Source organism: Salmo salar, chromosome ssa27 (assembly GCF_905237065.1).
Source record: "Salmo salar chromosome ssa27, Ssal_v3.1, whole genome shotgun sequence".
NCBI lineage: Eukaryota > Metazoa > Chordata > Actinopteri > Salmoniformes > Salmonidae > Salmo > Salmo salar.
This window is the reverse complement of record NC_059468.1, coordinates 14,927,571-15,071,749: the sequence shown is the minus strand read 5'-3', so window position 1 is coordinate 15,071,749 and position 144,179 is coordinate 14,927,571. Positions and strand designations below refer to the sequence as shown.

Sequence of the window (144,179 nt, the reverse complement as noted above, 5' to 3'; positions counted from 1 at the left end):
GGTACAGTATATTGAAATTGATATCAGACAAACGTCTTATATAACCATAATTGAAGGGATTGATTACTTCAAAGTCAGTCTGCAAGACACTTAAACATCTCACAAAATGTGATTTTCCTGTCATTTAAGTACTACCCAAGTACCCATAAAGTATGCATCAGGTTTTTGATAAAGATTGCATTGTAAAATTGACATAATTTCTTAATACTGTAAGGTATATGAGTTATATAATATTATACATTCATATTTTATATATATATATATATATATAATATGAATGTATAATATTATATAACTTACATACACTATATATATATAAATAATATGATAATATATACATTACGTAATAGTTAAAATTCCTCAAACTTCAAGCCTCAGAAACGTTTCTCCTTCCTTTTTCCATAAAGCAACAATAATGTTGTACCTACTTAACTGGATGCATTTTCTTACCTGAGATGGCAAATATTAAGATGCATTGTGTAATCCTCAAAAGGTTAGTTGAAGGTAGTACCATCTTGATGGGTCAAATCTGGCTATTTAAACGAATTCAACCAAATATATGATACAAATGATTTAACTTCTCAAGTGTGGAGTTTTCAATGATGAGATGTTGTTTGTCATCTGCAGGGTGAGGTACCAGTCTTTTATCTGGGGCCACCTACGTCAGGTGTGACTCGACAGGAGCTGCGTGGGTCTGAGGCTGGGCCGTGCTAAAAAAAATTGTGAGACGTGAATCACAGCTCAACTCTGATTGCTTCGGTGATTCATGAGCTGAACCCATGTGGATCTGAAAAAACGGAATATCTTTATTTGGGCGAGGGTTCATGTCCTGACACTTGTGTAAAGCATTGGCTGGGCTGCATTAATTTAATAATGCAATGGGAAATGGCTTAATAGTTGTATTCCATCCCGGATAACACTATTAAATACAATTTTAGACTGAAGAGAGAGGAAGGAATACAATTGAGACTTGAGAGTGCTAACCAAATGGAAGTTTTTCCAATACACTGTACTCTGACTTTGTGTTTTCTCAGACTAAATCAGCATTTTTAGTAGCTGATCAAAAAACTATTTTATAATGAATTTAAACTTATTGATAACTCAATTTCAAATTTCATAATTGATCAGGACCTGTTTATACACGAACAAAATATCACCTTGACCTTAGCTTTTTGACTAACCTATTTCTACAATCGTGCTTCAAAAAGGAGGGTGTGTCAAAGGAGGACACGAAGAAAATTGTTTGACGTATGTAGCTTGGCTTTTTAATCCATATATAATAGGTTGTATTTGATGTCGCACAGCCTTGGAGTAGGGAACAGATTTGCTTACTATTATTAAGTCCATGTATCCAACCAAAAGACTTGTCATGTTGGAACAATTAACACACTGTTGTGGAATGGCAAACACTGTGGGATGCGACTTATCAGCCACAAATAAAACTATGAATAAGACCAGGGTTGGGCAGTAACTGATTACATGTAATCAGATTTTTTTTTAAAACAAACTATTGTTACCTTACCAGAAAAAGTATTGTAATCAGATTCCAGACACTTAAAAAAATGAAATACTTGGATTACTTTTAAATTCAGAAAGGATGTTTGCAGAAAAAAATACATTGACATTTTTGTTTTCGCAATGACATTCAATTCAGCATTGGAAATGGTTGTTCCACCTGGCCACAAGTCAGAGACCACAATGATAAAACACCAAACGCGTTTGATGAATCCTTTTTGTCTTCTTCTAATTCATTTTAAAGGCGCAAGTAATCCAAAAGTAACTGAAAGTAATCATATGTTACTGAGTTGGGTTAATCCAAAAGTTACATTACTGATTACAATTTTGGACAGGTAACTAGTAACTTTAACAGATTACATTCACAAAGTAATTTACCCCACCATGCATAAGACTCATGATGTAGGCTATATATACTGCACCTAGGCTATGACTGAGCTGCCCGATTGACAATCCAACACAACACAAATAATCAACAACATGATGTACAGTACCTGTTATCTTGCATTTTCTTCCATTGCCACAAAATTTTTCAAGGCTGGGATTGTCTTTACCAGTGTATGACCAAATTAACATCATATCACATACAGGCTGGTGAGACATTGGGTGCAGACTTTCTGTGGATTTTCAACTATAAAAAACAAAAATGTTTGCATTCTGGCTGCCTGCAATCTGTTGGCTATCTGTATGTGGTTAGTGCCACCCAGCGGTATAATGATTAATATTTGACCTAATTATGCCTTGTCTGCTATTTACCTATACCGTGGTCATTGAAGTGCCATCTACAGGGTTTTCAGTGTTTTTTTATGGAAGAGCAACATTAACTAATCAATCATGATGTTATTTGACATCTATCCTGCTTACCGCAGATGTTAAATGTTATCTGCCATAAATGTCAAATTTTGACTTCAATGATCAAGAACCCCGAAAAAGGTTGAGTTTAGGTAAAAAATTTATAAAATAAATGTAAAAAAGACTGAAACAAAACACTACACATCATGCCTAGGTTTTGTATGGATATCAGGATGCAAACCTTAATTTCAACATTTGACCTCTACCCTATGCTGCTTAGAATGGATGATCTTATTAAGCTTATTGTGCACTGCTAAGTACCTCACCCGACCTCTGTCAGGGGTATTGGCAAGTGCCATTGTTAAAGGCAACTAACCAGGAGTCATCAGCCTTCCACACAACATTTGACAACATCAAACATCATATGAACTGTCACTGACTACCTCCCAAATGCCTCTCAGACCACAAAAAAATGTAAACTGAGGAACAAGCAGTCTATAGTTCAACACAATCAAACCATGATTCAACCACAACTCAATAAACAAAAATGTTTAAAATCCTTCCTGTCCTTATACCACTCATACTCCCAGTCTGTGTCTCTTACATCTAATAGTGCCAATCTCTCCACTGAATATCTGGGGCCAGTCAGTCTGCAGGGTCAGAACAGCATTGGGTTGGTCTGTACAAACGCAACACACACAATAAACTCAGTTTTAAAATTCTGAATGTATTAATTGAAACTCATGGCAAAAAAGTTTGAAGTTAGAATAAGAACTGTAAATGGATCATGTGTAGACAATACAATACAATTCACTAAAATGAATTATCCATTCATGTTTGGGTGGGAAATATTGTTTCTTTCAGACTCACCAGTAATGTTTATCTGGATTGGATCACTGTACAGGGTGTAGTAGGCAGGGTCCGCAAGGCTCTCCAGAGGGTAGTACAGTCTGCACAACGCATCACCGGGGGCAAACTACCTGCCCTCCAGGACACATACAGCACCCGATGTCACAGAAAGGCCAAAAATCACTTTTCCAACTTCTTTGATGGGGTTTTAACGGCGGTTGGCATCCAATGTTAATGGTGCATTACCGCCACCAGCTGGACGGGGCATTGAACATGAAAATAAAAAATCCATTGTGGGAAAGACAAAAAAATACAATAGACAAAAATAGACACGTCAACAAACAAAACCCATCCCACTTCTTAGATCACAGTCCATTCCAAAATACATGCCTACACAGGCTCGGGGGCCTGTGATTGTGGAATATTCACCGACAGGATTTCCTGCTAGGCCTCGGCTGTGAAATTCCGAAACCCCGAAGAAAGGTTCAGCTGCATTCACACTAATTGCAATTCTCTCAGACCTTTCTGCTTGTGCTGTAAAGTTTATGACTATTGCAGTAAGTAATACAGAGTCCACCTTTTTAACATTTCACAATCCCTCCTTTGATGAGAAACTTTCACTGGTTGTGATGGCTCTACTACCATTGTTTCTTCCCCGTCACTCGTTACTTCCACTCTGCTCACAGCCTCCAGATAAAACCTCAGTCTCCTTCACCCTAACAGGGCACTCCAGGAATTTGGGCGCATATTTGCCTCCACAATTGCAGCACTTCACTTCATCTGGCATACGATACTCTTCCCTTCTGCACACACTTGACAAATGACCAAATCTTTTGTATTTATGACACTAAAGGGGCTTGTGCACAAAAGTTCTTACAGAGTATCTCATGAATCCTAACTTTATATTAGAAGGGGAAGACTCTTCATCAAAGAACAGTAGTATAGATTAAGTTAATTTCTTTTCTCCATCCACCATACTGGTCAGTCGACGTGTGCCAACCACTCCATCTATGTCTTCAGTTATATCCTCAACCTTTACCTCTTGTGTCACCCCAGAAATTGTCCCATTGATAGGTGCCCTCAGTGGCAATTTTAGTATGTAAATCTTGGTGGGGCAAACTCAACAATTTATTTGTTATGCATGCCAGCAAAGCCACTACACAACAGAACACTAAATAATACATTAATTGCACTATAACGGTGACAAACGGTGCCCACAAACTGTTAGGACCTACATAAAGCTGTCGCAACAGCAGAGCTTTCTTTTCAGCACCATGGAGTCCTTACCACTGCTCCACCTGGCTATCAGCGGAGCCTTGTCTGGAAGCCAAACAGTTCATTCAGCCTCATTTGCTGTCTTTAAAAAAAAACATAGCTAATATGGCTGAATTGCTTAAACAAATGTGGTTTCTACTGACAATTGAGATGTACGAACTATGGTATAAGGGAACCATGAGCAGATAAGAGGCAATCCATAATATAGATTAAGACATTCATGAGCGAGCTAAGACGGACGTAGTCAATTTAACCATTTATTCAGCACTTTTGAAATGTACAACGACAGAATTCAGAACATGGTCCGTTCTTACAGTATTGTCCCTGTACACCAAGTCAGAACCTTAGGATAAATGAAGGGGGCATATAATCAGAATATGAAAGCTCTTACAATATTTGATGATGACATTTCTCTAAAACAGTTACAATATTCGATGATGACATTTCTCTAAAACAGGCACCACCAAGTCAGAACAGTAGGCTAAGTTATGAGGGTGAAAGGGACCAAATTATTAGGGTGAGGCACGTGGGCTACTAACAGCTTACAACACAACATACACTTTTGTCATGAAACTTTGCCATCAAAGTCTGGCATTCCCTGGACTTCTGGTGCTTTCAAGACAACTGGGAACTCTGGAAAAAAAATAAGGTTGAATCATGAAGTCAGTGATCTTCAGGTCGGAGCTCTAGAAAGAGGCCAGAGTTCCCTACTTGTAATTCCAAGTTGGATGACCGTTCAAAATGTATTTTCCCAGTCGGAGCTCGTTTGTTTCAAGTCTGAGATTTTCCAGTTGTTTTGAATGTGGCAGAAGTAATGCTAGACAGCATGGCAAATGTCTTAAACCTTTTTCTGACCCATGGTGTTGCGTGTGAATGGTTATCCTTTTAAACTTGGAAAAGACAAACTTAAACCCGGACTTGGACCACACAACCTCTCCACTGAATAGCAGACAGGGGAAGCAAAATAATGCTTGCTTTGCAATGCTTGTAGTTAGCCACTAATTCCTTCCAATTTTCCAACTTGTTCTGTAATGTTTATGTCCAATGACCGATGAGCACCGATACGTTTTATCTATAATTTCTCGTCATAAGGGTTGAAATGGATTAGCCAGTAGATTGTCGACGTGATTCATGATGATGACTGCTTGTCTAGCTAAGATTTTGAAAGTATGATGTTGACATCATCAGTCCAATCACTTCTAATGTAAATCTAAGGCAGTGTCCAAGGGGGCTTAAACTTCCTAGCTCGCCCTGTAGATTCTGAGGTGACATAGTGTCTCCATGAGTGACAGAACACTGAGCCAATCATGGCTCAACTAGAGAAGATTACTAATGCCTACGCTCTGTATTTTCCACTGGCTGCACCTCCACCACAGAAAGCACTGAGCTAGGCTGAGACACCTGCATTTTGGAGCTGCCTTAATCAAGAAAGCAAATAAGAGACCATGTTTGTATGCAGCTTTATTAACTCATAAACATTTTTTTACATTGTTTGCAAGCTGATGTGTAACACGTATTAATGCCTAGATAACATGCAAAACAGGCAACAACAACAACATGTTTTGTTTTTTGCTAACCAGGTGGGGCTCAAAACAGGTGGGGCTCTGCCCTGCATGACGGCTTAAAACATATGTAGAGTAATGTTTATGTATTTCTCCCATGTTTTATCCAGGTAATATTTTAGGTCCTTTCTCAGGTTGATACCCTTTTCTTAATGGTTTTGATTTTAATTTTTTATTCGCAGACACACAAAAAATCTAAATAAGACCACTTCTTGTGACTCTCACCGACTCCACACTTTCCTCCAACACATTCCAGATTTTCCTCTAGATGTTCAAAGGATTTCCCAGGTATCATTGGTCCAAAACTCTCACTCCGACTAAAAACGAGTTGGCAGTTTCCTACTTTCTGTAATGAATACTCAGGGAGAAAAAGGTGTAGATTCATGCCCATCGTGGCATAAATAATTTCCCTTCAACATAATGCGACAGAGGATGAGGACTGAGGTGACCGAGCTAGTTGTCTGACGTTAGTTGCCTTTTGCTGAATGAACAGAATGCACACCCACTCATGACATGTTAGTTAGCTAGCTAACATCATTGTGTGCTTCTGACAACTGAACCAACAAGCCCCGGCTCCGTTCATCTTTCCCCCGGTCCAGACTAGTCTCCCAGTCCCTGCCACTGAAATTGCCTCCACCATGCTTCACCATAGGGATGGTGCCAGGTTTCCTCCAGACGTGATGCTTGGCATTCAGGCCAAAGAATTCAATCTTGGTTTCATCAGAACAGAGAATCTTGTTTCTTTAGGTGCCTTTTGGCAAACTCCAAGCGGGCTGTGATGTGCCTTTTACTGAGGAGTGGCTTCCGTCTGGCCACTCTACCATATAGGTCTGATTGGTGGAGTGCTGCAGAGATGGTTGTCCTTCTGGAAAGATCTCTCATCTACCACAGAGGAACTCTAGAGCTCTGTCAGAGTGACCATCGGGTTCTCGGTTACCTACCTGACAAAGGCCTTTCTCCCCAGATTTCTCAGTTTGGCCGGGCGGCCAGCTTTAGGAAGAGTCTTGTTGGTTCTAAACTTCTTCAATTTAAGAATGATGGAGGCCACCGTGTTCTTGGGGACCTTCAATGCTGCAGACATTTTTTAGTACCCTTCCCCACATCTGAGCCTCGACACAATCCTGTCTCAGAGCTCTACGGACAATTCCTTCAACCTCATGGCTTCGTTTTTGCACTGACAACTGTGGGACCTTATATAGACAGGTGTGTGCCTTTCCAAATCATGTCCAATCAATTGCATTTACCACAGGTGTCAATCTCCAAGGCATTCCTAGCCGATCGCCAAACAACAATAGCCTTGTGTTCCTATTTTTTTCTATTTGTCTTCGGCTGTTTGTAGTAGGTGCACCCAATTCAGCGGCCCTGCACGCCGCTTTGGCAAACTTTTGCCATTTTGAACCATTTCATGTGTCTAAAATGTACAAACTCTGTTTTCCTGGTCCAGAGAGCAAATCAAGTGCACTATAGGCCTACCGCTGGCCTATCAGATGGCTCAGATAAACATGTCTGCAGTAATGTAGCAGACATAAAAGAAAGCTACAGCAAAGTTGATACTGTGAGATTTCAAAATGCTTAAAATCATGACTAGAGAGACTGTCAACGAATGCAGCAAATAGATGCGGTTTTTATGAGTGAGTTCATTCAGCACTGTCAACACCTTGTATTCAACACTTCTATAAGCCATAAAATGCACGTTCTTCCTATTTCCACCCAGCGCTACAACAAGCACTGCAGTAGTAATGAATGAATAGGAAGGTTTATCTATATGCTTGCGTTGTTATTATTAGCGGCTTGGGTCTTTTTTAATATCGAGGAATATTTCACTTTCACTGTTCATATGACTAAAAAACATGAATTTGTGCCTGCGGCACAAATTATGCGGTGTGACTTGAGTTTCAAAATCATCATGAAGATGTGTTCTTTTTGGTCAGTGTAAGTGGAGGAAAGGGAGAGCGGAGGATGTTGAGAGGCAGACCCTCAGTCCGCTGCCATCTCCCTCCACTGAGACTGACCATCAGATGCAGGCACCATCAGCCCAGTAAAAAACAAATAAAAAGCGGATGATTTAAATGTATGCTCACTCAGCTGTGTTTCACAAATAATACAACAATGGATCTGTTACTGATGTGTTCATATGGCCTACCTCAAATTCTGAAATATATACACTGCTCAAAAAAATAAAGGGAACACTTAAACAACACAATGTAACTCCAAGTCAATCACACTTCTGTGAAATCAAACTGTCCACTTAGGAAGCAACACTGATTGACAATCAATTTCACATGCTGTTGTGCAAATGGAATAGACAACAGGTGGAAATTATAGGCAATTAGCAAGACACCCCCAATAAAGGAGTGGTTCTGCAGGTGGTGACCACAGACCACTTCTCAGTTCCTATGCTTCCTGGCTGATGTTTTGGTCACTTTTGAATGCTTGCGGTGCTTTCACTCTAGTGGTAGCTTGAGACGGAGTCTACAACCCACACAAGTGGCTCAGGTAGTGCAGCTCATCCAGGATGGCACATCAATGCGAGCTGTGGCAAGAAGGTTTGCTGTGTCTGTCAGCGTAGTGTCCAGAGCATGGAGGCGCTACCAGGAGACAGGCCAGTACATCAGGAGACGTGGAGGAGGCCGTAGGAGGGCAACAACCCAGCAGCAGGACCGCTACCTCCGCCTTTGTGCAAGGAGGAGCAGGAGGAGCACTGCCAGAGCCCTGCAAAATGACCTCCAGCAGGCCACAAATGTGCATGTGTCTGCTCAAACGGTCAGAAACAGACTCCATGAGGGTGGTATGAGGGCCCGACATCCACAGGTGGTGGTTGTGCTTACAGCCCAACACCGTGCAGGACGTTTGACATTTGCCAGAGAACACCAAGATTGGCAAATTTGCCACTGGCGCCCTGTGCTCTTCACAGATGAAGCATGTTCACACTCAGCACATGTGACAGACGTGACAGAATCTGGAGACGCCGTGGAGAACGTTCTGCTGCCTGCAACATCCTCCAGCATGACCGGTTTGGCGGTGGGTCAGTCATGGTGTGGGGTGGCATTTCTTTGGGGGGCCGCACAGCCCTCCATGTGCTCGCCAGAGGTAGCCTGACTGCCATTAGGTACCGAGATGAGATCCTCAGACCCCTTGTGAGACCATATGCTGGTGCGATTGGCCCTGGGTTCCTCCTAATGCAAGACAATGCTAGACCTCATGTGGCTGGAGTGTGTCAGCAGTTCCTGCAAGAGGAAGGCATTGATGCTATGGACTGGCCCGCCCATTCCCCAGACCTGAATCCAATTGAGCACATCTGGGACATTATGTCTCGCTCCATCCACCAACGCCACGTTGCACCACAGACTGTCCAGGAGTTGGCGGATGCTTTAGTCCAGGTCTGGGAGGAGATCCCTCAGGAGACCATCCGCCACCTCATCAGGAGCATGCCCAGGCGTTGTAGGGAGGTCATACAGGCACGTGGAGGCCACACACACTACTGAGCCTCATTTTGACTTGTTTTAAGGACATTACATCAAAGTTGGATCAGCCTGTAGTGTGGTTTTCCACTTTAATTTTGAGTGTGACTCCAAATCCAGACCTCCATGGGTTGATAAATTGGATTTCCATTGATTATTTTTGTGTGATTTTGTTGTCAGCACATTCAACTATGTAAAGAAAAAAGTATTTAATAAGATTATTTCATTCATTCAGATCTAGGATGTGTTATTTTAGTGTTCCCTTTATTTTTTTGAGCAGTATATTTTTTTAAATGGCCCGAACCACAATGCATTGGCAGGGCAATTCAAGCAAAGCCAATACGCGTTGATAATGCATTGGGCCTATAGCTTACTGAACAAACCTCATTGCTACAGTACTGTTAATGTTAATGTTTTCATTGGTTAATGCTTGCATTTTATAAGTCATGTAAAAAAAATATCTTAGCGATAGATCTCAGCTTGCATTTTGACTCAAAGTGATCTTGACTCAGAAAAGATTGGTGACCACTGTTCTAGGGTTTTCCCTGTTAACGCTATCAACGTTTCCCTTTACTGTGGCAATCGGGATCGAATCAACACAATATTAACCACTTTCAATGCAACATACCGAAACAAAACAAACTATGTAAGAAATGTTCGTTGTAGGCAGAATGCATCTATTGCATTGACATATGATACTCAGCCCGTACTCTACACAGACCAGTGCGGCATAAACAATCAGAGCTGCAGTAGGCCTATATGCAAATAGACCATTGCCATATATGGATCTGTGCCATTTACTTTGAACTGGACTGTGTTTATAGCATGAGCAGTCGTGAATAGATGCACTTCGTTTGAGATCAACGCGAGAGCTGCATGTAGCCACGTGCACATTTTGTTTATATCCTTTGCTAGTTAGTGAGTTATCAGCCCAGTTATAGATCATTTGTAGTCAGAAATAGGGGAGTGATTGCTTCCTACAAGAGCACAAAATGTGTACATTTCTAGACATCTTTGAAAAGCGAGTCAGGTACAAAGTCAGGTAAAGTGTCATAACAACAGCTGCATGTTCATTAAATGTTTATGGTTCATTGAACAAGCATGGGAAACAGCGTTTAAACCCTTTAAAATGAAGATCTGTGAAGTTATTTGAATTTTTACGAATTATCTTTGAAAGACAGGGTCATGAAAAAGAGACGTTTCTTTTTTGCTGAATTTTTATATATACACACACAGTACCAGTCAAACATTTGGACACACCTACTCATTCAAGGGTTTTTTATTTTTATTATCTTCTACATTGTAGAATAATAGTGAAGACATCAGGTGTGGCTGAAATCACTCATTTGAAGGGGTGTTCAAATACTCTTGTATGTATAGTGTATGTCCATTGGATCTCAAGTCTAAGGTCTTAATAACCACTTGGCCATCCTGGTTGCTATATCTGTTTTGAGAAACAAGTAGCTGCAGAGGACATAACCAAATGGGAACCATAGAGAAAGCAGTATAGGATGGACTTTATAGGGAGTTTAGGAACCAGGAGTGGAGTTCAAACACACAAGGATATCCATTAATTGGATCTTGAGACCAACGCCTTTTCACTCTGCCAACCTGGTTCTGGGTGTGCTGAACTTGAGAAATGTATTTTAGCATATGATCAAAGACTATTGCAAGAGCGCAAACGCTTGCAATTTGACATTTATTGTCATTAATCTTATCCTGGAGGCAGAACTGAGCTATACCCTGACAGATAGGCAAGCTGCAATTGACCATATTGTAAAACTTCATGAAAACAAAAATGAGGTATTACAGATCTACAGATGCACTATCCAAATAAAGAGTTGCCAAATGTAGATTATATTACTCTTTCACGATTTACTTTATTTAGTTACAAATGTCAAAAATAACTACGTTGACGACCACAGAACATTGCATATATCTACTGGTTCTCTGACTAAAACATTATGTGCAGTATTTGTGAAGATGACACACAATAGTGGGTTAAAGTTGTGTAATGATGGCGCAGTACAGAGCTTGGAGAATTGCCAAAATCGACTGCGGTCCTGATGTTGCGTTTTTTTTTACAGGGGCTGATGTCTAATTGACTTCAACTGTTACAACAGCGCCCTCTTCAATGGCAGTGTGTCTTTAACCAGGTCAGGCCAACCCTCCTCCTGGTGAATGACCCTCCTCCTGGAGAATGACCCTCCTCCTGGAGAACGACCCTCCTCCTGGAGAACGACCCTTCGGCAGGCTTTCGCTCCAACCCTGATCCAGCACACCTGAAATGGCTTACAGCCCTACAATGGCAATTTTCTAGAATAGAACACACATGATTATTTTGTTGAATCAGTTATTTTCATCGCTGTATAGGTGTGTAAACTGACCTGTGAGTCATCTGTTTTATTCTGTTGTGTGTACTCCCATAGCTCATCCTGTCTGGATCGATCCATGTCCACGCGGGCAGGAAGCCTTCTATCTTGTGGGTGGGTATAATGCAATTTGCTGCCTTTTGCAACAGTATGCACTGAACAACACATTATCCCGAAATGGTGCACACAATTCTTTGAGGTATGTTTGCTCCTGTTGTGGCAATGTGTGTCCACGGATCTTTGATCGTGATGTAGGCAATTATAAAAAATCATACATATCAAAAACCCTAACTTTCAATGTATAGTGTTTTCTGTCAATCTCAGTGTATTCAGTGTATTAGTGTACCCTCTCTCCAGGTGAAATGTACCCTGGTGCTGCACTTGATTAGTGCTGCCTTCTCCACACCTACTCTGGGCCTGAAATTCAAAACACCTGCCTTACCGTCAGGACTCCTACCACTGTGAATACTGCCGGAGACTGGAGCTGCATGCCGTGGTAACCAGTCATTCTAACAGTATGCCTTGAATTATTACATACATTTGCATTTAAAAAAATATTACACTCCATTTGCATATAAAAAACATTGTGTATAAAATAATTACATAATTTTAGGAATAAACAATGAAAGTGCAGGCTGAATTTTTATGTAGTCTTTATGGTTGAGTCAACCCTCTTGGTCATCTGTCGTGGAAATTCAGTACTGAATTTTTATTTAATCATCTTTATTTTATATCGATTAGTTATTGCAATAATGAGACCGTCATCACACCAGTCTTGACTGACTGTTAGGCTGAGAGTCTAGCCTTTACAGACGATGCACAGTTTTTATATAGCTGATACCAAGATTGCTTAGTCAGTCACTTCTAACCTTCCCTTAAGCCCCCTTGGTTATCTACACAGGATGGTATTTTACTTAGTTTACCAGATGCCAGGAAGATGAGACAATGAGGCATTGTTCTTAACTCTTCCAGGCTCTCTCTGTCTCAAGTCACACACACCACATCTTGTCTATAGAATAGTAGCTTTTAGTTTTTTTTTATCACCAACAAGTCAATTGTCAGCTTCAAGCTATCTCTAGTAGAACCCATGTCCTCAACCCCCAGACTAGCTGCAGGGTGCTAGAGTGGAGACCATAAAACACAGCATTAGCAGGACAGAAATATCTTACTGTTCGATTAGTAAATAATTGTTACATAGCCAACAAATAAGGTGAATACTATTAGGGGTGTGTATGGGAGGCGAAGTCAGGTGCAGGAGAGCAGAGTGTAGTAAACAGGCGCACTTTAATTCCGGTCCAAAAATGACAGCACATAAGAACATTAACGTGCCAAAAACACGGAACATAGCAAAAGTATAGCGCCTGACAATATCCACATAACAATAAACAATTACACACAAAGACATGGAGGGGAACAGAGGACTAAATACATGCAGTGATTATGGAATGAAAACCAGGTGCGTAATGGAACAAGACAAAACAAATGGATATATGAGAAATGGAGCGGAGATGGCTAGAAAGCCGGTGACATCAATCGCCGAATGCTGCCCGAACAAGGAGAGGAGCCGACTTTGGTGGAAGTCATGACAAATACATAATTTTTCCCTCACACATCTTGACACATTCCCCTCTTGAGAGTTCCTGTGGACAGAAGACATACAATGAGAGTTACAATGTAAAATTCCCCAAATCATTTCCTGAATTTCATATGATTTTAAGCTAGTTCTTTGAAGTCTTGTCAGTGTACAAAATGTGTTCACAATTAATTTATTCTGACAAATGTTTTGAAAGATCATTCTTAGCATTGTTGGTTTGAAATGCAACTGCCCACATTTGTATCAGTTGTTAATATGCATTTTATGAAACAATGTTTGCTCAGGACTGGGGTTGCAAAATTCCTGGAACATTCAATAAATTCCCTTGTTTTCCAGAATTCCTGGTCGGAGGATTCCAGATTTCCTGCTTATTCCCTCCTGATTCCGGGAACCCTTCAACCGGGATTTTGGAAAACAAATAGAATTTATTGAAAATTCCTGGAATTTTGCAACCATACTCAGGACAGAAGTAAAACATTATCATTTTTCTTAAAGAGCAAAAGTGTTGTTACATCCAACAATAGCCCATACAAACAAATAAATTGTGTCTTTTATGAAAGCAATAGTGTAATGCCTTCACTGAAGGCAGTATTCTGACATGAGATCATTATGCTTAACTTAAATTATAATAGATTTATGCGTAAGTCTGAGTTGCACACAAAGCAAAGATTTTCTGTATAATAAGCATTAAAAACATTAGTTGATTAATTGTCAAGCAGAGCACCAAGCTTCAAACCATACAGTAATGACGAAGATAATCAGTGATATTGTTTTCATGAGTATTTCATCTATACACATTTTTGGGGGGGTTTCGAGTCAGGCACGCAAATCTCCACCAAGGAATACTGGCAGACATGCATACATTTATTTCGGCCTCCAAGTGCATTTGTGTAATGGCCTATATTTCAACATGGCTCCCTTTACACATGATTCTTGACCACTTTATCAAAACATATGAATATACAAAAAAAACATCCCACAACTCTAAATGCTTCAATTAAGTGTGCAGACTCTTCTTTTTCACATATTAGTTGTACATATCAGTACCACAACAACAATACTGTTGTTTTAACAAAACAGCAAATTAAAGAAATCATTGATGAAACATGTAATAAATGTGTTGGGGTTTGGTTAATATTATGATGAATTACATTTTCAAAAATGTTGATTATCATGGCAAGGCTTTGACCAATTTTAACAACATTGTTCTAAAAAGGCTGCAATGAAACAATTCGGCCTAAATTATTTATGATGGAAGTAATGTCAAAATGGGGTCATCCATCAAAGTCATTGACCCACTTCATTCTGTGTGTCTGCTTGGTATGCATAGGAGGTTGGACCGATACATATTCTACTATGCTAACACTACTGACCAATCCTAGTCCTCATATAGAACAATACAAAAACCTGTGTGGGATCCAGACTTGAATGTTAATGAAATGCCAATTTGTGTTGACACTATTAAGGTTTTAATTGAGGATTTAGTTAATCATCCATTATATTTTTGCCACATTTTAATGTGTATGACAAATTAACAAAAATGTGGTAACAAATGAAAAGTTGTTGTGTATAGGATAGAAATGCAACATATGAGCATCTTATCGAGGTTATTGTAGTTTCATGGGAACATGTAATTGTTCTACAGAATGGAACATGTCTTTCTTTGTGTTAACTGTTTACTGCAGCAACATTGTTTCAGGAAATTCACTGGGCTGATCGAAATGAAATGTAAAGTAAGTCATTGATCATTATTTTAGATATGTTCTGGTCAATGCTAACACTCGTGCTGTACACAGCAAATGCATGGTACAGTAGGTAGCAGTATTTCTGCCTTGTTCATTTAGTCACTCTAACAAAACATTATCCCAAAAGGTATTGCAGCTAAATATATAAAGAGCATCTTACCCAATTGTATGTTTAGATAAATGTTATTAATTGTGTTCACTTTCATGTGATTGATTATATGGTTATTCAAAAGTCCTAGTTGACATTTGTTTGTATATCTAGCTAGATGAGTGAATGAATAAGATCTGAAATGATAATTTGCTTTTTGGAAAAAAAATTTCACAATGACTTTAATATGTATTGCTTTTATTTGATGCTGTATTCAAATGATTGATGCTACTGTAATATCAAGCATTTTTCTCTGGACTACAATACCATTGTCCATCCCTCATGTCTTTCACCTGTCTCTCTCCCGCCTGGGTGGGTTCCAAATAGCTCCTGATTGACGGCATCATAGGTACTCTGGTTATCTTCCTTATTCAGGAGCTGCTCATCTGCATCACAGCCATGCTGTTTGGCCTCAGTGTGCTGGACTCAAGTGGTGGAATGCAGGTGAGCCCCCACATACAGTTGAAGTCGGAAGTTTACATACACTTAGGTTGGAGTCATTAAAACTTGTTTTTCAACCACTCCACAAATTTCTTTTTAACAAACTATAGTTTTGGCAAGTCGGTTAGGACATCTTCTCTGTGCATGACACAAGTCATTTTTCCAACAATTGTTTACAGACAGATTATTTCACTTATAATTCACTGTATCACAATTACAGTGGGTCAGAAGTTTACATACACTAAATTGACTGTCTTTAAACAGCTTGGAAAATTCCAGAAAATTATGTCATGGCTTTCGAAGCATCTGATAGGCTAATTGACAACATTTGACTCAATTGGAGGTGTACATGTGGATGTATTTCAAGGCCTACCTTGACTCAGTGCCTCTTTGCTTGACATCATGGGAAAATCTAAAGAAATCAGCCAAGACCTCCTCAAGTCTGGTTCATCCTTGGGAGCAATTTCCAAATGCCTGAAGGTATCACGTTGATCTGTACAAACAATAGTACGCAAGTATAAACACCATGGGACCATGCAGCCGTCATACTGTCTCCTAGAGATGAATGTACTTTGGTGCGAAAAGTGCAAATCAATCCCAGAACAACAGCAAAGGACCTTGTGAAGATGCTGGAGGAAACAGGTACAAAAGTATCTATATTCACAGTAAAACGAGTCCTATATCGACATAACCTGAAAGACTGCTCAGCAAGGAAGGAGCCATTGCTTCAAAACCGCCATAAAAAAGCCAGACTACGGTTTGCAACTGCACATGGGAAGAAATATCGTAGTTTTTGGAGAAATGTCATCTGGTCTGATGAAACAAAAATAGAACTGTTTGGCCATAATAATCGTTATGTTTGGAGGAAAAAGGGGGAGGCTTGCAAGCCGAAGAACACCATCCTAACCGTGAAGCACAGGGGTGGCAGCATCATGTTGTGGGGGTGCTTTGCTGCAGGAGGGACTGGTGCACTTCACAAAATAGATGGCATCATGAGGGAGGAAAATTATGTGGATATATTGAAGCAACATCTCAAGACATCAGTCAGGAAGTCAAAGCTTGGTTGCAAATGGGTCTTCCAAATGGACAATGACCCCAAGCATACTTCCAAAGTTGTGGCAAAATGGCTTAAGGACAACAAAGTCAAGGTATTGGAGTGGCCATCACAAAGCCCTGACCTCAATCTCATAGAACATTTGTAGTAGAACTGAAAAAGCGTGTGCGTGCAAGGAGGCCTACAAATCTGACTCAGTTACACCAGCTCTGTCGGGAGGAATGGGGCAAAATTCACCCAAATTATTGTGGAAGGCTACCCGAAATGTTGGACCCAAGTTAAACAATTTAATGGCAATGCTACCAAATACTAATTCAGTGCATGTAAACTTCTGACCCACTGGGAATGTGATGAAGGAAATAAAAGCTGAAATCAATCATTCTCTCTACTATTATTCTGACATTTCAGTTTCTTAAAATAAAGTGGTTATCCTAACTGACCTAAGACAGGGAATGTTTACCAGGATTAAATGTCAGGAATTGTGAAAAGCTGAGTTTAAATGTATTTGGCCAAGGTATATGTAAACTTCCGACTTCAACTGTATACAATATATATACAAACGTATGTGGACACCGCTTCAAATTAGTGGATTCGGCTGACAGGTTTATAAAATCGAGCATACAGTGGTGGGCCACACAAGGAACGGCGAGTGCTAAAGCACGTAACGCATAAAAATCATCTGTCCTAGGTTGCAGTGAAGAGTCACACTTTACCATCTGGCAGTCCGACGGAAAAATCTGGGTTGGCGGATGCCAGGAGTATCCTACCTGCCCCAATTTATAGTGCCAACTGTACAGTTTGGTGGAGAAGGAATAATGGTCTGGGGCTGTTTTTCATGGTTAAGCCTAGGCCCCTTAGTTCCAGTGAAGGGAAATCTAAACGCTACAGCTTACAATGACATTCTAGACGATTCTGTGCTTCCAACTTTGTGGCAACAGTTTGGGGAAGGCCCTTTCCTGTTTCAGCATGGCTATGCCCCCATGCACAAAGCGAGTTCCAGAACTGGTTTGTCGAGATCCGTGTGGAAGTACTTGAGTGGCCTGCACAGAGCTCTGACCTCAACCCCATCGAACCCCTTTGGGATGAATCTGAACGACAACTGCGAGCCAGGCCTAATCGCCCAACATCAGTGCCCTACCTCACTAACGCTCTTTTGGCTGAAGTCCCCGCAGCAATGTTCCAACATCTAGAGGAAAGCCTTCCCAGAAGAGTGAAGGCTGTTATAGCAGCGAAAGGGGGACCAACTCCATATTAATGCCCATGATTTTGGAATGAGATGTTCAACAATCATGTTTCCACATACTTTTGGCCATGTAGTGTATAATAGACCACATGGGGAAGGGCATTTTTAAATATTACAAGCTCCATCTTACACGTGTAGCGCTTCCCGGGTATTGAGATTAAAAACCTGTATTTAGAACCCTGCAGGTCGTGTTTGCTGCATGTGAAAGTTTATTTTGATCTATTCATTTTATATGGGCATGATTCAGATTTAGGACATTTCCAGAATGGTCTCATAGACTTGACGTAACATAGTAAATGTAAATCCGCGACACTCAAATTAGTATGATATGTTATATTTGCTATGGTTACATAAGATAGGTTACATAAGGCAACAATGAAAGAAGCGTGGTTGGACAGGGTGGATGGATGTATGGATGGATGGATGGGTAGGCGTATAACGCAAACGTCTAGCAACCTATAGGTACAGTTTTAGCTAATTAGAAACTTTGCAAGTACTTACTACTTTTTAGCTTCTTTGCAACTACTTAGCATGTTAGCTAACCTTAACTCCTAACCCTAACCCCTTTAGGTAACGTTAGCCACCTTAACATATTGTACGAATTGCAATTCGTAACGTATCATACAAATTGGATGATGGACATCCACAAATGAATACATATCATATAAAACGTAACATATCTGTCACGACTTCCGCCGAAGTCGGTCCCTCTCCTTGTTCGGGCGACGTTCGGCGGTCGACGTCACCGGTCTTCTAGCCATCGCTGATCCACCTTTCATTTTCCATTGGTTTTGTCTTTGTTTTCTACACACCTGGTTTTCATTCCCCAATTACATGTTCATGTATTTAATCCTCTGTTTCCCCCATGTTTTTTGTGCGTGATTGTTTCAATGTTCATTTCAGTTCATGATGGCTGGTATTTCGACGGGTGCTGTTTTCCCACGTGCGTAATATATTTACCGTTTGTATTTGGTCATGTGTATTTGTTACCTTGTGCCTTTATTTTTGAGTAAAATAACGTTGCTCATTCATTTTGCTCTCCTGCGCCTGACTTCATGCACCAGCTACACTCACCTTCTGACAGAATCATGCACCAAACCATATGGAGTCAGCAGGAGCAGACACCCCCGGATTAGGGGTCGAGGAGCGCGTCCAGCAGCATGTGGCCATAATACAACATCTCGGCATCGCCATGGATCGCGTCCTGCAGAATATGGATCGCTGGGAGAGAAGAGGAGTTCCTCCAGCGCCTCCACCAGTACCACCAAGGGCACCACTACTCACCCCTCCTTCACCCAGTCCCAGCTCGATCTTCCGAGGGAGTATGATGGGACGGCTGCGGGATGTCAGGGGTTCCTACTCCAGCTGGAGCTCTACCTAGCAGCCGTCTACCCGGCTCCTTCGGGCCATGAGAGCGTGTCCGCCCTCATCTCCTGTCTCTCAGGGAAAGCCCTGGAGTGGGCCAACGCCGTATGGGAGGAAGGAGAAGCGGTGTTGGACCAATTCGAGGATTTCACCTGCCGCTTCCGGGCAGCTTTCGACCACCCACCTGAGGGTAGAGCAGCGGTTGAACGTCTCGTCCAACTTAGGCAGGGGACGAGGAGCGCACAGGAGTTCTCTGAACTTTCGAACCCTGGCCGCCAGCACGGGATGGAACGACAGGGCCTTGATTGATCACTACCGTTGCAGTTTGAGCGAGGACGTCCATCGGGAGTTGGCCTGCAGGGACACCACTCTCACCTTTGACCAGCTGGTGAACTTGTCCATCCGGTTGGATAACATGCTGGCTAGCAGCGGATGTCCAGATCGGGGTCTGTTGATTCCATCCCCCAGCACCACAGCTCCTACGCCCATGGAGCTGGGAGGTGCTGCACGTAGGGCAACTGGAGGAGGGGCCGGTCCATGCACTATCTGTGGCCGCAGAGGGCACACTGCCGGTCAATGCTGGAGAGGTTCCTCTGGGAGTCGAGGCAGCAGGCAGGGCACTCTTGTGTCACCCCAGGTGAGTCGGCACCAGGCTCACTCAGAGCCATCTGCTGCACACATGTTTGTGTATATACATTTTTCCTGAGTTTTCCCCGCATTTCCAGCATAAGGCACTCATAGATTCAGGCGCAGCTGGGAACTTTATTGACAGATAATTTGCCCATAGTTTAGGGATCCCTATTGTTCCAGTGGATATGCCCTTCCCAGTTCATGCCCTAGATAGTCGACCATTAGGGTCAGGGCTAATTAGGGAGGCCCCCGCTTCACTGGGCTTGGTGACGCGGGAGGATCACAGGGAGAAAATCAGTTTTTTCCTTATTGATTCTCTGCGTTTCCCATGGTGCTGGGCATACCCTGGTTGGCCTGTCATGACCCCACTATTTCGTGGCAACAGAGGGCTCTCACGGGGTGGTCACGAGAGTGCTCGGGGAGGTGTGTAGGGGTTTCTGTTGGTGCGACTACGGTGGCAAGTCAAGACCAGGTCTCCAACGTGCGCTTCCCCTATGAATATGCTGATTTGGCTCTCGCCTTCTGTAAGAAGAAGGCGACTCAATTACCACCCCATCGACGGGGGGATTGTGCGATAAATATCCTGGTAGACGCAGCACTTCCCAGGAGTCACGTGTATCCCCTGTCACAGGAGGAGACGGCGGCTATGTAAACATATGTCTCCGAATCCCTGGGGCAGGGGTACATTCGGCCCTCCACTTCACCTGCCTCCTCGAGTTTCTTTTTTGTGAAGAAGAAGGATGGAGGTCTGCGCCTGTGTATTGACTATCGAGGTATCACCCATATCACTGTTAGGTACAGTTACCCCACTACCTCTCATAGCCAGTGCGATTGAGTCAATGCATGGGGCATGCTTCTTCACCAAATTGGATCTCAGGAGCGCTTACAACCTGGTGCGTATCTGGGAGGGAGACAGCTTTCAGTACCACCTCAGGGCACTATGAGTACCTCGTCATGCCATACGGTTTGATGACTGCTCCATCAGCCTTCCAGGCCTTTGTAGATGAGATTTTCAGGGACCTGCACAGGCAGGGTGTAGTGGTGTATATTGATGACATCCTGATATACTCAGCTACACGCACCGAGCATGTGTCCCTGGTGCACAAGGTCGACTGTTGGAGCATGACCTGTACGTCAAGGCTGAGAAATGTCTGTTTTTGCAACAGTCCGTCTCCTTCCTAGGGTACTGCATTTCATTTACATTTTACATTTTAGTCATTTAGCAGACACTCTTATGCAGAGCGACTTACACTAGTGAATGCATACATTTCATACGTATTTTTTCTGTACTGGTCTCCCGTGGGAATCAAACCCACAACCCTGGCATTGCAAACACCATGCTCTACCAACTGAGCCACACGGGACTATTTCCACTTCAGGGGTGGAGATGGAGAGTGACCGCATTTCAGCCGTGCGTAATTGGTCGACTCCCACCACGGTAAATGAAGTGCAGTGGTTTCTGGGGTTTGCCAACTACTACCGGAGGTTTATCCGGGGCTTTGGTCGGGTAGCGGCTCCCATTACCTCACTGCTGAAGTGGGGACCGGTGAGTTTGCAGTGGTCAGCTGAGGTGGACAGGGCTTTTGGTCAGCTGATAGTCTTTCAGGCCGTAATCCCACTAAGCTTTACACAAACACTCAGGTATGTTCACTTCAGCTCTTCCTGCCGGACGTGCTACCAGTGTGATTGTTATGAGATGGTTTTGAGAAAAGCTTCTACTTTTGGTGCAAAACATCTTCACCCAGAACTGTGTAATCCATTGACTATACAGTATTTCCATTCCATTTCTAATTGACTTGCCTCGTTTAAACTATACAAGCTTGTCAAAATCAATCAATCAAATTTGTTGTAAAACAAATGATAGTCCCAGTAAGGCCAAACCAGATTGGATGGCATATCGAAGCAGAATGCTGTGGTAGCCATGCTGGTGTCACCAGGAAAGCACCCCCACACAATAACACCTCCCCCTCCATGCTTTACGGTGGGAAATACACATGCGGAGATCATCCGTTCACCCACACCGCATCTCAGAAAGACACGGCAGTTGGAACCAAAATCTCCCATTTGGACTCCAGACCAAAGGACAAATTTCCACCGGTCTAATGACCATTGCTCATGTTTCTTGGCCCAAGCAAGTCTATTTTTCTTATTGGTGTTCTTTAGTAGTGGTTTCTTTGCAGCAATTCGATCATGAAGGACTGATTCACACGAAATCTCCTCTGAACAGTTGATGTTGAGATGTGTCTGTTATTTTAACTCTGAGAAGCATTTATTTGGGCTGCAATTTCGGAGGATGGTAGCTCTAATGAACTTTTCCTCTGCAGCAGCGGGAACTCTGCTTCCATTCCTGTGGCGGTCCTCATGAGAGCCAGTTTCATCATAGTGCTTGATAGTTTTTGCGACTGAACTTGAAGAAACTTTCAAAGTTCTTGAAATGTTCCTGATTGACTGACCTTCATGTCTTAAAGTAATGATGGACTGTCATTTCTATTTGCTTATTTGAGCTGTTCTTGCCATAATATGGACTTGGTATTTTACCAAATAGGGCTATCTTCTGTATACCCCCCCCCCCCCCCCTACCTTGTCACAACATAACTGATTGGCTCAAACGCGTTAAGAAGGAAATAAATTCCAAAAATGTACTTTTAAGAAGGCACACCTGTTAATTGAAATGCATTCCAGGTGACTACCTCATGAAGCTGTTTGAGAGAATACCAAGAGTGTGCAAAGCTGTCATCAAGGCAAACGGTGGCTATTCGACGAATCTCAAATATAAAATATATTTTGATTTGTTTAACACTTTTTTTAGTTACTACATGATTCCATATGTGTTATTATATAGTTCTGATGTCTTCACTAGTAATCTACAATGTAGAAAATAGTAAAAAATAAAGAAAAACCCTTGAATGAGTAGGTGTTCTAAAACTTTTGACCGGTAGTGTGTGTCAAAGCAAGTATTTTATATATATAAATATAAATAAATAAATAGAGAGAGCGTTCCTTTGACCTGTTTTCCTCTGGGATACCGCCTTCTGGGCTCCAGGGTTTTGCTGTATCCTGGGGGGAACAAAACTGAGCCTCCGTTACATCTGGGACTGAGCATGACTATTCTGGAGTAACCTCTCTTCCCTCAGTCCCCTCGTGTGCTTCCCTTTTTGCAGCTTTATGGGACTCGTCCAGCTAGTGCGCAATCAGCCCCTTGATTACTCACAAAGCACAATCCCCGTGACCAGGGTGGAGTTGGTACCCAACAGGGAATACTTGAGTGTCTAGAGCCCACTTCACCGCTCGTCACACTTTCTCAACAATAGAGTATTTTTTCTCTCTGGGTATCAGCTTTCGGCTTATGTACATGGGGTGCTCTTCCCAAACGTGTACCTGGGAAAGGACGGCCCCTAGTCCCGTGTCGCATGCGTCTGTCTGGACCAACATTGGCATCTGGATATCGGGCGTTACAAGAATTGGATGGGAGCACAGTGCTTCCTTCAGGCGCCTGAACAGTGCTTGGGCCTTTCCCGTCCATTTCACTGTTTTCGGGAGGTGGGCCCTAGTTAGATTGGTAAAGGGGGAGGCTATAGGCGCAAAGTTGGGGATAAACCGGCTGTAGTATCCTGCCAGTCCCAGGAAAGACTTGACCTGTGTCTTGGTGCGTGGAACGGGCCAGTCACGTATCGCATGGACCTTCCTCTCCTGGCGCTTGACGTTCCCCCGTCCAATCAAATACCGCAGGTAATCCACCTCCTCTAACTCTAGTTTGCATTTCTTGGGGTTCGCTGTCAACCTGGCTTGCCTGAGCGCATCCAGCATTACCTGGAGGTGCATCAGGTACTCATGCCAACCTTGGCTGTGGATGATGATATCATCCAAATAGGCCACTGCGTACCGTTGGTAGGGTCGAAGGCACTGGAGCATGTGTGGGGCTCCGTGGAGAAGGAATGGGGGCACCCGGCACTGATATAATCCATCCGGTGTCGAAAACGCCGTCTTCTTCTGGGAGGAGGCTGCCAACGATACCTGACAATATCTTTTGCTCAGGTCGAGGGTGCTGATGTGCGGGCCTTTCCCAATCGGTCGATGAGCTCGTCCACCCTTGGCATGGGGTAGGTGTCGAACAAGCAGATGTCGTTCACACCCCGGAAATCATTACAGAAGCGCAGGCTACCGTCTGGTTTGGGCACCAATACAATGGGGCTGTACCATGCACAGTGCCATGTTGCCAGGAACTTACTTTCAGCCGTGGGGATTAAGACCAACACCTTGTCTGCCACCTGGAATTCTCGGGGCTGGGTTCCGCGATTGTAGACCTGGGCTTGGGCGCGTTGGGCCTTCTCCATATGTTCCCTTACCATTGGCCATATGGCTGTCATCTGCTCCCTCATCGTCTGCACATGTTCTACCACGCTGTGTAAGGGGGTTGGTTGGGCTTCCCACACCTCCTTGGCGAGGTCCAGTAGGCCGCGTGGCCTCCTCCCATAGAGGAATTCTACAGGGGGAAAACCTGGTGGATGACTGGGGTACTTCTCAGATCGAGAATATTAGGTGGGGTAGCAGCTGGTCCCAGTTCTTCCCGTCCTGCTCGATGACCTTCCACAGCATTTGTTTGAGCGTTTTATTGAACCACTCGACGAGCACATCCGTCTGCGGGTGAAAGATGGAGGTCTGGATCTCTTTGATCTGCAGGAGAGCACACAAATCTTTCATTAACTTCTCTAGGGCCAGTGGGACGATTTTGTCCCACCTACGTAACAGCCAGTGGAATCCCGTGGCGCGTTATTCAAATACCTTAGAAATGCTATTACTTCAATTTCTCAAACATATGACTATTCTACACCATTTTAAAGATTTCAAAAAGGCTTTACAACGAAAGCAAAACATTAGATTATGTCAGCAGAGTACCCAGCCAGAAATAATCAGACACCCATTTTTCAAGCTAGCATATAATGTCACATAAACCCAAACCACAGCTAAATGCAGCACTAACCTTTGATGATCTTCATCAGATGACAATCTTAGGACATTATGTTATACAATACATGCATGTTTTGTTCAATCAAGTTCATATTTATATCAAAAACCAGCTTTTTACATTAGCAGGTGACGTGCAGAACTAGCATACCCCCCGCAAACTTCCGGTGAATTTACTAAATTACTCACGATAAACGTTCACAAAAAACATAACAATTATTTTAAGAATTATAGATACAGAACTTCTCTATGCACTCGCTATGTCTGATTTTAAAATAGCTTTTCGGTGAAAGCACATTTTGCAATATTCTAAGTAGATAGCCCGGCATCACAGGGCTAGCTATTTAGACACCCACCAAGTTTAGCCCTCACCAAAGTCAGATTTACTATAAGAAAAATGTTATTACCTTTGCTGTTCTTCATCAGAATGCACTCCCAGGACTTCTACTTCAATAACAAATGTTGGTTTGGTTCAAAATAATCCATAGTTATATCCAAATAGCGGCGTTTTGTTCGTGCGTTCAAGACACTATCCGAAGTGTAAAGAAGGGTGACGCGCACGATGCGTTTCGTGACAAAGAAATTCTAAATATTCCATTACCGTACTTCGAAGCATGTCAACCGCTGTTTAAAATCAATTTTTATGCCATTTTTCTCGTAAAAAATAGTTAATATTCCGACCGGGAATCTGTGTTTTAGTACAAAGAGAGAGAAAATAAAAACATAGCATCGCCTCGTGCACGAGCCTCAGTCTGATGGTACTCTGACCGGCCACTATCCAGACGCGCTAATGTTTTTCAGCCAGTGGCTGGAATTACATCATTCAGCTTTTTCCCGGGTTCTGAGAGCCTATGGGAGCCGTAGGAAGTGTCATGTTACAGCAAAGATCCTCAGTTTTCAATAAAAAGAGTCAAGAAGCTCAAGGAATGGTCAGAGAGGGCACTTCCTGTACAGAATCTTCTCAGGTTTTTGCCTGCCATATGAGTTCTGTTATACTCACAGACACCATTCAAACAGTTTTAGAAACTTCAGGGTGTTTTCTATCCAAAGCCAATAATTATATGCATATTCTAGTTTCTGGGCAGTAGTAATAACCAGATTAAATCGGGTACGTTTTTTATCCGGCCGTGTAAATACTGCCCCCTAGCCCTAACAGGTTAAGCGGGACTTAAACTCATTACCTTGGTCTGTTACGATCTCGTTCGGGATGCCCACCCAGCTAAAGAGGTGGAACATCTCCCAAACAATTCCCTTGGATACAGCCGCCCATAGGGGAATGGCCTCGGGATACCGGGTGGCATAATCTACTATTAACTTATTTGGGAAAGGTGGGATGCTAGCGCCACATCTCAACAACATCTGGTGAAATTGCAGAGCGCGAAATTCAAAATACAAAAATCGTAATATTAAACATTCATGAAAATACAAGTGTCATACATCATTTAAAAGCCGCTGTCAGATTATATATATATATATTATACTAGCTTGCATCGTAGTATACCCCAGAGTTATTATTTTAATATCCCTCTATTTACAAAACATAACTGGGATCCTTAGACATGATGGAGATAACGACAAAGTAAAGTCAATAGGTTAAACACTCCAAATATGAAAATAACAGACGCAAGGGTTCTTTATGGTATACATTATGTATTTAAGTGATAATGCCCGAGAAGCCGGTGTTTGGAGGATATATTGTCAGGAAGGTTGTTCGTTGAGGGCCGGCAAACCGTGTCAATATGTCATCCAACCACCTGCTTCGAGGGCAATATCAGTTTTACACAGGTTTCCAACATATTCAAATAATGATTGACATGTTTTCATGAAAAACGTTTTTTGGATTGATGATGTATTCATACTATTTCATCCTTCCACAAGATATAGTCCCAACACAAATCTAGGGTTGCTAGAGACCCGACCCAGTCATTCAGTCTTTTTGTTCTGTATCAATGTGTAACACAGATGTTGGGAGACGAGAAGCAGGTACGGGGTGTGGATTTAACAATAAATTAACATGAAACCCAAACACAAACAGCGTCTGGACATAAGGACAGGAACATAACAACAATGCTGACTGGGGAATGAACCTGAGGGAGTTCATTCCCCACCGTGGGATACTTCCCACGGTTGGCCAGTAAGGGGGAAAAAAATGTATGAAATGAATTGAAATGTATGCTCTCACTACTGTAAGTCGCTCTGGATAAGAGCGTCTGCTAAATGACTAACATGTAACATGGGATAGAAGTCATAGAAGTGATACAGTCCAGGTGAGCCTCATGAGGCGCAGGTGCGCGTAACGATGATGACAGGTGTGCGAAATAATCACCACATTGGTGACAACTAGCACTGGAGAGGGGGAGCGGCAGTAAACGTGACACAATGGACGCGACCCAGTCGTTCGTTCTAAATATTCCATTGCCATACTGGCTGGCAACGTTCTTATGCCTTGCCTGCTAGCTAGCCAACTACGGCTAACTTACAGTCACGTCAAAAAGTGCTGCCAGAATAACTGCAAAGTAGCTGCATTTGCATTTGTTTAACCTGTTTTCTAGTGACATTTATTTAAATACATTCATAACAATGATCTAATGAAGTGTGATTTCGCCTGGCATAGAAAATGTACTCACTGTCAGGACACTGTTGTTCAGAGGAGCTAGCCAACAACACAGCTACAGTAACACAAACACTTCAAACTGAAGCCGGAAAGACTGCAAATTAGCTGCGTTTCGTTTGACCTTTTTTAATATCGATTTTTTTGTGTATATATCCATAAAAATGATGCCAGCTGATTCATGATTTCGACTGGCTGAGAAACACTGCCTGTCTGTCTCATCCCGACTCCTGACACATTCATTACTATGGGACAGCAGGAGATCGAATTTGAATGTTGCAAATGTCGGAGAGACAATGCTGCAAATGTCGGAGAGACAGACAGCAAGGTTTATGCAAATCTTCGCTGTTGAAACGAAATGTTTGTCCAAAAGAAATACAAGATAATGTCTAGATGATTTTTATAGTGGAGATCAAGTTCATAAGTTACCTGGCTGGGCTGATGAGAAAGTTGATTACACAGTCAGATGGAACAGAGTAAATAGGCATTTTAACGTCATAGATTTAGCCAGTGGCAACTTGTGGAACAGACACTGGCTGGAATGTGGTTTTAACCCATCAGTATTCAGGATTAGACCCCCCCTTTGTATAAAAACAGAGTTCATTGACAGGAAACCAAAAAAAGTTGAAACATTCAAAAGTTTTTAAAACCAGGCTTCCATTCTCTCCAAAATTCAATTAGCTTTTGATTCGGGGAAGCTAGTTTCTATCTAATCATGGATTGTTAACATGGTACAGTAAATAATGTAATTATTTCAATTTCCTCATCCTGTAATCAAACCCCTTTGTATTACACAGTTGTAAGACACTCAAAACCCTAAGACACTCAAAACCCTAGAATGTGATGCAAAGCTGAGCCCATGATGTGTGAATTTGTTTTGTATATTAAAACAAGGGTTTTACAGACAAGTGCAGGTGTGCATGTGTCTCATTTTCTAAGTGCGGGCACATCGTTATGGCCACATTGGCATTGAACTTGGTTACACCCTGCATTGTGTACGTGGCCTTTTCAATCCCATTATCTCCAATTCAACTTTCGACCCTATGTTCTCAATGGAGTGCCAATTAATCATCACGCAAATGGACCTGAAGTACTGCCCTTACACACTCTATCGTCAGGCTATCATCATTAAGAATCACTCTGTGTGAAACAGTTTGCCGTAGCTGATAAGTGTCTTATCATATTGACCAGTGACGTGAAAATCAGATATTTAAGACCAATAGAGCATTGCTACAGTGTCCATTGAAATAATTGAATGTAAAGTTTTAAATAGAACTTAGTGCCCACTATTGTAATGCTGTATGCTCATAGAAACAATGGGCTGACATCGTCAGCATCAAATCAGTCCAGTCAAATACTGTAGCTTACGAAGAAATCCTTTGTTTTAACTATGACTAAAACTATGTGGACACCTGCTTGTCTAACATCTCATTCCAAAATCATGGGCATTAATATGGATTTTGTCCCCCCTTTGTCGCTATAACAGCCTCTATTCTTCTGGGAAGGCTTTCCACTAGATGTTGGAACATTGTTGTGGGGACTGATGTTAGGCGATTAGGCCTGGCTCACAGTCGGTGTTCCAATTTATCCCAAACATGTCCGATGGGGGTTGAGGTTAGGGCTCTGTGCAGGCCATTCAAGTTCATCCAAACCGATCTCAATAAACAATTTCTGTATAGACCTTGCTTTGTGCACGGAGTCATTGTCATGCTGAAACAGGGCCTTCCATTTATTTACATTTTGCAAGCTGTCACAGTATTACTGCACATATTGTAAGCCAATGATATGTATATACAATAGATGACTATTTGGTGGCGCTGTGTAGAAGCCACAATGCCTCCATCTTGGCACTCCCTCACCGTTTAAAAAATATTTTAGAAGGTTAGAAATCCATGTATTCATTTGTTTTTGCCACATTTATTATATTACAGACACCATATTGCATACTTTTACATTATATTATGTGAGCTAAATGTTGAAATAAAAAATACAGATATACTTACAAATATTTTCCTTGATGTAAAACTTTTTTAGATTACTAATGCTACTTAAATATGTAATTTTGTCCTTGAAACATTTAATTGAAATACTGTAGAATTCTACTCATTCCTATGGAGGAGTGCTCCTACTGGGGAGTGTACATTTTGGTCGACCGGTGGCTTCAAAGCCTGTCAATGAACAACATATAGCATCAGCAATCCAGGGTTTATATACATCATTGCTGTAAACTCCCTATTCAAATATCTGACCAATTATGGAACTCTTTGATTTTCAATTTTTCTTCATACAATTAATCTTTAGCATTATACAATTGAACAGTTGAACATGATACAAAGCAAAACATCTGAGATATTTGTGTCAATGAACAGTCTGACTATAACAGACTAAAAAAAAATATCAGCTTGACGCTGGTTGTGTTCATAACAGGGTCAAAGATGATGACATCAAATACAGTACAAAAATATTATCAAGGTTGCCCAATATTTATGCACAAACATCAATTTTCTTAAGATGTTCATTAATATCTATGATATCATACAGATTCTTATTTTCTTGATCAAGCATGTTATTATGTTTCATGTGGGCTTGTCTGGCTTTAGGTCCTGTGGGCTTGACCAGCCCTAAACATAAAGATTCTCACCCATAGTATGGAACTACTGTTGATTTTCCCAATAGTGAAATTGCTTGTTCATGCCAATATTATATATTCTGTTTGAACCCATTTACTGGTCAATTAGACTGAAAATGTCAAGGTGATTTACACACACACACACACACACACACACACACACACACACACACACACACACACACACACACACACACACACACACACACACACACACACACACACACACACACACAGGGTGGGCAATCCTGTTTCTTTGCTATTGATTGAGCCTCAAATGAGAACAGATTGCTCAATGAATTACCCACAATCTGAAGTGGGGAAAGGCAGCATTGTATAGGCCTCTTTCCATACAATATTGAGCCATAACATTTGAGGCTATTATCAATATGATATAAATGCACTGGGCAGGGCCACTACAACGCAGGTGTGAGTCAATCTGCCACCTTTACTATCAAAGGTAATACAGTGGTATCAATCACCATAAAAACAATGGTGCCGGGTGCCATTCCCAGGAAGTATCCCGTATAAGCCTTCTTAAGAGTGTGTGTACTCTGCTTGTATGTCATCTCATGCAAAGAAATTAAACCTACGTACCAGGACATTTATAATAATAAAAAAGTCAAAGGAACGCTCTCTATATATATACTACTTGCATTTACACACACTACCGGTCAAAAGTTTTAGAACACCTACTCATTCAAGGGTTTTTCTTTATTTTTTACTATTTTCTACATTGTCGATTACTAGTGAAGACATCAGAACTATAAAATAACACATATGGAATCATGTAGTAACTAAAAAAAGTGTTAAACAAATCAAAATGAGCCAATCAATTTGAGCCAATCAGCTGTTGTGACAAGGTGGGGGGGGGGTATACAGAAGATAGCCCTATTTGGTAAAATACCAAATCCATATTATGGCAAGAACAGCTCAAATAAGAAAAGAGAAATGACAGTCCATCATTACTTTAAGACATGAACGTCAGTCAATCAGGAACATTTCAAGAACTTTGAAAGTCTATTCAAGTTCAGTCGCAAAAACCATCAAGCGCTATGATGAAACTGGCTCTCATGAGGACTGCCACAGGAATGGAAGATCCAGATTTCCCTCTACTGCAGAGGATACGTTCATTAGAGTTACCATCCAGCGAAACTGCAGCCAAAATAAATGCTTCACAGAGTTCAAGTGACAGACACATCTCAACATCAACTGTTCAGAGGAGATTTTGTGTAAATCAGCCCTTCATGGTCGAATTGCTGCAAAGAAACCACTACTAAAGGACACCAATAAGAAAAATAGACTTGCTTGGGCCAAGAAACATGAGCAATGGTCATTAGACCGGTGGAAATTTGTCCTTTGGTCTGGAGTCCCAATGGGAGATGTTTGGTTCCAATTGCCGTGTCTTTGTGAGACGCGGTGTGGGTGAACGGATGATCTCCGCATGCGTTTTTCCCACCGTAAAGCATGGAGGGGGTGGAGTTATGGTGTGGGGGTGCTTTGCTGGTGACACCAGCATGGCTACCACAGCATTCTGCAGCGGTATGCCATCCTATCTGGTTTGGGCTTAGTGGGACTATAATTTGTTTTTCAACAGGACAATGACCCAACACACCTCCAGGTTGTGTAAGGGCTATTTGACCAAGAAGAAGAGTGATGGAGCGCTGCATCAGATGACCTGGACTACACAATCCCCAACCTCAACCAAATTGAGATGGTTTGGGATGAGTCGGACCGCAGAGTGAAGGAAAAGCAGCCAACAAATACTCTGCGCCCCCCCTTGGGTTGTGCCATGGCGGAGATCGTTGTGGGCTATACTCGGTCCTGTCTTAGGACGGTAAGTTGGTGGTTGGAGACATCCCTCTAGTGGTGTGGGGGCTGTGCTTTGGCAAAGTGGGTGGGGTTATATCCTGCCTGTTTGGCCCTGTCCGGGGGTATCATCGGATGGGGCCACAGTGTCTTCTGATCCCTCCTGTCTCAGCCTCCAGTATTTATGCTGCAGTAGTTTATGTGTCGGGGGGCTAGGGTCAGTCTGTTACATCTGGAGTATTTCTCTTGTCTTATCCGGTGTCCTGTGTGAATTTAAATATGCTCTCTCTAATTCTCTCTTTCTGTCTTTCTCTCGGAGGACCTGAGCCCTAGGACCATGCCTCAGGACTACCTGGTATGATGACTCCTTGCTGTCCCCAGTCCACCTGGCCGTGCTGCTGCTCCAGCTTCAACTGTTCTGCCTGCGGCTATGGAACCCTGACCTGTTCACCGGACGTGCTTGTTGCACCCTCGACAACTACTATGATTATTATTATTTGACCATGCTGGTCATTTATGAACATTTTAACATCTTGACCATGTTCTGTTATAATATCCACCCTGCACAGCCAGAAGAGGACTGGCCACCCCTCATAGCCTGGTTCCTCTCTAGGTTTCTTCCTAGGTTTTTGGCCTTTCTAGGGAGTTTTTCCTAGGGAGTTTTTCCTAGCCACCGTGCTTCTTTCACATGCTTTGCTTGCTGTTTGGGGTTTTAGGCTGGGTTTCTGTACAGCACTTTGAGATATCAGCTGATGTACGAAGGGCTATATAAATAAATTTGATTTGATTTGATTTGAACTCCTTCTAGACTGTTGGAAAAGCATTCCAGGTGAAGCTGGTTGAGAGAATGCCAAGAGTGTGCAAAGCTGTCATCAAGGCAAAGGGTGGCTATTTAACAAATCTCAAATATAAAATATATTTTGATTTGTTTAACACTTTTTTGGTTACTACATGATTCCACATGTGTTATTTCATTGTTCTGATGTCTTCCCTATTATTCTACAATGTATAAAATAGTAAAAATAAAGAAACCCTTGCATGAGTAGGTGTTTTAAAACTTTTGACCGGAAGTGAATATCATTGTTAAAGCCATTGTAGAACAGTATTATGAGGTTGACTTGATATGTATTACTAACAATAGCAATATGTTATTTGCATGTCACAGGTCAATGATATTTTAAGGCGTATTGTAGAGTGACATAACATTGACAACCAATCCAGAACGGTCTTACATTGTGGGTCTGTTAAAACCACCAATCAGGAGCTGTGTTGGGTTTAGGTACCTGTTGGTATGTGACCTCCACATCTTCCTGCTCAGGGGTTCACTATGTACATGCCTGTTTTTTTCTTCTTTCGTGGGTCATCCTGTTGAGAGATGTAACTCAGTATCAGACAGATGCATTCCTTTCAGAGATTCCCATTAAACATCCCTTCCTATAATGTCTACTGCCAAGTTATCCCATCCTCACTAAACATATGCAAAAATGGTATAGCCAAATTTCATTGTTAGTCCAATACACTTTTTAACACTCACAGTAAAAAAATATTTGGCTTAAAGTGTTTCCCTCTGGCTTTTTAGTTTGCAGCTGTTGCATTGATGTGGTTTTGTACCCAGCCACATTGTTTTCCCCACTATATGGTTCTTTCCATCTGTGGCTAATGCAGATAAGCACCAGCTTTTGACAAAAAGTTGCACTTGAGTTCTTACATCCGGAAAACTAAAGTACTTTGATAACAAACTTTACTCAGAGATAGGAAGGTCACAGCCAAAAGGAAGGCCTCTGAGATGAAAGAGGAAGCTGGATTGCAGATTATCAAAATCAATATTGTTCCTATTCTTGTTATTGCTCAGGATAAGTATTATCAAAAGTACTGAGGGGGCCAGGTACATTTAATAAAGTTGTATTGTATTGCACTAAATATTGTATAAGTAATATTAGCAGCTATAATATTCTACATTTCCAGAGCCAATGCCAGAAAAAGGCTATGTTGAGGTAGACCACTCTAAGTGTCTGGTCAGATGAACAGACTTCATGTTTAGAGGTATTCTTACAATAGTCTCAAAGGTCTTGCCATTGGGTTGCTCCTGTACAGGGGCTTGGGGGACATATGTGGGGAAAGAGTCCATGTTGGGGGTGCTCTTTTTTTCATGAGCGTACAGACCATCTGACCTTTTACAGCACCAGCGCACCACCTGTTGAGAGAGCAACATATAAGAAAGCTATCAGACAGTGAGGAAAACTGTTGCCGTTCAAGTGTCACAAAATATATATTTTTAGAATGGACACAAACTACCATGCAGGTTACTCACCATCATGATGAAGATGATAATGAGGAGCAGCAGGATGACAGCGGCTAACACCAACAGAGCAATGGCCCATCCCGGTACCCAGTCACTGAACCCACCACCAACACCCCTGTATGCTGCGTTGGCAGTTGTGCTAGATTTAGTTGTGGTGCTTGACTGAGGCCTGGTGGAAGTCTTCAGGGGATGGTTGGTTAAACCACCAGATGGGGAAATGATTGGTCTTTTACTGTTTTTTGCTGGGTCCACCATCCCAGGTGAAGGACTGGCACCATGACTTGTGGTGGTTGGATGAGTTGTATTGGTTGTAGTTTTCTCCTGAACCCCCAGTTATCATTGAAGATGACGTATTTGTAGGACTGGATGCTCTGCGCACAGTATCGTTTCTCTTTCCACTGCCTATAGTGGAAGAGAGGGTAACAATGCCAATTGGATCTTGTGTGGTTTTGTGAAAAGACGGATCTTTCGTCGTTGTTGTTGGAGCCAATGGAGTGGTTTTTGTTGGAACTTTCATAGTTGTAATTGTGGTGGTGACGGTTATGTTTGGAACCATGGCTGGTACTGGTGTGGCTTGAACTGAACAGAGAAAGGGGGAAGTCACTCAAGTAAATATTGAATCAATATTACATTATGGAAAAATCCAATATTGCTATATTTGTATGTCTTACATTCAGTATAATTTGTATTTATCTGGAGAAGGGCAGAAGGATGGTCTTTGATATGTTCCAGAAAGACTAACGACCACCCATCGATTGATAGCCTTTGTGTTGAAAACTATAATAGTGTATGCTATCACTGATCCATTTCTGTAAAAGATAAGATTCAGAATATGAAGATTGTTAAAGATTATACAGTAGAATAACATATCCCCACCCAACCTTGACCAGGTGAAGGCGGGCATTAAAGTACGTCTTGTAAACCAGAAGATCACAGCCATTTTCTGTGTTTTCATTTTGTTTCAAAGTTTGATATGTCTGTTTTAAAACACTACCCCAACAAAACTTAACTTTAAGGTTCTTGCGACATTGCCACTATTATTTTGACAAGCTTATATCGTTTAAACGAGGCAAGTCAACTAGAAATGGAATGGGAAATACTGTATGTTCAATTGATTTATAATGAACACAATTGGAGACAGAGAGCTGGTTTCAAGCATAGAGCGCAGCAGGTGTTTATTGGAAGGGACCATAGGAGGAGGCAGGTAGCTGGGTCCAGGGGCAGGCAGAAGGTCATACACGGTAGGTCCAAAATGGCAACAGTACAGGCAGGGAATAGGCAAAAGGCGTTGTGAGTGAGGCAGGCAAAAACTATCATACACGGGAGACGTGGCGGACGGGGAAAAAACAGAGCTCCGAAAGAAGTGTCTCAAAACAAACAATACCTCACAGTGATGGGGTGCAAGGAACTGAACTAAATAGTGTGGGATGATGACGTGCAGGAGTGTGAACAGGTGATTAGAATTCCGGTGATTGGGATCTGGAGAGTGAGCTGGAAAGTGGGCTGCGTTCCAGGGATCTAAGTGTTTGGGAGTGTGAGTTGGACGCAGTCGTTACAGGATTACACATTTCTGGGTGAGGGCACCAAAAGTATAAGGTTTTCTCAAAACCATCTCATAACAATCACACTGGTAGCACGTCCAGCAAGAGCTCAAGTGAACATAACTGAGTGTTTGTGTAAAGCTTAGTGGGATTACGACCTGAAAGACTATTTTACTCTATAGACTGTTGACTTTGCCGATTGTGTATTGACCCTGTACTTTAGAATTCATAAAGCACAAACACAATGTGGATTTGCTGTTCATGGTGTAAAGAAGGATTTTCACAGGTATCTGTATATTTATCCTTCTTATTCCAGATATTTACCTGATGTAGCAACTGGGTTTGAACCTGGTTTTGAACGAATTAATACATATTTGGTTTTCATAAATGTATTGTTTTTTTCCCCTTTTTTTAATGGAAGATAAAACAAAACATACCACAATATTTAATAAGGCGTTTAAATTATTATTTAATATTTAATCATTAGAAAGCAATATAAAGCACAAGTTTTCAGATGTCAGCCAAGTTTACTCATCATGCTAGCATAGTTAATGTATCCAAGTACTTCATCAAATCACCTTTACCACAGCTGGATCCTACAGTGGGATGGATGGAGAGAGATACAGTACCGTCGGAAAGTATTCAGACCCTTTCACTTTTTCCACATTTTGTTACATTACAGCCTTATTCCAAAATGGATGAAATGAAAAAAATCCTCATCAATCTACACACAGTACCCAATAATGACAAAGTGAAAACTGTTTTTTAGACATTTTTGGAAATGTATAAATACAAAAATACAGAAATACCTCATTTACATAAGTATTCAGACCCTTTACTATGAGACTCGAAATTTAACTCAGGGGCATCCTGTTTCCATTGATCATCCTTAAGATGTTTCTACAACTTGATTGGAGTCCACATATTGTACGTTTAATTGATTGTAAATTATTTGGAAAGGCACACACCTGTCTATATAAGGTCCCACAGTTGCCAGTGCATGACAGAGCAAAAACCAAGCCATGAGGTCAAGGGAATTGTCCGTAGAGCTCCGAGACAGGATTGTGTCTCTGCAACATAAAAGGTCCCCAAGAACACATTGGCCTCCATCATTCTTGAAACCTTTTCACACTTGAGTTCCAAATATCTCTAACGGTCACCCCAGCATGAGTTGTTTTATGCACGTGATGTCAGAATGCACTTACTGTTCCAAAATGGGATTATTACGCAACAGGACATTTAACACGAGCTGCCTGCTAATTATCTGTAGACTATGTTTCAATTTGTCAATTTCAAATTATTTTCTAACAACAGTTTGAATTGAGGTGTGTTCCGCCTCCTCATTAATTCACATAGAAGTAGCCCATTTCTGCGTTGCGGACAATTTATGTTTGAGGCTATACTGAGCCTGATAAACTTCTCTCTTCGAGGAGAGCCCACCGCACTTCACTCATGTTTGGGCAGTTGAAGTATGCATATACTTTTGCAGTCTTGCAAGAATTGGAAAATATTCTTGCTGGCGCTGGCTTTGCCTTCCTTGTTGTTTTCCTTACACATAATAACATTGGACATGTGTGCGTTCCTATCAAAATAAGTTCCTTATTTTCTGTATATTGTGTTGTCGTTTCTACTGTAGGTATATATGTATGTATGGAGCATAATGTATTTACAGTTTTATTCACATGTTTTCAATTACTGGTGACAAATAATGCATTGCGATTATTGCATATATTGTAATGGACACATATGATGCGTGTAAAATACTTTTTTGAAGGTTGTACTGATTATAATGAGCTAAGCTTTTTGCCAGCTATGTGTGGCGCCATGTTTGTTGACATTATACAATGCATTCTGGGTGTCACTTAATCTGTCAGACCAAAGATGTTATAATGAGGCGAAGGAATGGTTCACTCATCTTTCAGGTAAACTTCCAGAAGTGTATGAAGGGAAGTGGATGGTCATCTACGACACACCCCCTTCGACATGCATACTATAAACAGACAACTCATCTTGTCTCCTCTTATCTTCGGTTGATGCTAGAAAAAAAACAAGCATGGCGGTGCTCAGAAACTACCCATTGTTGGATTACTTTCGATTTCTAGAAAGTGTTTTACTCAGTTATTTAGATCAATGGTGAGTTCCCCCGTGATGTGATTAGTTATAAATAGTAATTGCTATTAGCTATTCATATTGTAGTTTCTGTCAGCCGAGAGTTATCAAAATATGACTGCTTGTGTTATGGCAATCTTTCCTCAGTTGTAGCCTACATTTTTCCGGTTGGGATGATTGTGTTATGCTGTAGCTACTTCTGTGAATGTCTGAACATTGCATCCAAAAATAAACTGCTTACATTCTGGACATAACCTTGTAAGGACGGTGTTTGTTCTAAATGTTTCTGAAAAAACAGTGTGGCCAGCTCAAATTCTGATTGTTGCGTCATACCGAAACTGGACATTCTAAATAAGCGTTCTAATCACACCGGTTTGATCGTATGCTACAGGGACCACTGTAGAATGATCACACCCTTGTGAAAAGGTTAAATGGAAGAAGGTTGGAACCACCAAGACTCTTCCTACAGCTGGCCGCTTGACCAAACTGAGCAATCAGGGGAGAGGGCCTAGGTCAGGGAGGTGACCAAAAACCTGATGGTCACTCTGACAGAGCTCTAGAGTTCCTCTGTGGAGATGGAAGAACCTTCCAGAAGGACAACCATTTCTGCAGCACTCAACCAATCAGGCCTATATGGTAGAGTGGCCAGACAGATGCCACTCCTAAGTAAAAGGCACATGACAGCCCGCTTGGAGTTTTCCATAAGGCACCTAGAGACTCTCAGACCACGAGAAACAATTTTCTCTGGTCTGATAAAACCAAGATTCAACTCTTTGGCTTGAATGCCAAGTGTCACGTCTGGAGAAAACCTGGCACCATCCCTACGGTGAAGCATGGTGGTGGCAGCATCATGTTGTGGGGGTGTTTTTCAGTGGCAGGGACTGGGAGACCATTCAAGATCGAGGCAAAGATGAATGGAGCAAAGTACAGAGAGATCCTTGATGAAAGCCTGCTCCAGAGCGCTCAGGACATCAGAATGGGGTGAAGTTTCACCTTCCAACAGGACAATGACCCTAAGCACACAGCGAAGACAACGCAGGAGTGGCTTTGGGACAAGTTTCTGAATGTCCTTGTGATATTGTTATTTTTGTTTTAAATGTTTTATAAAGTAGCAATATTTTTTTGAACTGTTTTTGCTTTGTCATTATGGGGTATTGTGTGTAGATTGATGAGGGGAAAAAACGATTTAATCAATTTTAGAATAAGGCTGTAATGAAACAAATTGAGGAAAGTCAAGGGGTCTGAATACTTTCTGAAGGCACTATATATCATTTTCTTGCAGCATTGTGTCATTCACATATTGCTCATACTACACATGCTAAAAAACCTGTCTGCTTCCCTAATGCCGTCTGTGCTGGCAGCCTTGTGAGTGTTAACATGTTTGAATGACTTACATACGTCCTCCGTGGAGAGCGTAAGAATGTGGCCCTCGTCCTCGGTACCTCAGAGTCGTTTTGCTCGAAGAGTAAGAAAAAGGTGTTTAGCTCGTCTGGTAGGGCGGCATAGGTGTCTGTGACATGACTGGCTTTCTTTTCGTAATCCATAATCATTGGAAGCCTCTTCCACATATGCCTCGTATCCAACCCACTGAATTGCTCATCCACTTTGTCCTCCAATTGTTTAAACATTGACATGTTTTAGGCCATTTTGAGACCTTAGGAGCATCAGGTACTGTTGGTATGTTTACCTATGGCATGTCCATCATTTTGTGAGAAGTTACACTGGTAACTTAAACCATTTATAAAGTATTTATAAAGTAAAGTATAAGCAGCCCTCACTTTAGATTACACTCTGCAAAAATACTTTACTAATAATTATTAAATGGTTTATAAATACCTATACTAAACATCTTATGGTTGATCTTATGAAAGTTACTCAAGAATAGTAAAGCCCCCTTTGCTGGCTCAAATAGCCGACCAATCAGCCTGTTGCCAACCCTTAGTAAACGTTTTGAAAAAATTGTATTCAACCAGATACAATGCTATTTTACTGTAAACAAATGTACATTCGCATTTCAGCACGCCTAAAGGGAAGGATATTCAACAAACACGGCACTTACACAAATGATTGATGATTGGCTAAGATAAATTTATAATAAAAAGATTGTGGGAGCTATTTTGTTAGACTTCAGTGTGGCTTTTGACATTATCGATCATAGTCTGCTGCTGTAAAAATGTATGTGTTAGGGCTTTTATATTGTGGATAAAGAGTTACCAGTCTAACAAATCACAAAGGGTGTTCATCAATGGAAGCATCTACAACATAATCCAGAAAGAATCAGGAATTCCCCAGGGCAGCTGTTGAGAACCCTTACTTTTTTCAATCTTTGAGTAAAGCCATGTATGCAGATGACTCAACACTATACACGTCAGCTACTACAGGGAGTGAAATCCCTGCAAATCAAATCAAATTTCACTGAATACAACAGTGAAATGCTTACTTACAAGCCCTTATCCAACAATGCAGTTAAAAAATTACAAATAAAAGTAACAAATCATTAAAGAGCAGCAGTAAAATAACAATAGCAAGGCTATATACAGGGGGTACCGGTACAGAGTCAATGTGCGGGGGCACCGATTAGTAGAGGTATTTGAGGTAATATGTATGTACATGTAGGTAGAATTATTATTAGTCTGGGTAGCCATTTGATTAGATGTTCAGGAGTCTTATGGCTTGGGGATAGAAGCTGTTTAGAAGCCTCTTGAACTTAGACTTGGCGCTCCGGTAACGCTTGCCATGTGGTAGCAGAGTCTATGACTAGGGTGGCTGGAGTCTTTGGCAGTTTTTAGGGCCTTCCTCTGACACAGCCTGGTATAGAGGTCCTGGATGGCAGGAAACTTGGCCCCAGTGATGTACTGGGCCGTTCGCACAACCCTCTATTGTGCTCTGCCTCTGTAGTCAGAGGCCGAGCAGTTGCCATACCAGGCAGTGATGCAACCAGTCAGGATGTTCTCGATGTTGCAGCTGTAGAGCCTTTTGAGCATCTGAGGACCCATTCAAAATATTTTCAGTCTCCTGAGGTTTTGTCGTAACCTCTTCTCAACTGTCTTGGTGTGCTTGGACCATGTCAGTTTGTTGGTGATGTGGACACCAAGGAACTTGAAGCTCTCGACCTGCTCCACCACAGCCCTGTTGATGAGAATGGGGGTATGCTCGGTCCTCCTTTTCCTGTAGTCCACAATCATATCCTTTGTCTTGATCACGTTGTTGTCCTGGCACCACCAGGCCAGGTGTCTGACCTCCTCCCTATAGGCTCTCGTCATTGTCCAGGCCTACCACTGTTGTCTCATCGGCAAACTTAATGATGGTGTTGGAGTCGTGCCTGGCCATGCAGTCATGAGTGAACAGGGAGTACAGGAGGGGACTGAGCACGCACCCTTGAGGCGCCCCCGTGTTGAGAATCAGCGTGGCAGATGTTGTTACCTACAATTACCACCAGGGGTGACCCGTCAGGAAGTCCAGGATCCAGTTTCAGAGGGAGGTGTTTAGTCCCAGGGTCCTTGGCTTAGTGATGAGCTTTGAGGGCACTATGGTGTTGAACACTGAGCTGTATTCAATGAATAGCATTCTCACATAGGTATTCCTTTTGTCCAGGTGGGAAAGGGCAGTGTGGAGTGCCAGAAAACTTAACAAAGACCTGAAGTTAGTTTCAGAATGGGTGGCAAGGAATAAATTAGTCCTAAATATGTCAAAAACTGAAAGCATTGATTTGATTTGATTTGATTTGATACAAATCATACACTAAACCCTAAACCTTAACCAATTCTTGTAATAAATAATGTGGAAATTGAGCAAGTTGAGGGGACGACTAAACTGCTTCGAGTAACCCTGGATTGTAAACTGTCATGGTCAAAACATGTTGATACAGCATTAGCTGAGATGGGGTGAAGTTTCTCCATAATACAGCCCTGCTCTGCCTTCTTAACAACACTATCAACAAGGCAGGTCCTACAGGCCCTGGTTTTGTCGCACCTGGACTACTGTTCAGTCGTGTGGTCAGGTGCCACAAAGAGGGACCTTGGAAAACTAATATTGGCTCAAAACAGGGCAGCACTGCTGGCCCTTAAATGTACATGGAGAGCTAACATTAATAATATGCATGTACATCTCTCATGGCCATAAGTGGAGGAGAGATTTACTTCATCACTACTTGTTTTTATAAGAAGTGTTGACATGCTGAATACACAGAATTGTCTGTTTAAACTACTAGCACACAGCTCGGACACCCATGCATACCCCACAAGACATGCCACCAGAGGTCTCTTCACAATCCCCAAGTCAAGAACAGACTATGGGAGGCGCACAATACTACAGAGAGCCATGACTAGATGGAACTCTATTCCACATCAGGTAACTGATGCAAGCAGTAGAATCAGACTTAAAAAAACAGATAAAAATACACCTTATAGAACAGCGGGACTGTGAAGAGATAGTCACACACACACGAGCACACGCACTCTACACACATGTACATTGTAATATTGTTGTATGGTGGCATTATACATTTTGTAGATATGTAGTGGTGTAATATTGTTATATGATGTACTGTTTTCTATTTTGTTTTATGTTTGATGTAAGCTCATTAATGTGTTTGGACGCCAGGTAGTGTAGCTGCTGCCTTGACAGCAGCTAATGGGGATCCCTAATACATACAAATGCAAATACAAAAATGTGTTTATAAAGGTGTGAATAACTAGCTTACTAACATTTACAAATGTGGGAGTAATGATTAATAAATGATGAGCAAACGTTTTTGTAAATGCTTTAAAAATGCTTAATGACTGAAGGTTATTATAAAGTATGACCAACTCGGTATGAGAAGAATTGTTCAGGCGGAAAATTTTAAAAAGTCACGGATTTGGGGACAATTTGTATAAGTTATTTGTGGTCAGAGGATAATTCTGTAGAGGATAATTCTGTAAATGAATTTGGTTTTCAACTCAATCATTGTAATTTTTCATTGAAAAACATAATCAAACTTCTCATCAACAGACACACCCTGAAGACAAATAATTAGTAAAACATGTTTTTAAAAAGACCGTATCATCACATTCAGGTAATAGAAACAAAATGACATGACTTCCGATTCCGACGCTACAAAAAAAAGTATTCACTATTTTGAGGTGAAGGGGTAAAAACCTGGGGCCAGATGGGTGATAGAAGAGTTAGCGAGCTAACATTGGTCAACTCTGAGATCAACTTGGGATAAACGGTGACACAAAAGCCAGGTAAACTTCTTTGGTAACGAATCCTTCAAAACTAACCTGCTCCGGGGCAGGCTAACTCGGGGCTAATTCCACTTGTCCTGAATGAAGTGTCTGAGCCGTGTGTTAATGATCAATGAAATCAGATTCCCTCCCTCTCACAAAGTTTGCATCGTCATCCTCTTAATTTGAGGAAGACGACTAATTAAATATTTTATGAATTAAATGTTTTTAAGTGTTCATTTTTTAAAATATGAATATCACGTTACTATAACGATACAGGGCGAGACTCAGATGCAGGCAGATGTTTCGAACAGGTTAGTGTGTAAGTCATTCAAACGTATTAACACTCGCAAGGCTGCCGGCCCAGACGGCTAGCTGTTCTGTTTTCTGACATTTTCTATCTCTCTCCAGCTCAGGCCATTTTCCCCACCTGCTTCAAAAGGTCCACTATCATCCCTGTACCCAAGAAAGGGAAAGTAACTGAACTGAATGACTACAGACCCGTAGCACTCACTTCCGTCATAATGAAGTGCTTCGAGAGGTTAGTCAAAGACTACATAACCTCCTCCCTCCCTGACACACTCGACCGTCTCCAATTCACCTACCAAAATGCAAATGAATTACTTAAAATCATACAATGTGTTTTTCAGGATTTTTGTTTTACATTCCGTCTCTCACAGTTGAAGTGTACCTATGATAAAAATTACAGACCCCTACATGCTTTGTAAGTAGGAAAACCTGCAAAATCGGCAGTGTATCAAATACTTGTTCTCCCCACTGTGTGTGTATGTATATATATATATATATATAAACTCAGCAAAAAAAGAAACGTCCCTTTTTCAGTACCATGCCTTTCAAAGATAATTCGTAAAGATCCAAATAACTTCACAGATCTTAATTTTAAAGGGTTTAAACACTGTTTCCCATGCTTGTTCAATGAACCATAAACATTAATGAACATGCACCTGTGGAACGGTCGTTAAGACACTAAAAGCTGACAGACAGTAGGCAATTAAGGTCACAGTTATGAAAACATAGGACACTAAAGAGACCTTTCTACTGACTCTGAAAAACACCAAAAGAAAGATGCTCAGGGTCCCTGCTCATCTGCGTAAATGTGTCTTAGGCATGCTGCAAGGAGGCATGAGGACTGCAGATGTGGCCAGGGCAATAAATTGCAATGTCCGTACTGTGAGACGCCTAAGACAGCGCTACAGGGACACAGGACGGACAGCTGATCATCCTCACAGTGGCAGACCACGTGTACCAACACCTGCACAGGATCGGTACATCCGAACATCACACCTGCGGGACAGGTACAGGATGGCAACAACAACTGCAAGGGTTACACCAGGAACGCACAATCCCTCCATCAATGCTCAGACTGACCGCAAGGCAGCTGGTGGCCACACCAGATACTGACTGTTACTTTTGATTTTGACCCCCCCTTTGTTCAGGGACACATTATTCAATTTCTGTTAGTCACATGTCTGTGGAACTTGTTCAGTTTGCCTCAGTTATTGAATCTTGTTATGTTCATACAAATATTTACACATGTTAAGTTTACTGAAAATAAATGCAGTTGACAGTGAGAGCATGTTTATTTTTTTGCTGAATATATATATATATATATATATATATATATTTTACATGTATTTAACCCCTTATTTTTGGCACAAAACATTATCCATGTATACGTTACCAGTCAAAAATTTGGACACACCTACTCATTCAAGGGTTTTTCTTTATGTTTACTATTTTCTATATTGTAGAATAATAGTGAAGACATCAAAACTATGAAATAACAAATGGAATCATGTAGTAACCAAAAAAGTGTTAAACAAATCAAAATATATTTTAAATTCTTCAGTCATGTCACGTCCTGACCCTTGTAAGAGGTCATTTTCCATAGTAGAGTGGTCAGGGAGCGATACTTAGGTAGCCTGTTTTCCATGTGTGGGTGTGGGTTGTTCATTTTGAGTAGTGTTTGCCTGCTCTGCGTTACGGCTTTATTGTTTTGTTATTTAAAGTGGTTGGTGTATTGCATTTAGTTTCACGATTAATAAAAAGATGTGGAACTACGAACACGCTGCGTTTTGGGCCGATCCTTCAGAAAGCTGTGACAGAACAACCCACCAAAAAAGGACCAAGCAGCGTGGGAGGAAGTATCTGGAGTCATGGACTTGGGAGGAAGTCCTGGAAGGGAAAGGACCCTGGAGCCAGGCTGGGGAGTATCGTCGCCCGAGGGAGTAAATAGAAGAAGCAAAGAGGGAGCGACGATACTATGAGGCGCTATATCCTCCAAGAGGCAAGGTGGAGAGGCAGCCCCCAAAAATGTTTTGGGGGGGGGCATACGGGGAGTTTGTCGATGTCAGGGGGGAGCCCTGATCTAACTTCCCGGGCTTATCGGAGAGAGCCGTGGAGTAACCCGTAGCCAGTCAGGGATTCAAGCGCGGAGCTCGACGCAAGATTCCGGAGAGAGGTACTGGCGGAAAGGGCACTGCGGCGTGGGCGTGCTGAGGGGCGAGCAATGGGTTATGGTGTGATGCGCATTATATCGGCCATACGCACTCACAGCACGGTGCGGTCGGTGCAAGCTTCTCACCGGTGTAGGGCGAAGATGGTCATTAAGCCAGGAAGGAGTAGGCCTGCTCAGCATGCCCGGTCTCCAGTTCGCCTTCATCGCCCGGTACGTCCTGTGCCTCCTTCCGGCACTCGCCCTGAGGTGCGTGCTACCAGTCTGGCGCCACCTAGGCCAGTTCCACGCATCAGACCTCCAGTGCGTATGCCCAGTTCGGAGTGTCCAGTTCCGGCTCCCTGCACTGGTCCTGAGGTGCGCGTCACCAATCTGGCGCCACCTAGGCCAGTTCCACGCACCAGACCTCCAGTGCGCATGCCCAGTCCGGAGCCTCCAGCGACGCTCCCCAGTCCGGAGCCTCCAGCGACGTTCCCCAGTCCGGAGCCTCCAGCGACGCCCCCAGTCCGGAGCCTCCAGCGACGCCCCCCAGTCCGGAGCCTCCAGCGACACCCCCCAGTCCGGAGCCTCCAGCGACGCCCCCCAGTCCGGGGCCTCCAGCGACGCCCCCCAGTGCGGGGCCTCCAGCGACGCCTCCCAGTCCGGAGCCTCCAGCGACGCTCCCCAGTCCGGAGCCTCCAGCGACGCTCCCCAGTCCGGGGCCTCCAGAGGCGCTCCCTAGTCCGGGGCCTCCAGAGGCGGTCTGCAGCCCGGGGCCTCCAGAGGCGGTCTGCAGCCCGGGGCCTCCAGAGGCGGTCTGCAGCCCGGGGCCTCCAGAGGCGGTCTGCAGCCCAGAGCCTCCAGAGGCGGTCTGCAGCCCAGAGCCTCCAGAGGCGGTCTGCAGCCCAGAGCCTCCAGAGGCGGTCTGCAGCCCAGAGCCTCCAGAGGCGGTCTGCAGCCCAGAACCTCCAGCGGCGGTCTGCAGCCCAGAGCCTCCAGCGGCGGCCTGCAGCCCAGAGCCTCCAGCGGCGGCCTGCAGCCCAGAGCCTTCAGCGGCGGCCTGCAGCCCAGAGCCTTCAGCGGTGGCCTACAGCCCAGATCCTCCAGCGGCGGTTTACAGCACAGAGCTTCCGGTAATGATCTACAGTCCGATTTCTCCGATAATGATCCACAGGTCGGTGTAACGGAAGCGGAGGGATCTGCGGGCGGAACGGAGGTTATGCCCTGAGCCGGAGCCACCTCCATTGTTGGAGGATCGGAGGGAGAGGAGGGTTCTGGGTGTAGTACTAGAGCCGCCATAGACTTTTGTCACCCTCCCTACCATCCCTTTGTGTTTGGAGTTGTTTTGTTGGGTTTTGTTTGGGTGCAGTCGGGGTCTGCACCTTTGGGGGAGGGGGGGGGGGGGGGGTACTGTCACGTCCTGACTGTTGTAAGAGGTCATTTTCCATAGTAGAGTGGTCAGGGCGTGACAGGGGGGTGTTTTGGGGTTTCTGTTTCATTGTGCGGTTTCTAGATTTCAATATCTATGTTTTCCTTTTCTATGCGTTGGCCAGGTATGGTTTCCAATCAGAGGCAGCTGTCTATCATTGTCTCTGATTGGAAGCCATACTTAGGTAGCCTGTTTTCCATGTGTGGGTGTGGGTTGTTAATTTTTGAGTAGTGTTTGCCTGCTCTGCGTTATAGCTTTATTGTTTTGTTATTTAAAGTGGTTGGTGTATTGCATTTAGTTTCACGAATAATAAAAAGATGTGGAACTACGAACACGCTGCGTTTTGGGCCGATCCTTCAGAAAGCTGTGACAAGTCACCCTTGATGACAGCTTTTCACGCTCTTGTTTAGTGTTCTACGTATCGTAGACTCGTCAATAGAGATGTTAGCATGTTCCAGAGATTTATGAAAGTCTTTAGCTGACACTAGCATTCTTCTTAACCTCATTGGGCATTCTGCTCTGTGCTCTTGCAGTCATCTTTGCTGGACAGACACTCCTAGGGAGAGTAGCAACAGCGCTGAACTTTCTCCATTTGTAGACAATTTGGAAACGTAGCCAAGACACCAGGGTTAACACCCCTACTCTTATAATAAGTGCTATGGGATCTTTAACACACTGTGTTTGTTTATTGTTGTGACTTAGATGAAGATCAGATCAAAAGCTATGGCCAATTTATGCAGAAATCCAGGTAATTCCAATGGGTTCACATACTTTTTATTGCAACTGTAATAGGCATACACATTACTCTTACATAATTTCCACGTGGGCGAGGATATTGGACATTTAATCAAAGCCTGCTAGATGACAACTTCTTTTTAACCAAGACTTAAGAATTTATGATTGACTTTTTCCTACATAACATAGGTACAGCAGATCCCCTTATTGCATGGAACACTTTCAAATGTGCCATTAGAGGCCATGCAATTAAATACTAATCTTTAAAACAGAAACAATTTAGGTCAAAAGACTTCATATTAAGAAAGGAAATTGGGGAACTACCAGTACAGATAAATAGCAATAAAAACTGCACCAGAGATGTACAGAATAAGTTAGAGGAAAAACAAAAAGAACTAGAGGAACTTATTCAAGAAAGATCAAGTGTAATATATTACAAAAATAAAGCAAAATGGATGGAATATGTGGAAAAATGCACCAAACTGTTTGAAATGCTACCAAAAAAAACACAGAAATGCTACCAAAAAGAACATACAAAAACTTGTTACAAATGTTACGTCCATGATTCCCCAAACTATATTATGAAAGAAAATGCATATATTTATTTAAATCATGTTTAATCATGTTTCAACTTCAGTCTCCTCCATCTCCACTAAATGAAGTTAATTTTAAGGATTTTTTATATTAATAGTGTAAGATTAACAGCTGTACAGAAAGACTAATTTGAAGGCCAAATTACAGAGGAGGAACTTCTCAATGCAATTAAAGCCTTTAAGGCCGGGAAAACTCCAGGGCTGCGTGGCATACCAGTTGAGGTATATCAAACCTTTTTCGATGTACTCAGAGGTCCGCTATTAGCATGTTTAAACCAATCTTATTAAAATGGTAGACTATCAGATACTCAGCAAGAAGGTGTGATTTCACTATTACCGATACAGGACCCAGGTGGTAAATATAAAGATTGAGTCCACCTAAAAGCTCATAAAACGCGGGACCAACACTTTACATGTTGCATTTAGATTTTTGTTCAGTATTGTTAGGATCTTATTTTTCAGAGTAAATAACCCACGGACGCTAGAGAAGCTTTATCCAAGTTTAATTCTTCCCAAAGGTTCTGTACAGCTGTAATTCAGACAACAAAACATTTCTCTCCATCACAGTTATATACATCCCACTTAAGACACGCCTTCTCTCCAATACTTACATCTTATGGTTCAACAGAAAGACGGTAACAGGATACCAAACCCTAATTACTCCCTTAAGGGAATCTGTCCTCACCTCCTGACCTCAACCCCTCCTTCATCTAATCCACAGATGTCTATCTGTCTCCCCTGTATCAAGACGGTGCTCTGCTCCCATCCCCCAACACATTCCAACACATTCCACAGCTATCTGTCTTTCTACAGAGACCCAGTCTCTTTCTCCTTTGATTCTATGCTTCTTTCCTATCATTTATTTAATATCTCAATGTTCAAAATGTCGAATCCAACAGTATTCATCTTTAAAGCTGCAATATGTAACTTTTTGGGTGACCCCACTAAATGCACATGGTAATGTGAGGTATAGATCTGTCATTGTCATTAAAAGCAACTCCAAGAAGCGCTAGATCTGTTCTATGCTTCCCGTTCTTAAGTTTCTTGTTTGTGTCTGTTACTTTCTGTTTGATACACCAGCTTCAAAGTGCTGAAAATACATAATTTTTTCTTATGGAAAAAATATTTCACAGCAGTTTAGATGGTACAATGATTTTCTACACCAGTGGCAACCCACTGTTTTGAACCCCACCTGTTTAGCTAATCAGTTTGCAAAGAATGTAAAAACGTTTTATTTTTTATCATTGACTTAATCAAGCGGCATACAAACATGGTCTCTTTTTTGCTTTCTTGTGTAAGGCAGCTCCAAAATGCAGGTGTTTCAGCCTAGCTTTCAGCCTAGTGCTTTCTGTGGTGGAGGGGCAGCCAGCGGAAAATATGGAGCGTAGGGGTTGGTAATCTTCTCTAGTTGCGCAGTGATTGGCTCAGTGTTCTGGCACTCATGGGGAAATAGTTATATTGACTATGTTCTTTTAAAAGACAGTAAACAAGGCTGAATGAACTGTTTCACTGCCAGACAAGGCTCCGCTGATAGCCAGGTGTATCTGTGGTAAGGTGTTTGGACTGCTGTTGGGACAGGTTTATGTAGGCCCTAAAAGTTTGTGGGCACCGTTTGTCACGTTACAGTGCAATTTAAAAATGTCATCTTTAACTAGGCAAGTCAGTTAAGAACAAATTGTTATTTACAGACTACTGGGGAACAATGGGTTAGGGGCAGAACGACAGCTCCGGGATTCAATCCAGCAACCTTTCTGTTATTTGCCCAACGCGCTAACCACTAGGCTACCTACCAGGGCGGTGTATCGTTTAGTATTGTGCATAGAAGATTACTTACATCAGAAGGGGAGAGGTGGGCAGAACAAAGGCCTTATTTTAGCATAATATATCAACAGGCTTTTCCATTAAATTGCAATCATTATTCATCCTATTGGAGAAACGCCCAAAGTACTTGAACATAGGTATCAGATTGTAACACATGCACACACGCACACACACACTGAGGACCGAGGGACTGAATGTCCTATATTGTACACCTGGATAGGTATTTATGAGTGCCTTAAGAATTATTGGCAGCGTATGGAGAAAGCGGGTATCGATATCATCTTGATATCAATCAAATCATCTCTTTGACATCGTAAATACTGATAATCGCTGATGATTACATCAGTAGAATTTTTTTTCTCTCCAAATTACAGTTTGACTTCCAATAAAAGCAAAGGGGACCTGTAGTTCAATAAGAAAAAATACTGAATGGAAATGGTGACTTTAAAACAGTTACAGAGTTTAACGGCTGTTATAGGAGAAAACTGAGGATGGATCCACAACATTGTAGACACCACAATACTATCCTAAATTACAGAGTGAAAAGAAGAAAGTCTGTATAGAATAAAAGTATTCCAAAACATGCATCCTGTTTGCAACAATGCACTAAAACAATAGTGCAAAAAATGTGGCAAAGCAATTAACTTTTTGTCCTGAATACAAAATGTTATGTTTGGGGAAAATCCAATACTACACATTACTGAGTACCACTCTCCATATACTCAAGCATACTGGTGGCTGCATCATTGTAACGATCGTCCAAAGGAGTAGACCAAGGTGCAGCGAGGTAAGTGTTCATCTTGAATTTATTTTAAATCAGAACACTTAAACAAAAGAATAAACAATTACAAACGACCGTCACGTCTTGCAGGCTATAACGAGCAGGACAAAAATAAGATCCCACAACTACAGGTGGGGAAAGGCTGCCTAAGTATGATTCCTAATCAGAGACAACGATAGACAGCTGCCTCTGATTAGGAACCATACTCGGCTCAACACAAAGAAATAGATACCATAGAAATCCCACCCCACACCCGGACCTAACCACATAGAGAAACAAACCGTCTCTCTCAGGTCAGGGCGTGACAGTAACCCCCCCTCCCCACAAAGGTGCGGACTCCCGGCCGCAAACCTGAACCTATAGGGGAGGGTCCGGGTGGGCATCTATACTTGGCGGTGGCTCTGGTTCGGGGCGTAGCCCCCACACCGCCCGCTGATCCCCCCGCTTCTGTGTTGCCGGAGGCTCTGAACTGCCGACCGCCGCTGGAGACTCTGGGCTGCGGAACGCCGCTGGAGACTCTGGGCTGCGGAACGCCGCTGGAGACTCTGGGCTGCGGAACGCCGCTGGAGACTCTGGGCTGCGGAACGCCGCTGGAGACTCTGGGCTGCGGAACGCCGCTGGAGACTCTGGGCTGCGGAACGCCGCTGGAGACTCTGGGCTGCGGAACGCCGCTGGAGACTCTGGGCTGCGGAACGCCGCTGGAGACTCCGGGCTGCGGAACGTCGCTGCAGGCTCTGGACCGGGGAGCGTCGCTGCAGGCTCCGTGCCGGGGAGCGTCGCTGCAGGCTCCGTGCCATGGATCATCACTACAGGTTCCGTGCCATGGATCATCACTGGAGGCTTTGTGCCATGGATTATCACTGGAGGCTTCGTGCCATGGATCATCTCTACAGGCTCTGGGCCATGGATCATCCCTACAGGCTTCTTGCCATGGATTATCCCTACAGGCTCCGGGCCATGGATTATCACTGGAGGCTTCGGGCCATGGATCATCCCTACAGGCTCCGGGCCATGGATCATCACTGGAGGCTTCGTACCATGGATCATCACTGGAGGCTTCGGACCACAGATCATCACTGGAGGCTTCCTACGTGGAGCTGGAACTGGTCTCACCGGACTGGGGAGACGCACAGGAGACTGGGTGCGCAGAGCAGGCACAGGGTATACTGGGCCGTGGAGGCGCACTGGAGGTCTGAAGCTTAGGGCTGGCACACTCCATCCTGGCTGGATGGTTATTTTAGCCCGGCAAGGGCGGAGCGCTGGCACAGGACGAACTTCGCTGTGCTGGCGAGCGGGGGGTACCGTGCTTGGAGCTGGCGCAGGATAACCTGGGCCGAAGAGATGCACCGGAGACCAGGAACGCTGAGCAGGCACACTCCTTCCTGGCTGAATGCCAACTCTAGTACGGCAATGGTGAGGAGCTTGCACCGAGCGCACCGGGCTGTGAGTGCGCACTGGCGACACAGTGCGCATCACCGCATAACACGGTGCTTGCTCGGTCACTCGCTCCCCACAGGTAAGCACGGGGAGTTGGCTCAGGTCTCAAACCCGACTTCGCCAATCTCCCGGTGTGCCCCCCCAAAAAATGTTTGGGCCGCTGCCTCTCGAGCTTCCGTTGTTTCCTTGCCTGTTCCTCCCAGTATCGCCGTTCCGCTTTCGCTGCCTCTATCTCTTCTTGCAGACGCCGATACTCCCCAGGCCTTGTCCAGGGTCCTGCCTCATCCAGGATTTCCTCCCAGGTCCAGTCATCCGCCCCACGCTGCTTGGTCCTTTGGTGGTGGGATCTTCTGTAACGATCGTCCAAAGGAGTAGACCAAGCTGCAGCGTGGTAAGTGTTCATCTTGAATTTATTTTAAATCAGAACACTTAAACAAAAGAATAAACAATAACAAATGACCGTCACATCTTGCAGGCTATAACGAGCAGTACAAAAATAAGATCCCACAACTACAGGTGGGGAAAGGCTGCCTAAGTATGATTCCTAATCAGAGACAACGATAGACAGCTGCCTCTGATTAGGAACCATACGTGGCTCAACACAAAGAAATAGACACCATAGAAATCCCACCCCACACCCGGACCTAACCACATAGAGAAACAAACCGTCTCTCTCAGGTCAGGGCGTGACAATCATGTTATGGGTATGTTTGTAATCGTTAAGGACTGGGGAGGTTTTCAGGATAAACAAGAAACGTTGTTGATCTCAGCACAGGCAAAATCCTAGAGGAAAACCTGGTTAAGTCTGCTTTCTACCAGACAGTGGGAAATGAATTCACCTTTCAGCAGGACAATAACCTCTAACACAAGGCCAAATACGCTGGAGATGCTTACCAAGAAGACAGTGAATGTTCCTAAGTGGCCGAGTTACAGTTTTGAATTAAATCTGATTGAAAATCTATGGCAAGACCTGAAAATGTTTGTCAAGCAAAGATCAACAACCAATTTGACAGAGGTTGTAGAATAAAAAAGAGAATAATGGGTAAATGTTGCACAATCCAGGTGTGGAAAGCTCAGAGACTTACCCAGAAAGACTCATAGCTCTAATGGCTAACAAAGGTGCTTCTACAAGTGTATTGACTAAATACTTATGTAAATGAGACATGCCCTCCCAGGCCCACCCATTTCATTTTCAATACATTTGCAAACATTTCTTAAAACATGTTTTCACATTGTCATTATGGGGTATTATGTGTAGATGAGTGAAAAAAATCGAATTAACCAATTTTGAATTTAGGCTGTAACAAAAATCTGTTCAATAATTCAAGGGGTATGAACACTCATCAACAGCACAGTCAAACACATTGTCAATTAACAGCAAATAGACCTTTAGAACATCAACACATTCACCACTGCTGCCCTCTAGTGAGGATAAGGCATCAGTGGACCATGCACAAATATTACGGTTAAAGCAGTTACTTTATTTACAATGAAAACATGTGGAGGGTGGTCGACAAGTGCTAGAATGTCACAAAAGGAAGAACTTTAAAAGTTAGTTCAGTGGTCAACAAGGGCTGGAATGACACAAAAACAACTACAGCAATGTCAGTTAGCTTTTGGCTAAATGTCAAATGGACAGACAATTTATTATTTTAAGGGCAGTCCAGAATATTCTTATTGTTTGAGTATTTTATTACGTCTGGAATATTAGAGAATAAGCCAGAGACTCGTATCCTTTGTTAGAGCCAATTGTTAAATGAAAAAACAAGTAATGAATGATCAAATAAAGAAAGCAGATATTCAAACAAATGTCACACACTGCAGGTTTCTTATGATGGAATCATAACTGTCAAGGAAAAGGTTAGGCTATGGTAGGGATCAATTACATATTCTGTATGTTGATGTGACGTAACAGTATTTGCTTGCTTTTTACTAATGTGTTCTAAGTGTTCATCTACAACTATTCTACATTCTAACATTATACAATCCTCTCAATGAGCACTACAGAACATTTAGGAAAATGCATTTAGCAAAATGTTAAATATGACACGACAACCTAACAGTATTAACCTCATAACTTACTGACAAAACAAGTTATCTGGTGACAAGTAGTTGTCTACTTTGTGAAGCATGTTGCGATCAGGCCAACGGTAGCCAAGCCCAGATAAAATGTTTGGTTGTTGCTCAAACATACTGCCTGGGCTCACATACTTTTAGCCCCATCTAAGCCTAAATGACTCTACACTGAACAAAAAAATGTTCGCAACATACAACAATTTCTCAGAGTTACAGTTCATATAAGGAAATCAGTCAATTTAAATAAATGCATTAGGCCCTAATCTATGGATTTCACATGACTGGGCAGGGGCGCAGCCATGAGTGGGCCTGGGAGGGTATAGACCCATCCACTTGGGAGCCAAGCCCATCCACTGGGGAGACAGGCCCTGCCAATCAGAATGAGGTTTCCCCCACAAAAGTGCTTGATAACCAACAGACATACTCCTCAGCACCCCCTACCACCCTCAGATGATCCTGCAGGTGAAGAAGCCGGATGTGGTGGTCCTGGGCTGGCATGGTTATTACACATGATCTGCAGTTGTGAGGCTGGTTGGATGTACTGCCAAATTCTCTAAAACGACGTTGAAGGCAGCTTATGGTAGAGAAATAAACATTAAATTCTCTGGCAAAAGCTCTGGTGGACATTCCTGCAGTCAGCATGCCAATTGCACACACCCTCAAAACTTGAGGCATCTGTGGCATTGTATTGTTTGAAAACTGCACATTTTAGAGTGTCAATTTATTGTCCCCAGCACAAGGTGCACCTGTGTAATGATCATGACGTTGATATGCCACACCTGTCAGGTGGATGGATTATCTTGGCAAAGGAGAAATGCTCACTAATAGGGATGTAAACAAATTTGTGCGCAACATTTTTGAGAAATAAGCTTTTGTGAGTATGGAACATTTGATTTTTCATTTCAGCTCATGAAATATGGGATTGTAAATAAGAATTTATTCTTAACTGACTTAACTAGTTAAATAAAGCTAAAACATAAAAAAAATGTGACCAACACTTTACATGTTGTGTTTGTATTTAGATATGTTGTTGCTGTTGAGCTTTGATTACAGTAAAAACATATATGTAAACATACATTTCTCAATAGACAGGTTTAACAGAAATATACAGGTAATAGTGTCTTAACCTCTATGGGCTAGGTGGGACGCTAGCGTGCCACCCGTGGTGCACTCAATCAACAGCAGGTGCATTTCAAGAGCGGCAAATTTGAATCCAAATAAATGTCAAAATTCAAATTTTTCAAACATACAACTATTTTACACCCTTTTACACCCTTTTACACCCTCCTTAATCTAACCACGTTTTACGATTTCAAAAAGGTTTTACGGCGAAAGCATAAATTTAGAGTATGTTAGGACAGTACATTTACAAGAGTTGTGTGTAATGTTTTGTCAATTCAAAGACAGGGTCACCAAAACCATAAAACCAGCTAAAATGATGCACTAACCTTTTACATCTCCATCAGATGACACTCCTAGGACATTATGTTAGACAATGCATGCATTTTTAGTTCTATCAAGTTCATATTATATCCAAAAACAGCGTTTTACTATGGCATTGATGTTGAGGAAATCGTTTCCCTCCAATAACCGGCAGTCAAGTCAGCGTCACAAATTAAATAATTAAAATTAGAAAACATTGGTAAAATATTATATTGTCATTTAAAGAATTATAGATTTACATCTCTTGAACGCAATCAACTTGCCAGATTTAAAAATAACCTTACTGGGAAATCACACTTTGCAATAATCTGAGCACTGCGCCCAGAAAAATACGGCGTTGCGATACAGACTAGACGTCATGTTGGGGAGATCTAAAATCGAAAATACTATGTAAATAATCCATTACCTTTGATTCTCTTCATCAGATGTCACTTCCAGGTATCACAGGTCCATAACGAATGTAGTTTTGTTCAAAAAAGCTCATCATTTATGTCCAAAAATCTCCGTCTTGTTAGCACATGATCTAAGCCAGCCGGACTTCTCGTCATGAACGAGGGGAAAAAATATATTTCCGTTCGTTCAAACATGTCAAACGTTGTATAGCATAAATCATTAGGGCCTTTTTAACCAGAACATGAATAATATTCAAGGTGGACGAATGCATACTCTTTTATAACGTATTGGAACGAGGGTACCCAACATGAACTCGCGCGCCAGGTGTCTAATGGGCCATCATCGTTCCATGGCTCTTGTTCGGTCAGATCTCCCTCCAGAAGACTCAAAACACTTTGTAAAGGCTGGTGACATCTAGTGGAAGCAATAGGAAGTGCCAAAATATTCCTCAGCCCCTGTGTTTTTCAATGGGATAGGTTTAAAGGTAATACAACACATCAGGTATCCACTTCCTGTCAGAAAATGTCTCAGGGTTTTGCCTGCCAAATGAGTTCTGTTATACTCACAGACACCATTCAAACAGTTTTAGAAAATTTAGGGTGTTTTCTATCCATATGTAATAAGTATATGCATATTCTAGTTACTGGGTAGGAGTGGTAACCAGATTAAATCGGGTATGTTTTTTTATCCAGCCGTGTCAATACTGCCCCCTAGCCCTAACAGGTAGGGCAGTGTGCTACCATGAGGCAGAACAGCTTCAATGCACCTTGGCATTGATTCTACAAGTGTCTGGAACTCTATTGGAGGGATGCGAAACTATAATAATCAATGTCTCGTAGCTTTGAAAAGATCCCCAAATTGGTTACAATTGATATTGGTTACAATTGATATTTTCTTCCCATTTCTATAGTTTAATAATTACTGAGGCAATACAGGTTGAGTGCCTCCATTTAGGGCAAAACAGTTATATGTCATTCATGGGACTTTGATCTGCTGGTCACTACACCATTTCTTTAAAAAGCTGAATTCTAAATCAACCCCCAGCCCCTATACCCCTCGGCATTCCTGTAGATCTGACAGGATGTATTTGGTATTCAGAATAAGACCCAAACTCTTGCCCATATAATCTGCCCCATGTGGCTGGAGTGAAGGATGAAGGGGGTTTGGCTAAAGGCTCGGCCACCTCGATGGGCTCCACCTGGGGGTCAGTGGGGGGAGTGGGGACCTCCTCTACCTGGTTGGAATCAGGCTCAGTGACAACAACTGCCACCTGCTCAAGTAGACAGAGAGAAAGACGGAGAAAGAAACAGGTATAATATTGACATGTAATGTTTGAATCTATCTACCTCTTGATATTACATCAAGGTAATCAGACCTCAATAGATTCACAGTAAATGGCAGCCAACAGTGCTAAATGGAGAAGCCCTTTTAAGCTGTCACTATATGGTAAGCTAACATTTGTTTCCAGCGATCATAAGGTAAAATAAAACAATGTAAAACAATTGTCATTTATATTTACAATCCCCTTATACAAATGAATTACTCATTTACCTAGCTCTTACCAATTCGTAAATTACTGTGCGTGGAAAATGGTGTAATTTCTATCGAGACAAAATGTGATGGTTTTCACCTGGAACTGATAGGTTGCTCAACCTCATTCATTTGTTTCCTCCTGCATAATGGTAGTGGAATTATGAGGCAATTAAGTCAAGGTCAGAATACGGCGTATCTGTAGGCACACCTCCACCACACGTCCACTTCTTTGATCTCCACCCCAAATGCGTACCTTGCTGGCACTGGCTCTTCCCCAATGCGTAAGTTCAAGGTCAGAATAAGTGTAGAGTGAAAAGTTCATAAAAAGGGTATAAAGACGAATTTAAGCATGCATAACTCGGGTCGGAATTCCCCCCTGTGAATAAATAATTGCCACGTTCTTAAGGACATTGTTGTATGGGATGTTTTGAGACATTTTACTTCAAGGTTTGTGAGGAGTGTGTTTTTTCAGCGCATATTGTGCCTTTTTTAAGAAAACAAAAATGACACCTTTCATGTATAAAAAATGGCATGGGGAACCCTCTACTACTGCATACACTTACTCAACATCACATGTTTATGTCTTGTTCTCCTTTTAACTTCCTCTTTCTTCCTCTCTCTCTCTAATCATCCGATGGAACTCAACACCCAGCCTACCCCAGACTCACCCCCCGGCAGGTCCCCCTGCTGTGCAGGTTGCAGCATCTCAGGTTGGATGTAGCTAGCTTGAAGAGGTTAAACCAGTCGTATGGCAGAAAACTGAAGCACAGTGAAGTATTTATTCTACCTTTATTTAAGCAGGGAGTCACCAATATACTGTATATGAAATGCTGTGCCGTTATGCAGAATTTAAATTGGATGGCCTTTTAATAACTTGCAGGGATGAATCTTGGAGAAATTGGATGGCCTTTTAATAACTTGCAGGGATGAATCTTGGAGATGCAAGCAAATGACAAGCCAAATCCGTGCAGAGTGACAGTTGGCCCAAATTTAACCTTTGTACGCCATAGAATGTTGCAATTTCAGCCCTGACTTTTCTAAATTTTTGAAAGCAATTTGTATCATGTTAAATATTAGCCACTATCGGTAGCAACCGTCAGTAATACCAACACACATTTTTTAACTGTCAGTGTTAGTTCAAATCAAATCCAATTTATTTATATAGCCCTTCCTACATCAGCTGATATCTCAAAGTGCTGTACAGACAACCAGCCTAAAACACCAAACAGCAAGCAATGCAGGTGTAGAAGCACGGTGGCTAGGAAAAACTCCCTACAAAGGCCAAAACCTAGGAAGAAACCTAGAGAGGAACCAGGCTATGAGGGGTGGCCAGTCCTCTTCTGGCTGTGCCGGGTGGAGATTATAACAGAACATGGCCAAGATGTTCAAATGTTCATAAATGACCAGCATGGTATAATAATAATCAAAGTAGTTGTCGAGGGTGCATCAGATCAGCACCTCAGGAGTAAATGTCAGTTGGCTTTTCATAGCCGATCAATGAGAGTATCTCTACCGCTCCTGCTGTCTCTACAGACTGACCCTAGCCCCCCGACACATAAACTACTGCAGCATAAATACTGGAGTCTCAGACAGGAGGGGTCAGGAGACACTGTGGCCCCATCCGATGATACCCCCGGACAGGATATAACCCCACCCACTTTGCCAAAGCACAGCCCCCACACCACTAGAGGGATAGCTTCAACCACCAACTTACCATCCTGAGACAAGGCCGAGTATAGCCCACAAAGATCTCCGCCACGGCACAACCCAAGGGGGGTAGCCAACCCAGACAGGAAGACCACGTCAGTGACTCAACACACTCAAGTGACGCACCCCTCCTAGGGACGGCATGGATGAGCACCAGTAAGCCAGTGACTCAGCCCCTGTAATAGGGTTAGAGGCAGAGAATCCCAGTGGAGAGAGGGGAACCGGCTAGGCAGAGACAGCAAGGGCGGTTCGTTGCTCCAGTGCCGTTCCGTTCACCTTCACACTCCTGGGCCAGACTACACTCAATCATAGGACCTACTGAAGAGATGAGTCTTCAATAAAGACATAAAGGTTGAGACAGAGTCTGCGTCTCTCACATGGGTAGGCAGACCATTCCATAAAAATGGAGCTCTATAGGAGAAAGCCCTGCCTCCAGCTGTTTGTTTAGAAATTCTAGGGACAATTAGGACGCCTGCGTCTTGTGACAGTACGTGTAGGTATGAACAGCAGGACCAAATCGGAAAGATAGGTAGGAGCAAGCCCATGTAATGCTTTGTAGGTTAACAGTAAAACCTTGAAATCAGCCCTTGCCTTAACAGGAAGCCAGTGTAGGGAGGCTAGCACTGGAGTAATATGATCACATTTTTTGGTTCTAGTCAGGATTCTAGCAGCCGTATTTAGCACTAACTGAAGTTTATTTAGTGCTTTATCCGGGTAGCCGTAAAGTAGAGCATTGCAGTAGTCTAACCTACAAGTAACAAAAGCATGGATTAATTTTTCTGCATCAATTTTGGACAGAAAATGTCTGATCTTTGCAATGTTACACAGATGGAAAAAAAACTGTCCTTGAAACAATCTTGATATGTTCTTCAAAAGAGAGATCAGGGTCCAGAGTAACGCCGAGGTCCTTCACAGTTTTATTGGAGACGACTGTACAACCATGAAGATTAATTGTCAGATTCAACAGAAGATCTCTTTGTTTCTTGGGACCTAGAACAAGCATCTCTGTTTTGTCCGAGTTTAAAAGTAGAAAGTTTGCAGCCATCCACTTCCTTATGTCTGAAACACAGGCTTCCAGCGAGGACAATTTTGGGGCTTCACCATGTTTCATTGAAATGTACAGCTGTGTGTCATCCGCATAGCAGTGAAAGTTAACATTATGTTTTCTAATGACATCACCAAGAGGTAAAATATATAGTGAAAACAATAGTGGTCCTAAAACGGAACCTTGAGGAACACTGACATTTACAGTTGATTTGTCAGAGGACAAACCATTCACAGAGACAAACTGATATCTTTCCGACAGGGAAGATCTAAACCAGTTCAGAACTTGTCCGTGTAGACCAATTTGGGTTTCCAATCTCTCCAAAAGAATGTGGTGATCGATGGTATCAAAAGCAGCACTAAGGTCTACGAGCATGAGGACCGATGCAGAGCCTCGGTCTGACGCCATTAAAAGGTCATTTACCACCTTCACAAGTACAGTCTCTTCAATTTGTAGCCTACATTTGGCATCATTCCAGTACATCGTTAGTTTCTTTCTTTCCTCTGTCATGTCCGTATAGTTTATCCTGAGGGTCACTGGCAATAGTGGATAATATTTAATGTATTACAAGTTCAATAATTTGGGACATGTAGACCACTTCATGGAATCAATATGGATTCATCATAGAACACAGACTAAGCCTGGCCGTTTAAACCTGGAGCCTGGCGCATGGTTTACGACGACTGGACCGTTGTCATATCAGCTCCACGACCAGTGTGGATTAGGGTAGATTGATAAATCAAATCAAATTTTCTTGGTCACATACACATTTAGCAGATGTATTGCAGGTGCACACTTGTGTTTCTAGCTCCAACAGTGCAGTAATATCTAACAATTTCACAACAATACACACACATTTAAGGTAAAGGAATGAAATTAACAATATAGAAATATTTGGCCGAGCAATGTCAGAGCGGCATGGACTAAAATACAGTATAATAGAATACAGTATATACAGTGGGTATAGAAAGTCACCACCCCCTTTCAAAATGTTCACCTTTTGTTGCCTTACAGCCTGAAATGAAAACACATAAAATCAGACTTTATCCGGCTTTATTTACACACAGTAACCCACAATATCCAAGTGAAAGAAATTATCAAAAAAATCTGAAAATGTATTAAACAGTACAATTCCCTATTTGGATAAGTGAACACCCCCCTGAGTTAATACTTGGTGGAACCACCTTTTGCTTGAATTACAGCCACGAGTCACTTTGAATACATCTCTACTAACTTTGCACACCTACACTGTGCAATATTTGCCCATTATTCCTTGCAGAATTGTTCAAGCTCAGTCAAATTGCATGGTGACCGCTCATGGACTGCACTCTTCAAGTCATTCCACAGATTCTCGATGGTATTTAGGTCGGGGCTCTGACTACACTAGGCCACTCAAGGACATTCACCTTCTTGTCCTTCAGCCACTGTACGGTTGCTTTAGCGGTGTGCTTTGGGTCATTGTCATGCTGAACCGTGAACCATCTTCCCATTTTCAACTTCCTGGCAGAGGCCTGCAGGTTCTCCTCAAGAATCTTGCACAGTCCATTTTCCCTTCTATCCTGACAAGTGCACCAGTCCCTGCTGAAGAGAAACACCGCCACAACAGGATGCTGCCATCGCCATACTTTACTGTAGGCATGGTGTTCTTTGGGTGGAAAGATTGTTTTTTTTTTGCCAGACATATCATTTTATGTTCAGGCAAAAAAGTTCAATTTTGGTCTCATCTGACCACAGCACCTTTTGCCACTTGGCCTCAGAATCTACAATGTGCTATCTGGCAAAGCTCAAATGAGACTAGACTTGATGTGGCTTTTTTGAGGAACGTTTTTTTTCTTGTCACCCTCCACAGAGGCCAGATTTGTGGAGTGCTTGTGATATTGTGGTCACATGCACACATTGACCAGTCTTTGCCATAAAGGCCTGATGCTCCTTCAAAGTCACCATTGGCTTCTTAGTAGCCTCTCTGATCAGTCTCCTTGCCCGGTCAATTAAGTTTGGAGGGACGGCCTGATCTATGCAGGGTCTGGGTGGTGCCATACGCATTACACTTCTTAAAATGGGCTTAACTATGCTCTGAGGCATAGACAAAGCCTTTGAAATATTTTCATATTCATCCCCTGACTTGCACCTTTCCACAACTTTATATCGTAGATCTTAGTGGATTCTTGGCCATGGTGGGTTACTGTGTGTAAATAAAGCCGGTAAAAGTCAGATTTGTATGTGTTTTCATTTCAGGCAATAAGGCAACAAAAGGTGAACATTTTTGAAAGAGGGTGGTGACTTTCTATACCCACTGTACATATGAGATGAGTAGTGCAATATATGTAAACATTATTAAAGTGACTAGTGTTCCAATTAATAAAGTAGCCAGTGATTTCAAGTCTATGTATATAGTGCAGCAACCTCTAAGGTGCTAGTGATGGCTATTTAACAGTCTGATGGCCTTGAGATAGAATCTGTTTTTCAGTCTCTCAATCCATGCTTTGATGCACCTGTACTGACCTCGCCTTCTGGACGATAGCGGGGTGAACAGGCAGTGGCTCGGGTGGTTGTTGCCCTTGATGATCTTTTTGGCCTTCCTGTGACATCGGGTGCTGTAGGTGTCCTGGAGGGCAGGTAGTTTGCCCCGGTGATGTGTTGTGCAGACCACACCACCCTCTGGAGAGCCCTGCAGTTGTGGGCGGTGCAGTTACCGTACCAGGCGGTGATACAGCCCGACAGGATGCTCTCAATTGTACATCTGTAAAGGTTTGTGAGGATTTTAGGTAACAAGCCAAATTTCTTCAGCCTCCTGAGGTTGAAGAGGCGCTGTTGCGCCTTCATCACCACAATGTCTGTGTGGGTAAAACGTTTCAGTTTGTCAGTGATGTGTACGCAGAGGAACTTGAAGCTTTCCACCTTCTCCACTGCGGTCCTGTCAATGTTGATAGGGGGGTGCTCCCTCTGCTGTTTCCTGAAATCCACGATCAGCTCCTTTGTTTTGTTGACATTGATTGAGAAGTTATTTTCCTGGCACCACACTCCCAGGGCCCTCACCTCCTCCCTGTAGGTTGTGTCATCATTGTTGGTAATCAGGCCTACTACTGTTGTGTCGTCTGCAAACTTGATGATTGAGTTGGAGGCGTGCGTGGCCATGCAGTCATGGGTGAACAGGGAGTAGAGGAGGGGGCTGAGCTTGCACCCTTGTGGGGCCCCTGTGTTGAGAATCAGATAAGTGGAGGTGTTGTTTCCTACCTTCACCACCTGGGGGCAGCCCGTCAGGAAGTCCAGGACCAAGTTGCACAGGGCGGGGTTCAGACCCAAGCTTAATGATGAGCTTGGAGGGTACTATGGTGTTGAATGCTGCACTATAGTCAATGAACAGCATTCTTACATAGGTGGGATAGGGCAGTGTGCAGTGTGATGGCGATTGCATCGTCTGTGGATCCATTGGGAGCAGTAAGCAAATTGAAGTGGGTCTAGGGTGTTAGGTAAGGTGACATGATCCTTGACTAGTCTCTCAAAGCACTTAATGATGACAGAAGTGAGTGCTATGGGGCAACAGTCATTTAGTTCAGTTACCTTTGCTTTCTTGGGTAGAGGAACAATGGTGGTCTTGAAGCATATGGGGACAGCAGACAGGGACAGGGAGAGACTGAATATGTCCGTAAATACTCCAGCCAGGTGGTCTGCGCATGCTCTGAGGATGTGGCTACGGATGCCGCTGGGTCTGCAGCCTTGCGAGGGTTAACACGTTTAAATGTCTTACTCACGTCGGCCATGGAAAAGAAGAGTCCACCATCCTTGGTAGCTAGCCGCGTCATTGGCACTGTGTTTTCCTCAAAATGGTCGAAAAGGGTGTTTAGCTCATCCGGAAGCAAGACGTCGTTGTCCGAGACGTGGCTGGTTTTCCCTATGTAGTCCATGATTGTCTATAGACCCTGCCACATACGTCTCGTGTCTGAGCCGTTGAATTGCGACTTCACTTTGTCTCTGTACTGACGTTTTGCCTGTTTGATTGCTTTGCAGAGGGAATAACTACACTGTTTGTATTCAGCCATATTCCCAGTCGCTTTGCCATAGTGAAATGCAGTGGTTGGCGCTTTCAGTTTTGGGTTGGTTTTAATATTCACAGTGGGTACAACATCTCCTATATATTTCCTGATAAGCTCAGTCACCGTATCCGTGTATTCGTCAATATTATTGTCAGAAGCTACCTGGAACATATCCCAGTCCACGTGATCAAAACAATCTTGAAGCATGGATTCCGATTGGTCAGACCAGCGTTGAATAGTCCGTAGCACAGATAATTCCTGTTTGAGTTTCTGCCTATAGGAAGGGAGGAGCAAAATGGAGTCGTGATCAGATTTGCCGAAGGGGGGGCAGGGGAGGGCCTTGTAGCCATTTCGAAAAGCTGAGTAACAATGGTCCAATCTTTTCTCAGAGCGAGTGCTACAGTCAATGTGTTGGTAGAACTTCGGTAGCATTTCCCTCAGATTAGCTCTGTTAAAATCCACTGCTACAATAAATGTGGCCTCAGGATATGTGGTTTCCAGTTTGCATGGAGTCCGGTGTAGTTCTTTGAGGGCATTAGCTTGATGGAAAATATTCACAGCTGTGATAATAACCGAAGAGAATTATCTTGGGAGGTAATACGGATGGCATTTGATTGTGAGGTATTCTAGGTCAGGTGAACAAAAGGATTTGAGTTTCTGTACGTTATCACAATCACACAATGAGTAGTTCATCATGAAATATACACCCCCGCCCTTCTTCTTCACGGAGAGATCTTTATTCCTGTCAGCGCGATGAACTGAGAACTCAACTGAATGTACGGCCTCAGACAGTATATCCCGAAAGAGCCATGTTTTCGTGAAACTGAGTATGTTACAATCCCTGATGTCTCTCTGGAAGGAAATCCTCACCCTGAGCACGTCAACTTTATTATCCAGACTGAACATTAGCAAGTAATATACTCAGAAGTGGTGGGTGGTGTGTGTGCCTCCTGAGTCGGACTAGAGGTTCACTCCGAAAAACTCTTCCCCACCGGCGGGATTTTGGATCAGCCTCTAGAATCAGTTCAATTGCCCTGGGGGGTACGAACAAAGGATACTTTTGGGAAAGTCGTATTCCAGGTCGTAATGATGGTAATGCTGGTGAGTTACTGCCGCTCTGATATCCAGAAGTTATTTCCAGTTGTACATAATAACACCAAAAAAATTCTGGGCTAATAATGTTAGAAGTAACACATAAAAAAACAATACTGCAAAGTTGCTTAGGAGTTAGAAGCACAGCTGCCCTATCTTTCGCCGCCATCTTAAGACCAATGGTCAACCCTTATTGTTACAGTTTTCTCTATATTTTGATGGATTTCTTTCATTGATCCCTAACATTCTGAACCCATTCTCTCACTATATTATAGTGAGTCTGTCGAGAAAATTCAAATTAAAGGCACACCGTATTTAAAGAGATGACTATAGATAACTGAAAACAGCAGTTTAATTAAAACTATTCAGTGCACATAAGAGACCACTCCCAAAGATCTTGTTGCGCACCTGCATAAAGTAAGTCTGAATACCAAATACTGAGAAGTGTTTAAATGAAAAAGCATAGGAAAGGCCAACATGGTCTCAGAGCATTTCCTATATTCCGAGACACTCCATTTAGTATGATATGTTACGTTTTGTATGGTATGTATTCATTTGTGAATGTCCATCATCCAATTTGTATGATACATAACGAATTGCAATTAGTACAATTTGGAGTTAGGAGTTAAGGTTAGGAGTTAGGTTAAAGGGTTAAGGTTAGCTAAAAGGGTTAAGGTTAGGGTTAGGGTTACCTAACATGCTGAGTAGTTGCAAAGAAGCTAAAAAGTAGTAAGTAGTTGCAAAGTTGCTAATTAGCTAAAACTGTACCTTTAGATTGCTAGACGTTTGCGTTATACGCCTACTCATCCATCCATACATCCATCCATCCCGTCCATCCACGCTTCTTTCATTTTTGCCTTAAGTGACCTATCTTTTTTTAATTTATTTTTAATTTCACCTTTATTTAACCAGGTTGTCACGACAGTGACGGATGGTGGCGCCCCTCCTCGGCCGGGCGGAGCTCGGCGGTCGTCGTCGCCGGCCTACTAGCTGCCATCGATCCCTTTTTGTTTCACTTTCTGTTGGTTAGGTCTAGGTAGGCACGCACCTGTTTTGGGTTAGTCATTAGTAAGGGGGGGTTATTTAGTTTAGCGTAGGATGTATGTGGTTGTACGTGATTGTGTTGCTTGTCCGGGTTTTTTTGTGCTAAAGGAACGTGTACTGGGTTTTCCTTCTGCCTGTGGTTTATTTTCATTGTGTACACCACCGCAGAATAATTTAAGGGCTGCGCCCCTATACTTTTGGCGACCACATCCAGTTGCTTCGAATAAAGAAGTGTGGTCACGAACTCTCTGTCTCCTGCGCCTGACTCTACCTCTCCTGTTGTTCTTCGAGCCAGCCCGTGACACAGGTAGGCTAGTTGAGAACAAGTTTTAATTTGCAACTGCGACCTGGCCAAGATACAGCATAGCAATTCGACACATACAACAACACAGAGTTACACATGGAATAAACAAAACATACAGTCAATAATACAGTAGAAAAAATAAAACAAAAAAAGTCTATATACAGTGAGTGCAAATGAGGTAAGATAAGGGAGTTAAGGCAATAAATAGGCCATGGTGGCGAAGTAATTACAATATAGAAATTAAACACTGGAATGGTAGATGTGCAGAAGATGAATGTGCAAGTAGAGATACTGGGGTGTAAAGGAGCAAGATAAATAAATAAATACAGTATGGGGATAAGGTAGATAGATGGGCTGTTTACAGATGGGCTATGTACAGGTGCAGTGATCTGTGAGCTGCTCTGACAGCTGGTGCTTAAAGCTAGTGAGGGAGTTATGAGTCTCCAGCTTCAGTGATTTTTGTAGTTCGTTCCAGTCATTGGCAGCAGAGAACTGGAAGGAAAGGCGACCAAAGGAGGAAGTGGCTTTGGGGGTGACCAGTGAGATATACCTGCTGGAGCGCGTGCTACGAGTGGTTGCTGCTATGGTGACCAGTGAACTGAGATAAGGCGGGGCTTTACCTAGCAGATACTTGTAGATAACCTGTAGCCAGTGGGTTTGGCGACGATCTTAAGTAACCATACCAAACATAACTTATCATACTAATTTGAGTGTCACAGATTTACATTTACTATGTTGCGTCTAATCTATGAGACTAGTCTGGAAATTTCCTAAGTCTGAATCAGGCCCATATAAAATGAATAGATCAAAATAAACTTTCATATGCAGCAAACACGACCTGCAGAGTTCTAAATACAGGTTTTTAATCGCAATACCTGGGCATCGCTGCATGTGTAAAATGGAGCTTGGTATGTTTTAAAATGCCCTTCCCCATGTGGTCTATCATACACTACATGGCCAAGAGTATGTGGACACCTGCTTGTTGAACATATCATTCCAAAATCATGGGCATTAATATGGTGTTGGTCTCCTCTTTGCTGCTACAACAGCCTTCACTCTTCTGGGAAGGCTTTCCTCTAGACATTGCTGCAGGGACTTCAGCCAAAAGAACATTAGTGAGGTAGGGCACTGATGTTGGGCGATTAGGCCTGGCTCGCAGTCGGTGTTCCAATTCATCCCAAAGGTGTTCTATGGGGTTGAGGTCAGGGCTCTGTGCAGGCCACTCAAGTTCTTCCACACGGATCTCGACAAACCATTTCTGGAACTCGCTTTGTGCATGGGGTATTGTCATGCTGAAAAAGGAAAGGGCTTTCCCCAAACTGTTGCCACAGTTGGAAGCACAGAATTGTCTAGAATGTCATTGTATGCTGTAGCATTCCCTTCAATGGAACTAAGGGGCCTAACCGGAACCATGAAAAGCAGCCCCAGGCCCTTATTCCTCCTCAACCAAACTGTACAGTTGGCACTATGCATTGGGGCAGGTAGCATACTCCTGGCATCCGCCAACCCAGATTTGTCCGTCGGACTGCCAGATGGTGAAGTGTGATTCTTCACTGCAACCTAGGACAGATATTTTGACGCGCTACGTGCTTTAGCACTCAGCGTTCCTTGTGTGGCCCACCACTGTATGCTCGATTTTATACACCAGTCAGCAATGGAGTGTTGGCCGATCCACTCATTTGAAGGGATGTCCACATACTTTTCTATATATACTGTAGTGTATATGTGGGGGCTCACCTGCATTCCACCACTTGAGTCCAGCACACTGAGGCCAAACAGCATGGCTGTGATGCAGATGAGCAGCTCCTGAATAAGGAAGATAACCAGAGTACCTATGATGCCGTCAATCAGGAGCTATTTGGAACCCACCCAGGCGGGAGAGAGACAGGTGAAAGACATGAGGGATGGACAATGGTATTGTAGTCCAGAGAAAAATGCTTGATATTACAGTAGCATCAATCATTTGAATACAGCATCAAATAAAAGCAATACATATTAAAGTCATTGTGAAAAAAAATGTCCAAAAAGCAAATTATCATTTCAGATCTTATTCATTCACTCATCTAGCTAGATATACAAACAAATGTCAACTAGGACTTTTGAATAACCATATAATCAATCACATGAAAGTGAACACAATTAATAACATGTATCTAAACATACAATTGGGTAAGATGCTCTTTATATATTTAGCTGCAATACCTTTTGGGATAATGTTTTGTTAGAGTGACTAAATGAACAAGGCAGAAATACTGCTACCTACTGTACCATGCATTTGCTGTGTACAGCACGAGTATTAGCATTGACCAGAACATATCTAAAATAATGATCAATGACTTACTTTACATTTCATTTCGATCAGCCCAGTGAATTTCCTGAAACAATGTTGCTGCAGTAAACACAAAGAAAGACATGTTCCATTTTGTAGAACAATTACATGTTCCCTTGAAACTACAATAACCTCGATAAGATGCTCATATGTTGCATTTCTATCCTATACACAACAACTTTTCATTTGTTACCACATTTTTGTTACTTTGTCATACACATTCAAAATGTGGCAAAAATATAATGGATGATTAACTAAATCCTCAATTAAAACCTTAATAGTGTCAACACAAATTGGCATTTCATTAACATTCAAGTCTGGATCCCACACAGGTTTTTGTATTGTTCTATATGAGGACTAAGTTTGGTCAGTAGTGTTAGCATAGTAGAATATGTATCGGTCCAACCTCCTATGCTTACCAACCAGACACACAGATTGAAGTGGGTCAATGACTTTGACATAGCTTCCACCATACCTGGAGTGGCAGGTAGCCGAGTGGTTAGAGCGTTGGACTAGTAACCGGAAGGTTGCACGATTGACTCCCTGATCTGACAAGGTAAAAATCTGTTGTTCTACCCCTGAACAAGGCAGTTAACTCTCTGTTTCTAGGCCATCATTGAAAATAAGAGTTTGTCCTTAACTGACCTGCCTAGTTAAATAAAGGTAAAATAATAATATCTAGCTGAATTGTTTCATTGTAGCCTTTTCTCTGTTTAGAACAATGTTGCTAAAATTGGTCAAAGCCTTGCCACAATAATAAAACATTTCGAAAAGGAAATGTATTATAATAATAACCAAACCCCAACACACTTATTACATGTTTCATCAATGATTTATTTTGTTTGCTGTTTTGTTTAAACAACAGTATTGTAACTGATATGTGAAAAAGAAGAGTCTGCACACATAATTGAAGCATTTAGAGTTGTTGTGGGATGTTTTTTTTTGTATATTCATATGTTTTGATAAAGTGGTCAAGAATCATGTGCAAAGGGAGCCATGTTGAAATATAGGCCATTACACAAATGCACTTGGAGGCTGAAATAAATGTATGCATGTCTGCCAGTATTCCTTGGTGGAGGTTTACGTGCCTGACTCGAAAACCCCAAGAAAATGTGCATAGATGAAATACTCATGAAAACAATATTACTGATTATCTTCGTCATTACTGTATGGTTTGAAGCTTGGTGCTCTGCTTGACCAATTAATCAACTAATGTTTTTAATGCTTATTTTACAGAAAATCTTTGCTTTGTGCGCAACTCAGACTCAGACGCATAAGCGTAGTGATCTCATGTCAGAATACCGCCTTCAGTGAAGGCATTGCACTAATACTTCCATAAAAGACACAATTTATTTGTTTGTATGGGCTATTGTTGGACGTAACAACGCTTTTGCTCTTTAAGAAAAATGATAATGTTTTACTTCTGTCCTGAGTATGGTAGCAAAATTCCAGGAACTTTCCATAAATTCAATTTGTTTTCCAAAATCCCGGTTGGAGGGTTCACTTGAATCAGGAGGGAATAAGCAGGAAATCTGGAATCCTCCGACCAGGATTTCTGGAAAACCAGGGAATTTATTGAACGTTCCAGGAATTTTACAGCCCTAGTCCTGAGCAAACATTGTTTCAGAAAATGCATATGAAAAACTGATACAAGAGCCCTGAGCCCAGTTGCATTTCAAACCAAAAATACTGAGCATTTCAAAACATTTGTCAGAATAAATTAATTGTGAACACATTTTGTACACTGACAAGACTTCAAAGAACTAGCTCAAAATCATATGAAATTCGGCAAATGAGTTGGGGAAATTTACATTGTGACTCTCTTTGTATGTGTTTTGTCCACAGGAACTCTCAAGGGGGAATGTGTCGAGATGACCAGGACAGTTGACTCAACCATGAAGACTACATAAGAATTCAGCCTGCACTTTCATTGTTTATTCCTAAAATAATGTCATTACTTCATACACAATTTTTTGAAATATGCAAATGGCGTGTAATATCTTTTTGAAATGCAAATGTATGTAATAATTCAAGGCATACTGTTAGAATGACTGGTTACCACGGCATGCAGCTCCAGTCTCCAGCAGTGTTCACAGTGGTAGGAGTCCTGACGGTAAGGCAGGTGTTTGGACATCAGGCCCAGAGCAGCTGTGGAGAAGGCAGCACTAATCAAGTACAGCACCAGGGTACATTTCAACTGGACAGAGTACACCAATACACTGAATACACTGAGATTGACAGAAAACATTGTACATTAAAAGTTAGGGTTTTTGATATGTGTGATTTCCTATAATTGCCTACATCACGATCAAAGATCCGTGGACACACTCTGCCACAACAGGAGCAAACATACCTCAAAGAATTGTGTGCACCATTTTGGGATAATGTGTTGTTCAGTGCATACTGTTGCAAAAGGCAGCAAATTGCATTATACCCACCCACAAGATAGAAGGCTTCCTGCCCGCGTGGACAAGGACCAACCCAGACAGGATTGGGGCTGAGTCACTGGCTTACTGGTGCTCTTCCATGCCGTCCCTAGGAGGGGTGCGTCACTTGAGTGGGTTGAGTTGCTGACGTGGTCTTCCTGTCTGGGTTGGCGCCCCCCCTTGGGTTGTGCCGTGGCGGAGATCTTTGTTGGCTATACTCGGCATTGTCTCAGGATGGTAAGTTGGTGGTTGAAGTTATCCCTCTAGTGGTGTGGGGGCTGTGCTTTGGCAAAGTGGGTGGGGTTATATGCTGCCTGTTTGGCCCTGTCCGGGGGTGTCATCGGATGAGGCCACAGTGTCTCCTGACCCCTCCTGTCTCAGCCTCCAGTATTTATGCTGCAGTAGTTTATGTGTCGGCGGGCTAGGGTCAGTCTGTTATATCTGGAGTATTTCTCCTGTCTTATCCGGTGTCCTGTGTGAATTTAAGTATGCTCTCTCTAATTCTCTCTTTCTCTCTCTCGGGGGGCCTGAGCCCTAGGACCATGCCTCAGGACTACCTGGCATAATGACTCCTTGCTGTCCCCAGTCCACTTGGCTGTGCTGCTGCTCCTGTTTCAACTGTTCTGCTTGCGGCTATGGCACCCTGACCTGATCACCGGACATGCTACCTGTCCCAGACCTGCTGTTTTCAACTCTCTAGAGACAGCAGGAGCGGTAGAGATACTCTCAATGATTGGCTATGAAAAGCCAACTGACATTTACTCCTGAGGTGCTGACCTGTTGCACCCTCTACAACCACTGTGATTATTATTTATTTACCCTGCTGGTCATTTATGAACATTTGAACATCTTGGCCATGTTCTGTTATAATCTCCACCCGGCACAGCCAGAAGAGGACTGGCCACCCCTCATAGCCTGGTTCCTCTCTAGGTTTCTTCCTAGGTTTTGGCCTTTGTAGGGAGTTTTTCCTAGCCACCGTGCTTCTACACCTGCATTGCTTGCTGTTTGTGGTTTTAGGCTGGGTTTCTGTACAGCACTTTTATATATCAGCTGATGTAGGAAGGGCTATATAAATACATTTGTTTTGATTTGATATTTGATTTGATAAGCTATGGGAGTACACGCATAACAGAATAAAACAGATGACTCACAGGTCAGATTACACACCTATACAGCGATGAAAATAACTGATTCAACAAAATAAATCATGTGTGTTCTATTCTATAAAATTGCCATTGTAAGGCTGTAAGCCTATTCAGGTGTGCTGGATCAGGGTTGGAGCGACAGCCTGCAGGAGGGTAGTTCTCCAGGAGGAGGGTACTTCTCAAGGAGGAGGGTTGCTCTCCAGGAGTAGGGTTGTTCTCCAGGAGGAGAGTTGTTCTCCAGGAGGAGGGTTGTTCTCCAGGAGAAGGGTTGGCCGGACCTGGTTAAAGACACACTGTCTTTGAAGAGGGCGCTGTTGTAACAGTTGATACTTGGTCGGTAAATTCTGACTGGTACGTGTCATCTGGAGTAGGTAGAAGTTGCCCTTACTAACGGATATAGATAGGGTTGGGATTGATTTATATCGCCCTAAAGTTAGGATTGGGGGTAGGGTATCTGATTCTAAATCTGTGGTTGGGGTCACCATTGGCTCACTCACATGTAGGACAACAATCAAAAGGACAACAACATCACCAGTGAAGTGGATCTCATGGAGCTGCAGCACAGAGGCGCTCAGGCAAAGGACAAGACATCCTATGATGATCTGGATGGCCTGAGACCATATATAAAGAACTAGCATCAGTACCATTAACAGGCCATTACGCAGATAGAACAATGAGACAGATATTTCACTGGATGTATGAATATGAAGCATCTACTTGGAGTTTTCACTCACTACCAAATATGGTAGTGAGAGGAAGCCCACTGGCCGGCAGTGGGAGAAGATGGAACGAGATGGATTTTGGTCGACATTCTTTTGGCCGACAAATTTTCTCATTGATGAAACATTTGATCTCAATACAGTTTTCTGTTCCAAAAACTAGACATATGTTATGAACAGAGTGGACGCATTTTTGCCCTACAATGATTTTACCCTTTGCAAAAGTTTTAAAAATCTCAATGTATAGGAGTGCAAAGGTGATTTGAGTTGTTGCACACACGCACTTCACAGAGTAGGCGTTCCCTAATGGAAATATGCAGATGCATACTAGAACACGCCAATAGTATCTCGCTAGCTCGTGCTTGGCTCTTCCCACCTCCTTGCTTGTTCTGCCCACCATGACTAATTTGTTCACATTGGAAACGACAAGCTGTGGTCTATCTTGGTTTAGTTATAAAAATCTTTGGCCATTATGTGGTTCGACAGCTCAGTGTTTGGTAACACCATAGTCATGTTCAGCAGGACACACCGTAGCAAAACGTTTTGTAATTGAAAACGGAAGTGAGCATTTCTTATTGGACAAGTCCAGGACTCCCTCCCTGATTCAGTTTTTTCTCTTTCGTTTCGTGCCTACTGAACATGACCTAATGATGGGTTTGATTCAGGCATGGGAATATAAGAGTCTCGTAAATTAACATATTATCATTATATTACAAGGCAACTTGTTTATGCTTTATTCTACATACAGAATTTCAGCTGGTATTGATTCATATCATATCCTTATAGTGTATCACACACATCTGTATAATTGAATGCCCATGTGATGACATCACTCACCCCCAAGGTTTTAGGCTCCACCTTCTGGAAGGAGCCCACCTGTCCAGAGGTGAGGTTGCTGGGGGAAGGCAAGGGGTCCTGGCTTTCAAGGCCCATGTTGTCGAGGGTGTCCAGAGGTGAGGTTGCTGGGGGAAGGCAAGGGGTCCTGGCTTTAGATTGAAACAATGCAGGAAAGCTAACAACATTTTTCTAGATAAACAGTAATTAACTGAGAGAATTATGGACAAGACAACAAATGAAGGCTACAGTATATTACTAGCCTTCTAGTAATATACAAAGATGAAAAGAGAATGAGTAGGAGGAAAGGTATGTTTTTGAAGGAGAGCAATAATAAAGAGAACTCAAATGAAACTGCAGGAAATCTTTTAGCAGGATAATATGACGAATTTGGGATACTTCATTGGCATTGGTGTAAAACAAATATGAATATGCATTAGTGGGGGAAACCTGCAAATTGTCCTGACAAAGGCTATTATGACATCTGGGAATAGCAGGCAATTATAGGTCCTTGTGATCTCGAACATACAAGCTCTCAATTACATTTAAAAATATAAGAAATAAAATAGCTAAAATATCAAGAATATCAAACAATATCATGTTTGCATCCGAATTAACTTCTAAATATTTCAGAGCAAGGTCAATTAGACATCAGCCCCTGTCAAAGAAATTGAACATCAAGACCACAGTCGATTTTGGCAATTCTCCAAGCTCTGTACTGCGCCATCATCACACAACTTTAGCCCACTATAGTGTATCTTCTTCACAAATACTGCACATAATGTTTTAGTCAGAGAACCAGTAGATATATGCAATTCTCTGCGGTCGTCAACGTAGTTAAATAATGTTAGGCTATTGTAAGTTTAACCATACACCTGCTAACTTGGGCCACATAGGAAGGGCATATGTGCTACTGTATACGTCATGTCCCAGTTAGACCATCTCACAAAGTGTGTGTTCTGTCTTACCTCCTCTGGTTCGAACAACAAGTAGTTCCCTTATTTATTGTCAGCTAACGCGCATACAGCTACTCGCGTTGGTGTGGATGGGATCAAAAATCTGGGAGATGCTATGTGTATGTGCTGTAGGTGGATGGGACGTTTTTCACTGCAGTGGTGAGGCGCAGGATGTGCTTCTGCGCCGAAGTGGTGTGCATGAGTGAGCCTGTGTGCTGCTGCACTCTGAGATCACTCTTCTCGACCACACCTACAGCATCATTGCGTAAAATAGTAGGCAGCATCATCTGGATATGTGTGCAACAACAGCTCAACATTCACCATTCACCAAATACAGTTTGACGCACAAATTCGCTAAATCCAACGTATGCACGACAAGGCAAACGCAGCGTTCCATTGGAAATTAATGTAATTCTGGTGTACCAAAATACATAACACTGTAGGTAGGTAGGTAGGTAGGTAGGTGTGATCGAGGCGTAATAAACGCAGCTTTCAATTGGAAATGATTGTACTTCTGGTGTTCCAAAATGAAATGTTGCTGTCTTGTGATCGAGGCGTGACTTGCTGAGCAATGCAGTAGTTGAGATGCTACCAGTATACAATAAATATAACTTATATTCATTATTTACTGCTAGACAAAAGGCTTTTAAATCTGAGAGATAAAAACACATGTAGTTAATCATTAACGATTCGAACAACGACAGTGTCATTGTGCAAAATAGTGTGCAGCAGCATCTGGATATGGATGCAACAAAACTTCAACATTCATCTTCTGCTACCATTTCTGTCAAGCTGTTTAAGCATATGGTTGGACGCATATGTTCGATAAATCCAACATATGCACCACACCGAATGCACTGCAACTGCCTCTGCAACGCAATGCTGCAAGGCAAACGCAGTGTTTCACTAGTAATTCATGTAATTCTTGTGTACCAAAATGCAATGACGCTGTCGGTGTGTTCGAAACATTACGGTGATCAAACCGATTCCCAAAAACAGACCTTATTGACAACTAGGCCCAAAGAAGCACAGGGGCAATGTCCTACATTTTTATCCGATGCAAGATGACAAGCATCAGGGCAGTCTCATACTCGATGCAGGTGTCCTGTGTATTAGCATGCCCTGTGCAATCTAAACTCAAGGACATGAGAAGGTTCACCTAAGGGCGCGTTCCTCTGCCAGGCATGCCAAATATTGGAACGCCTGGATAGGTGTTGTAAGTATCAGCTAACCACATCATATGTTATAGCAATCTGTTGCCCGATGGCACAGTCGATGACGTGCCATCGGCAACCATTGGTTGATACATGCAATGTCTGAGCAGCGGAACACGACCATAATATGTGCAGGGAAGCGGGAAAGGGGAGCGTCACTGAGTGATTTACTATTTAAAGCCAAAGGGCTTATTGCAACCATGGATGGCCACTAGATTATCTCCAGCTGATCTCTCATTAAACCATCAATACGCGTTAAATTCACCCGCTCAACTGATCTCGATTGCAACCATTATTTGTCACCTCATTACAGCTCCCTAAAAGCTGATGGTGTGCTGTCTTAGTCCTGCTTGCTACCAAAGTCTTTCAAGATACAGTATGTTCGCCCTCTGGTGTGTATTATCATTGGAACAATTTAGTCTTACTTTTTGAGCAGAATAAAGATGATTTATCAATTTGACAATCATTATGTACAACTGAAAAAAAGTATTTCCTCATATACCATGGCAAATGTACTGTGGCAATTTATTCGGCAAGTTGTATGAATGGAAAACTAATGTTGGTGTAGACTACTGGTATTATTTTATTTGTTTCCAATTCATATAATGCATTAAATACAACTGTCTTAATACAATTGTCTGGTGTGGTCATTTCTTATCAAAATCGAGGGTAAAATATCCCTGGAATGTCCATTTTTGAAATTTGTAACTAAATAAAGTCAATCAGGGTTGAGTAATATAATCTATATTTGGCAACTCTTTATTTGGATAGTCCATCTGTAGATATGTAAAACATAATTTTTGTGTCATACATTTTTACAATATAGCCAATTACAGCTGGCCTATCTATCGGGGAATCGCTAATTTCTGCCTCCAGGATAAGGTTAATGACAATAAATGTCAACGTGCAAGCGTTTGTGCTCTTGCAATAGTCTTTTGATCATATGCTAAAATACATTTCTCAAGGTCAGCACACCCAGAACCAGGTTGGCAGAGTGAAAAGGCATTGGTCTCAAGATCCAATGAATGGATATCCTTGTGTGTTTGAACCCCACTCCTGGTTCCTAAACTCCCTATAAATTCCATCCTATACTGCTTTCTCTATGGTTCCCATTTGGTTATGTCCCTTGCAGCTACTTGTTTCACAAAAGAGATATAGCAACCAGGATGGCCAAGTGGTTATTAAGGCCTTAGACTTGAGATCCAATGGACATACACTATACATACAAAAGAATTTGAACACCCCTTCTAATGAGTGGATTTGGCCGTTTCAGCCACACCCGTTGCTGTCAGGTGTCACGGCCTGACCATAGAGAGCCCTTGTTTCTCTATGGTGTAGTAGGTCAGGGCGTGACTAGGGGGTAGTCTAGTTTAATATTTGAATGTTGTGTTCTAGTTTATATTTTCTATGTTGGTGTTTTGTATGATTCCCAATTAGAGGCAGCTGGTAATCGTTGTCCCTAATTGGGGATCATATTTAAGTAGCTATTTTTCACACCTGTGTTTGTGGGATATTGTTTTGTGTTTGTGCCTGTGCACCACGTAGTCACGTTTAGTTATTCGTTTATTTGATTTATTTGTTTTTGCTTGAAGTTTCACTTTGGAATAAAGATGTGGAACTCTACACACGCTACGCCTTGGTCCCGTTCTTACGACAACTGTGACACAGGTGTATAAAATCAAGCGCACAACCATGCGATCTCCATAGACAAACATTGGCAGTAGAATGGCCCGTACTGAAGAGCTCAGTGACTTTCAGCGTGGCATCGTCATAGGATAACACCTTTCCAACAAGTCATTTCGTCACATTTCTGCCCTGCTAAGAGCTTGCCTGGTCAAATGTAAGTGCTGTTATTGTGAAGTGGAAACTTCTAGGAGCAACAACAACCCAGCCACAAAGTGGTAGGCCACACAAGCTCACATGGGTTTCCATGCCCGAGGAGTCTCACACATGCCTAACATCACCATGTGCAATGCAAAGCGTCACCTGGAGTGGGATAAAGCTTCCCGCCATCTGGCAGTCCAATGGACAAATCTGGGTTTGGCAGATGCCAGGATAATGCAACCTGCCCCAATGCATAGTGCACACTATAAAGTTTGGTGGAGGAGGAATAGTGGTCTGTGGCTGTTTTTCATGGTTCGGGCTAGGTCCCTTAGCTCCAGTGAAGGAACATTTTAATGCTAAAGCATACAATGACATTCTAGATGATTCTATGATTCCAACTTTGTGGCAACAGTTTGGGGAAGGCCCTTTCCTGTTTCAGCATGACAATGCCCCTGTGCACAAAGCGAGGAACATACAGAAATGATTTGTGGAGATTGGTGTTGAAGAACTTGACTGACCTCAACCCTATCGAACACCTTTTGGATGAATTGGAATGCCGACTGCGAGCCAGGCCTAATGCTCTTTTGGCTGAATAGAAGCAAATCCCCTCAGCAATGTTGCAACATGTAGTGGAAAGCCTTCCAAGAAGAGTGGAGGCTGTTATAGCAGGAAAGGGGGAACCAACTCCATATTAATGCACATGATTTTGGAATGAGATGTTCGATGATCAGTTCTCCACATACTTTTGGTCATGTACTGTATGTTCTTGTGTGTTCGACCCCTGTTTCTGTTAGAAATTTGATTAGGATGTAATGAAGACATACAGTATCTCACAAAATTGAGTACACCCCTCACATTTTTGTAAATAATTGAGTGTATCTTTTCATGTGACAACACTGAAGAAATGACACTTTGCTACAATGTAAAGTAGTGAGTGTACAGCTTGTATAACAGTGTAAATTTGCTGTCCCCTCAAAATAACTCAACACACAGCCATTAATGTCTAAACCGCTGGCAACAAAAGTGAGTACACCCCTAAGTGAAAATGTCCAAATTGGGCCCAATTAGCCATTTTCCCTCCCCGGTGACATGTGACTCGTTAGTGTTACAAGGTCTCAGGTGTGAATGGGGAGCAGGTGTGTTAAATTTGGTGTCATCGCTCTCACACTCCCTCATACTGACTGGTCACTGGAAGTTCAACATGGCACCTCATGGCAAAGAACTCTCTGAGGAGCTGATAAAAAGAATTGTTGCTCTACATAAAGATGGCCTGGGCTATAAGAAGATTGCCAAGACCCTGAAACTGAGCTGCAGCACGGTGGCCAAGACCATACAGCGGTTTACCAGGACAGGTTCCACTCAGAACAGGCCTCGCCATGGTCGACCAAAGAAGTTGAGTGCACGTGCTCAGCGTCATATCCAGAGGTTGTCTTTGGGAAATAGACGTATGAGTTTTGCCAGCATTGCTGCAGAGGTTGAAGTGGTGGGGCGTCAGCCTGTCAGTGCTCAGACCATACGCCGCACACTGCATCAAATTGGTCTGCAATAAGATAAACTTATTTGGTTCAGATGGTGTCAAGCGTGTGTGGCGGCAACCAGGTGAGGAGTACAAAGACAAGTGTGTCTTGCCTACAGTCAAGCATGCTGGTGAGAGTGTTATGGTCTGGGGCTGCATGAGTGCTGCCAGCACTGGGGAGCTACAGTTCATTGAGGGAACCATGAATGCCAACATGTACTGTGACATACTGAAGCAGAGCATGATCCCCTCCCTTCGGAGACTGGGCCACAGGGCAGTATTCCAACATGATAACGACCACAAACACACCTTCAAGACGACCACTGCCTTGCTAAGGAAGCAGAGGGTAAAGGTGATGGACTGGCCAAGCATGTTTCCAGACCTAAACCCTATTGAGCATCTGTGTGGCATCCTCTAACGGAAGGTGGAGGAGTGCAAGGTCTCTAACATCCACCAGCTCCGTGATGTCGTCATGGAGGAGTGGAAGAGGACTCCAGTGGCAACCTGTTAAGCTCTGGTGAACTCCATGCCCAAGAGGGTTAAGGCAGTGCTGGAAAATGATGGTGGCCACACAAAATATTGACACTTTGGGCCCAATTTGGATATTTTCACTTAGGGTTGTACTCACTTTTGTTGCCAGCGGTTTAGACAAAAATGGCTGTGTGTTGTGTTATTTTGAGGGGACAGCAAATTTACACTGTTAAACAAGCTGTACACTCACTACTTTACATTGTAGCAAAGTGTAATTTCTTCAGTGTTGTCACATGAAAAGATACACTCAAATATTTACAAAAATGTGAGGGGTGTACTCACTTTTGTGAGATACTGTATTTCAGTAATTTGGATTTTGTTTGGATCAAAGCCAAAAGAAATGACTATGTCCCCATTACTACACTGACTGTACACTTGATTATCCGTTAATTACACCAGGATTGTCACGATTTTCGTCGGTGTAGGAGGACCAAAATGCAGCAGGACTGTGTTTGTTCATTGTGAACATTTATTAAATCAAAATGAACTCAAAAACAACAAACAAGAGAACGAACGATCCATTGACAGTCTGGCAAGGCGCAAGGCGAAACACAGAACATTCAAAGACTCACACAAGACTGCCACGTCCTGACCCCCAAACTACTACAACAGCTCCCTCTGCTGGTCAGGACGTGACAGTACCCTCCACTCAAGGTGCAGACCCCGGAATGCACCTAACCACAAAAAAAACACCAACAAACAAAATCCCCAACAAAAACCCATAAACACTAACCTTAAACAATAAGAGAGGGAAGGGAGGGTGGCTGCCGTCACCGACGGCACTGTGCTACACCCTCCCTCCCCAACCCACCTATCCTGGAGGTGGCTCAGGTGCAGGCCGTGGACCTCGCTCCACCCTCGGCGTCGCCCACTTTGATGGCGCCGATAGCTGCGCCGGGCAGACGGGCCACTCGGGCTGACCCTGGCAGACGGACCACTCGGGCTGGGCCGGGGGACAGGAGGGCCCCTCGGGCTGGTCCGGAGGGCAGGAGGGCCCCTCGGGCTGGGCCGGAGGGCAGGAGGGCCACTCGGGCTGGACCGGAGGGCAGTCTGGCACTCTGGCAGTTCAGGGCAGTCTGGCCACTCGGGCAGTTCAGGGCAGTCTGGCCACTCGGGCAGTTCAGGGCAGTCTGGCCACTCGGGCAGTTCAGGGCAGTCTGGCCACTCGGGCAGTTCAGGGCAGTCTGGCCACCCTGGCAGAACCGGGCAGTCTGGCCACCCTGGCAGAACCGGGCAGTCTGGCCACCCTGGCAGAACCGGGCAGTCTGGCCACCCTGGCAGAACCGGGCAGTCTGGACACTCTGGCAGAACCGGGCAGTCTGGCTACTCTGGCAGAACCGGGCAGTCTGGCCACTCTGGCAGAACCGGGCAGTCTGGCCACTCTGGCAGCTTCTGACTGGCGGGCAGCTCTGGTGACTGTTGACTGGCGGGCAGCTCTGGTGACTGTTGACTGGCGGGCAGCTCTGGTGACTGTTGACTGGCGGGCAGCTCTGGTGACTGTCTGGTGACTGTTGACTGGCGGGCAGCTCTGGTGACTGGCGGGCAGCTCTGGTGACTGTTGACTGGCGGGCAGCTCTGGTGACTGTTGACTGGCGGGCAGCTCTGGTGACTGTTGACTGGCGGGCAGCTCTGGTGACTGTTGACTGGCGGGGCTGGGCTGACACACTAGACTCCTGATGCGTGGGGCTGGTATAGGACGTGCCAGCCTGGAGACACGCACCTCCATGCTAGTGCGTCTGGCGGGAAACACCGGACCGAAAGGGCGCGCTGGCGGTCTTGATTGCAGGGTTGGCATCCCCCCTTCCGGCTCGATGCTCACCTTGCCCTGGCACCTGCGGGGCGCTGGTACTGGGCGAACTGGGCTGTGCGTCCGTATAGGCGAGATGGTGCGTACCTCAGCGTAACATGGCGCCCTCCACCTCCTATGCACCTCCCTGTAGTCACGGGTAGCTGGCTTACGGCTCTTCCCTGGCCTGGCCAAGCTACCAGTGTGCCCCCCCAAAAAAAAATCTTGGGGCTGCCTCTCGGGTTTCCTACCCAACCGTGTTCCAGCGTAACGTTCCCGATGGTTCCTCTGTCCAGCTGCCTCCACTCTCCTGAGTGCCTCCACCTTTTCCCATGGGAGGCGATCCCTTCCGGCCAGGATCTCTTCCCAGGTGTAGGCTCCCTTGCCGTCCAGGAAGTCCTCCCATGTCCATTCCTCCCTTTTTCTCTCCTGTCGCTGCTCCTTCCTCTTCCGCTGCTTGGTCCTGGTTTGGTGGGTGGTTCTGTCACGATTTTCGTCGGTGAAGGAGGACCAAAATGCAGCAGGACTGTGTTTGTTCATTGTGAACATTTATTAAATCAAAATGAACTCAAAAACAACAAACAAGAGAACGAACGATCCATTGACAGTCTGGCAAGGCACAAGGCGAAACACAGAACATTCAAAGACTCACACAAGACTGCCACGTCCTGACCCCCAAACTACTACAACAGCTCCCTCTGCTGGTCAGGACGTGACAAGGATGGCCGAGAGGTCAAGGCGTTGGACTGGACGTACATGTGAGTTCAAACCCCACTCCTAGTAGGTAGTTTACATTTGATTTGGATGTAATCAACCTTCATTTCACTCATTTGGATTTTGTGTGGTACAAACTCAGAAGAAATGATTATCTCCCCTTTATTCCACTTTATCTGCGCAATTTATTTTCTAGAAGAGAGAATAAGGTGTTGGACTTTAGATCCAATGGACATGCAGTACCAGTCAAAAGTTTGGACACACCTACTCATTCAAGGGTTTTTTACATTGTAGAATATAGTGAAGCAGTAAAAACTATGAAATAACACATAGGGAATCACGTAGTAACCAAAAAAATGTTAAACAAATCTAAATACATTTTATATTTGAGATTCTTCAAAGTAGCCACCTTTTGCCTTGATGAGAGCTTTCCACACTCTTGGCATTCTCTCAACCAGCTTCATGAGGTGGTCTCCTCATGCCTTGTTAAAAGTTAATTTGTGGAATTTCTTTCCTTCTTAATGCGTTTGAGCCAATCAGTTGTGTTGTGACAAGGGAGGGGTGGTATACAGAACATACCCCTATTTGGTAAAATACCAAGTCCATATTATGGCAAGAACAGCTCAAATAAGCAAAGAGAAACGACAGTCCATCATTACTTTGAGACATGAAGAGCAGTCAATCTGGAAAGTTTCAAGAATTTTGAAAGTTTCTTCAAGTTCAGTCGCAAAAACCATCAAGCTCAACAATGAAACTGTCTCTCATTAGGACCGCCACAGGAAAGGAAGACCCAGAGTTACTACTGCTGCAGAGGATAAGTTCAACATGAACTGTTCAGAGGAGACTGTGTGAATCAGGCCTTCATGTTAGAATTGCAGCAAAGAAACGACAACTAAAGCTCAACAATAATAAGAAGAGACTTCTTGGCTTGGGCTCTGTCTTTTGCTCTGATGACTCCAGTTTTGAGATTTTTGGTTCCAACCGCCGTGTCTTTGTGAGACGCAGAGTAGGTTAACGGATGATCTCCGCATGTGTGGTTCCCACCGTGTCCCATCCTGACCCTTGTAAGAGGTAATTTTCCATAGTAGAGTGGTCGGGGTGTGAATGGAGGTGGTGGGGGGGGGGGGGGGGGTAGGTAGATTGGCGAAGGCGGTTTTAGGGCCTGAGCCAACTCCCCGTGCTTACCGTGGGGAGCGAGTGACCGAACAAGCACCGTGGTATGCGGTATGCGGTGATGCGCACTGTGTCGCCCATGCGCACTCACAGCCGGTGCGCTCGGTACAAGCTCCTCACCGTTGCCATGCTAGAGTTGGCCATCAGCCAGGAAGAAGTGCGCCGGCTCAGCGTATCTGGTCTCCAGTGAGTCTCTATGGCCCAGGTTATTCTGCGCCTGCTCTATGCACGGTACCCCTCGTTCACTAGCACATCCCAGTTCGTCCTGTGCCAGCGATCAGCCCTTGCTGGGCTCAAATAACCATCCAGCCAGGACGGGGTGTGCCAGCCCTAAGCTCCAGACCTCCAGTGCACCTCCAAAGCCCAGTACGTCCTGTGCCTCCTCCTCGCACTCGCCCTGAGGTGCGTGTTACTAGTCTGGCGCCTCCGATGCCAGCCCCACGCATCAGGCCTCCAGTGCGCCTGCCCAGTCCGGGGTGTCCTGTTCCTGCTCACCGCACTCGCCCTGAGGTGCGTGTTACTAGTCTGGTGCCTCCTATGCCAGCCCCACGCATCAGGCCTCCAGTGCACCTCCAAAGCCCAGTACGTCCTGTGCCTCCTCCTCGCAATTGCCCTGAGGTGTGTGTTACTAGTCTGGCGCCTCCTATGCCAGCCCCACGCATCAGGCCTCCAGTGCGCCTGCCCAGTCCGGGGTGTCTTGTTCCTGCTCCCCGCACCCGCCCTGAGGTGCGTGTTACTAGTCTGGCGCCTCCTATGCCAGCCCCACGCATCAGGCCTCCAGTGCTCCTGCCCAGTCCGGGGTGTCCTGTTCCTGCTCCCTGCACTCGCCCTGAGGTGCGTGTTACTAGTCTGGCGCCTCCTATGCCAGTCCCACGCATCAGGCCTCCAGTGCGCCTGCCCAGTCCGGGGTGTCCTGTTCCTGCTCCCTGCACTCGCCCTGAGGTACGTGTTACTAGTCTGGCGCCTCCTATGCCAGCCCCACACATCAGGCCTCCAGTGTGCATCCCCAGTCCGGAGCCTCCATCGACGCTCCCCAGTCCGGAGCCTCCATCGACGCTCCCCAGTCCGGAGCCTCCATTCACGCTCCCCAGTCCGGAGCCTCCATCGACGCTCCCCAGTCCGGAGCCTCCATCGACGCTCCCCAGTCCGGAGCCTCCAGCGACGCTTCCCAGTCCGGAGCCTCCAGCGACGCTCCCTAGTCCGGGGCCTTCAGAGGCGGTCTGCAGCCCAGAGCCTTCAGCAGCGGCCTGCAGCCCAGAGCCTTCAGCGGCGGCCTGCATCCCAGAACCTTCAGCGGCGGCCTGCAGCCCAGATCCTCCAGCGGCGGTTTACAGCACAGAGCTTCCGGTAATGATCTACAGTCCGATTTCTCCGATAATGATCCACAGATCGGTGTTACGGAAGCGAAGGGATCTGCAGGCGGAACGGAGGTTACGCCCTGTGCCGGAGCCACCTCCGTTGCTGGAGGATTGGAGGGAGAGGAGGGTTCTGGTTGTAGATCTAGAGCCGCCATAGACTTTTGTCACCCTCCCTTTGTGTTTGGGGTTGTTTTGTTAGGTTTTGTTTGGGTGCAGTAGGGGTCTGCACCTTTGGGGGGGGGGGTACTGTCACGTCCTGACCCTTGTAAGAGGTCATTTTCCATAGTAGAGTGGTCAGGGCGTGAATGGAGGTTGTTTTGGGGTTTCTGTTTCATTGTGGGGTGTCTAGATTTCTATTTCTATGTTTTCCTTTTCTATGCGTTGGCCAGGTATGGTTTCCAATCAGAGGCAGCTGTCTATCGTTGTCTCTGATTGGAAGCCATACTTAGGTAGCCTGTTTTCCATGTGTGGGTTGTTATCTTTTGAGTAATGTGTTTTCCTCTCTGTGTCACGGTTTGTTGTTTTTGTGTATTCAAGTATTTTTGTGTATTGCATTTAGTTTCACTATAAATAAAATATGTGGAACTACGAACACGCTGCATTTTGGTCCGATCATTCAGACAGCCGTGACACCGTGAAGCATGGAGTAGGAAGTGTGATGGTGTGGGGGTGCTTACCTGGTGACACTGTCAGTGATTTATTTAGAATTCAAAGCACACTTAATCAGCATGGCTACCGCAGCATTCTGCAGCGATACGCTATCCCATCTGGTTTACGTTTAGTGGGACTATCATTTGTCTTTCAACAGAACAATGACCCAAAAAACACCTCCAGGCTGTGTAATGGCTATTTTACCAAGGAGGAGAGTAATGGAGTGCTTAATCAGATGACCTGGCCTCCACAATCACCCGACCTCAACCCAACTGAGATGGTTAGAGATGAGTTGAACCGCAGAGTGAAGGAAAAGCAGCCAACAAGTGCTTTGCATATGTGGGAACACCTTCAAGACTGTTGGAAAAGCATTCCAGGTGGAGCTGGTAGAGAGAATGCCAAGAGTGCACAAAGATGTCATCAAGGCAAAGGGTGGCTACTTTGAAGAATCTAAAATATACAATATGTTTTCATTTGTTTAACACTTTTTTTGGTTACTACATGATTCCATATGTGTTATTTCATAGTTTTGATGTCTTCACTACTATTCTACAACGTAGAAGATTGTAAAAAATTAAGAAAAACCCTTGAATGAGTAGGTGTGTCCAAACTTTTGACTGGTACTGCATATATATATAAAGTTGAAGTCGGCAGTTTACATACACCTTAGCCAAATACATTTATACTTGTGTAATATTGTTTGTACAGATGAACATGGTACCTTCAGGCATTTGGAAATTGCTCCCAAGGATGAACCAGACTTGTGGAGATCTAGCACGGAGGTGGCAGCATCATGTTGTGGGGGTGCTTTGCTGCAGGAGGGACTGGTGCACTTCACAAATTGATGGCATCATGAGGATGGAAAATTATGTGGATATTTTGAAGCAACATCTCAAGACATCAGTCAGGAAGTTAAAGCTTGGTCGCAAATGGGTCTTCCATGTGGACAATGACCCCAAGCACACTTTCAAAGTTGTGGCAAAATGGCTTAAGGATAACAAAGTCAAGGTATTGGCGTGGCCATCACAAAGCCCTGACCTCAATCCTATAGAACATTTGTGGGCAGAACTGAAAAAGTGTGTGCGAGCAAGGAGGCCTACAAACCTGACTCAGTTACACCAGCTCTGTCAGGAGGGATGGGCCAAAATTCAACCAACTTATTGTGGGAAGCTTGTGGAAGGCTACCCGAAACCTTTGACCCAAGTTAAACAATTTAAAGGCAATGCTACCAAATACTAATTGAGTGTATGTAAACTTCTGACCCACTGGGAATGTGATGAAAGAAATAAAAGCTGAAATTAATCATTCTCTCTACTATTATTTGGACATTTCACATTCTTAAAATAAAGTGGTGATCCTAACTGACCTAAGATGGAATATTTACTCTGATTAAATGTCAGGAATTGTGAAAAACTGAGTTTAAATGTATTTGGCTAAAGTGTATGTAAACTTCCGACTTCAACTGTATATATATGTATTTATACATACACTACCTTTCAAAATGTTGGGGTCACTTAGAAATGTTCTTGTTATTGAAAGAAAATAATTTTTTTGGGTCAATTAAAATAATATCAAATTGATCAGAAATACAGTGTAGACATTGTTAATGTTGTAAATGACTATTGTAGCTGGAAACGGCTGATATTTTATGGAATATCTACATAGGCGTACAGAGGCCCATTATCAGCAACCATCACTCCTGTGTTCCAATGGCACGGTGTGTTAGCTAATCCAAGTTTATCATTTTAAAAGGCTAATTGATCATAAGAAAACCCTTTTGCAATTATGTTAGCACAGCATAAAACTGTTGTTCTGATTAAAGAAGCAATACAACTGGCCTTCTTTAGACGAGCTGAATATCTGGAGCATCAGCATTTGTGGGTTCGATTACAGGCGCAAAATGGCCAGAAATAAATAACTTTCTCCTGAAACTCGTCAGTCTATTCTTGTTCTGAGAAATGAAGGCTATTCCATGTGAGAAATTGCAAAGAAACTGAAGATCTCGTACAACGCTGTGTACTTCTCCCTTCACAGAACACCGCAAACTGGCTCTAACCAGAATAGGAAGAGGAGTGGGAGGCCTCGGTGCACAACTGAGCAAGAGGACAAGTACATTAGAGTGTTTAGTTTGAGAAACAGATGCCTCACAAGTCCTCAACTGGCAGCTTCAATAAATAGTACCCGCAAAACACCAGTCACAAAGTCAACAGTGAAGAGGCGACTCCAGGATGCTGGCCTTCTAGGCAGAGTTCTTCTGTCCTGTGTCCGTGTTCTTTTGCCCATCTTAATCTATTGTTTTTATTGGCCAGTCTGAGATCTGGCTTTTTATTTGCAACTCTGCCAAGAAGGCCAGCATCCCGGAGTCGCCTCTTCACTGTTGACATTGAGACTGGTGTTTTGTGGGTACTATTTAATGAAGCTTGGGAGGACCGTTTCCAGCTACAACATTCATTTACAACATTAACAATGTCTACACTGTATTTCTGATCAATTTGATGTTATTTGATGTTATTTTAAATGGACAAAAAAAGTGTTTTTCTTTCAAAAACAAGGACATTTCTAAGTGACCCTAAACTTATGAACGGTAGTATATATATATATACAGTGGATTCTGAGAGTATTCAGAACCCTTGACTTTTTCCACATTTTGTTACGTTATTTTATTCTAAAATGGATTTATAAAAAAATCCTCATCAATCTGCATATAATACCCTGTAATGACAAGGTGAAAACTGGGTTTTTGAAATTTGTGCATATGTATTAAATTAAGAAACAGAAATACCTTATTTACATAAGTATTCAGACCCTTTGCTATGAGACTCAAAATTGAGCTCAAGTGCATCCTGTTTCCATTGATAATCCTTGAGATGTTTCTACAACTTGATTGGAGTCCACCTGTGGTAACTTCAATTGATTGGACATGATTTGGAAAGACAAACATTTGTCCGTAGAGCTAAGAGACAGGATTGTGTCGAGGCACAGATCTGGGGAAGTGTCTGGGGATCTGGGGTAGTCTACCAAAAAATGTCTGCAGCATTGAAGGCTTCCACCATTCTTAATGTGAAGAAGTTTGGAACCATCAAGACTCTTCCTAGATTTGGCCGCCCGGCCAAACTGACCAATCGGGGGAGAAGGGCCTTGGTCAGGGAGGTGACCAAGAATCCGATGGTTCCTCTGTGGAGATGGGAGAACCTTCCAGAAGGACAACGATCTCTGCAGTACCCCACCAATCAGGTCCTTATGGTAGAGTAGCCAGAGGGAAGCCACTCCTCTGTAAAAGTCACATGAGTGCACACTTGGAGTTTGCCAAAAGGCACCTAAAGACTCTCAGACCATGAGAAACAAGATTCTCTGGTCTGATGAAACCAAGATTCAACTCTTTGGCCTGAATGCCAAGTATCACGTCTGCAGGGAATCTGGCACCATCCCTACGTTGAAGCATGGTGGTGGCAGCATCATACTGTGGGAATTGTTTTCAGTAGCAGTGATTAGGGGACTAGTCAGGATAGATGTAAATATGAACTAAGCAAAGTACAGTGAGCTCCTTGATGAAAACTGTTCCAGAGCGCTCAGGACCTCAGACTGGGGCGAAGATTCACCTTCCAACAGGACAACAACCCTAAGAACACAGACAAGACAATGCGGTGTGGTAGTTAATTCCTGTATTATCAAATGAAGAGAGACACATATATCACACAAGTCAGAATTATACTCATTATCAACTCAATTGTTGTTCTTCTTGCTTCGAAACCCCTTTCTTGTATTAAGTTTGATTTGGAATTTGTCTTTGATTTGGATGTTATCAATTGACCTTTTACACATTGGAAATTTGTTTTAATCAAAGCTGAAAGAATTGACGTTGTTTTCCATATTCCGACTTGACTCAGCAAGTGTCTATCCTTTAAAAACACAAAAGATGGCTGAGTGGTTACGGTGTTAGAGTCATTATGAACTTAATTGTTATTCTTTTTGCTTCGAAACCCTATTCTTGTATTAAGTTTGATTTGGATGTCAACAAGTCTCGTTTAGATATTGTCTGGCTCAAAGCCAAAATAACTGACTGTGTGCTCCTCATTCCTATTTCACTGGGATCTTGATCGTATTTTATTTACACCAGGATGGCTGAGTGGTTTTGACGTTGGAATAAAAATCCAATGAACAGTATGTTCTCATGGGTACCAACCCCATTCCTGGAAAAAGTTTACTTTAGATGTAATCAACCCTCCTTTCACTCATTTACATTTAGCGGGGATCAAATCTGAAAGAAATGACTATGACAAGTTCTTCCATTTTGACTCAGCTCTTGTTAATCTTTTAGAAACACCTGGATGGCAGTGTGTTTAAGGCGTTAGACTCATGATTGAAATTAAAATGTTCTTGTTGGTAAGAAATCTACATCTGGTAGAACGTTTGATTTGGATGTAGTCAAGTTTCATTTACATATTGTCTGGATCAAAGGCAAAAAATCTGACTGTGTGCTCCTTATTCCATTTTGACTGGGCCCTTGATGTTGTGTTCTTTACACCAGGATGGCCGAGAGGTTAAGGCGTTGGACTTAAGATCCAATGGACATATGTCCTCGTGGGTTCGAACCCCACTCCTGGTAGAAGTTTGTCTTTGATTTGGATGTTGTCAATTGACCTTTCACTCATTGGAAATTTGTTTGGATCAAAGCTGAAAGAATTGACTTTGTTTCCCATATTCCGACTTGACTCAGCAAGTGTTTATCCTTTAAAAACACAAAAGATGGCTGAGTGGTTAAGGTGTTAGAGTCATTATCAACTCAATTGTTGTTCTTCTTGCTTCGAAACCCCATTCTTGTATTAAGTTTGATTTGGATGTCAACAAGTCTCGTTTAGATATTGTCTGGCTCAAAGCCAAAAAAACTGACTGTGTGCTCCTCATTCCAATTTCACTGGGCTCTTGATCGTACTCTATTTACACCAGGATGGCTGAGTGGTTTAGACATTGGAATTAAAGTCCAATGAACAGTATGTTCTTGTGGGTACCAACCCCATTCCTGGAAAAAGTTTACTTTGGATGTAATCAACCCTCCTTTCACTCTTTTACATTTAGCGTGGATCAAATCTGAAAGAAATGACAATGAAAAGTTCTTCCATTTTGACTCAGCTCTTGTTAATCTTTTAGAAACACCTGGATGGCAGTGTGTTTAAGGCGTTAGACTCATGATCAAAATTAAAATGTTCTTGTTGGTTCGAAATCTACATCTGGTAGAATGTTTGATTTGGATGTAATCAAGTTTCATTTACATATTGTCTGGATCAAAGGCAAAACATCTGACTGTGTGCTCCTTATTCCATTTTGACTGGGCCCTTGATGTTGTGTTCTTTACACCAGGATGGCCGAGAGGTTAAGGCGTTGGACTTAAGATCCAATGGACATATGTCCTCGTGGGTTCGAACCCCACTCCTGGTAGAAGTTTGTCTTTGATTCGGATGTTATCAATTGACCTTTCACTCATTGGATATTTTTTTGGATCAAAGCTGAAAGAATTGACTTTGTTTCCCATATTCCGACTTGACTCAGCAAGTGTTTATCCTTTAAAAACACAAAAGATGGCTGAGTGGTTAAGGTGTTAGAGTCATTATCAACTCAATTGTTGTTCTTCTTGCTTCGAAACCCCATTCTTGTATTAAGTTTGATTTGGATGTCAACAAGTCTCGTTTAGATATTGTCTGGCTCAAAGCCAAAAAAACTGACTGTGTGCTCCTCATTCCAATTTCACTGGGCTCTTGATCGTACTCTATTTACACCAGGATGGCTGAGTGGTTTAGACATTGGAATTAAAGTCCAATGAACAGTATGTTCTTGTGGGTACCAACCCCATTCCTGGAAAAAGTTTACTTTGGATGTAATCAACCCTCCTTTCACTCATTTACATTTAGCGTGGATCAAATCTGAAAGAAATGACAATGACAAGTTCTTCCATTTTGACTCAGCTCTTGTTAATCTTTTAGAAACACCTGGATGGCAGTGTGTTTAAGGCGTTAGACTCATGATCGAAATTAAAATGTTCTTGTTGGTTCGAAATCTACATCTGGTAGAACGTTTGATTTGGATGTAATCAAGTTTCATTTACATATTGTCTGGATCAAAGGCAAAAAATCTGACTGTGTGCTCCTTATTCCATTTTGACTGGGCCCTTGATGTTGTGATCTTTACACCAGGATGGCCGAGAGGTTAAGGCGTTGGACTTAAGATCCAATGGACATATGTCCTCGTGGGTTCGAACCCCACTCCTGGTAGAAGTTTGTCTTTGATTCGGATGTTATCAATTGACCTTTCACTCATTGGACATTTTTTTGGATCAAAGCTGAAAGAATTGACTTTGTTTCCCATATTCCGACTTGACTCAGCAAGTGTTTATCCTTTAAAAACACAAAAGATGGCTGAGTGGTTAAGGTGTTAGAGTCATTATCAACTCAATTGTTGTTCTTCTTGCTTCGAAACCCCATTCTTGTATTAAGTTTGATTTGGATGTCAACAAGTCTCGTTTAGATATTGTCTGGCTCAAAGCCAAAAAAACTGACTGTGTGCTCCTCATTCCAATTTCACTGGGATCTTGATCGTACTCTATTTACACCAGGATGGCTGAGTGGTTTAGACGTTGGAATTAAAGTCCAATGAACAGTATGTTCTTGTGGGTACCAACCCCATTCCTGGAAAAAGTTTACTTTGGATGTAATCAACCCTCCTTTCACTCTTTTACATTTAGCGTGGATCGAATCTGAAAGAAATGACAATGAAAAGTTCTTCCATTTTGACTCAGCTCTTGTTAATCTTTTAGAAACACCTGGATGGCAGTGTGTTTAAGGCGTTAGACTCATGATCGAAATTAAAATGTTCTTGTTGGTTCGAAATCTACATCTGGTAGAACGTTTGATTTGGATGTAATCAAGTTTCATTTACATATTGTCTGGATCAAAGCCAAAAAATCTGACTGTGTGCTCCTTATTCCATTTTGACTGGGCCCTTGATGTTGTGTTCTTTACACCAGGATGGCCGAGAGGTTAAGGCGTTGGACTTAAGATCCAATGGACATATGTCCTCGTGGGTTCGAACCCCACTCCTGGTAGAAGTTTGTCTTTGATTTGGATTTTGTCAATTGTCCTTCCACTCATTGGAAATTTGTTTGGATCAAAGCTGAAAGAATTGACTTTGTTTCCCATATTCCGACTTGACTCAGCAAGTGTTTATAATTTAAAAACACAAAAGATGGCTGAGTGGTTAGGGTGTTAGAGTCATTATCAACTTAATTGTTATTCTTTTTGCTTCGAAACCCCATTCTTGTATTAAGTTTGATTTGGATGTCAACAAGTCTCGTTTAGATATTGTCTGGCTCAAAGCCAAAATAACTGACTGTGTGCTCCTCATTCCAATTTCACTGGGATCTTGATCGTATTTTATTTACACCAGGATGGCTGAGTGGTTTAGACATTGGAATTAAAATCCAATGAACAGTATGTTCTCATGGGTACCAACCCCATTCCTGGAAAAAGTTTACTTTAGATGTAAACAACCCTCCTTTCACTCATTTACATTTAGCGTGGATCAAATCTGAAAGAAATGACTATGACAAGTTCTTCCATTTTGACTCAGCTCTTGTTAATCTTTTAGAAACACCTGGATGGCAGTGTGTTAAAGGTGTTAGACTCATGATTGAAATTAAAATGTTCTTGTTGGTTCGAGACCTACATCTGGTAGAACGTTTGATTTGGATGTAATCAAGTTTCATTTACATATTGTCTGGATCAAAGCCAAAAGACCTGACTGTGTCCTCCTTATTTCATTTTGACTGGGCTCTTGATTTTGGGTTCTTTACACCAGGATGGCCGAGAGGTTAAGGTGTTGCCCTCAAGATCTAATGGACATATGTCCTCGTGGGTTTGAACCCCACTCCTGGTAGAAGTTGTTCTTTGATTTGGATGTTATCAATTGACATTTCACTCATTGGAAATTTGTTTGGATCAAAGCTGAAAGAATTGACGTTGTTTCCCATATTCCGACTTGACTCAGCAAGTGTTTATCCTTTAAAAACACAAAAGATGGCTGAGTGGTTAAGGTGTTAGAGTCATTATCAACTTAATTGTTATTCTTTTTGCTTCGAAACCCCATTCTTGTATTAAGTTTGATTTGGATGTCAACAAGTCTCGTTTAGATATTGTCTGGCTCAAAGCCAAAAAAACTGACTGTGTGCTCCTCATTCCAATTTCACTGGGCTCTTGATCGTACTCTATTTACACCAGGATGGCTGAGTGGTTTAGACATTGGAATTAAAGTCCAATGAACAGTATGTTCTTGTGGGTACCAACCCCATTCCTGGAAAAAGTTTACTTTGGATGTAATCAACCCTCCTTTCACTCTTTTACATTTAGCGTGGATCAAATCTGAAAGAAATGACAATGAAAAGTTCTTCCATTTTGACTCAGCTCTTGTTAATCTTTTAGAAACACCTGGATGGCAGTGTGTTTAAGGCGTTAGACTCATGATTGAAATTAAAATGTTCTTGTTGGTTCGAGACCTACATCTGGTAGAACGTTTGATTTGGATGTAGTCAAGTTTTATTTACATATTGTCTGGATCAAAGCCAAAAGATCTGACTGTGTCCTCCTTATTTCATTTTGACTGGGCCCTTGATTTTGTGTCCTTTACACCAGGATGGCCGAGAGGTTAATGCGTTGGACTCAAGATCTAATGGACATATGTCCTCGTGGATTCGAACCCCACTCCTGGTAGAAGTTTGTCTATGATTTGGATGTTATCAATTGACCTTTAACTCATTGGAAATTTGTTTGGATCAAAGCTGAAAGAATTGACTTTGATTCCCATATTCCGACTTGACTCAGCAAGTGTTTATCCTTTAAAAACACAAAAGATGGCTGAGTGGTTAAGGTGTTAGAGTCATTATCAACTCAATTGTTGTTCTTCTTGCTTCGAAACCCCATTCTTGTATTAAGTTTGATTTGGATGTCAACAAGTCTCGTTTAGATATTGTCTGGCTCAATGCCAAAAAAACTGACTGTGTGCTCCTCATTCCAATTTCACTGGGATCTTGATCGTACTTTATTTACACCAGGATGGCTGAGTGGTTTAGACATTGGAATTAAAGTCCAATGAACAGTATGTTCTTGTGGGTACCAACCCCATTCCTGGAAAAAGTTTACTTTGGATGTAATCAACCCTCCTTTCACTCATTTACATTTAGCGTGGATCAAATCTGAAAGAAATGACAATGAAAAGTTCTTCCATTTTGACTCAGCTCTTGTTAATCTTTTAGAAACACCTGGATGGCAGTGTGTTTAAGGCGTTAGACTCATGATTGAAATGAAAATGTTCTTGTTGGTAAGAAACCTACATCTGGTAGAACGTTTGATTTGGATGTAGTCAAGTTTTATTTACATATTGTCTGGATCAAAGCCAAAAGATCTGACTGTGTGCTCCTTATTCCATTTTGACTGGGCCCTTGATTTTGTGCTCTTTACACCAGGATGGCCGAGAGGTTAAGGCGTTGGACTCAAGATCTAATGGACATATGTCCTCGTGGGTTCGATCCCCACTCCTGGTAGAAGTTTGTCTTTGATTTGGACGTTATCAATTGACCTTTCACTCATTGGAAATTTGTTTGGATCAAAGCTGAAAGAATTGACTTTGTTTCCCATATTCCGACTTGACTCAGCAAGTGTTTATCCTTTAAAAACACAAAAGATGGCTGAGTGGTTAAGGTGTTAGAGTCATTATCAACTCAATTGTTGTTCTTCTTGCTTCGAAACCCCATTCTTGTATTAAGTTTGATTTGGATGTCAACAAGTCTCGTTTAGATATTGTCTGGCTCAAAGCCAAAAAAACTGACTGTGTGCTCCTCATTCCAATTTCACTGGGATCTTGATCGTACTCTATTTACACCAGGATGGCTGAGTGGTTTAGACATTGGAATTAAAGTCCAATGAACAGTATGTTCTTGTGGGTACCAACCCCATTCCTGGAAAAAGTTTACTTTAGATGTAATCAACCCTCCTTTCACTCATTTACATTTAGCGTGGATCGAATCTGAAAGAAATGACAATGAAAAGTTCTTCCATTTTGACTCAGCTCTTGTTAATCTTTTAGAAACACCTGGATGGCAGTGTGTTTAAGGCGTTAGACTCATGATTGAAATGAAAATGTTCTTGTTGGTTCGAGACCTACATCTGGTAGAACGTTTGATTTGGATGTAGTCAAGTTTTATTTACATATTGTCTGGATCAAAGCCAAAAGATCTGACTGTGTGCTCCTTATTCCATTTTGACTGGGCCCTTAATGTTGTGCTCTTTACACCAGGATGGCCGAGAGGTTAAGGCGTTGGACTCAAGATCTAATGGACATATGTCCTCGTGGGTTCGATCCCCACTCCTGGTAGAAGTTTGTCTTTGATTCAGATGTTATCAATTGACCTTTCACTCATTGGAAATTTGTTTGGATCAAAGCTGAAAGAATTGACTTTGTTTCCCATATTCCGACTTGACTCAGCAAGTGTTTATCCTTTAAAAACACAAAAGATGCCTGAGTGGTTAAGGTGTTAGAGTCATTATCAACTTAATTGTTATTCTTCTTGCTTCGAAACCCCATTCTTGTATTAAGTTTGATTTGGATGTCAACAAGTCTCGTTTAGATATTGTCTGGCTCAAAGCCAAAAAAACTGACTGTGTGCTCCTCATTCCAATTTCACTGGGCATCTTGATCGTACTCTATTTACACCAGGATGGCTGAGTGGTTTAGACATTGGAATTAAAGTCCAATGAACAGTATGTTCTCGTGGGTACCAACCCCATTCCTGGAAAAAGTTTACTTTAGATGTAATAAACCCTCCTTTCACTCATTTACATTTAGCGTGGATCAAATCTGAAAGAAATGACAATGAAAAGTTCTTCCATTTTGACTCAGCTCTTGTTAATCTTTTAGAAACACCTGGATGGCAGTGTGTTTAAGGCGTTAGACTCATGATTGAAATTAAAATGTTCTTGTTGGTAAGAAACCTACATCTGGTAGAACGTTTGATTTGGATGTAGTCAAGTTTTATTTACATATTGTCTGGATCAAAGCCAAAAGACCTGACTGTGTCCTCCTTATTTCATTTTGACTGGGCCCTTGATTTTGTGTCCTTTACACCAGGATGGCCGAGAGGTTAATGCGTTGGACTCAAGATCTAATGGACATATGTCCTCGTGGGTTCGAACCCCACTCCTGGTAGAAGTTTGTCTTTGATTTGGATGTTATCAATTGACCTTTCACTCATTGGAAATTTGTTTGGATCAAAGCTGAAAGAATTGACTTTGTTTCCCATATTCCGACTTGACTCAGCAAGTGTTTATCCTTTAAAAACACAAAAGATGCCTGAGTGGTTAAGGTGTTAGAGTCATTATCAACTTAATTGTTATTCTTCTTGCTTCGAAACCCCATTCTTGTATTAAGTTTGATTTGGATGTCAACAAGTCTCGTTTAGATATTGTCTGGCTCAAAGCCAAAATAACTGACTGTGTGCTCCTCATTCCAATTTCACTGGGCTCTTGATCGTATCTTATCTACACCAGGATGGCTGAGTGGTTTAGACATTGGAATAAAAATCCAATGAACATTATGTTCTCATGGGTACCAACCCATTCCTGGAAAAAGTTTACTTTAGATGTAATCAACCCTCCTTTCACTCATTTACATTTAGCGTGGATCAAATCTGAAAGAATTGATTATGACAAGTTCTTCCATTTTGACTCAGCTCTTGTTAATCTTTTAGAAACACCTGCATGGCAGTGTGTTAAAGGTGTTAGACTCATGATTGAAATTAAAATGTTCTTGTTGGTTCGAGACCTACATCTGGTAGAACGTTTGATTTGGATGTAATCAAGTTTTATTTACATATTGTCTGGATCAAAGCCAAAAGACCTGACTGTGTCCTCCTTATTTCATTTTGACTGGGCTCTTGATTTTGGGTTCTTTACACCAGGATGGCCGAGAGGTTAAGGCGTTGGACTCAAGATCTAATGGACATATGTCCTCGTGGGTTCGAACCCCACTCCTGGTAGAAGTTTGTCTTTGATTTGGATGTTATCAATTGACCTTTCACTCATTGGAAATTTGTTTGGATCAAAGCTGAAAGAATTGACGTTGTTTCCCATATTCCGACTTGACTCAGCAAGTGTTTATCCTTTAAAAACACAAAAGATGGCTGAGTGGTTAAGGTGTTAGAGTCATTATCAACTTAATTGTTATTCTTTTTGCTTCGAAACCCCATTCTTGTATTAAGTTTGATTTGGATGTCAACAAGTCTCGTTTAGATATTGTCTGGCTCAAAGCCAAAATAACTGACTGTGTGCTCCTCATTCCAATTTCACTGGGATCTTGATCGTATCTTATCTACACCAGGATGGCTGAGTGGTTTAGACATTGGAATTAAAGTCCAATGAACAGTATGTTCTCGTGGGTACCAACCCCATTCCTGGAAAAAGTTTACTTTAGATGTAATCAACCCTCCTTTCACTCATTTACATTTAGCGTGGATCAAATCTGAAAGAATTGATTATGACAAGTTCTTCCATTTTGACTCAGCTCTTGTTAATCTTTTAGAAACACCTGCATGGCAGTGTGTTAAAGGTGTTAGACTCATGATTGAAATTAAAATGTTCTTGTTGGTTCGAGACCTACATCTGGTAGAACGTTTGATTTGGATGTAGTCAAGTTTTATTTACATATTGTCTGGATCAAAGCCAAAAGACCTGACTGTGTGCTCCTTATTCCATTTTGACTGGGCCCTTGATTTTGTGTCCTTTACACCAGGATGGCCGAGAGGTTAAGGCGTTGGACTCAAGATCTAATGGACATATGTCCTCGTGGATTCGAACCCCACTCCTGGTAGAAGTTTGTCTTTGATTTGGATGTTATCAATTGACCTTTCACTCATTGGAAATTTGTTTGGATCAAAGCTGAAAGAATTGACTTTGTTTCCCATATTCCGACTTGACTCAGCAAGTGTTTATCCTTTAAAAACACAAAAGATGGCTGAGTGGTTAAGGTGTTAGAGTCATTATCAACTCAATTGTTGTTCTTCTTGCTTCGAAACCCTATTCTTGTATTAAGTTTGATTTGGATGTCAACAAGTCTCGTTTAGATATTGTCTGGCTCAAAGCCAAAAAAACTGACTGTGTGCTCCTCATTCCAATTTCACTGGGCTCTTGATCGTACTCTATTTACACCAGGATGGCTGAGTGGTTTTGACGTTGGAATAAAAATCCAATGAACAGTATGTTCTCATGGGTACCAACCCCATTCCTGGAAAAAGTTTACTTTAGATGTAATCAACCCTCCTTTCACTCATTTACATTTAGCGGGGATCAAATCTGAAAGAAATGACTATGACAAGTTCTTCCATTTTGACTCAGCTCTTGTTAATCTTTTAGAAACACCTGGATGGCAGTGTGTTTAAGGCGTTAGACTCATGATCGAAATTAAAATGTTCTTGTTGGTTCGAAATCTACATCTGGTAGAACGTTTGATTTGGATGTAATCAAGTTTCATTTACATATTGTCTGGATCAAAGCCAAAAGATCTGACTGTGTGCTCCTTATTTCATTTTGACTGGGCCCTTGATTTTGTGTTCTTTACACCAGGATGGCCGAGAGGTTAAGGCGTTGGACTTAAGATCCGATGGACATATGTCCTCGTGGGTTCGAACCCCATTTCTGGTAGAAGTTTGTCTTTGATTTGGATGTTATCAATTGACCTTTCACTCATTGGAAATTTGTTTGGATCAAAGCTGAAAGAATTGACTTTGTTTCCCATATTCCGACTTGACTCAGCAAGTGTTTATCCTTTAAAAACACAAAAGATGGCTGAGCGTTTAGGGTGTTAGAGTCATTATCAACTTAATTGTTCTTCTTCTTGCTTCGAAACCCTATTCTTGTATTAAGTTTGATTTGGATGTCAACAAGTCTCGTTTAGATATTGTCTGGCTCAAAGCCAAAAAAACTGACTGTGTGCTCCTCATTCCAATTTCACTGGGATCTTGATCGTACTCTATTTACACCAGGATGGCTGAGTGGTTTAGACATTGGAATTAAAGTCCAATGAACAGTATGTTCTTGTGGGTACCAACCCCATTCCTGGAAAAAGTTTACTTTGGATGTAATCAACCCTCCTTTCACTCATTTACATTTAGCGTGGATCAAATCTGAAAGAATTGATTATGACAAGTTCTTCCATTTTGACTCAGCTCTTGTTAATCTTTTAGAAACACCTGGATGGCAGTGTGTTTAAGGCGTTAGACTCATGATTGAAATTAAAATGTTCTTGTTGGTTCGAAATCTACATCTGGTAGAACGTTTGATTTGGATGTAATCAAGTTTCATTTACATATTGTCTGGATCAAAGCCAAAAAATCTGACTGTGTGCTCCTTATTCCATTTTGACTGGGCCCTTGATTTTGTGTTCTTTACACCAGGATGGCCGAGAGGTTAAGGCGTTGGACTCAAGATCTAATGGACATATGTCCTCGTGGGTTCGATCCCCACTCCTGGTAGAAGTTCGTCTTTGATTTGGATGTTATCAATTGACCTTTCACTCATTGGAAATTTGTTTGGATCAAAGCTGAAAGAATTGACTTTGTTTCCCATATTCCGACTTGACTCAGCAAGTGTTTATCCTTTAAAAACACAAAAGATGGCTGAGTGGTTAAGGTGTTAGAGTCATTATCAACTTAATTGTTATTCTTCTTGCTTCGAAACCCAATTCTTGTATTAAGTTTGATTTGGATGTCAACAAGTCTCGTTTAGATATTGTCTGGCTCAAAGCCAAAAAAACTGACTGTGTGCTCCTCATTCCAATTTCACTGGGCTCTTGATCGTACTCTATTTACACCAGGATGGCTGAGTGGTTTAGACATTGGAATAAAAGTCCAATGAACAGTATGTTCTTGTGGGTACCAACCCCATTCCTGGAAAAAGTTTACTTTGGATGTAATCAACCCTCCTTTCACTCATTTACATTTAGCGTGGATCAAATCTGAAAGAAATGACTATGACAAGTTCTTCCATTTTGACTCAGCTCTTGTTAATCTTTTAGAAACACCTGGATGGCAGTGTGTTAAAGGTGTTAGACTCATGATTGAAATTAAAATGTTCTTGTTGGTTCGAAATCTACATCTGGTAGAACGTTTGATTTGGATGTAATCAAGTTTCATTTACATATTGTCTGGATCAAAGCCAAAAGATCTGACTGTGTGCTCCTTATTCCATTTTGACTGGGCCCTTGATTTTGTGTTCTTTACACCAGGATGGCCGAGAGGTTAAGGTGTTGGACTTAAGATCTAATGGACATATGTCCTCGTGGGTTCGAACCCCACTTCTGGTAGAAGTTTGTCTTTGATTTGGATGTTGTCAATTGACCTTTCACTCATTGGAAATTTGTTTGGATCAAAGCTGAAAGAATTGACTTTGTTTCCCATATTCCGACTTGACTCAGCAAGTGTTTATCCGTTAAAAACACAAAAGATGGCTGAGTGGTTAGGGTGTTAGAGTCATTATCAACTTAATTGTTATTCTTTTTGCTTCGAAACCCCATTCTTGTATTAAGTTTGATTTGGATGTCAACAAGTCTCGTTTAGATATTGTCTGGCTCAAAGCCAAAATAACTGACTGTGTGCTCCTCATTCCAATTTCACTGGGATCTTGATCGTACTCTATTTACACCAGGATGGCTGAGTGGTTTAGACATTGGAATTAAAGTCCAATGAACAGTATGTTCTTGTGGGTACCAACCCCATTCCTGGAAAAAGTTTACTTTGGATGTAATCAACCCTCCTTTCACTCATTTACATTTAGCGTGGATCAAATCTGAAAGAAATGACAATGAAAAGTTCTTCCATTTTGACTCAGCTCTTGTTAATCTTTTAGAAACACCTGGATGGCAGTGTGTTTAAGGCGTTAGACTCATGATTGAAATGAAAATGTTCTTGTTGGTTCGAGACCTACATCTGGTAGAACGTTTGATTTGGATGTAGTCAAGTTTTATTTACATATTGTCTGGATCAAAGCCAAAAGATCTGACTGTGTGCTCCTTATTCCATTTTGACTGGGCCCTTGATTTTGTGCTCTTTACACCAGGATGGCCGAGAGGTTAAGGCGTTGGACTCAAGATCTAATGGACATATGTCCTCGTGGGTTCGATCCCCACTCCTGGTAGAAGTTTGTCTTTGATTTGGATGTTATCAATTGACCTTTCACTCATTGGAAATTTGTTTGGATCAAAGCTGAAAGAATTGACTTTGTTTCCCATATTCCGACTTGACTCAGCAAGTGTTTATCCTTTAAAAACACAAAAGATGCCTGAGTGGTTAAGGTGTTAGAGTCATAATCAACTTAATTATTATTCGTCTTGCTTCGAAACCCAATTCTTGTATTAAGTTTGATTTGGATGTCAACAAGTCTCGTTTAGATATTGTCTGGCTCAAAGCCAAAAAAACTGACTGTGTGCTCCTCATTCCAATTTCACTGGGCTCTTGATCGTACTCTATTTACACCAGGATGGCTGAGTGGTTTAGACATTGGAATTAAAGTCCAATGAACAGTATGTTCTTGTGGGTACCAACCCCATTCCTGGAAAAAGTTTACTTTGGATGTAATCAACCCTCCTTTCACTCATTTACATTTAGCGTGGATCAAATCTGAAAGAAATGACAATGACAAGTTCTTCCATTTTGACTCAGCTCTTGTTAATCTTTTAGAAACACCTGGATGGCAGTGTGTTTAAGGCGTTAGACTCATGATCGAAATTAAAATGTTCTTGTTGGTTCGAAATCTACATCTGGTAGAACGTTTGATTTGGATGTAATCAAGTTTCATTTACATATTGTCTGGATCAAAGCCAAAAAATCTGACTGTGTGCTCCTTATTCCATTTTGACTGGGCCCTTGATTTTGTGTTCTTTACAACAGGATGGCCGAGAGGTTAAGGCGTTGGACTTAAGATCTAATGGACATATGTCCTCGTGGGTTCGAACCCCACTCCTGGTAGAAGTTTGTCTTTGATTTGGATGTTGTCAATTGTCCTTTCACTCATTGGAAATTTGTTTGGATCAAAGCTGAAAGAATTGACTTTGTTTCCCATATTCCGACTTGACTCAGCAAGTGTTTATCCTTTAAAAACACAAAAGATGGCTGAGTGGTTAAGGTGTTAGAGTCATTATCAACTCAATTGATGTTCTTCTTGCTTCGAAACCCCATTCTTGTATTAAGTTTGATTTGGATGTCAACAAGTCTCGTTTAGATATTGTCTGGCTCAAAGCCAAAATAACTGACTGTGTGCTCCTCATTCCAATTTCACTGGGATCTTGATCGTATTTTATTTACACCAGGATGGCTGAGTGGTTTTGACGTTGGAATAAAAATCAAATGAACAGTATGTTCTCATGGGTACCAACCCCATTCCTGGAAAAAGTTTACTTTAGATGTAATCAACCCTCCTTTCACTCATTTACATTTAGCGTGGATCAAATCTGAAAGAAATGACAATGAAAAGTTCTTCCATTTTGACTCAGCTCTTGTTAATCTTTTAGAAACACCTGGATGGCAGTGTGTTAAAGGCATTAGAATCATGATCGAAATAAAAATGTTCTTGTTGGTAAGAAATCTACATCTGGTAGAACGTTTGATTTGGATGTAATCAAGTTTCATTTACATATTGTCTGGATCAAAGCCAAAAGATCTGACTGTGTGCTCCTTATTCCATTTTGACTGGGCCCTTGATTTTGTGTTCTTTACACCAGGATGGCCGAGAGGTTAAGGCGTTGGACTCAAGATCTAATGGACATATGTCCTCGTGGGTTCGAACCCCACTCCTGGTAGAAGTTTGTCTTTGATTTGGATGTTATCAATTGACCTTTCACTCATTGGAAATTTGTTTGGATCAAAGCTGAAAGAATTGACTTTGTTTCCCATATTCCGACTTGACTCAGCAAGTGTTTATCCTTTAAAAACACAAAAGATGGCTGAGTGGTTAAGGTGTTAGAGTCATTATCAACTCAATTGTTGTTCTTCTTGCTTCGAAACCCCATTCTTGTATTAAGTTTGATTTGGATGTCAACAAGTCTCGTTTAGATATTGTCTGGCTCAAAGCCAAAAAAACTGACTGTGTGCTCCTCATTCCAATTTCACTGGGCTCTTGATCGTACTCTATTTACACCAGGATGGCTGAGTGGTTTAGACATTGGAATTAAAGTCCAATGAACAGTATGTTCTTGTGGGTACCAACCCCATTCCTGGAAAAAGTTTACTTTAGATGTAATCAACCCTCCTTTCACTCTTTTACATTTAGCGTGGATCGAATCTGAAAGAAATGACAATGAAAAGTTCTTCCATTTTGACTCAGCTCTTGTTAATCTTTTAGAAACACCTGGATGGCGTTAGACTCATGATCGAAATTAAAATGTTCTTGTTGGTTCGAAATCTACATCTGGTAGAACGTTTGATTTGGATGTAATCAAGTTTCATTTACATATTGTCTGGATCAAAGCCCAAAAATCTGACTGTGTGCTCCTTATTCCATTTTGACTGGGCCCTTGATTTTGTGTTCTTTACACCAGGATGGCCGAGAGGTTAAGGCGTTGGACTTAAGATCCAATGGACATATGTCCTCGTGGGTTCGAACCCCACTCCTGGTAGAAGTTTGTCTTTGATTTGGATTTTGTCAATTGTCCTTTCACTCATTGGAAATTTGTTTGGATCAAAGCTGAAAGAATTGACTTTGTTTCCCATATTCCGACTTGACTCAGCAAGTGTTTATCCTTTAAAAACACAAAAGATGGCTGAGTGGTTAAGGTGTTAGAGTCATTATCAACTTAATTGTTATTCTTCTTGCTTCGAAACCCCATTCTTGTATTAAGTTTGATTTGGATGTCAACAAGTCTCGTTTAGATATTGTCTGGCTCAAAGCCAAAAAAACTGACTGTGTGCTCCTCATTCCAATTTCACTGGGCTCTTGATCGTACTCTATTTACACCAGGATGGCTGAGTGGTTTAGACATTGGAATTAAAGTCCAATGAACAGTATGTTCTCATGGGTACCAACCCCATTCCTGGAAAAAGTTTACTTTAGATGTAATCAACCCTCCTTTCACTCATTTACATTTAGCGTGGATCAAATCTGAAAGAATTGATTATGACAAGTTCTTCCATTTTGACTCAGCTCTTGTTAATCTTTTAGAAACACCTGGATGGCAGTGTGTTAAAGGCGTTAGACTCATGATTGAAATTAAAATGTTCTTGTTGGTTCGAAATCTACATCTGGTAGAACGTTTGATTTGGATGTAATCAAGTTTCATTTACATATTGTCTGGATCAAAGGCAAAAAATCTGACTGTGTGCTCCTTATTCCATTTTGACTGGGCCCTTGATTTTGTGTTCTTTACACCAGGATGGCCGAGAGGTTAAGGCGTTGGACTTAAGATCTAATGGACATATGTCCTCGTGGGTTCGAACCCCACTCCTGGTAGAAGTTTGTCTTTGATTTGGATGTTGTCAATTGTCCTTTCACTCATTGGAAATTTGTTTGGATCAAAGCTGAAAGAATTGACTTTGTTTCCCATATTCCGACTTGACTCAGCAAGTGTTTATCCTTTAAAAACACAAAAGATGGCTGAGTGGTTAAGGTGTTAGAGTCATTATCAACTTAATTGTTATTCTTCTTGCTTCGAAACCCCATTCTTGTATTAAGTTTGATTTGGATGTCAACAAGTCTCGTTTAGATATTGTCTGGCTCAAAGCCAAAATAACTGACTGTGTGCTCCTCATTCCAATTTCACTGGGCTCTTGATCGTACTCTATTTACACCAGGATGGCTGAGTGGTTTAGACATTGGAATAAAAGTCCAATGAACAGTATGTTCTTGTGGGTACCAACCCCATTCCTGGAAAAAGTTTACTTTGGATGTAATCAACCCTCCTTTCACTCATTTACATTTAGCGTGGATCAAATCTGAAAGAAATGACTATGACAAGTTCTTCCATTTTGACTCAGCTCTTGTTAATCTTTTAGAAACACCTGGATGGCAGTGTGTTTAAGGCGTTAGACTCATGATTGAAATTAAAATGTTCTTGTTGGTTCGAAATCTACATCTGGTAGAACGTTTGATTTGGATGTAATCAAGTTTCATTTACATATTGTCTGGATCAAAGCCAAAAAATCTGACTGTGTGCTCCTTATTCCATTTTGACTGGGCCCTTGATGTTGTGATCTTTACACCAGGATGGCCGAGAGGTTAAGGCGTTGGACTTAAGATCTAATGGACATATGTCCTCGTGGGTTCGAACCCCACTCCTGGTAGAAGTTTGTCTTTGATTTGGATGTTATCAATTGACCTTTCACTCATTGGAAATTTGTTTGGATCAAAGCTGAAAGAATTGACTTTGTTTCCCATATTCCGACTTGACTCAGCAAGTGTTTATCCTTTAAAAACACAAAAGATGGCTGAGTGGTTAAGGTGTTAGAGTCATTATCAACTTAATTGTTATTATTTTTGCTTCGAAACCCCATTCTTGTATTAAGTTTGATTTGGATGTCAACAAGTCTCGTTTAGATATTGTCTGGCTCAAAGCCAAAAAAACTGACTGTGTGCTCCTCATTCCAATTTCACTGGGCTCTTGATCGTACTCTATTTACACCAGGATGGCTGAGTGGTTTAGACATTGGAATTAAAGTCCAATGAACAGTATGTTCTTGTGGGTACCAACCCCATTCCTGGAAAAAGTTTACTTTGGATGTAATCAACCCTCCTTTCACTCATTTACATTTAGCGTGGATCGAATCTGAAAGAAATGACAACGACAAGTTCTTCCATTTTGACTCAGCTCTTGTTAATCTTTTAGAAACACCTGGATGGCAGTGTGTTTAAGGCGTTAGACTCATGATCGAAATTAAAATGTTCTTGTTGGTTCGAAATCTACATCTGGTAGAACGTTTGATTTGGATGTAATCAAGTTTCATTTACATATTGTCTGGATCAAAGGCAAAAAATCTGACTGTGTGCTCCTTATTCCATTTTGACTGGGCCCTTGATTTTGTGTTCTTTACACCAGGATGGCCGAGAGGTTAAGGCGTTGGACTTAAGATCCAATGGACATATGTCCTCGTGGGTTCGAACCCCACTCCTGGTAGAAGTTTGTCTTTGATTTGGATTTTGTCAATTGTCCTTCCACTCATTGGAAATTTGTTTGGATCAAAGCTGAAAGAATTGACTTTGTTTCCCATATTCCGACTTGACTCAGCAAGTGTTTATCCTTTAAAAACACAAAAGATGGCTGAGTGGTTAAGGTGTTAGAGTCATTATCAACTCAATTGTTGTTCTTCTTGCTTCGAAACCCCATTCTTGTATTAAGTTTGATTTGGATGTCAACAAGTCTCGTTTAGATATTGTCTGGCTCAAAGCCAAAATAACTGACTGTGTGCTCCTCATTCCAATTTCACTGGGATCTTGATCGTATTTTATTTACACCAGGATGGCTGAGTGGTTTTGACATTGGAATAAAAATCCAATGAACAGTATGTTCTCATGGGTACCAACCCCATTCCTGGAAAAAGTTTACTTTGGATGTAATCAACCCTCCTTTCACTCATTTACATTTAGCGTGGATCAAATCTGAAAGAAATGACTATGACAAGTTCTTCCATTTTGACTCAGCTCTTGTTAATCTTTTAGAAACACCTGGATGGCAGTGTGTTTAAGGCGTTAGACTCATGATCGAAATTAAAATGTTCTTGTTGGTTCGAAATCTACATCTGGTAGAACGTTTGATTTGGATGTAATCAAGTTTCATTTACATATTGTCTGGATCAAAGCCAAAAGACCTGACTGTGTCCTCCTTATTTCATTTTGACTGGGCTCTTGATTTTGAGTTCTTTACACCAGGATGGCCGAGAGGTTAAGGCGTTGGACTCAAGATCTAATGGACATATGTCCTCGTGGATTCGAACCCCACTCCTGGTAGAAGTTTGTCTTTGATTTGGATGTTATCAATTGACCTTTCACTCATTGGAAATTTGTTTGGATCAAAGCTGAAAGAATTGACTTTGTTTCCCATATTCCGACTTGACTCAGCAAGTGTTTATCCTTTAAAAACACAAAAGATGGCTGAGTGGTTAAGGTGTTAGAGTCATTATCAACTTAATTATTATTCGTCTTGCTTCGAAACCCAATTCTTGTATTAAGTTTGATTTGGATGTCAACAAGTCTCGTTTAGATATTGTCTGGCTCAAAGCCAAAAAAACTGACTGTGTGCTCCTCATTCCAATTTCACTGGGCTCTTGATCGTACTCTATTTACACCAGGATGGCTGAGTGGTTTAGACATTGGAATTAAAGTCCAATGAACAGTATGTTCTTGTGGGTACCAACCCCATTCCTGGAAAAAGTTTACTTTGGATGTAATCAACCCTCCTTTCACTCATTTACATTTAGCGTGGATCGAATCTGAAAGAAATGACAATGAAAAGTTCTTCCATTTTGACTCAGCTCTTGTTAATCTTTTAGAAACACCTGGATGGCAGTGTGTTTAAGGCGTTAGACTCATGATCGAAATTAAAATGTTCTTGTTGGTTCGAAATCTACATCTGGTAGAACGTTTGATTTGGATGTAATCAAGTTTCATTTACATATTGTCTGGATCAAAGCCAAAAAATCTGACTGTGTGCTCCTTATTCCATTTTGACTGGGCCCTTGATTTTGTGTTCTTTACACCAGGATGGCCGAGAGGTTAAGGCGTTGGACTTAAGATCCAATGGACATATGTCCTCGTGGGTTCGAACCCCACTCCTGGTAGAAGTTTGTCTTTGATTTGGATGTTGTCAATTGTCCTTTCACTCATTGGAAATTTGTTTGGATCAAAGCTGAAAGAATTGACTTTGTTTCCCATATTCCGACTTGACTCAGCAAGTGTTTATCCTTTAAAAACACAAAAGATGGCTGAGTGGTTAAGGTGTTAGAGTCATTATCAACTTAATTGTTATTCTTCTTGCTTCGAAACCCCATTCTTGTATTAAGTTTGATTTGGATGTCAACAAGTCTCGTTTAGATATTGTCTGGCTCAAAGCCAAAATAACTGACTGTGTGCTCCTCATTCCAATTTCACTGGGATCTTGATCGTACTCTATTTACACCAGGATGGCTGAGTGGTTTTGACATTGGAATAAAAATCCAATGAACAGTATGTTCTTGTGGGTACCAACCCCATTCCTGGAAAAAGTTTACTTTGGATGTAATCAACCCTCCTTTCACTCATTTACATTTAGCGTGGATCGAATCTGAAAGAAATGACAATGAAAAGTTCTTCCATTTTGACTCAGCTCTTGTTAATCTTTTAGAAACACCTGGATGGCAGTGTGTTTAAGGCGTTAGACTCATGATCTAAATTAAAATGTTCTTGTTGGTTCGAAATCTACATCTGGTAGAACGTTTGATTTGGATGTAGTCAAGTTTCATTTACATATTGTCTGGATCAAAGCCAAAAAATCTGACTGTGTGCTCCTTATTTCATTTTGACTGGGCCCTTGATTTTGTGTTCTTTACACCAGGATGGCCGAGAGGTTAAGGCGTTGGACTCAAGATCTAATGGACATATGTCCTCGTGGGTTCGAACCCCACTCCTGGTAGAAGTTTGTCTTTGATTTGGATGTTATCAATTGACCTTTCACTCATTGGAAATTTGTTTGGATCAAAGCTGAAAGAATTGACATTGTTTCCCATATTCAGACTCAACTCAGCAAGTGTTTATCCTTTAAAAACACAAAAGATGCCTGAGTGGTTAAGGTGTTAGACTCATAATCAACTTAATTAATATTCGTCTTGCTTCGAAATTCAATTATTGTATTAAGTTTGATTTGGATGTCAACAAGTCTCATTTAGATATTGTCTGGCTCAAAGCCAAAATAACTGACCGTGTGCTCCTCATTCCAATTTCACTGGGCTCTTGATCCTATCTTATCTACACCAGGATGGCTGAGTGGTTTTGACGTTGGAATAAAAATTCAATGAACAGTATGTTCTTGTGGGTACCAACCCCATTCCTGGAAAAAGTTTACTTTGGATGTAAACAGCCCTCCTTTCACTCATTTACATTTAGTGTGGATCAAATCTGAAAGAAATGACTATGACAAGATCTACCATTTTGAATCAGCTCTTGTTAATCTTTTAGAAACACGTGGATGGCAGTGTGTTAAAGGCGTTAGACTCATGATCGAAATTAAAATGTTCTTGTTGGTTCGAAATCTTCATCTGGTAGAACGTTTGATTTGGATGTAATCAAGTTTCATTTACATATTGTCTGGATCAAAGCCAAAAGATCTGACTGTGTGCTCCTTATTTCATTTTGACTGGGCCCTTGATTTTGTGTTCTTTACACCAGGATGGCCGAGAGGTTAAGGCGTTGGACTCAAGATCTAATGGACATATGTCCTCGTGGGTTCGAACCCCACTCCTGGTAGAAGTTTGTCTTTGATTTGGATGTTATCAATTGACCTTTCACTCATTGGAAATTTGTTTGGATCAAAGCTGAAAGAATTGACGTTGTTTCCCATATTCCGACTTGACTCAGCAAGTGTTTATCCTTTAAAAACACAAAAGATGGCTGAGTGGTTAGGGTGTTAGAGTCATTATCAACTTAATTGTTATTCTTTTTGCTTCGAAACCCCATTCTTGTATTAAGTTTGATTTGGATGTCAACAAGTCTCGTTTAGATATTGTCTGGCTCAAAGCCAAAAAAACTGACTGTGTGCTCCTCATTCCAATTTCACTGGGCTCTTGATCGTACTCTATTTACACCAGGATGGCTGAGTGGTTTAGACATTGGAATTAAAGTCCAATGAACAGTATGTTCTTGTGGGTACCAACCCCATTCCTGGAAAAAGTTTACTTTGGATGTAATCAACCCTCCTTTCACTCATTTACATTTAGCGTGGATCGAATCTGAAAGAAATGACAATGACAAGTTCTTCCATTTTGACTCAGCTCTTGTTAATCTTTTAGAAACACCTGGATGGCAGTGTGTTAAAGGCGTTAGACTCATGATTGAAATTAAAATGTTCTTGTTGGTTCGAAATCTACATCTGGTAGAACGTTTGATTTGGATGTAATCAAGTTTCATTTACATATTGTCTGGATCAAAGCCAAAAAATCTGACTGTGTGCTCCTTATTCCATTTTGACTGGGCCCTTGATTTTGTGTTCTTTACACCAGGATGGCCGAGAGGTTAAGGCGTTGGACTTAAGATCCAATGGACATATGTCCTCGTGGGTTCGAACCCCACTCCTGGTAGAAGTTTGTCTTTGATTTGGATGTTGTCAATTGTCCTTTCACTCATTGGAAATTTGTTTGGATCAAAGCTGAAAGAATTGACTTTGTTTCCCATATTCCGACTTGACTCAGCAAGTGTTTATCCTTTAAAAACACAAAAGATGGCTGAGTGGTTAAGGTGTTAGAGTCATTATCAACTCAATTGTTGTTCTTCTTGCTTCGAAACCCCATTCTTGTATTAAGTTTGATTTGGATGTCAACAAGTCTCGTTTAGATATTGTCTGGCTCAAAGCCAAAAAAACTGACTGTGTGCTCCTCATTCCAATTTCACTGGGCTCTTGATCGTACTCTATTTACACCAGGATGGCTGAGTGGTTTAGACATTGGAATTAAAGTCCAATGAACAGTATGTTCTTGTGGGTACCAACCCCATTCCTGGAAAAAGTTTACTTTGGATGTAATCAACCCTCCTTTCACTCATTTACATTTAGCGTGGATCGAATCTGAAAGAAATGACAATGAAAAGTTCTTCCATTTTGACTCAGCTCTTGTTAATCTTTTAGAAACACCTGGATGGCAGTGTGTTTAAGGTGTTAGACTCATGATTGAAATTAAAATGTTCTTGTTGGTTCGAGACCTACATCTGGTAGAACGTTTGATTTGGATGTAATCAAGTTTCATTTACATATTGTCTGGATCAAAGCCAAAAGACCTGACTGTGTCCTCCTTATTTCATTTTGACTGGGCTCTTGATTTTGTGTTCTTTACACCAGGATGGCCGAGAGGTTAAGGCGTTGGACTCAAGATCTAATGGACATATGTCCTCGTGGGTTCGAACCCCATTTCTGGTAGAAGTTTGTCTTTGATTTGGATGTAATCAATTGACCTTTCACTCATTGGAAATTTGTTTGGATCAAAGCTGAAAGAATTGACGTTGTTTCCCATATTCCGACTTGACTCCGCAAGTGTTTATCCACTAAAAACACAAAAGATGCCTGAGTGGTTAAGGTGTTAGAGTCATTATCAACTCAATTGTTGTTCTTCTTGCTTCGAAACCCCATTCTTGTATTAAGTTTGATTTGGATGTCAACAAGTCTCGTTTAGATATTGTCTGGCTCAAAGCCAAAAAAACTGACTGTGTGCTCCTCATTCCAATTTCACTGGGATCTTGATCGTACTTTATTTACACCAGGATGGCTGAGTGGTTTAGACATTGGAATAAAAATCCAATGAACAGTATGTTCTCATGGGTACCAACCCCATTCCTGGAAAAAGTTTACTTTGGATGTAATCAACCCTCCTTTCACTCATTTACATTTAGCGTGGATCGAATCTGAAAGAAATGACAATGAAAAGTTCTTCCATTTTGACTCAGCTCTTGTTAATCTTTTAGAAACACCTGGATGGCAGTGTGTTTAAGGCGTTAGACTCATGATTGAAATTAAAATGTTCTTGTTGGTTCGAAATCTACATCTGGTAGAACGTTTGATTTGGATGTAGTCAAGTTTCATTTACATATTGTCTGGATCAAAGCCAAAAAATCTGACTGTGTGCTCCTTATTCCATTTTGACTGGGCCCTTGATTTTGTGTTCTTTACACCAGGATGGCCGAGAGGTTAAGGCGTTGGACTTAAGATCCAATGGACATATGTCCTCGTGGGTTCGAACCCCACTCCTGGTAGAAGTTTGTCTTTGATTTGGATGTTATCAATTGACCTTTCACTCATTGGAAATTTGTTTGGATCAAAGCTGAAAGAATTGACTTTGTTCCCCTTATTCCGACTTGACTCAGCAAGTGTTTATCCTTTAAAAACACAAAAGATGGCTGAGTGTTTAGGGTGTTAGAGTCATTATCAACTTAATTGTTATTCTTTTTGCTTCGAAACCCCATTCTTGTATTAAGTTTGATTTGGATGTCAACAAGTCTCGTTTAGATATTGTCTGGCTCAAAGCCAAAAAAACTGACTGTGTGCTCCTCATTCCAATTTCACTGGGATCTTGATCGTACTCTATTTACACCAGGATGGCTGAGTGGTTTAGACATTGGAATTAAAGTCCAATGAACAGTATGTTCTTGTGGGTACCAACCCCATTCCTGGAAAAAGTTTACTTTGGGTGTAATCAACCCTCCTTTCACTCTTTTACATTTAGCGTGGATCGAATCTGAAAGAAATGACAATGAAAAGTTCTTCCATTTTGACTCAGCTCTTGTTAATCTTTTAGAAACACCTGGATGGCAGTGTGTTTAAGGCGTTAGACTCATGATCGAAATTAAAATGTTCTTGTTGGTTCGAAATCTACATCTGGTAGAACGTTTGATTTGGATGTAATCAAGTTTCATTTACATATTGTCTGGATCAAAGCCAAAAAATCTGACTGTGTGCTCCTTATTCCATTTTGACTGGGCCCTTGATTTTGTGTTCTTTACACCAGGATGGCTGAGAGGTTAAGGCGTTGGACTTAAGATCCAATGGACATATGTCCTCGTGGGTTCGAACCCCACTCCTGGTAGAAGTTTGTCTTTGATTTGGATTTTGTCAATTGTCCTTCCACTCATTGGAAATTTGTTTGGATCAAAGCTGAAAGAATTCACTTTGTTTCCCATATTCCGACTTGACTCAGCAAGTGTTTATAAATTAAAAACACAAAAGATGGCTGAGTGGTTAAGGTGTTAGAGTCATTATCAACTCAATTGTTGTTCTTCTTGCTTCGAAACCCCATTCTTGTATTAAGTTTGATTTGGATGTCAACAAGTCTCGTTTAGATATTGTCTGGCTCAAAGCCAAAAAAACTGACTGTGTGCTCCTCATTCCAATTTCACTGGGCTCTTGATCGTACTCTATTTACACCAGGATGGCTGAGTGGTTTAGACATTGGAATTAAAGTCCAATGAACAGTATGTTCTTGTGGGTACCAACCCCATTCCTGGAAAAAGTTTACTTTAGATGTAATCAACCCTCCTTTCACTCATTTACATTTAGCGTGGATCAAATCTGAAAGAAATGACTATGACAAGTTCTTCCATTTTGACTCAGCTCTTGTTAATCTTTTAGAAACACCTGGATGGCAGTGTGTTTAAGGTGTTAGACTCATGATTGAAATTAAAATGTTCTTGTTGGTTCGAAATCTACATCTGGTAGAACGTTTGATTTGGATGTAATCAAGTTTCATTTACATATTGTCTGGATCAAAGCCAAAAGACCTGACTGTGTCCTCCTTATTTCATTTTGACTGGGCTCTTGATTTTGTGTTCTTTACACCAGGATGGCCGAGAAGTTAAGGTGTTGGACTCAAGATCTAGTGGTCATATGTCCTCGTGGGTTTGAACCCCATTTCTGGTAGAAGTTTGTCTTTGATTTGGATGTTATCAATTGACCTTTCACTCATTGGAAATTTGTTTGGATCAAAGCTGAAAGAATTGACGTTGTTTCCCATATTCCGACTTGACTCAGCAAGTGTTTATCCACTAAAAACACAAAAAATGGCTGAGTGGTTAGGGTGTTAGAGTCATTATCAACTTAATTGTTATTCTTTTTGCTTCGAAACCCCATTCTTGTATTAAGTTTGATTTGGATGTCAACAAGTCTCGTTTAGATATTGTCTGGCTCAATGCCAAAAAAACTGACTGTGTGCTCCTCATTCCAATTTCACTGGGATCTTGATCGTACTCTATTTACACCAGGATGGCTGAGTGGTTTAGACATTGGAATTAAAGTCCAATGAACAGTATGTTCTTGTGGGTACCAACCCCATTCCTGGAAAAAGTTTACTTTGGATGTAATCAACCCTCCTTTCACTCATTTACATTTAGCGTGGATCGAATCTGAAAGAAATGACAATGAAAAGTTCTTCCATTTTGACTCAGCTCTTGTTAATCTTTTAGAAACACCTGGATGGCAGTGTGTTTAAGGCGTTAGACTCATGATTGAAATTAAAATGTTCTTGTTGGTTCGAAATCTACATCTGGTAGAACGTTTGATTTGGATGTAGTCAAGTTTCATTTACATATTGTCTGGATCAAAGGCAAAAAATCTGACTGTGTGCTCCTTATTCCATTTTGACTGGGCCCTTGATTTTGTGTTCTTTACACCAGGATGGCTGAGAGGTTAAGGCGTTGGACTTAAGATCCAATGGACATATGTCCTCGTGGGTTCGAACCCCACTCCTGGTAGAAGTTTGTCTTTGATTTGGATTTTATCAATTGACCTTTCACTCATTGGAAATTTGTTTGGATCAAAGCTGAAAGAATTGACTTTGTTTCCCATATTCCGACTTGACTCAGCAAGTGTTTATCCTTTAAAAACACAAAAGATGGCTGAGTGGTTAAGGTGTTAGAGTCATTATCAACTCAATTGTTGTTCTTCTTGCTTCGAAACCCCATTCTTGTATTAAGTTTGATTTGGATGTCAACAAGTCTCGTTTAGATATTGTCTGGCTCAAAGCCAAAAAAACTGACTGTGTGCTCCTCATTCCAATTTCACTGGGCTCTTGATCGTACTCTATTTACACCAGGATGGCTGAGTGGTTTAGACATTGGAATTAAAGTCCAATGAACAGTATGTTCTTGTGGGTACCAACCCCATTCCTGGAAAAAGTTTACTTTGGATGTAATCAACCCTCCTTTCACTCATTTACATTTAGCGTGGATCAAATCTGAAAGAAATGACAATGAAAAGTTCTTCCATTTTGACTCAGCTCTTGTTAATCTTTTAGAAACACCTGGATGGCAGTGTGTTTAAGGCGTTAGACTCATGATTGAAATGAAAATGTTCTTGTTGGTTCGAGACCTACATCTGGTAGAACGTTTGATTTGGATGTAATCAAGTTTCATTTACATATTGTCTGGATCAAAGCCAAAAGACCTGACTGTGTCCTCCTTATTTCATTTTGACTGGGCTCTTGATTTTGTGTTCTTTACACCAGGATGGCCGAGAGGTTAAGGCGTTGGACTCAAGATCTAGTGGTCATATGTCCTCGTGGGTTCGAACCCCATTTCTGGTAGAAGTTTGTCTTTGATTTGGATGTTATCAATTGACCTTTCACTCATTGGAAATTTGTTTGGATCAAAGCTGAAAGAATTGACGTTGTTTCCCATATTCCGACTTGACTCAGCAAGTGTTTATCCTTTAAAAACACAAAAGATGGCTGAGTGGTTAGGGTGTTAGAGTCATTATCAACTTAATTGTTATTATTTTTGCTTCGAAACCCCATTCTTGTATTAAGTTTGATTTGGATGTCAACAAGTCTCGATTAGATATTGTCTGGCTCAAAGCCAAAAAAACTGACTGTGTGCTCCTCATTCCAATTTCACTGGGATCTTGATCGTACTCTATTTACACCAGGATGGCTGAGTGGTTTAGACATTGGAATTAAAGTCCAATGAACAGTATGTTCTTGTGGGTACCAACCCCATTCCTGGAAAAAGTTTACTTTGGATGTAATCAACCCTCCTTTCACTCTTTTACATTTAGCGTGGATCGAATCTGAAAGAAATGACAATGAAAAGTTCTTCCATTTTGACTCAGCTCTTGTTAATCTTTTAGAAACACCTGGATGGCAGTGTGTTTAAGGCGTTAGACTCATGATCGAAATTAAAATGTTCTTGTTGGTTCGAAATCTACATCTGGTAGAACGTTTGATTTGGATGTAATCAAGTTTCATTTACATATTGTCTGGATCAAAGCCAAAAAATCTGACTGTGTGCTCCTTATTCCATTTTGACTGGGCCCTTGATTTTGTGTTCTTTACACCAGGATGGCTGAGAGGTTAAGGCGTTGGACTTAAGATCCAATGGACATATGTCCTCGTGGGTTCGATCCCCACTCCTGGTAGAAGTTTGTCAATGATTTGGATTTTGTCAATTGTCCTTCCACTCATTGGAAATTTGTTTGGATCAAAGCTGAAAGAATTCACTTTGTTTCCCATATTCCGACTTGACTCAGCAAGTGTTTATAAATTAAAAACACAAAAGATGGCTGAGTGGTTAAGGTGTTAGAGTCATTATCAACTCAATTGTTGTTCTTCTTGCTTCGAAACCCCATTCTTGTATTAAGTTTGATTTGGATGTCAACAAGTCTCGTTTAGATATTGTCTGGCTCAAAGCCCAAAAAACTGACTGTGTGCTCCTCATTCCAATTTCACTGGGCTCTTGATCGTACTCTATTTACACCAGGATGGCTGAGTGGTTTAGACATTGGAATTAAAGTCCAATGAACAGTATGTTCTTGTGGGTACCAACCCCATTCCTGGAAAAAGTTTACTTTAGATGTAATCAACCCTCCTTTCACTCATTTACATTTAGCGGGGATCAAATCTGAAAGAAATGACTATGACAAGTTCTTCCATTTTGACTCAGCTCTTGTTAATCTTTAGAAACACCTGGATGGCAGTGTGTTAAAGGTGTTAGACTCATGATTGAAATGAAAATGTTCTTGTTGGTTCGAGACCTACATCTGGTAGAACGTTTGATTTGGATGTAATCAAGTTTCATTTACATATTGTCTGGATCAAAGCCAAAAGACCTGACTGTGTCCTCCTTATTTCATTTTGACTGGGCTCTTGATTTTGTGTTCTTTACACCAGGATGGCCGAGAAGTTAAGGCGTTGGACTCAAGATCTAGTGGTCATATGTCCTCGTGGGTTCGAACCCCATTTCTGGTAGAAGTTTGTCTTTGATTTGGATGTTATCAATTGACCTTTCACTCATTGGAAATTTGTTTGGATCAAAGCTGAAAGAATTGACTTTGTTTCCCATATTCCGACTTGACTCAGCAAGTGTTTATCCTTTAAAAACACAAAAGATGGCTGAGTGGTTAAGGTGTTAGAGTCATTATCAACTCAATTGTTGTTCTTCTTGCTTCGAAACCCCATTCTTGTATTAAGTTTGATTTGGATGTCAACAAGTCTCGTTTAGATATTGTCTGGCTCAAAGCCAAAAAAACTGACTGTGTGCTCCTCATTCCAATTTCACTGGGATCTTGATCGTACTTTATTTACACCAGGATGGCTGAGTGGTTTTGACGTTGGAATAAAAATCCAATGAACAGTATGTTCTTGTGGGTACCAACCCCATTCCTGGAAAAAGTTTACTTTGGATGTAATCAACCCTCCTTTCACTCATTTACATTTAGCGGGGATCAAATCTGAAAGAAATGACTATGACAAGTTCTTCCATTTTGACTCAGCTCTTGTTAATCTTTTAGAAACACCTGGATGGCAGTGTGTTAAAGGCATTAGAATCATGATTGAAATTAAAATGTTCTTGTTGGTTCGAGACCTACATCTGGTAGAACGTTTGATTTGGATGTAATCAAGTTTCATTTACATATTGTCTGGATCAAAGCCAAAAGACCTGACTGTGTCCTCCTTATTTCATTTTGACTGGGCTCTTGATTTTGTGTTCTTTACACCAGGATGGCCGAGAAGTTAAGGCGTTGGACTCAAGATCTAGTGGTCATATGTCCTCGTGGGTTCGAACCCCATTTCTGGTAGAAGTTTGTCTTTGATTTGGATGTTATCAATTGACCTTTCACTCATTGGAAATTTGTTTGGATCAAAGCTGAAAGAATTGACGTTGTTTCCCATATTCCGACTTGACTCAGCAAGTGTTTATCCTTTAAAAACACAAAAGATGGCTGAGTGGTTAAGGTGTTAGAGTCATTATCAACTCAATTGTTGTTCTTCTTGCTTCGAAACCCCATTCTTGTATTAAGTTTGATTTGGATGTCAACAAGTCTCGTTTAGATATTGTCTGGCTCAAAGCCAAAAAAACTGACTGTGTGCTCCTCATTCCAATTTCACTGGGCTCTTGATCGTACTCTATTTACACCAGGATGGCTGAGTGGTTTAGACATTGGAATTAAAGTCCAATGAACAGTATGTTCTTGTGGGTACCAACCCCATTCCTGGAAAAAGTTTACTTTAGATGTAATCAACCCTCCTTTCACTCTTTTCAATTTAGCGTGGATCGAATCTGAAAGAAATGACAATGAAAAGTTCTTCCATTTTGACTCAGCTCTTGTTAATCTTTTAGAAACACCTGGATGGCAGTGTGTTTAAGGCGTTAGACTCATGATCGAAATGAAAATGTTCTTGTTGGTTCGAAACATCCGTCTGATATTAAGTTTGATTTGGATGTAATCAAGTTTCATTTAGATATTGTCTGGATCAAAGCCAAAATATGCACCAGGGTGGCTGAGAGGTTATGGCATTAGACATATGTCCTCGTGGGTTTGAACCCCGTTTGTGGTAGAAGTTCAACTTTGATTTGGATGTTATCAAATGTCATTTCACTCGTTTGGATTTTGTGTGAATCAAAGCTGAAAGAAATGATTGTGTCCCAGGTATTCCACTTTTACTCAGCACTTGTTTATCATTTAGAAACACCTAGATGGCTGAGTGGTTAAGGCGTTAGAATCAATATGAAATTATTGATTCTTCTTGTTGGTTCCAAACCCCCTTCTGGTAGAGAGTTTTATTTGGATGTAAACAAGTCTCATTTAGATATTGTCTAGCTCAAAGCCAAAATAGCTGACTATGTGCTCCACTTTGAATGGGCTCTTGAAAGTACTTTATTTACACCAGGATGGCTGAGAGGTTTAGGTGTTGTGATTAATATCCAATTGCCTACATGTCTGTGTGTGTTCAAACCCCACTCTTGGAAGAATTTTGACATGGATGAAATCAACCCTCATTTACATTTAGTGTGGGTTAAAGATGAAAGAATTGACAATGGATGGCCGAGAGGTTAAGGCGTTGGAATTAAAATCCAATGGACTACGTGTACGTTTAATCCCCACTCCTGGAAGAAGTTTGATTTGGATGTAATCAACCCTAATTATATTCATTTGCATTTAGTGTGGATTAAAGCTGAAAGAAATGACTATGACAAGTTACTCTATTTTGACTCAGCACTTCCAGGTGTTTATCCTTTATTAACACCTGGATGGCAGTGTGGTTAAGGCCTTAGACTCATGATCGAACTGAAGAATGTTCTTGTTCGTTCAAAACCCCCTTCTGGTATAAAGTTTCACTTTTATTTGGATGTAATAATTTAGATATCGTCTGGCTCAAAGCCAAATATCTGTGTCCTCCTTATTTCACTTTCACTGGGCTCTTGATTGTACTTTATTAACACCAGAATGGCTGAATGGTTAAGGTGTTGGATTTAAGAGCCAATGGACATATGTCCTTGTGGGTTTGAACCCCACTCCTGATAGAAATGTACCTTTGATTTAGATGTAATCAAGTCTCATTTAGATACTGTGTGCTCCTTATTCCATTTTGACTAGGATCTTGATTGTACTCTATTAAAACTAGGATGGCCGGGAGGTTAAGACGTTGGATTAAGATCCAATGGACAAATGTCCTCGTGCGTTCGAACCCCACTCCTGGTAGAAGTTTGATTTGTATGTAATCAACCCTCCTTTTGCTCATTTGTATTTTATGTGGATAAAGGCTGAAAGAAATGTCTGTAACCCCTTTTTCCACTTTGGCTGGGCTCTTGAGTATATTTTAGCTACATCAGGATGATGAGAGGTTAAGGCGTTGGACTTAAGCTCCAGTGGACATATGGTTTTGAACCCCTCTCCTGGTAACACGTTTACCTTTGATTTGGATGTAATCAACTCTGATTTGGACTTTGTGTGGAACAAATCCAAAATAAATGACTATGTCCACTTTGACTCAGCACTTTTTAGTCTTTTGGTAACAGCAGGATGACCGAGTGGTTAAGGCATTGGACTTAAGCTCCAATGGACATCTGTCCGCGTGGGTACAAACCCAACTATTGGTATAAATGTTTACCTTTGATTTGGATGTAACCCAGTCTCATTTAATTTCTTTGGATATTGTGTTGCTCAAACAAAAGGTGACTGTGAATGAGTCATAATAAATGGCAGGGAAACTGTCCATTGTTTTCCCACCACTCATTCTTCACATAGGGTGGTGTTTCATCCAGGCTTACCCTGCAGTGAAGTTTTGATAACTGTGTAAACCTCTCTAGGACTAGGTGACTTTTATCAATATATTTGTGTGTATTTACCCAGAAAAAATGAAACGCTAATTAGGCTATCATAAAGAACTACAAATGCGATGATCTGTACGAGACTACCGAATCAAGGCAAAGATAAGAATCTCTGTTAGCCAAATGTAGTAATAAATAACTTGGCAAAATATCTTTAAAATGGACAATTCTGTGCAAATTTTAAATTGACACAATACCCGTTAGCAAAGTTGTCTGCTAGAGATGAAGTGCAAGAGCTTGCAGGGATTTGTTGTTTTGCATGTCTACTTTGACGCTAATAAGCATGTTCAAATCAGAGTAAATAGAGCTGAATATATTGACCAAAAGTCACCTTGTCCAAGAGAGATTGCTGTTATCAAAACATCACCCCAATAGTCAAAATGAACGGTGGATAAATGATCGGAACCATTTGTTTGACCGCTAGATTATATGGGTATTACGACACCTCCACTGTGTGGCTCTACAAAGACTCTCATAAGACCGAAGTGTATTTAAGTGATTTCAATGGGTTCCTAAATTTAGATTTACCCATTTCACAGGATAAATAGGAAAATGCTTTGACAGGAAGTTAATGGCACTGTCAGATAGTGGACTTTTCAGTAAAAGATATCTGCCTGCCTTCTTGCATCCACCATATTTGGTGGCAGCGGTGGTAAGGAAGTAGCTGGCATGAGCCTTTGCGCTTGTGCGAGCCGGAACGGCTCATAGGTTAAGAGCCCATCTCCTGTTTCTGTAGCGTGAGGTAGCTTAATGTACAAGTACACCCCCTGGACAGGATGCTAGTCTATCACAGGGACTTACCCAGATCCAGCTCCTTTATGCTGAGTGCCAAGCAGAGATGCAGGGATTGAACTCTCAACCTTCCAATCTCAGGGCGGACACTAACCACAAGGCCACTAAGTTAGGTGGGATGAACGTTAATGTCCACGTTGAATGATTAGAGCGGAATGGGCACATTGTTAAGAAAGACACTCCTTGTGGTGTGTCCTGACATAAGTTCACAATCACAGGTACATAGAAAAAGTTAGACATAACAGGCAGGTGGACTCATTTTGTCATCAACATGTTTATTGATTTTAACCAAATGGACTGGTGGCTAGCTACAATGGTAGATCCAAGCAGGAAGCGTGGCGAACTGACAATCAGGCCATTTCTTTCTCTCTTTACGTCCACTGTGAATTGCAAAGGTGGTGAAGATGTGGCAATGAACCAAAAAACATTTGGAATCCTTCTGACAGCATTAGGTTTTAAAAGTTGAAATGTAGAAGGGAAAAAAATTATGAAAGCTCCAGAATCATGCAGTAGGTCAGTCAGCATACGTTATCTATGAATGAGTGACAGTCTAGCAGATGAAAAGAAAGGCTCAAGTAAAGGCCTGGGCCATATTCAGTACAGACTTACAGCAGTTCTAAGGCCTGGTGCTGCAGCGCCCCTGTGAGTCGTGGTTTTCAAAAATAGTCAATTAATGACTTACGGAGTTCGAAAGACCTGATTGAATGCAGATATGGATTTCACCAAACATGGGCCACAACGAATGAATGACATCCAATCATACAAACCAGAATACACAGGGATCCCCCACAATGACAATTACAAAAAAACATACAAGGGAGGGACCAATAAAATGTGATAAAGGGCTCCCTGAAATAAAAATCATATTGTATTTCAAACATCAACAAAAGGGTTATTCTTACAAGCTAAATGCAAAATAATAATTCAAAATTTGGTTTAGCATCCAAAATCATAGGACAATACTTTGCAAAGGTATCTTTGCTCCAGTTCAAAAGGTTTGAAGGACAAGTCACTCACACCGAAATATCAAGGTACACACAGTACACACTCAAAGCATGTCCCATAGTGAATAGTATAATAAAAAAGAAGAGCAACTTCAAATCAGAATCGTAACAACCATGTACCCAGACAGGTCATCTGCACAGTGTTGAAGTGTTCTGTTTTCACAGGTGGCCTAATATCACAATAACCAGGACACCATCTTTTTGGACATTGGCTGATGTCCTTTTCATTACATTGTCACCATTAAAGCACCATAAAAGATGGATGACATTGTACATGTATGGACAAATGAACAGTGCAGTGGATAATAACATGAACTATCAAGAAATGTATTTAAGACATGAGCGATAACTTACCATAGAACCCTCATATTCAAATCTGAACCTTGAAGCCACTTCCACTGCTTTAAAAAAAAAAAGTATTATTCTTTCCCTCTAATCAGGGACTGATTAAAACCCGGGACACCAGGTAGGTGCAATTTATTATCAGGTAGAACTGAAAACCAGCAGTACTCCAGACCTCCTGGGTAGAATTGAATACCCCTGCCATAGAACAATGTCCTTCCTAGTCATCTTTCACACCTGAAAGTATTGTGCTCCTTCAAACATGTCACTGGTTAATACCAACAGTTTCACAAAACATTCAGGAATGTTTCTCTTGCTTTTAAGAATGCACATTTCATTTTGGGGTACTTTCTGAAATATAGTTTTCCCTGAACTATTTACATGTGGGAATTTGATAGGGCTAAATTGGAATGTTTCTTACAGAAGAAACATGAAAAGCAAATGCATAAGCATGGTAGCAATTGAAAGTGAACAGATAGAAGATGGAAAATTTTGACCAAAAGTTGAGGACACAACAGTTTACCTGACAAGACTGAATCCAAACATTACACTTGATTTTATATGCATTTTACACTTACTGTACTTTGCCACATTTGTTGATAAAATCTGAAAATACTCTGGATACATCCAATAACATAAGAATATTCCTGGAAAATGTGGGGTCGGTGCAACATAAGGGTTTGAGTGAGAGGACTATCTGGTGAGGACAATCTGTGGCCAAACACCTCTCCAAAGTGTGCACAGTTACTAAGTAATTTCAATGCACTTTTATGACTCAAAGAAGAGTCGTCAACTATAGGGTGCTTTTTTTTTAGCTCTCCTAGCTGTGCCATTGAGGAACTAGAGCAAGCACACTTGTAGTCGTTTTGTTTGGAACACAACCCTGCATCCACGCCATCACACAATTACTGTTTATGCAATCCAAAAACAGACCATTATAATTTGAAATCTGGGTCAGGTGGGCATAATTTGAAAGCTTGTTCTATTGCCAACATCACTAGCTAAGTGATAAAGTACAATCTCACAATGTTAGGCTTTCACAAGGCAATTCAGAGAAACGCATAGTAATTTTGGTGCGCATAGAAAGGAGTCAAGTGCATTCAGTTGGGTGAACTGCAGCAAATTTTCTTCACAATAGAGAAACACAGGCTCATTCTGTTCAGAACCACCCAGGTTCTGAACAGAATGACGCCATGTCATCTTGTAACTGTACATCAAACAGTGATCATAAACGTTGACACTGTATATGACATGAGTTTTACGATATAGAAATGTGAAGTGCACATTTGGACTCACGGGTGTTTGGCTTGCTTGATGGACATCAAAACAGTATTTATTATCTTCAACATCTCATCTTTCAAAATACATTGAGACCTCTTAAATGTAAAGCATTTCCCTCACAAATTTGCCAAAGTTACCCAATTAGCGGGAGGGATGGGTGCAACTTCTTCTCGTGTGCACTACTCAAGTTCAGAACGGCTGTCAGTCAAAACCCATACAGCACTGTGAAGCACAGAACCTGAGCTCTGACGTCATTTATAGCATGTTACTCTACAGCCACTGCATTCCAATTTAGTTGCTTAACAGGCATTTTTCAACCAATATACAGGTATGAGTGTAACAGGTTAAGACAGGGCTTTGCAAAATGGTTTTGTTCTCTTGTATTTGTGTTTATGTGAATAGATGTGACATTCAATAAAAACAGTGAATTCTATGGGATCTAAGTGTCAATGAAGACATTATTTGGTCACCTCCCATGTACAGGCAGCATGCAACATGTTATATAGCTTTAAAGCGATAGTTTTGCTAGCGACAACTTGCTAGTGATCTAAGAAAAGTTAAATATCTTAAGTGAAACACACCATGAGTAAGAAAATACATCGCCTATTTCAAAGTCAGGCTGAGGAAAAACGCAAGTACAATTACTATTATGTACAGTGCATTTGGAAAATATTAAGACCCCTTGACTTTTTCCACATTTTGTAACGTTACAGCCTTATTCTAAAATTGATTAAATATTATTTTTGTCTCATTAATCTACACACAATACCCCACGATGTCAAAGTGAAAACAGAATTTTAGAAATGTTTGCAAATGTATAAAATATTAAAAACAGAAATACCTTATTTACATAAGTATTCAGACCATGTGCTACGAGACTCGAAATTGAGCTCAGGTGCATCCTGTTTCCATTGTCATCCTTGAGATGTTTCTACAACTTGATTGGAGTCCACCTGTGATCAAATCATGTCCAATCAATTGAATTTGAAAAGGCACACACCTGTCTATATAAAAGGTCCCACAGTTGACAGTGCAAATCAGACCTTTATGGTAGAGTGGCCAGACGGAAGCCACTCCTCAGTAAAAGGCACATGACAGCCTGCTTGGAGGCACCTAAATGACTCTCAGACCATCAGAAACAAGATTTTCTGTTCTGATGAAACAAAGTTTGAACTCTTTGGCTTGAATGCCAAGCGTCACATCTGGAATAAACCTGGCACCATCGCTACGGTGAAGCTCGGTGGTGGCAGCATTATGCTGTAAGGACGTTTTTCAGCGGCAGGGACTGGGAGACTAGTCAGGATCGAGAGAAAGATGAACGGAGCAAAGTACAGAGAGATCCTTGATGAAAACCTGCTCCCGAGTGCACAGGACGTCAGACTGGGGTGAAGGTTCACCTACCAAGATAACGCAGGAGTGGCTTTGGGACAAGTCTCTGAATGTCCTTGAGTGGCCCAGCCAGAGCCTGGACTTGAAACCGATCTAACATTTCTGGAGAGACCTGAAAATAGCTGTGCAGTGACACTCCCTATCCAACCTGACAGAGCTTGAGAGGATCTGCAGAGAAGAACGGAAGAAACTTCCCAAATACAGGAGTGCCAAGTTTTTAGCATCATACCCAATCGCTGCCAAAGGTGCTTCAACAAAGTACTGAGTAAAGGGTCTGAATGCTTATGTAAATGTGATATGTGGTTTATTTTTTAATACATTTGCAAAAATTTCAAAACAACCTGTTTTTCTTTGTCATTATGAGGTATTGCATGTAGATTGAAGAGGGGGAAAAAATTATTTAATCCATTTTAGAATAAGGCTATAACGTAACAAAATACTTTCTGAATGCACTGTACACACCTTAAAGCCAAGAACATAAAGAGGTGTTCTTTTTATAAAGCACAACGTCATAGATAAAAGCTATCTAATATTCTCAAACCAACGAACCACAAACCTAAAAACGTATTCAAACAGGATAAGCAGGATTTTCATGTCAAATGGAAAAGCATTATGAATGTGATGTTCAAAAGATTTCCCCCAAAATTGTGTTTTTGTTTGCTTATGATCAGATTGTTAAGAAACCGGCGGGCGTGTGTACTCTAAACTGTAATGCATTTTGACACCTAGCAGCTAGACTTCATAATTGCACTTAAAAATAAAAAATAAATGTATACATCCGAAACCCATTTCCTCTTGAGCATTGCATTTCTCCTCACTATTGGTTTGACAACAATTTAAATCCTGGGATATTCAATACCCCCAACTGGCAAGTAAGTTTGTTTTGCCTGTACAATTTCTATATAGGTCTTAACACTTTCCAGTTACTTAATAAACAGCAGAAAACTAGCATTCAAAGATTAGCTAATTATGTTGATGCCCAAAATTCCATGGAAAAGAACCACGGGTCCTTGGTCATCCTCGGAGGATTGACGTTAAGCACTGTCAGTAACAGGCTGAAAGAAAAGCATGGAGAAAATGTTACATTTTACATTTTTTTTTTTTTTTACATTTTAGTCATTTAGCAGACGCTCTTATCCAGAGCGACTTACAGTAGTGAATGCATAGATTTCATACATTTTTTTTTTTTTCTGTGCTGGCCCCCCGTGGGAATCGAACCCACAACCCTGGTGTTGCAAACACCATGCTCTACCAACTGAGCTACAGGGAAGGCCCTGTTACATTGCATCAGTAATTTATGTTTTTAAATAATGTTGGAAATTAACCAAACACAACCAACTATTCAAAGTTAAGTGGATCATGGGTGAGTTTCTCAAAAACCTCATTGCCAGCACAGTACTACACATCTCTTCATGATACAGCTCGCGTAGGACAGCAAAGTGCTTCATTTGAATTTTGTTAATTCAAGCACAGAAGATTGTCAAGAGAAATAACAGGCCATATTAGCTACAAGGCGTTTGGAAAACTCGCCCTGGGTCAGCCCTGATGTATGACCAAATGAATAGATCTTCTCCAAACAGGAGGTTGGTGTAAAACATAGTGAAGGGTACATTCATTATTATTTTTTGTTGTTGTTTTATATGTCTCTGTAACTCAACGTGTAAAAGACAGCTTCCCTCACCTTCTCTGATGTTAATTGGGCCTCGGTCGGTGGTTTTGCTTGGCTCTCTGGCTTTGGTTCACCCGCAGAAGACAGCGCTGTGGGCTTAGGCCCTGCCTTGTCATTGAGCTTCAGCTCGGTGTCTGACTCCTTGCTATCCACCTTCGAGTCACCTTTGCTCTCTGTGTCCTTAGGTCGTTTAGGAGAGCTCTTCAGAGAGAAAGACACATGACCCTTATTCAAGTGCCATGTTTCCCCAAGTCGGCAAACATACATGATTGCTTACTTTCTTATGTTTTTTTTTTTACTGATTCAAATAAACAACCTCTTAAAAACCTTTAAAATACCATGTAATAACAATTTCTTTATGAATAGCGAAGTGACCCACACCTACCACTTTTCTATGTAATATTTGGCAGCACTTTATAATACCTTGTAATAAAGCATTTATAATGGATTAGTAAATTGTTTATTCATTAAATCAGTACTCCAACATTTGTTAATGTTAGTAAGCTAGCTATTCACATATTTATAAACTTAAAGTATGTAGTAATGATCCATAGGATAATTTATATGTATAATATAGGTCCTTATATACCATTTAATCATTAGTAATGTATTTTTGCGTGGCTTCATCTAAAGTGAGGGCTATTTATACATTAGAAATACTTTATATGTTTTGAGTGAGGAGTATAATTTCTTACAAAAAGATGGACATGAATTGGGAGACATTCCAGCAGTACCTGATGCTCCTTAAGGTCTCAAAATAGCCTAGAACATATGGTAAAATGGTAAAAGAATAAGCACACAATACAGGATGTTAAAGGAAATATACCGAAGATTTCTGTCACAAAAACTGATGTAAAACAACTGTTTCAAGGTCATGAGGAAGTATTGTAATGCTAATGTTTTTCTAGCATTGTCAACCTCTCAAACCAGAACTAATCATAAAACAGGGAGATGTAGCCTACAAATACAGCTAGACAGATCGGCCAGGATTTGTATTCCTTCATTACATACAGTGCCTTCAGAAAGTATTCAGACCCCTTGTCTTTTTCCACATTGTTACGTTACAGCCTTATTTTTTTTTTTAAACAGCAATCTACAAACAATACCCCATTATGACAGAGCAAAAACAGTTTTTTTAAAATTTTTGCAACTGTGTTAAATGTTTTAAATATAAATACCTTAATTACATAAGCATTCAGACCGTTTGTTGTGAGACTCGAAATTGAGCTCAGGTGCATGCTGTTTCCATTGATCATCCTTGAGATGTTTCTACAACTTGGAGTCCACCTGTGGTAAATTCAATTGATTGGACATGATTTAGAAAGGCACACACCTGTCTATATAAGGTCCCACAGTTGACAGTGCATGTCAGAGCAAAAAACAAGCCATAAGGTCGAGGGGAATTGCTCCAAGACAGGATTGTGTCGAGGCACAGATCTGGGGAAGGCTACCAAAACATTTCTGCAGTATTAAAGGTCCCCAAGAAGTGGCCACCATCATTCTTAAATGGAAGAAGTTTGGAACCACCAAGAGAAGGGCCTTGGTCAGGGAGATGACCAAGAACCCAATGGTCACTCTGACAGCTCTAGAGATCCTCTGTGGAGATGGGAGAACCTTCCAGAAGGACAACCATCTCTGCAGCACTCCACCAATCATTCCTCAGTAAAAAGGCACACGACAGCCCGCTTGGAGTTTGCCAAAAACGCACCTAAAGACTCTCCGACCATAAGAAACAAGATTCTTTGGTCTGATGAAACAACGTTTGAACTCTTTGACTTGAATGCCAAGCATCGCATCTGGTGGAAACCTGGTACCATCCCTATAGTGAAGCATGATGGTGGCAGAATCATGCTGTTGGGATGTTTTTCAGCTGCAGGGACTGGGAGACTAGTCAGGATCAAGGGAAAGATGAACGGAGTAAAGTACAGAGAGATCCTTGATGAAAACCTGCTCTAGAGTGCTCAGGCCCTCAGACTGTGGGCGAAGGTTCACCTTCCAACAGGACAACGACCCTAAGCACACAGCCAAGACATCCCAGGAGAGCTTTGGGACAAGTCTCTGAATGTCATTGAGTGGCCTACCAGAGCCCGGATTTAAACACTTCCCATCCAACCTGACAGCGCTTGAGAGGATCTGCAGAGAAGAATGGGAGAAACTCCTCAAATACAGGTGTGCCAAGATTGTAGCGTCATACCCAAGAAGACCCAAGGCTGTAATCGCTGCAAAAGGTGATTCAACAAAGTACTGAGTAAAGGGTCTGAATACTTATGTAAATGTAATATTTCAGTTTTACATTTTTTTATAAATTAGCAACCATTTCTAAAATCCCATTTTTGCTTTGTGATTATGGGGTATTGTGCGTAGATTCATCAATTTTAGAATAGGGCTGTAAGCTAACAAAATGTGGAAAAAGTCAAGGGGTTTGAATACTTTCCAAAGGCACTGTATGTGATTGAGTTAGAAATGTTACATGCATAACCTTTAAATGCTTCCAGTGCCTCAGTCATTTTAAAACGCAGACTATTTTCACACTTTGCTTTGTTTGGCGGCACTTCTACTAGCCTTTAAAGGCAGTAATTCTCGTAATACAATCAAATTTGAACGTAATGGGATAGTTCAGTGAAATTATGTATTCAGGTATTTGTTTTCTTACCACGTAAGAAGTCTATGGACTGCTCTAAGAAGCAACTGCAATCCACACTTGGGTTTTGGTAGAAAACCACTGCCAAGAAAAGGGTCATGTTTGTATTTTCGGACAAAGGTATACACCACACTATTACAACAGTGTGACTGTTTGTATTTGTATTTATTAAGGATCCCCATTAGCTGCGGCCAAGGCATACTCTTCCTGGGGTCCAGTAAAATTAAGGCAGTTATTCAATTTAAAAAACATAACTATACATTCAACAGATTTAACAACACATTAAGTGTCTGCCCTCAGGCCCCTACTGGTCTACCACTGTTCTGGAATAAAATGTTTATTATATTTCCTTAAACATCCTCTGTAGAGTGTGATTATTGTTTAACCATCAATATGTTCTAGGACATTTTGAAAACTTAAATCTTGAATGCTTAATGGTGAAACTGCCATGTTCATTTGCAATATTACAACAAAGAAGTTACTGCAAACAACAACAAAATAAATTACTCTCGGACATCACTACATGCGCGATAAAACAGCAGAATATGTACTGCACGCTGTGCGACACTCCTCGCCTCCGCTTAGTCTCCCCCCCCCAAAAAAACATATACAGTATAATAACAGTGGCACTGTTTCCCCTACTGCAGATACCATCTTTAAAGAGCATCGAGTACTGCTGGAATGGCTACCAATGGAATGTCCATTGTTACGTTTTTGAATGAGAAATTACACTGGTCACTCAAAACATTATATATAGTATTTATAAAGTATAAATAGCACTCACTTGAGATGAGGCCATGCAAAAAGACAAATGATTGGTATTTAAAATAATTGTATAATATTTAGATATCTGAAGAATGATCTTATTACATAAGTTGTTTATAAATGTGTGAATAACTAGATTACTAACACATAAATATTGAAGAAATTATTAATATACTATTTATCGTTAACACTTTACTTGACACCCAGTGTTATGTCACGGTGATAACCATGTCATAAGTCAACAGCTAACAACTTGTCATAACATTGTCCTGACTCATTTACACCTGCTGTGACATATATTCCATTATTTTATGGCTGTTTATGACACCTACATAAGAGTGAAAACCCACATTCATTCAAATAGTTTACCCTGCCCAGATGTTTCCTTTCGTTTGAAAGTCTGTTTCTTAAATCCTTTGTTCTTGTAATGAATTCTTTCATCATATTTTTAAAAACTTGTAGAAAATACACTTTATGACACAGTCAATAAGCATTATGATCATCATATAAGCCAGATAGGCCTATCACATACTGTACATGCCTTTATATCAGTCATCAGAAGGGAAAAAAACGGTGTCTTGTCCTCCTGAAATCTGCTCCTGCAGTGACTTTACTTCTACCTACATGTACATATTACCTCAATTACCTTGACTATCCTATGCCCCGGCACATTGGCTATGTACCGGTACCCTAGGTATATAGCCTCGCTACTGTTATTTTACTGCTGCTCTTTACTCATGTGTTATTTTTTACTTAACACTTATTTTTCTTAAAACTGCATTGTTGGTTAAGGGCTTGTAAGTAAGCATTTCACTGTAAGGTCTACACCTGTTGTATTCAGCGCATGAGACAAATAAGATTAGATTGGAAAGCGTTTCACAGACATGCTGGCCCATGTTGACTCCAATGCTTCCCACAGTTGTGTCAAGTTGGCTGTATGTCCATTGTGTGGTGGACCATACTTGATACACATGGGAAACTATTGAGCAAGAAATACCCAGCAGCGTTGCAGTTCTTGGCACAAACCGGTGCGCCTAGCACCTACTACCATATCCCGTTCAAAGGAACTTTCCTTTGTCTTGCCTATTCACCCTCTGAATGGCACACACACACAACCCATGTCAAGGCTTAAAACGCCTTCTTTAACCTGTCTCCTCCCCTTCCTCTACACTTTAACAAGTGACATCATAAGGGATCACAGCTTTCACCTGGACAGTCTGTCATGGAAAGAGCAGGTGTTCCTAATGTTTTATACACTCTGTATAATGCAGCCTAAAGCAGAAAATGGTAACATCATTGCCTGTGAGTAAGTTCTTCGCCAATACCGGCCAGTGCCAGTCATTCGCATGAAGAGGAGACGGAGATACAGGGTTCGCAGATGTGGGTGCCTTGTGAGAATTTGTCGGCGAGTGGGTAACCCACCCCCACCATCCGTCCTGTTGGCCAACATGCAGTCACTGGAGAATAAACTGGATGAGCTCAGTTCGGGACTATCCTACCAATGGGACATTAAAAACTGTAATATTTTATGTATCACAAAGTTGTTTTGCTTATATATACATATTTTATTATGTTTTTTTTACACACTGCCGCTACTCGCTATTTATTATCTATGCATCATCACTTTACCCCTACCTACATGTACATATTACCTCAATAACCTTGACTAACCTGTAACCCCGCACATTGACTCGGTACCAGTACCGCCAGTATATAGCCTTGTTATTGTTATTTTATTGTTACTTTTTTATTAATTTTTTTACATTCGTTTATTTCATAAATATTTTCTTAACCTCTTATGTTCTTAAAACTGCATTGTAAGTAAGCGTTTCACGGGAAGTTCTACACCTGTTGTATAAAGGTCATGTGACAAATACAATTGATATCAAGAGCACTGTAGGCCTACAGCTGGCCAATCGGATGGCTCAGATTACAGTGTCTGCAGTAACGTAGCAGGTATAAAAGAAAGCCACAGTAAAGTTGATAGTGAGATTTCAAAACATTTAAAAGCATGACTAGCGAGAACCTGTCAATGAACACAGCAAAGAGCTGTTGTTTTTATGAATTAGTTCTTGTTTAAGTTCTTACTCAGCACTGTCAACACTTTGTATTCAACAATTTTATAAAGCCATAAAATACACGTTCCTACTATTTCCACTCTACAACTATTTCCACGCTACAACAAGCACTCCAGCAGTAATGAATGAGTAGGAAAGTATCTATAGGCTTGCATTGTTGTTGTTAATATTAGCAGCTTGGGTCTTATTTAATGTCAAGGAATATTTCACTTTCTCTGTTCATAAGAGTAACATGAATTTGTGCATGAGGCAGAAATTATGCGGTGCGAAGGTGTCCCTTTTTGGTCAGTGTCAGTGGAGGAAAGGGAGAGCAGAGGGATGTTGAGTGCCAGACCCTCAGTCTGCTGCTCTCTCCCTCCACTAAGACCATCAGATGCAGGTGCCATCAGCCCAGTAAAATAAAAAATAAAAGCTTCAAATGCAACATACTGAAACAAAACAAACTATGCAAGAGATTTTGTTGTAGGCAGAACGCATCGGAGTATGATACTAATACATTGAAACGCACGTCTCATCACATACTCTACACAGAACAGTGCGGCATGAACAATCAGAGCTGCAGTAGGCCTATAAGCAAATAGATCATTGCCATATATGGATCTGTGCCATTTACTTTGAACTGGACTGTGTTTACAACATGAGCAGTCGTGAATAGATGCGCTTGGTTTAAGATCGAAGCGAGAGCTGTATATAGCCACTTGTGCACATTTTGTTCATATCATTTGCTAGGTAGTGAGTTATTAACCCAGTTATAGATCATTTGTAGTTAGCAATATGGGAGTGATTGCTTCCTACACGAGCACAAAATGTATACATTTCTAGACATCTTCAAAAAAGGAGTCAGGTAAAAGAGCTTTTTTGTCTTAAAGGGGCAGTGTTGTATTTTCTGTTCTGCCTGCGGCTATGGAACCCTGACCTGTTCACCGGACGTGCTTGTTGCACCCTCGACAACTACTATGATTATTATTATTTGACCATGCTGGTCATTTATGAACATTTTAACATCTTGACCATGTTCTGTTATAATATCCACCCTGCACAGCCAGAAGAGGACTGGCCACCCCTCATAGCCTGGTTCCTCTCTAGGTTTCTTCCTAGGTTTTTGGCCTTTCTAGGGAGTTTTTCCTAGGGAGTTTTTCCTAGCCACCGTGCTTCTTTCACATGCTTTGCTTGCTGTTTGGGGTTTTAGGCTGGGTTTCTGTACAGCACTTTGAGATATCAGCTGATGTACGAATATAAATAAATTTGATTTGATTTGATTTTGAGACAGGCTTGAATAAGCTAAGTAGCCAACAGGCAGAGGGTAGCATAACTTGTATGATTCTCTGTAATAATGTTATGGGAATAATAATACATTTGATTTTGTAAAGTGGTTTCTTGCATCAAACAACATTTTCAGTCACCTTGTCTGAAGGACAAGCAGATAAAGAGGTTAAAAGTCTCATGGAATGTAGGCCTTCATTGAACACCACACATTGTCTGCTACTGTAGGCTGAATGATAGAACAGCTATTTCCATATTAAAATGTTATGGGATGCATTTTCTCCATTGTTTTTGATGGTAGGCCACTCTGGTAGGCCTACTTTATGATAAAATAGCCACAGTAGCCTACTTGGCCACTGGTAAAACTAACTTAAAGCGGGTACAGCCTCAGTGTTTACTATAAACGTTCAAGTTTGTGCTCAGCAGACATGAAATTTGCTCTGTGCCGGGAACAAAATTAGCGAACATTGCTTGTGACTGACACTTACCTCGACAGAATCCCCAGCTTTCCTCTTGGCCCCTCCCCTGTCGGTCTTCTCATCGATGATGAGGGTCCCTTCGTCCTCATCACTGCTTCCTTCTGCATTCCCCTTTCGCGGCCCACCTGCCTCCACCGCCCCCTCTGCTGGGGTCTCCTTTGCCAGCTGAGGGGGAAAGAACACAATTTTGGCAGGAAAATGTGGTGAATTACACCCTGCATTTGTTGAGGTTGAGTATAGGTAAATCTGTATTTGGGAGTACTTTTCGACATGGATGATAAAGTAATAGGGATTTTGTGTTACCAGAATAGGAAAAAGAAACTGTGTGGTGTGCGTCTTAATATTTGCTAAAATCATACGTCATGTGTCACACAGGAACAAAGGCTCATGCACGTCGGCAGGTAGACGGACACGACCCTTTCCGTCGTAATCTAAGCACACACACACACCTCATAACCTGCGGGTTCGTGTATCACCGTAGGGTTGTTCTCAATTTCCCATAGACCCTCACTGAAGCCTTTCCTCTTGGTGGGCTTGCCAAACTTCTCCTTGCCCTCCTCATAGGGGAACAAGTCCTTGGGACCCAGGAATGCCCTGAGATGGCAAATGTTAGAAAGTTCAAAGGTTGACACATGCAACTACCTACAGAGCTTCAAAATACTATTCTATAGAGCTAATTCTAATTCCAAATGAACCGCCTAATGCACTTGTGGAGATTTGGAGAGAATTTGATAGGCGAAAGGAACAATATGGTGGTAGCTCCAACTTGTTCTCTGATAAGCTAGTCTGTATTTTCACGATATTACTTGTACATATCAAAGCCTCTCAGATCTCCACAAGTGTATTGAAGGTAGGGGCTCATTTGGAATTGTGATAGGATTCATCGCATCACTTACGTCTCATGTGTCCCAAAGAAGAACACTTGGTACTTGTTGGAGGGGGACTTGACTGCTCCTTCGGGTAACTCATTAATCTGCGGAAGGAAACAGGGAGTGTAATCTTTTAGTGAGTGCATCTGTTACGTCCCCCAGAAAGAAACCAAAAACTGTAGCTCAAACAGAAGGTGAACTAACAAAGAGTCACTAACAACCAAAACGAAACAGGTTCAGAAAGGGTTTCAGAAAAACACTCATGGGGTGTCCACAGAGTTGTCTAGCAACAACAACTGGGACTTAAAGGCACCAATCATGACAATTTGCCCAAGAGGAAAACAAAATTTAAACCCACACCAAACTTAAAGACAGGAAGCCAACCCCAAAAAATGGAGCAAAACAAAAACAAATATAAGATAAAGGATTGTTTTTTAAGAAATCAAAGAGGGAGAACCAACTAAAGGCGTTAACCCTCCACATCTCTCAAGGTAACTGGAGCACTAGGACAGCCGTTCTTAAATATCACCTGTGCCAGCACTGGTGAAACATCTTCTGACTAACCAGGTGACACCAATCGGTGTGTGCCCAACGTCCAACCTCGAAATATATATTTTTTTAATTAAAAAGCACGTAACACTTCATCAAACTAAATGAAAACTTGTGGCAAAACTTCAACAAAAAGCGCACCTGATATGGATTTATGAATTGCAGGAGCTACCACAAACAAGTACATACAAAAAAATGTTGGCTACTGAAACAAAGAAAAGAGACAGACCATCGTCAACAAAAACGCCAGTGCTCCTTTAAGGTAATTAAAAATGTACTTCACACTCGACAGGCCTGGTTGTCGACAAGTTCTTTAAATGACTGACCAACACTTTTGTTTTCTCACTCAAATACACACATAGCGTAAATGACTGCCATTTAGTTTTGTGAAAATGGTGCCACTCTCCCAAAGGCAAATATCGGGCAATAAACCCAGTGGCAAATCAATAAGTCTCTTCACTGACTCACTTTGCGCTGAACAATAAAAAAACAACACAGACAGACCTGTGTGTGTAGGTTTGGCATTATGGGCTAGTTTATGGAATAGTAATGATTTTTTTGTTTTGCATGCTGTGAATGTGTTATGAATGTGCATGCACATCTGGGATCATGCAAAAATGTATTAATAACCCAATGCTTATGTGAGCGTATACTTTTCTGCGTGCTCATTTGCCACATTCTTTGGTGTAGTTGCACATTCGCAGGTGTCCGACATGAACATACCCACACAGAAATAGAAAGACTCATTCTAAAAATGTACATTTCAGCAGTAGGCCTAAATTAGTACTCTAATTACATTTCTTATTCAAAACTATGTAAGATCAAAGGATTAGAATTATTTCTATTTCCATTTATCCACAGGCAAACTCAACATACAATTCTGATGAGCAGATGATACGATGATGTCATGTCAAACATGTAGGAGCAAATATAGCTACTTTGCCCAGACTAGCCATAGAGTAAGAACATTTGTATTGGCATGTTCGACAAGGTTATTCTGCAGGACTTGAACCCAAAAGTTAAGCACCACTCTCCAACCTGAGCCATATGAATTTCATATTATAGCTTGATACTCGTGAAGTGCTGGAAAAAGTACCCAAATGTCAAACATGAGTAGAATTTTAGATACCTTAATAGAAAATAACGTAAGTCACCCGTTAAAATACTACTTGAGTAAAAGTCTAAAAGTATTTGGTTTTAATTATACTTAAGTAGGGGAACACTCCAACAAAGCACGCGTTTAGTGAGTCCGCCAGATCAGAGTCAGGGATGTTATCTTAAATTGGACCATTTCCCTGTCCCGCTAAGCATTCAAAATGTAACAAGCACTTTAAGGTGTCAGGGAAAATGTATGGAGTAAAAAACTGTAAAGGTTGTCAATAATATGAATAGTAAAGTACAGATACCCCCACAAATGAGTTAAGTAGTACTTTAAAGTATTTTTACTTAAAGATGCCATGTGTAACTTTTTGGGCGACCTGACCAAACTTACAGATCTGTCATTCACATTGAAAGCAAGTCTAAGAAGCGGTAGATATAGCGCGCATAGAACATTTCTATGCTTCCCATGCTTGCGTTTTGTTTTTTGCTCCACCATTTTCTGGTTTCTAAAACTCATAGTGGACTAATTTCAGTTTGTGACAAAATAAGATAGTGTAGACTATTTTCCATGACCCAAAATATTGTTTCAGCTCTTTGAGGCTGGTAAAAAAAATAAAAGAAAGGAAAAGAAGCAACAACAAAAAATTAAGAACGGGAAGCATAGTAAAAGAACACCTAGAACATATTTAAATAATGCAAAAACACAGTGTTGGAGAAGAAAGTAAAAGTTCAATATGTGCCATGTAAAAAAGCTAACGTTTAAGTTCCTTGCACAGAACATATGAAAGCTGGTGGTTCAATATTCCCAGTTCTCCAATATTTGCAGTTAAGAACTTTTAGGTTGTAGTTATTATAGGAATTATGACACGTAGACTATTTCGCTCTATACCATTTGTATTTCATATACCTTTGACTATTGGATGTTCTAATAGGCACTATAGTATTGCCAGGCTAATCTCAGGAGTTAATAGGCTTGAAGTCATAAACAGCGCTATGAAGCTATTGGGACACAACACTGGACACCTAGGCTACCTTGTTTTCAGATTAAGACTACATAAGATTGAGAGGTACCCATTATCTTTCTCTGTAGGACACAGCTATGGTGTGTTGTACAGGAAGCCCTGTGACAACGGTTGGGCCCTGAGTCACCGTGCCAGTCCGCCTGCCTGCCTCGCTGTGCCACCTTGCGTCCTGATGGGCGTCATGCCAAAGAGGCCCTATAGGCGTGCCCGTTGTGTGTCTTACCAGAGTGTGTGTTTGGTGGGCTAGGACAGGAGCATTGACTATGGACAGTCTGGTAAAGGGGAAGGAGGGAGGGAGGGATAGTGGGAGGAGAGACAGACAGAAAACAGGGGGGGGGTATATGCATTGTTCCAGGGATCTGACCAGCAATGTCCTGTATCTATGGGCATCGTAGGCTGACAGCCATTCTGAGATTTCTGATATCATGCTGTATATCTTACTTTTGTAACAGTGCCCTCTAGGCATCTGGTTGTGAATTTCTGTAATGTACAGTATACTGCCATCATGAGCAATGTACAATTAATACAAATAACACATTCTCCTGAAGACTACTTTCTTTTATTTATTTTTGCTTCAGCTGGTCATTTCCCAATGTTATTTGGGGGAGGCTACTGTGCAAATGTATAGATTACAGAAGTAAATTGGGAATGACTTTTGACGAAAATAAATTAATGAAACTTTTAGAAGTTTCCAAACGCTGTTGTTGCAGAAATTGGTAGAAGATTCAGTTGAAACTAATCCACTTTGCCGAAACAGTTAGTTACACTTCAATGGATTTGGAATGCCTCAGGAAGGGAGAAACATTTTCATAGAGCACCAATTCAGGCAATGTGTGTGGTCCTTTGCCCGAGGATATAACTGTTTTTTAATAAACAATGGCAATTCTCATTAATGACAATAAATCACCTACTTTCCCCTCATTTGGAATGGAGTCTAGGCTAAAATACAACATTTACATTACCGTTACAATAGGCTCATGCATTCCTTCCAGACAATCAAACGCCGCCGCCAAATATTAACCATACGGGAATTACCACGCTGTAGCAAACTCGGTTACAGTGTATCAAAGAATCCATTTCACGACTCGCCTCAACTTTGTCTCACATTCACATTGTAAAATGGTACTGGTTGGACTTGGAATAGCCTAATATCCTAGTGGTAACTGTTCTTAAACGTAGGCTACTCGACCCTATTTGTTACCGAAGTTGATGATGTTATACATGTTTGTTTACATGAAGCCAGGATCTATCTAACAGCCAATACTAGGCCTCGTATCAATGGTTAAATTAAACAGTGCCTCTGCGAACTGAACAGTAATCAGAACGGCGTTTGCTAGGTTACTGTAAAAGTATGTTTACTGTTACAAATAGAAGATTTCGCATTTCTCAAAATGAACCACCGAATGTACAAAACATGTCAATAGCCTATTTCACACCGCGTAGTCATACGCCAATAAACTTTGCAAAGACCAGGGGGTAGGCCTCATTGAACTGATCTAGCAGATAGGCCTACATGTATGTGGACTAGAAACAAGAAGACGTAAGCCTACTATTAGCGTTTGGTTAAGCAAGAAGAAAGTATGAAGGAGCTTACCCTCGCGGGCCAATGTGGATAACCCTTCATTTTCGCAAACACGAGATCCCCAGGCTTGTATTCTTTTTGCCTATTCGACCTCGGCATAGCTTCTCAGCGGATAAATAAGATATCTTTTTTAAATATAAATGTACAATGTCAGTTTACTGTTGCAAGAAAGAACAACGAGATATAGCCACCTAGAGGATTGCACTTGTTAGGTTAAGAGCTCCAACTTTGGGTGGCTTCGGGTTTCGCTTCAAAATTAAATCATGCGTAGAAATTTGGAACGTGGACGCAATCGAATTGGTAACTTTGCGCGGTCCAGTGCTTTGCAGAGTGTGGTTACAAGCTGCAGCTATTAAATGTAATTTTCTTATTTAAAAATAATAATAATAATCCCGTTATTCCTGCCGTCGTAACCCTCTGTAGTCTAGCTACAGACCTTGTTTTTGTTTGAAATTGGGAACCGCTTCCCTCTCATGAGCAGATTCAGTATCTGAGATTGACTAGTACGGTCTAGGCCAAAACCGAGGTAGCAAAGATATTGGAATTCTGCAAGATTACATACCCTCCATGGATTCTAAGGAACAGAACCCTTCCAATACACCAACAAAAATGCCTGTTTCGTATTTGATTTGCTTTAAAAGGTCAATTGTCTATAATATTCTACTGATACAAGATTATTGATGTATTTTGGTAGCCTATCTAGGGAGAACCAATACCATTTTCTCCACTATTGTGCCGATCCAAAAAAGGTACTGTACTGGCTCTATTTTCTTTCACACTTTCCTTTGCAGCACAGTTCCAGCAATCCTATGGTGAATGAATGCATAACCGGGCCGGGCCACAATTCAGCTTGGCGCAGCTCCACTGGACTCAGTAGTGTGAAAAGGGTTGAGTAGTACACAAAGTATTTCAAACTGATAATTAATCCTGAAATGTCCCAGAGTTTCTCCTGGTATTCTCAGATCATGACACCGTGTGGGAATATTGAGAAGTCCAAGGTACCTGTAAAAACCTGTGTAAAAATGATTGACATTACTGGATATATGAAGTACATTTATTTTTAGCAGAAGGCCTACTTTCAGAGTTCATTAGTGAGCGCTGTCAAGGCGAATTGCTGAAATTCCACGAAGGGTGAAAGAAATTCGATTAAAAAAAAAATAAGAACAGAAAAGTAGTCTTGTAACAACATCATTTTTCAAAATGCCCTTAGGGAAGAGACACCACCAAACACAGACAAACCCCTTTTCATCAGAGCACTTATACGAGAGAGAGAGAGAGAGAGAGAGAGCGCTTGACAAGGACAGTAACTGTAATCGTTGAAACTGGGATTGGTTATCTTGCAGTTTAACCTTATCTTTGTAACTAGGCCTCTTTTTAAGACATTATGCATCAAATAAAGATAGGCTCTGTTTGGAATATCTTGGAGCAGAGACTCATCACTCTTTACATTCATCCCGAACACAATCAGTGTCCAGTCTTCTTTTAAGATATTAGTAAAAATCCAAGACCAACCAAAGTATCTCCAACCAAACCTGTTGGGTGTTTTATCATGATCTGTAATGCCAGACTTACTATAGTGCCTTAGTCTCACATATAAACTTTTGACACTTCATTGTATAACATCTCAAGTACCTAATTTGACAGGTTCTGAGCCGCACAGACAAATGTGTGAGCCTCCTGTTTGCAGAAAAACCTTTCAGCAGATTTGGGTCCCTCAAGTCGTGCCTGAGGATAGCTTCCTTGATATACCAAATAAGGCATCTGCAGCTACAATTTGACTCTTATCTGCCTAAAATAAATGAGTCCCATTTGCCTTATGATATTGTTTAAGAAGCCCCTCACCTCTCCACCTGTCAAATCCATCATATTGTTGTTTCTTGCTGTATACCTGAGGACATAGAGGGGTTCTGCTGCCATCTGAGGAGGCTGGTGGAATCCAACAACTAGCATTGAGTTCATGCTGCCAATGTCTGAATTCCTCATATGACTCATTTGTGGAGATTTGTTAAGATCGTATTGCTGCTCCAAATAAAATACAGGAAATGAGAACCGTTTTGTTGTTGGCAGTATTAAAATCAATTTTAGGATGTTGGGAAATCACTATTTTAGTATTTCAAACCAAAAACGGAGTGCTGAGTAAAGACAGTAAATGTTTTTAAAACATACTCTTTGGATCAACATGATGACAACATTACATTTGTAAAAAAATTAAAATAACTTCTAAAAAATAAAACCTTCGAGTGATTGGCTCGCTGAAAAGCTGCTGCTACCCACTTTGAACAGTCCCATGCGACAGTCTGCGACAGAAACATAGCATAGCATTTACACTTAATTCAACAATATCCGTTTTAAAACCAGCAATTGCCATTTTATGAAAATGGGCCCAGACATAAGGAGATGAGCAAGCTAAAAGCAGAAGATGGATTATCAGGACTATGATATTCTATGCAGAATATTATTGCTATGGTTAGTCCGATTATGCAGAATACTTCAGAAAAGCTAGAATGATCAGGTGCTAACAAACAGGTGCTCTAAGGTCAATTGACTGTTCATGGGATACAGTACATACCTCCCACAATTCCAAATGATGGACAATGTTACCACCTTTGTGAGACCTAATGATGGCAGTGCCACAGCCGCTACACCGCCAGATCAAACCGCCTCCCTCTTGTGACACTCCACAACTAACACAGCATTCTGTGTCTGGTGGAGTTGAAGCTCAACAGCTGGGAAGTGAAGCAACAACTCCCACAGTGTCATCCAGGCATCTATATCAGTCTCTTGGTATTTGTATGTTTAGGGGGTTTGTTTCCCTGACATGTTTGAAGGATATCCATGTACTTTAAAGATACCATGAACTAATGGGTCCTTTTTTCAAATCACCATAGCAATGGTAGATTTGGACCTGCTGGACCTACTGGACCTGATAGGAAATAGGTAGCTGCTGTTCAATGGGTAGATTTGTTTTTAGGGTTAGTATTTAGAATATTTGTTAGTTTTTGTTTTGGGCCATCAGGTGCACGAGTTCAGCAAATCTAGCTTAATGTCAGAGTCCAATCTAATTGTTTGTATCCTTTTACAATTTAAATTATGTAAATTAACTTTTTTTGTTGGTCTGATATAAAAGTTAATGCAAAAAGGGTCAATGCAGATGGATGCACTATCCTCTGTAGCGCCTTGCGGTTGGATGCCAGGCTGTTGCCATACCAAGCGGTGATGCAGCCAGTCAATATGCTCTCAATGGTGCAGCTGTAGAACTTTTGAAGGATCTGAGGGTGCATACCAAATCTTTTCAGCCTCCTGAGTGGGAAGAGGCATTGTCGTGTCCTCTTCACGACTGTGTTGGTGTGTGTGGACCATGATAGATCCTTAGTGATGTTGACACCGAGGAGCTTGAAGCTCTCAACTCGCTCCACTACAGCCCTGTCAATGGGAATAGGGGCGTGCTCAACCCTCCGTTTCCTGTAGTCCACAATCAGATTCTTTGTCTTGCAGACGTTGAGGGAGAGGTTGTTGTCCTGGCACCACACTGCCAGGTCTCTGACCTCCTCCCTATAGGCTGTCGTTGGTGATCAGGCCTACCACCATCGTGTCATCTGCAAATTGAAAGATGGTGTTGGAGTCGTGCACGACCACGCAGTCTTGGGTGAACTTGGAGTACAGGAGGGAACTAAGCACGCACCCCTGAGGG

The 144,179-nt window shown here is 41.6% G+C and overlaps 2 protein-coding genes and 30 non-coding genes across 35 annotated transcripts in view; 30 read left to right on the top strand and 2 right to left on the bottom strand.

The window, feature by feature from the left end:
• Positions 1–718, bottom strand: part of LOC106588563 (uncharacterized) — a 17,730-nt gene extending 17,012 nt beyond the window's left edge. For both annotated transcript variants that reach the window (XM_014177697.2, XM_014177696.2), the window contains exon 1: positions 451–718. In XM_014177697.2, coding sequence (XP_014033172.1) covers positions 451–514 — 64 coding nt within the window. In that variant the 5' untranslated portion in view covers positions 515–718. The remainder of the gene's footprint in view (positions 1–450) is intronic.
• A 90,122-nt stretch (positions 719–90,840) lies between these two features.
• trnal-uaa (transfer RNA leucine (anticodon UAA)) lies at positions 90,841–90,923 on the top strand. The gene has a single exon. It is a non-coding gene; the product is annotated as a tRNA-Leu (tRNA).
• Positions 90,924–91,670: 747 nt separating this feature from the next.
• Positions 91,671–91,753, top strand: trnal-uaa (transfer RNA leucine (anticodon UAA)). Its single transcript has one exon. It is a non-coding gene; the product is annotated as a tRNA-Leu (tRNA).
• A 747-nt stretch (positions 91,754–92,500) lies between these two features.
• Positions 92,501–92,583, top strand: trnal-uaa (transfer RNA leucine (anticodon UAA)). Its single transcript has one exon. It is a non-coding gene; the product is annotated as a tRNA-Leu (tRNA).
• Positions 92,584–93,330: 747 nt separating this feature from the next.
• On the top strand, positions 93,331–93,413 carry trnal-uaa (transfer RNA leucine (anticodon UAA)). Its single transcript has one exon. It is a non-coding gene; the product is annotated as a tRNA-Leu (tRNA).
• Positions 93,414–95,820: 2,407 nt separating this feature from the next.
• On the top strand, positions 95,821–95,903 carry trnal-caa (transfer RNA leucine (anticodon CAA)). The gene has a single exon. It is a non-coding gene; the product is annotated as a tRNA-Leu (tRNA).
• A 747-nt stretch (positions 95,904–96,650) lies between these two features.
• On the top strand, positions 96,651–96,733 carry trnal-caa (transfer RNA leucine (anticodon CAA)). Its single transcript has one exon. It is a non-coding gene; the product is annotated as a tRNA-Leu (tRNA).
• A 748-nt stretch (positions 96,734–97,481) lies between these two features.
• On the top strand, positions 97,482–97,564 carry trnal-caa (transfer RNA leucine (anticodon CAA)). The gene has a single exon. It is a non-coding gene; the product is annotated as a tRNA-Leu (tRNA).
• A 746-nt stretch (positions 97,565–98,310) lies between these two features.
• trnal-caa (transfer RNA leucine (anticodon CAA)) lies at positions 98,311–98,393 on the top strand. The gene has a single exon. It is a non-coding gene; the product is annotated as a tRNA-Leu (tRNA).
• Positions 98,394–99,140: 747 nt separating this feature from the next.
• Positions 99,141–99,223, top strand: trnal-caa (transfer RNA leucine (anticodon CAA)). Its single transcript has one exon. It is a non-coding gene; the product is annotated as a tRNA-Leu (tRNA).
• A 747-nt stretch (positions 99,224–99,970) lies between these two features.
• On the top strand, positions 99,971–100,053 carry trnal-uaa (transfer RNA leucine (anticodon UAA)). The gene has a single exon. It is a non-coding gene; the product is annotated as a tRNA-Leu (tRNA).
• A 747-nt stretch (positions 100,054–100,800) lies between these two features.
• On the top strand, positions 100,801–100,883 carry trnal-caa (transfer RNA leucine (anticodon CAA)). Its single transcript has one exon. It is a non-coding gene; the product is annotated as a tRNA-Leu (tRNA).
• A 747-nt stretch (positions 100,884–101,630) lies between these two features.
• On the top strand, positions 101,631–101,713 carry trnal-uaa (transfer RNA leucine (anticodon UAA)). The gene has a single exon. It is a non-coding gene; the product is annotated as a tRNA-Leu (tRNA).
• Positions 101,714–102,460: 747 nt separating this feature from the next.
• On the top strand, positions 102,461–102,543 carry trnal-caa (transfer RNA leucine (anticodon CAA)). The gene has a single exon. It is a non-coding gene; the product is annotated as a tRNA-Leu (tRNA).
• Positions 102,544–103,290: 747 nt separating this feature from the next.
• Positions 103,291–103,373, top strand: trnal-uaa (transfer RNA leucine (anticodon UAA)). Its single transcript has one exon. It is a non-coding gene; the product is annotated as a tRNA-Leu (tRNA).
• Positions 103,374–104,120: 747 nt separating this feature from the next.
• Positions 104,121–104,203, top strand: trnal-caa (transfer RNA leucine (anticodon CAA)). Its single transcript has one exon. It is a non-coding gene; the product is annotated as a tRNA-Leu (tRNA).
• Positions 104,204–104,936: 733 nt separating this feature from the next.
• trnal-uaa (transfer RNA leucine (anticodon UAA)) lies at positions 104,937–105,019 on the top strand. Its single transcript has one exon. It is a non-coding gene; the product is annotated as a tRNA-Leu (tRNA).
• Positions 105,020–105,766: 747 nt separating this feature from the next.
• trnal-uaa (transfer RNA leucine (anticodon UAA)) lies at positions 105,767–105,849 on the top strand. Its single transcript has one exon. It is a non-coding gene; the product is annotated as a tRNA-Leu (tRNA).
• Positions 105,850–106,596: 747 nt separating this feature from the next.
• Positions 106,597–106,679, top strand: trnal-uaa (transfer RNA leucine (anticodon UAA)). The gene has a single exon. It is a non-coding gene; the product is annotated as a tRNA-Leu (tRNA).
• Positions 106,680–107,426: 747 nt separating this feature from the next.
• Positions 107,427–107,509, top strand: trnal-uaa (transfer RNA leucine (anticodon UAA)). The gene has a single exon. It is a non-coding gene; the product is annotated as a tRNA-Leu (tRNA).
• Positions 107,510–108,256: 747 nt separating this feature from the next.
• Positions 108,257–108,339, top strand: trnal-caa (transfer RNA leucine (anticodon CAA)). The gene has a single exon. It is a non-coding gene; the product is annotated as a tRNA-Leu (tRNA).
• A 747-nt stretch (positions 108,340–109,086) lies between these two features.
• Positions 109,087–109,169, top strand: trnal-uaa (transfer RNA leucine (anticodon UAA)). The gene has a single exon. It is a non-coding gene; the product is annotated as a tRNA-Leu (tRNA).
• Positions 109,170–109,916: 747 nt separating this feature from the next.
• On the top strand, positions 109,917–109,999 carry trnal-caa (transfer RNA leucine (anticodon CAA)). The gene has a single exon. It is a non-coding gene; the product is annotated as a tRNA-Leu (tRNA).
• Positions 110,000–110,746: 747 nt separating this feature from the next.
• Positions 110,747–110,829, top strand: trnal-caa (transfer RNA leucine (anticodon CAA)). Its single transcript has one exon. It is a non-coding gene; the product is annotated as a tRNA-Leu (tRNA).
• A 747-nt stretch (positions 110,830–111,576) lies between these two features.
• trnal-uaa (transfer RNA leucine (anticodon UAA)) lies at positions 111,577–111,659 on the top strand. The gene has a single exon. It is a non-coding gene; the product is annotated as a tRNA-Leu (tRNA).
• Positions 111,660–112,406: 747 nt separating this feature from the next.
• trnal-caa (transfer RNA leucine (anticodon CAA)) lies at positions 112,407–112,489 on the top strand. Its single transcript has one exon. It is a non-coding gene; the product is annotated as a tRNA-Leu (tRNA).
• Positions 112,490–113,236: 747 nt separating this feature from the next.
• On the top strand, positions 113,237–113,319 carry trnal-uaa (transfer RNA leucine (anticodon UAA)). Its single transcript has one exon. It is a non-coding gene; the product is annotated as a tRNA-Leu (tRNA).
• Positions 113,320–114,066: 747 nt separating this feature from the next.
• On the top strand, positions 114,067–114,149 carry trnal-uaa (transfer RNA leucine (anticodon UAA)). Its single transcript has one exon. It is a non-coding gene; the product is annotated as a tRNA-Leu (tRNA).
• Positions 114,150–115,726: 1,577 nt separating this feature from the next.
• trnal-uaa (transfer RNA leucine (anticodon UAA)) lies at positions 115,727–115,809 on the top strand. The gene has a single exon. It is a non-coding gene; the product is annotated as a tRNA-Leu (tRNA).
• A 747-nt stretch (positions 115,810–116,556) lies between these two features.
• Positions 116,557–116,639, top strand: trnal-caa (transfer RNA leucine (anticodon CAA)). The gene has a single exon. It is a non-coding gene; the product is annotated as a tRNA-Leu (tRNA).
• A 747-nt stretch (positions 116,640–117,386) lies between these two features.
• On the top strand, positions 117,387–117,469 carry trnal-uaa (transfer RNA leucine (anticodon UAA)). Its single transcript has one exon. It is a non-coding gene; the product is annotated as a tRNA-Leu (tRNA).
• A 9,288-nt stretch (positions 117,470–126,757) lies between these two features.
• Positions 126,758–142,366, bottom strand: LOC106588564 (hepatoma-derived growth factor). 3 transcript variants are annotated; one of them, XM_045709262.1, is made up of 6 exons: positions 142,331–142,366; positions 136,262–136,338; positions 135,815–135,959; positions 135,375–135,530; positions 128,152–128,340; positions 126,758–127,525 (listed from the first exon to the last, which is right to left on the bottom strand). In XM_045709262.1, exons 1-6 carry the CDS (start codon positions 142,352–142,354, stop codon positions 127,505–127,507), a joined length of 612 nt encoding a protein of 203 aa, XP_045565218.1. In that variant the 5' UTR covers positions 142,355–142,366; the 3' UTR covers positions 126,758–127,504. The 3 variants fall into 3 exon arrangements, with proteins under 3 accessions (XP_045565218.1, XP_014033174.1, XP_014033173.1); XM_014177699.2 differs by lacking the exon at positions 142,331–142,366 and adding an exon at positions 140,925–140,978; XM_014177698.2 differs by lacking the exon at positions 142,331–142,366 and adding an exon at positions 140,501–140,918.
• Positions 142,367–144,179: the final 1,813 nt, after the last annotated feature.

Bases quoted from the DNA above. Each gene is read 5' to 3' on its own strand.
- LOC106588564 (XM_014177698.2), bottom strand. From the start codon at position 140,587: ATGCCGAGGTCGAATAGGCAAAAAGAATACAAGCCTGGGGATCTCGTG. The intron at 136,339-140,500 runs GTAAGCTCCTTC...TTCCTTCCGCAG, and splicing joins ATCCACATTGGCCCGCGAGG to ATTAATGAGTTACCCGAAGG. The intron at 135,531-135,814 runs GTGTGTGTGTGT...TTTCCCCCTCAG, and splicing joins ACGAACCCGCAGGTTATGAG to CTGGCAAAGGAGACCCCAGC.